The sequence below is a fragment of a genome, unplaced genomic scaffold (assembly GCF_019419815.1).
Source record: "Pyrus x bretschneideri cultivar Hongxiangsu unplaced genomic scaffold, Pyrus_bretschneideri_v1 Contig53, whole genome shotgun sequence".
NCBI classification, from domain to species: Eukaryota; Viridiplantae; Streptophyta; class Magnoliopsida; order Rosales; family Rosaceae; genus Pyrus; species Pyrus x bretschneideri.
Window position 1 is genome coordinate 1,783,807 of NW_025999791.1, and position 144,179 is coordinate 1,927,985.

General features: G+C 36.5%; 7 protein-coding genes and 1 pseudogene across 7 annotated transcripts; 2 read left to right on the forward strand and 6 right to left on the reverse strand.

Annotated features, from left to right (window-relative positions):
• The first annotated feature begins 5,856 nt into the window (after window positions 1-5,856).
• On the forward strand, window positions 5,857-24,526 carry LOC103928552 (rRNA biogenesis protein RRP5-like). Its single transcript, XM_048570474.1, has 40 exons — window positions 5,857-6,198; window positions 6,302-6,513; window positions 6,810-6,950; window positions 7,069-7,242; window positions 7,698-7,797; window positions 9,165-9,283; window positions 9,378-9,500; window positions 9,646-9,717; window positions 10,448-10,540; window positions 11,527-11,640; window positions 11,741-11,863; window positions 13,046-13,231; window positions 13,385-13,459; window positions 13,566-13,702; window positions 14,585-14,719; window positions 15,085-15,224; window positions 15,301-15,366; window positions 16,134-16,240; window positions 16,379-16,459; window positions 16,551-16,625; window positions 16,722-16,823; window positions 17,058-17,226; window positions 17,324-17,469; window positions 17,666-17,749; window positions 17,847-17,947; window positions 18,093-18,243; window positions 18,420-18,494; window positions 18,636-18,783; window positions 19,429-20,080; window positions 20,696-20,756; window positions 20,875-21,020; window positions 21,117-21,300; window positions 21,596-21,694; window positions 22,027-22,394; window positions 22,497-22,673; window positions 23,081-23,183; window positions 23,264-23,419; window positions 23,532-23,762; window positions 23,855-23,938; window positions 24,030-24,526. Exons 1-40 carry the CDS (start codon window positions 6,030-6,032, stop codon window positions 24,135-24,137), a joined length of 5,787 nt encoding a protein of 1,928 aa, XP_048426431.1. The 5' UTR covers window positions 5,857-6,029; the 3' UTR covers window positions 24,138-24,526.
• Window positions 24,527-26,075: 1,549 nt separating this feature from the next.
• On the reverse strand, window positions 26,076-31,621 carry LOC125470835 (strigolactone esterase D14-like). Its single transcript, XM_048570499.1, has 3 exons — window positions 31,239-31,621; window positions 26,225-26,691; window positions 26,076-26,113 (listed from the first exon to the last, which is right to left on the reverse strand). The coding sequence occupies exons 1-3, from the start codon at window positions 31,619-31,621 to the stop codon at window positions 26,076-26,078; spliced, it is 888 nt and encodes a 295-aa protein (XP_048426456.1).
• Window positions 31,622-39,007: 7,386 nt separating this feature from the next.
• Window positions 39,008-40,755, reverse strand: LOC125470836. Its single transcript, XM_048570500.1, has 2 exons — window positions 39,629-40,755; window positions 39,008-39,340 (listed from the first exon to the last, which is right to left on the reverse strand). The coding sequence occupies exons 1-2, from the start codon at window positions 39,884-39,886 to the stop codon at window positions 39,113-39,115; spliced, it is 486 nt and encodes a 161-aa protein (XP_048426457.1). The 5' UTR covers window positions 39,887-40,755; the 3' UTR covers window positions 39,008-39,112.
• An 11,229-nt stretch (window positions 40,756-51,984) lies between these two features.
• On the reverse strand, window positions 51,985-54,198 carry LOC103951086 (annotated as a pseudogene).
• Window positions 54,199-54,917: 719 nt separating this feature from the next.
• On the reverse strand, window positions 54,918-58,370 carry LOC125470803 (eukaryotic translation initiation factor 3 subunit C-like). Its single transcript, XM_048570448.1, has 3 exons — window positions 58,347-58,370; window positions 56,443-58,224; window positions 54,918-56,256 (listed from the first exon to the last, which is right to left on the reverse strand). Exons 1-3 carry the CDS (start codon window positions 58,368-58,370, stop codon window positions 55,279-55,281), a joined length of 2,784 nt encoding a protein of 927 aa, XP_048426405.1. The 3' UTR covers window positions 54,918-55,278.
• Window positions 58,371-63,837: 5,467 nt separating this feature from the next.
• Window positions 63,838-66,284, forward strand: LOC125470804 (ubiquitin-NEDD8-like protein RUB2). The gene is made up of 3 exons (XM_048570449.1): window positions 63,838-64,002; window positions 64,851-65,110; window positions 66,007-66,284. Exons 1-3 carry the CDS (start codon window positions 63,910-63,912, stop codon window positions 66,116-66,118), a joined length of 465 nt encoding a protein of 154 aa, XP_048426406.1. The 5' UTR covers window positions 63,838-63,909; the 3' UTR covers window positions 66,119-66,284.
• Window positions 66,285-68,920: 2,636 nt separating this feature from the next.
• Window positions 68,921-71,639, reverse strand: LOC125470798 (IQ domain-containing protein IQM6-like). The gene is made up of 8 exons (XM_048570428.1): window positions 71,206-71,639; window positions 70,970-71,084; window positions 70,819-70,884; window positions 70,654-70,742; window positions 70,468-70,555; window positions 70,083-70,319; window positions 69,889-69,990; window positions 68,921-69,765 (listed from the first exon to the last, which is right to left on the reverse strand). Exons 1-8 carry the CDS (start codon window positions 71,637-71,639, stop codon window positions 69,058-69,060), a joined length of 1,839 nt encoding a protein of 612 aa, XP_048426385.1. The 3' UTR covers window positions 68,921-69,057.
• Window positions 71,640-78,332: 6,693 nt separating this feature from the next.
• LOC125470807 (homogentisate solanesyltransferase, chloroplastic-like) lies at window positions 78,333-85,158 on the reverse strand. The gene is made up of 11 exons (XM_048570459.1): window positions 84,688-85,158; window positions 82,878-83,345; window positions 82,174-82,295; window positions 81,927-82,073; window positions 81,356-81,581; window positions 80,653-80,726; window positions 80,269-80,361; window positions 79,313-79,430; window positions 79,128-79,190; window positions 78,746-78,828; window positions 78,333-78,648 (listed from the first exon to the last, which is right to left on the reverse strand). Exons 2-10 carry the CDS (start codon window positions 83,079-83,081, stop codon window positions 78,754-78,756), a joined length of 1,122 nt encoding a protein of 373 aa, XP_048426416.1. The 5' UTR covers window positions 83,082-83,345; window positions 84,688-85,158; the 3' UTR covers window positions 78,333-78,648; window positions 78,746-78,753.
• Window positions 85,159-144,179: the final 59,021 nt, after the last annotated feature.

Consider the following 144,179-nt stretch of genomic DNA (forward strand, 5'->3'; position numbering starts at 1 on the left):
CACCATCATGTTGGCCTAAATGTGTCCAAGATTAACAATAGAGAATTCAAATTTATGTGCACCACAAAAGCAAATCAATTCTAACTAACGTGGCTAAACATGAACTTACAAACGATATGACATGGAGAACATGAGCGTGAACTTTGAGTGATGAGTTTAGTTATTTGAGTTACAAGTTCCGTCACAGTAATTTTGATCATTTTTTAACCACGGTGTGAATTTAAAAATTGAGTACAAAGCAATCTCTAAAAGTGCTTATATAATATAAGTGTACAAGTAAAATATCGGAGGTGGATTGTCTCCCCTCACATTTCCATACTCTTCCCATGCCCTCCTATTTTGTGTGGTCACGGTTAAGCCACGTCAACATTTTATATTCCTGTTACTTTTTGTTTTATTATTTCTATAAAAAATTAATATAAAATATTGACGTAGTTTAATCGTGATCACACATCACATAAGAGTACGAAAAGAGTATGAAAATAAAACGGCATACAATCCACCTCCTAAAATATCTCATACCTTTTGAGTTGTCCTCCACCACTGTCGCTCTTTCTCTCTTCCAATGTCTGCAAAAAAGACAAAGAGAAGAGTCCCTCACTTCACTTTCATCGTGACTTGCGAGTGGAAAACAAAAAGTTGCGCCAAATTCAAGATAGCGTGACAAAAAAAATTCTTTGAATGTTATGGCCCCGCCACTGTTTCGACTTTGAACGGCATTAAAGCAACCAAAGGCCAGTATATGCTCATTGAGATGTGTTCTTTTTGTGAGGATCTTCAAAATTTTTAAATCATATTTGTTCATTGTACATCGTGTAGTTAGAAATTATTGTAAATCTTTTTATTTAAAATTAAATATAAATAGTAATTGACAAAAACACAATGAATAGATGTAATTAGAGAATCCACGAAATCCTCATAAAGAGGATCCGGAGAGGATCCTCATTCTAATATCAGGCTTTTCTACTTTTGGAGAAAGTTTTTCTAAGTATTAGTAGCGAATATTCAAACATGTACTTTACCTATTGGAAAATAAGAGATAGTGTTAGACATCTATCTTTATTTTTTATACTCTTTTTCAATTTTTGGATGTTCGATCGAATGAATTGAAGATGATTTATGACTAAAAATTAACAAGGTGCTTAGGAGGAGAAAATTGGTGTGTGAATAACATTGTCCTAAAATAAATGGAGGGACACGAAAAAAATATATTATTTTCTCCACTTGTATTATGACACATGAAGTACTACATAAATACCGCTACTTGGAAACATTGCTCCCCTTTTCGTTCCCCTTTTTTTTTTTTGTCATTTTCTTTTTGGTAGCAATGCACTTTTACAGTTTCTACTCCAATTGTGGAGAATAAACTTCTAGCACACCATGATTGTAATGTTTAGACCATCTCTAAAGAAGATGTCAAATATTAAACATAAAATTTAAATTTAATGGCTTATGTCGTACTTTGACATCTTTCTAAGTTTTGCTCTTCACCAGATATGTCAAATTAAAATATTATTTTCTTATATTATTTCTTTTCATAATTTCTGTTTTATAATTATAAATTTGATTACATTATTTTCTTTTGTTATTTTATTTCATTATTTTATTTTCATAATTTTCCAGATAGCATGTACACCATAATGGGGCATCTGAATTGATACCCAAGGCATAAAAAACTGAGGCTTCTGAGCTGCAAAGTAATTTAAGTCATCTCGATATAAGTTTCATACCTATATAACTTCAAGCCGTATGTTTTTCTTCTTTTCTTTTAAATTGGATTCGAAACAAATTGAATCGATACAATTTCGTGTAAGCCTTTTCCCTTTGATTCAAATGCATTGCAAGATTCAATGGTCAAATATGCAGTACTCAAATACACACCAAATCCTAAAACCATTTGCGAAAAAGCTCCATAGGCCTATCAAGAAGAAAATGAAGAATTACTGGCTAGAGAGGACGCCAAGCTTCAAAGATTTGTGGCGGAGTTGAGTTTTCTCTGAACCAAGAAACTGGGTTTTGCAGTTTGCAGACATATTTTTAGAGTTGGAGAGGGTGTGGAAGGCTCCGGATCCTCTTTGTGAGGATCCTGGAAATCCTCAAATTGTGTCCATATCGCACATCGTACGGTCATAAATTATTATAAATACTTTTATTTTAAATTAAATATGAATAGTAGCTGACGAAAATTAACCGCACGATATAAAATGAACAGACACGATTTGAGGATCCCTAAGATCCTCATAAAGAGGATTGGGAGAGGGTCCTCCTAGGATGTGGGAGGAAGATAAATGTTTTCAAACAATAATAAAAATTAATAAAAAGTATTTAATAACTAATCAATAAACATTTGAAACTGCTGTTAATTTTTGACAATAAGAGTGAAAGCTGTCATTCTATATCATGCCACCTCAAATTTGGCCTTTCAGTTGAAAAACAATGTTGCTGCCTTTTTTTTTTTACTGTTAATGATGATTTGAACATTTTGACATCTTCTTTGGAGATGCTCTGCACTCCAAAAGTTTTCACATTCTAAACTTTCTATATTTAGAAAAATATATATATATTTTATGAGAAGTGCACAATGAAAATTTTGGAGTGATAACAACAACACCCGAAAAAAGTTTACACATTTTTGGTATCGTTAGCACATGCATGCATAGTAATGGAGTTGTTTCTCTTGTGTGTAAATTATGAAAGAGGAAAATGTTCCGTTCAAAATGCGGCTGTAAATATTGTTATAACTTCTTTGGAGTCATGTAATGAGAGGTATAGAAAATGGAAAATTATTCATATTAGAAGATGCATATAGTTGTCAATATTTGTATCTTATTCGAGATTCGGGTTAAAGATGGGCCAACACCCAAATGCAAAATCATAATCCACAATTTGATATTTTTATTTTATTTTTAGATACAAGTGATATTGAGGGAGGTGATATTCCATCATAATTCCTCGGAATTAAATTCAAACATAATACCTCATAATTGAATGCAAAGATAAATACTTTTGCCACTTGATTATAGTTGCTCCCAAACAACCCAACTTGTTGACAATACCTCGTGATGTGATACTTTTAACCACTTAATATATGAATTCATTTCAATTTACAATATGATCTGCTAGAAACGACTCTTCTGAGACATATCCAATTGGAATTTCTAGGTTTCCAGGGTTGAAAGTCTTGGCCAAGTCCCCAATTAGTCAACATTCCGATTGGTCTTGAGTTTAGTTAAAAAAAGTTGAAAAACAATATTTTAGGAATTTAAAAAGCAAAATTGTGACTAACCTTGATAAGGTACTTTTTGCACGTCCTGGCACTGGTGAATTGCACGATGGTATGAGTCTTCTTGACCTCAGAAAAGATGGATTATTATGACGAAATCACCAGCTGATCCTAGTTTCAAAAAAGATATCGTACTTTTCGACCAAGAAAAAGGGATATGGTACTTAAAAGGCTCTGACACAAAACCAAATCATTTCAACACAATAGCTAGATTCGAAGATAATGACTTCATCATGTTAAAACGGTATTCGAGCAGGAAAAAGATTATTTCCGGATCCCTTCCACCAAGTTCACAAAGGCCACAAATCCGGGCATTTGAAATTTGATCAAATTACTAAAGTTATTATAACTTTTAAAGTGGATCCCTGTTTGTAGCCGTTGGATCAAATTTCAAAGGCCCAAATTTGTGACCTTGGTGGAGTTGATGGAAGGGATCAAGAGAGGATCCATTTCCATTCAAGCAGATGATGGAACAAAGAAACCAAGAGTAGAACACCAAGGTAGACTTCTATCTCTAGGTGAAATCGACATGCATCCACATCAAAAACCCAACACAGCTACCTCTTACTCATTGTTCTTGTTAGAAATTATCAACAATCTATGATAAATTTACATATGCTAATAAATAATAAATGTGAATAAATATTTTGACAGAGTATGACAAAATGAAATAATATTAAACAGATAAACTGAAGATCGAGGTTTGCGTACCGCAAAGTCCTTAAACAGAATTTCGTCCTTACTATGTGCTTGTAGTTCAAAAGACGTATGCTTCAACATAATTCAATGATCTAAGTCGAGATTTTAGCACCAAAAAACTAGACTTCTGACAAATATCTTTGTGGTTCTCTTAGTAAGATGGTTTTGGAATTGTAGAGGGAGAATTTGCTTTTTTTTTTTTTTTTTGTGTTATAAATGTCATGCAAATGGATGTATATATAAATTATATATACTTGTTTGCAATAGGTATGAATATGGGATGCGTCTTTCATGAGACATCTTAGATGAGTTTGTTGAATTAAAAATTAAATTAATTATTTAATGAATTTAATTATTTGCACACCCCAAAAAGCCCAAACCTAAGATTGAGCCTAATTTTACTCTTCATGTTCCATCACTTCAATCACTTTCTAATAGGGACAAAGCTTTATAAAGTTAGGAAACCTTTTGATGATGACCAATGTGGGTCAATGAAATTTTTACTCAAAAAAGTCCAACAGTTCTCTACGTCCTACTACATATAAAGTCATCACAAAACCATTTAGTATTTCGGTCAAGTGCTATTCCTCTTTACTTGTAAGTGAGAAGTGTTTGGTTCGATTCTCGCCAAAAGGCGAATTTGAACCCGATTATTGCTAGTCCATTAGAAGACTTAACCCACCTCCAAGTGTAGATAATATCGTTTGTTCATCCAAAAAAAAAAAAAACACAATATCAATCCAGGCCTTGCTCGTTTAAAATTGGTCTAGATAAAGCCTAGCCCTACGACTTGGTTGGGCCATCCCATAAACATAAACTGGTTAGTCGACCTTTTTGTTTATTGAGTGGGTTAGGAAGACAGGCATCAGGGGTACTTACAACTTTTGCTTTTAATTTTCACGTTTGATTTTGATTAAACTTTTAACTATCCGTTGTACCACCTTATCGTGATTCAATTAAACGCCATTCCAATAAAAAAAGAAAAATAAAAGTTTGGGATTGTACTTTATAGTTTTACCCTACTATTTTTTTGTTTTTTATTTGTCATGTAATGTTACTATTCTAAGCTAGATTAATGATAATTTAAACTCAAGACGTAGTTGAAGAAATGCTTTATCAACCAAAATAATTCACCATCTGTACCATTAAACTTTTAATTCTCAACATAGCAAAACTTTAGAATCTTATTATTAGGATGGGCAACTTAGTGTTTCGATGGGTTAATATGAAGGGTAATTTTGAAAATTTGAAAATAAATAAGGGCATAATAGGAAGGAAATGTCTATTCCGATTACCCCTAACAATATGAAATTCAAATACCACCAAATTATAGGAAATTCAAGTCCAATTCCAAAATTTGCATGGGTCCCAACAAATATTTGATTTCTCAATACTTAGTAAACATTTGAGTATCCTGCAATTGGCATTCAATTCCGCCTTTTGATTTCGATTACCTCTAACGTGCCATTAGGTATCGTTTGGTATGCAGACGGGACGGGACGAAACAGAATGGGACGGGATGAGATGGGACAGGACGGAACGGAACGGAGTGGGAGCAAAGATGCCCTCGGATGGAAACAAGGAGGAAGAAGAAGGAGATGGAGAGGTTATAATTTTGTGTTCCACGGATGTGGAACGAGTTGTTCCAGGGGGTGAGGTGGAACGAAAATTCACCCAAAACTCGTCCCGTGAAACAGCTCATTCCACCCGTTTTAGGCACACCAAACGTGGGATAGAACGCCTTGTCCCACTCTGTTCCGTCCCGTCCTACGTACCAAACGGTACCTTAGGGTAAACAAAAAACTCCCAAAACGACAGCGTTCATAACGTAAAGCCCTAACCCCCACGACGCCGTTTGGCTTGATCCCTCTACCCCCACTCGCCCTAAACCCTCGCCGAGTTGCAGTCCCCGCTCTCAGTCCCCTTCTCCTTAAACCTCTAAACCCCAATCCCAGAGAAGAACCCGGACGCATATATACGCACACACGTATATATATATTCACGCTCATCTCTCGTCGCATACGACCACCGCTGTCGTTCTGTGAAAATGGCACCGCCTTTCAAGAAACCTCAGGCCAAGAAGAAGCCCGGAGACGCTCCAAAGTTCAGCAAGTCCTCCAAAAAACCGTTCAAACCAAACAAGGACCAAAACGACGACGTCAGGTCTGAAGCCGTCGCTTTGCAGCTCGAAGACGACGTCCCCGACTTCCCTAGAGGTTTGAACTTCTACAATTTATTTATTTTTATTCAATTTTGTGCTTTGTTATTTTAAATTATATTAGGAATTAAATGGTTTGTAAATTTTGTTTTTAATTGAAGGGGGAGGAAGTGCTTTGAATCGACAAGAGCGGGATGAAATTCGGGCCGAAGTCGATGCTGAATTTGAGGCTGAGGAGCGGGAGCTGAAGAAGAGGAAGAAGAAGGGGATGCAGAAGAATAGTGTCGCAACGAAGGAGGACGATTTGGGGTCGCTTTTCGGTGACGGTATTTCTGGAAAGCTACCTAAATATGCAAACAAGATCACTATGAAGGTATCCTGAAAACATAAAGCATTGTAATTTTTGGAAGAATGAAGAATCTACCTTAATTTTTGTTAAATTTTCAAATGTGTGTATATGTATGTGTTAGATACCTCGGGTAAGATAAATGATGTTATTAGGCTCTGTGAAGTGAAGCTTTTTGTTATCCCCAAAGAATACTTAAGAGCCCTCCAAAAAGATTATATAGAGTACATTGTATATTTTTTCGAGTCAATGCATCATATGGTATTCTCAGTATTATTTTTGGTCAAAAGTTGTTGATGTACTATTCCTTTACGTCTGTCCAGAATATTTCTGCTGGAATGAAGGTCTGGGGAGTTGTCTCTGAAGTAAATGAAAAGGACCTCGTAATTAGTCTTCCAGGGGGATTGCGTGGATTAGTTCGAGCTTCTGAAGCTTTTGATCCTATTTTGGATGATGAAAATAAGGTAATAATAAGTATTTTTTTCCTGTAATCTCATCGTTGTTATCATATTATATCCCATTTTTTATTTGAAAATATTTTAATTTTTTTCTGAGCAATCTTTGTATTGTAATATTTACCAGGCTGTAGCAGATAGTCTCCTTCCTAGCGTATTCCATACTGGGCAGCTGGTATCTTGCATTGTATTGAAGTTAGATGAGGATAAGAAAGAGAAAGGGAAAAGGAAGATCTGGCTTTCTTTGCGCCTATCTTCGTTGCACAAGGGCTTCACTTTGGAGTCTGTTCAGGAAGGCATGGTAAGATAATCTGATCACATAGTTTTTCATTTTCATTTCTTCTTATATCTAGCTTTTGCTTTTGATAAATAGTTTGAAGGCTTCTGAATCATAATATGAATTTCATAGTTTGATACAAGGTAATAAGATAACGAAGATAGCTGATACATCTCTAGTAGAAAAAAAGACATTATTGGTTATATTAGATATCAGTTTTCAACATGAAGCATTCTAGAAACATGCAGCAAGGGCAACCACATGAACGCAGACTAGCAATCTATTGTGGTGACTGTTCCATTTGTTTATTTGAAATGAGGCCAGTTCGGCTGTGCCTTTGGAAGGCATCACTGCTTTTAAAGTTGAATGCTGCTAATCTCTCTGTTTGGCTGATAAAGCAGACCTGATCTTTTCTAATTATTTATTTATTTTTTTCTCTACCATGTTAATTTTTTTTCTTTGTTATTTTTTAATTTCAGGTCCTTACTGCATATGTTAAAAGCATTGAAGACCATGGTTATATTCTCCATTTTGGTTTATCTTCATTTACGGGTTTTTTGCCAAAAAAGAATGAATCTGGTAAGTCCACATGTATAGGTTTATCCATTTATGTGTACCAATTACTTTTAGTACCTTCTTCTTTACTCTTTCTAGCCCTATATAAATTTAAACCTACTCATTATTCTCTCAGAAGGTCCTTAAATAAGATCCTGAAGTGAGATATTATTTCCTGCTATTAGATCTGTTACATGGTGCGCCTAAGCTGTCCATATTTGATCTAAAGGTTGAGAAACATGACTATGTGAGGACCTGTATTTGTAGAAATATAATATTTACGTTTATGTTGTATGATTATTGACATTTTGCAAATGCCATGTAATTGATTAGAACTTTAGAAGTTAAGAACACCGCTGTGGTAAGAGTAAAAATAAGCAAGTCTAGGCTGCTTATGGGTGCTGATTAAGTACATGACAGTTCATAACTATCGAAGTAGTTGTAGAAATAATGAAATATAAATATTTACATTTATGTTGTATGATTATTTACTTTTTGAAATGTCATGTAATTGATTAGAAGTTAAGAGCACTTTTGTAGCAAGAGTAAACCTAAACAAGTATAGGCTGCTTGTGGGTGCTGATTAAGTGCATAACAGTTCATAACTACCGAAAGGAGTTTCAGCCCAAAATCAATTGGTAATGGGTGGAGAAGCTCAAAATCTTTTTATCATTAGTATAATGCTTTCATTATTCTGTGTGGGATTCTACTCTAATCAATAAAAATATTTTTCTTCTTGTTGAAAAAGAAAAAGAAGTGAAGATGAATAGAATAGTTAGGGTGATTATATAAACAAGAAAACAAAAATAAGATGGATAGAGGTCATTAGGAAAAACATGCATGTAAGTTAAATGTAATATTTCCGAGGATTAGGTGGGTGGGACACGGCTCTTCTGTTATTGCTGTAGTATACCATATTCTGATGTTTGTAAAATGTTATGTCATAACTCTCGGTCTTCTGTACCAATAAAGAGTAAACGGAGTGAACTTTCACATGCAACATCCAAAACTTTAGTATAAGATTCTGAAGTATTTTTTGAGGGTCACATGATGGCTAATTGAATTTACAATACATGAGGTTACATTTGCTTGTTTCTGTGTTCCTAATTTTTTGGTTTCTTAGAGGATCTTGGATAAATAATTAAATAGTTATCTTGTAATACTCCACACAGAGTATAATTGCAAGAATCTGTATTTGTTTAATGTCTGAAATTCACAGTTGTGGTTTTTATGTGTTTTGTTCTATTTACCTATTATTATTCTAAATTTCATTTCTTTGTTCTCACTTGTTTTGGGATAAATTCTGACTAGCCATATGCTGCAGGTGTAATTTCTGATTTTGCTATTTAATATAAGAAATTTATTAGCTTTTCATTATGTTGTCTTTTCAGACACCAAGGAGATTCAACTGAAAGCTGGGCAACTACTTCAAGGTGCTGTTAAAAGTGTTGATAAAATCCGCAAGGTTGTGTATTTGAATTCTGACCCAGAAACCGTGTCAAAATGTGTGGTATGCCCCCCCGTGCTCTCGTATGTTTTATGTTTCATTTTCACATTTTCCCTTCTTATTTATTATTATTTTTCCTTTCTGAAATCATATACAGACCAAGGATCTCAAGGGAATTTCAATTGATCTACTCGTTCCAGGCATGATGGTTAATGCTCGTGTGCTATCGACCCTTGAAAATGGGGTTATGTTATCATTTCTAACTTACTTTACTGGAACTGTAAGTTCTTATCTATGTATTCCTTTTATACGAGTTGCTTACACGAATCATATGAGCAAAAGATGACAGCAGGCTATGTCACTATGTGAATAAATTTTAAGTTTTTTTCATGTTTTATGTACATTTCTTCATTTCAAATTTGCAGGTTGATTTATTCCATCTGCAAAATAGTTGCCCTACCATAAACTGGAAGGAGGAGTACAATCAACACAAGAAGGCAAGTGTTAAAATGCACGGTCAATTCATCTGAATAATTCTTACTTAGTGCCGCTAATGGTGTAATGGCAAATGGAAACATGGATATAATATGTATGTGCATTAACAGTGGACAGCATATACATGCATTTATATATATTTATTTACATTTGATGCATGGTCTGTGACAACTCCTTAGCGTGGTGGCTTGATTTTGGTTCGCCCAAAAAATGAAGCTGCCTTCTGTTTTTCATTGGTCTTATCTGGTTTGGCTATAGTACAACATTAAAACTGCAAAAAGGAAATATCACAATGTTCATGTCTGTTGCAAGTTCTAGATCATGATCTTGTGGGACTAGATCATGTTCATGTTTGGCTATAGTACTCTTTGGTCTTATCTGGTTTGCCCTCTAGTCAACCGTCTGTCCTCTCCTTGTATTATTTCTTTCATCTCTATGTTACAATATTTCTGTAAGTCATCCGTCTAATTTTTTCCTTGATTAAGTTTTATAAAAAAGGATGTAGATCTGAATACTATGCGATGATTTTACATCTTATGGTTATTTTTTTTTTGCACGCATAATCTTCCAAGTACTGTTGATCTTGTGGTTTTTAGTAAGTTATTTAACGACTCCTCTTATCCAATTAATTTTGGTTTGATTGAGTACTCTGGGGTCTCGTTTGTTACTTCATTTCCTTTGAGTTGCGTGTTTCTAATTATTTGTAAATGCGTTTATACTATTTTGTTTTAGGTTAATGCTCGAATATTGTTTATTGATCCTTCAACTAGAGCTGTTGGTTTGACGCTGAATCCACATCTTGTCCATAACAAGGCTCCTCCTTCAGTAAGTTATTTTGCATTCATAAATCTCTAATGTCTTGCACTTTATGCTCTGAGATAAAATTTTGGACTCAGAAGTTTATCTTTCCTTTTTAATTTTTTTTATTGTGTGTTGTGCAACTGTAGTCTGTAGTCCTATAACCTATCTGTGAACAAGATTTGACTTTGTATACTTAAATTTAGGATTGATGAGTCATTCCTGGTCCATATTACCATATGTGGGCACATGTTTTGGGTTTCACTTGTCTTGTTGGAAGCAGATGCTCAGCTGGGGTCCCTTTTAGTCTGTTTGTAGAATGATTTGTTTCTTCCATAAATTGATGCTCCAGTCGTTCATTATCAAAATTAGGATTGTTATACAACAACTGTTATTATGCTTTGTTTTTCGTGTAAAAATAGGCTAGCCATGGAGATATCTTTGGTCATCCCATATGAATTTAAAATTTGGGCTTTTCACATTTAAGTCCTTGATGAAATTAGGTCTAGAGAAAAATACTTCAAACTCAAATACTTTAGGAAAACACCCTTCTTACTTTGCAGTGCAATGGGAGGACACCAAGGCAATTTCTCAACTAAGAATCAATTGGATTATGTTCTTCTAATTTACTATTAATTTTTTTTTCCTTCAATCTATAGAGCTTCTGTTGAGTAACTAACTATCAACATTGTGGACTGCTATCAAAACAGAGAAGTATCACCACTGCATGGAATTTTTTCCTGGAAAACATTTGTAGTTTTTTTTTTCTTTGGTACACACGGGGTTGAGAGAATAAGAAGATTAAATTTACCAAGTGTTTAGAATATTCGGACATTCTCCTTTTATTCTCTTCACCTCCTCTCCCACGCTCTCTCTTGTTCTCTGCCGCTATTGTGCCCATCTTATAACTGCTTGTGGAGGCTTTTTTTTTCAAAAACTAGTCCAGAAGGTCACTGGGAAAGAGAAGAACAACCACCCTTCTTGAGACTAACATCATTTGCTTTAATGTGTAGCTTGTTAAAATTGGAGACATATGTGATGACTCAAAAGTGGTGAGGGTCGACAAAGGATTGGGCCTTCTGCTTGAATTACCATCTACCCCGGTTTCAACTCCGGCATACGTTAGTGTACGTTCATTCTGTAGCTTTAATTGTGAGGCTACTTTTGCTTACATATTTGTTATCATATAGATGATGAATCTTTTTTTATTAATTGTCTTAATTATAGATATCTGATGTGGCTGAAGAGGATGCTCGAAAGCTTGAAAAAAAGTTCAAGCTAGGTAGTCGTGTTCGTGTCAGAATTCTTGGTTTTAGACACCTGGAAGGGCTTGCGACAGGGACTTTGAAGGTGATGTTTATATGTTGAACCTTGCTTCTGGTGACATATACTTGTTTGATTTTACACCTTGTGGGGTAGTGTATTGTAGAAAGGGAGCTGCAGAGCTTTTGCCTAAATGCCCATATTACCCTCGCTTGGAATGATCATTTACTAAATGACTTTGACATGAACTTTGAAGTTTAGGCTATTGTGCTGAAGAAGCCTGAGCCTAAGTGGCATCTAACATGTATCAAAAACATGTTTTGCAAACTTTGGTATACTTTTCCCTAAAATGTTGACTCTAAAACTCATTTAGCCATATGATCATATTAGCCAATCTGAAGATTGATCTCAAGTTGTATGGGCAACTAAAGATGGATCTGCATCAGAGGACGGTCTCATCTCACTTTCAAATAAACTTATCTTGACGTACATATTTGAGTTGTCCACCATCGATCTAAGGAGGACTTTTTGGATTGACAGACCAAATAGGAACAATCTCTACAGTCTTATGCAATGCTTAGGATCCCAGGGACAACTGGTTGATATAATTGTCAGCTAGTTTCTTATGTGCCAACTTCTCTTCAAGTTTAACATATGAAAGTGGATTATTCAGGAAAGAACAACTGAACTGAGTAATTTCTTATTTTCAGTATCTTGTATTTACCAAGTAGTGTTGCAATTAGAATATTTCTGATTTGGTTGGAATATTAGGTTGAGTTAGAGCCTCATCTTGTTTGTTTGAGTCAGATTTGATGAACCAGTTATCTAGTTTACCTCATTTTGTTTGCAGCTCCACAAAACTAGAAATTGTATTCTTCCATTTCCACAATAAATATTTTCTATATGTTAGTTGTAAATGCCACTGGTGGTGGTAACCCTCTTCCTGTTTTTGTTCACTGAAGGAGCCTTTTATTGTTAAGGTTCTTTGTGTTCTGTGTCATGCAAATTTTTTTGAGCTATATGTTGTGGATATCCTTGTGTCGTCTGAAGCAACCAAATTGCGCCTGTTTCTAACTGAACATAAGCAGATAGCTCTCTTTCTGTATCATTTCATACCCTAGCTTGATTTATACTTCCTTGGAAATTATGTTTCACCGTCTAGAAAAATTCAGGATTTACTCTCTGCCATTAAGACGATGCTGGTTATTCCATGTTTAGGTGTTGCCCTTACTGATTTACAAGTATGTCTATTGGATTTCTGTGAAGCAGGCCAGCGCCATGGAAGGGACAGTCTTTACTCATTCTGATGTCAAGCCTGGGATGGTGGTGAGAGGTAAAATCATAGCTGTGGACAGCTTTGGTGCTATTGTGCAATTTCCTGGTGGTGTGAAGGCACTTTGCCCTCTTACTCATATGTCTGAATTTGAAATTGCAAAGCCTGGAAAAAAATTTAAGGTATCTTATACGTGTACTCTTTTCGGCCATGATATATGTTCACTGGACTCTCCTATGGATTTTATTTTTACAGGTCAATGATATTATAGTGATAATCGTTATTTGGAATTTAATTTTGAATCTTTTCATTCCATTTCCCATGTCACTCTGCAGATTGGAGCTGAACTTCTGTTCCGTGTGCTTGGTTGCAAGTCCAAGAGAATAACTGTTACACACAAGAAAACACTTGTATGTAATATTTTTGTTTTAAGTTTTGATTGTTCTATATTTTTTCTTTGGTTGGCATAGTATCTTTCAATCTTCTACAAATAGTATTCATCTGGTTGATTTACAGGTGAAATCGAAACATGGGATTGTTAGTTCATATGCTGAGGCTGCTGACGGATTAATCACCCATGGGTGGATAAGAAAGATTGAAGAACATGGATGCTTTGTTCATTTTTACAATGGAGTCCAAGGATTTGCTCCAAGGTAAGGCCCTGACCACTTAGCTTGCGACTTGAATGATGATCATAATAAATGTTAGTCTATACTCTATATTTTGGTATATGGAATACATCTTCTTATTTTGCAGTGTTAATCTTACTTGCATGTGTTGTTTTCCTGTCTTGTTGGTGGATTTCTTACTATAGATGATTCATTTCCTTAGCATAGATGTTTCTTTATATACATTTGTTGGCAATGTACTCGTTGCTATGACCAGCTTAAATCTAAGGCTCAACCAATGGAAGGCTAGTACTTTTCTTTGGTGTTGAAGTTCAGGCACTTGCTCGACATGATTTAATTGAGCATTTAAACTGTACCTGAAGGCATGTGCATGTTAATACAGGGAAAGGCTAAGTAAAAGAAAGTTGTATTTCTTGTATCTTTAGTCTACAGAAGACTGTATGATCAGTGATCGGAATTACTCATATTTGTTTGACAAGGGAGATGAATGTATTGCATATATACAATCTATGGAAAGGTTTCTAGTTCATATATGAACATTCTAAATGAATGTCTTCCAATTGTTGTAAGTTTTTCCTTCAGTTCAAATATGGACATAGCCAAATTAAGGGGATTTTCCTCTTGGCTATTGATTGGAAGTAAGTATCATTTATTTGACACGAAGATGTCAAAGGAAGGTGTAGCATGCATATCTTTGTTCTCCGTTTCTATTTATTCAATTAATGTTCTTAGAAGTCTTGGAAGTGACGCATTGTTAAATACACCAAATCATTAAAATTGTCGGTTTATTTATGCAGAACATTAACTATTTGGTTTTTGTTTGTGTGGTATGTTTTGTTTTTATTTTTATTTTTAATTGTACTCACATTTGTTTGTTATTGATTAATTGTTCTGATCTGAAACCAGATCTGAACTCGGATTGGAAACAGGATCTGACCCAAGTTCAATGTATCATGTTGGGCAAGTTGTCAAATGTAGAGTTATCAATTCCAATCCTACATCAAGGCGGATCAAACTTAGCTTCGTAATAAGGCCTCCAAGGTTTGTTTCCTTATGCTATGACTTATTTATTTATTTATTTTATCAACTTCTATGCACTTATTTGTGAGTTTTGCTTGGTTTTACTTTTGGGAGTGAATTCAAATGCCCTAATGTATTGTCTATTTTCAGAAAAATGTAAAAAACTCAAATGCTTTAATGTATCTATGCCTCTGAAATGTTAAAAGTATTTCCAGTTAGCTGTATGCTGTAGTTAGATCCTTGATGGCTTTAATGATTTAGATTTATATAGTGGGTTATGTTTTCAAATTTTTAAGACCAGAGCATTAAGTTTGAGTTTCAATTACCAAAGAAGAAGACAAGCCTGAATATTTGTTCTGCTGATATGATTGGATTTGAATTGACAGGGTTTCTGAGGATGATGTAGCCAAGTTGGGTTGCCTTGTTTCTGGAGTTGTTGATCGAGTAACCCCCAGTGCTATTTACGTTAATGGAAAAGGTTACTCGATGGGAACAATTTTTACCGATCACTTGTCAGATCACCACGGTATATATTTATTTGCATTGATATTGATTATTTTGGTCTCTTGTTTGGTGCTCTCATTCTCTCTCTTGCTATGCAGGGCTTGCTGCTTTGATGAGGTCAGTTTTGAAGCCTGGATATGAATTTGATCAATTGTTAGTGCTAGGTATGAGAACTTCATCACCCTTATTGACTATTGATCTTTCTCTCTCTCTCTCTCTCTCTCTCTCTCTCTCTCTCTCTTTCATCATTTTTGTTTTTATTTTTATACTTATTAAACCGACAATTAGAGAAAGTATTTTGAAATTTATTCTTGTACCTTTCCCTAAAATATTTCATGGACAAACAAAACAATAGTAAGAGAACAGTGACAAGGGTGGATCCATGTGGGCTTAAAAAGGACACATTGGATTTAATGGAAGAATGTATGGGAAATGTTAAATAGAGGTGGAATTTTCTTCTAAAAGCTTTTATATTTGACGCATTTGTTCCCTGTATGAAATCTTTTTTTGTATTATTAATTAGTTCATAACCTTTTTCATGTTCCAATTGATTCGGGATCCTTTATCTCCAGCATCATATCTTTTCCTATAGTTTTTTTCTTTCTTACATATCTGATCTTGGAGTGTCTAATTTAAAATTGTATTCATTTATTATTTCTGCGGTCTCTTATTTGTTGTGACAATTTTCTCTTTGGCTATTTCAATTTGGTATTCTCAATGCAATTTTCAATTTCTTACAGTTGGATGAAATCTGTATCATCTTTGATAACTTTTAATCTTGAAATTTTGTCTTGGATTGATGTAGACATTGAAGGGAACAATTTGATCCTTTCTGAAAAATATTCTCAATGCAATTTTCAATTTCTTACAGTTGGATGAAATCTATATCTTTGATAGCTTCTAATCTTGGAATTGTCTTGGATTGATGTAGACATTGAAGGGAACAATTTGATCCTTTCTGCAAAATATTCTTTGATTAATTCAGTTCAGCAGCTTCCCTCAGAACTCAGTCAAGTTCATCCTAACTCGGTAGTACATGTAAGCACCTGAAGTTTTCGATGTGTATGGAATGTTATTCTTTTGTAGGAACACTTTGTTCAAGTTGTGTATAGTTTATTGGTTGAAATGATTGCTTAGTACTTACAAGTGACAATTTCTGCTGTTTGATCGAACTAGGGCTACATTTGTAACTTAATTGAAACTGGGTGTTTTGTTCGCTTTCTTGGGCGTTTGACTGGTTTCTCCCCCAGGCATAAGGTTAATTTCTTCCCCTTCAAGTTTTCCATATTCTTCCCCTCTACCTCTGTTACATCTGAATCCAATAATTTTTTTCTTCTTCATTTTGTAGGCAATGGATGACCCTAAAGCTGATCTTTCAGAAACCTATTTCATTGGACAATCTGTTCGCAGTAATATACTAAATGTGGGTGAACTGTTTGAGACAAATTTTTTAAATTTATATTTGCTACGAGACTAGGAAGTGGCAATCAGATCCTTTAACTACTTATTTCCTCCCCAGGTCAGTACCGAATCAGGTCGAATAACACTGTCGTTGAAGCAGTCATCTTGCTCTTCAACAGATGTGTCCTTTATTCAGGAGTACTTTATGTTGGAGGAGAAGGTAATGAACATCGGCACCGTTCTAAATTGAGTTGTCTTGAGTTGCTTTAATAGCTGTTTGTTCTCGAGTTATCTTCTTTAATTGATTATATTCCTATGTTAATTTTTATATGTTGTTTCATATGTATTCCATATTACGTAATTGTAAATTACATTGCAGAATGCTTTATTAAGATTTTCTTTCTATATTGTTTTCCTATAGTTCTAACCCTTGAAAGTGCTCCTTTTGGTGCAGATTGCTACGCTGCAACTGTTAGACTCAAAAGAATCCAAGTCAAATTGGTCAGAAGGATTTACAATTGGCAGTGTTGTTGAGGGAAAAGTACAGGAGGTAAAGGATGTTGGAGTTGTTGTCAGCTTTGAGAAATATAATGACGTCTTTGGTTTCATCACACACTACCAATGTAAGTTATTTCACTGATGGTTTGGTCAATTATTTGTTTTCTTAATTTCTTTCAGACAGTAATAAAATTCTATCTTTTTCCATTGTAATCTCTGCAGTAGGTGGGACCGTTGCAGAAACAGGCTCCAGTGTTCATGCAGTTGTACTTGATGTTGCCAAGGTGGAGCACCTTGTTGATTTATCGATGAAACAAGAGTTCACTAATAAATTCAAAGAAAGTTCTGACAAGAAAAGTCATAAGAAGGTTAAATGCTTTCCTTGTATATCTTTGAATTTTCTATTTTGATGTGTAAACTTAGTAATGAATCTGAGAGTAGTCTTTCGTAAAAAACTTATTTCTCACTAGTGAAGATTTTCATCATTCTCTGTTGTAGCGTTTTACGTTGTTGTAACTTCTAGCTTTCTTGTTTTGCTCTACTTTTTTTAAATATTGATTTCAGAAACGAAAAAGTGAAGCATTGGATGACCTGGAGGTACATCAGACAGTAAATGCAATTGTTGAGATTGTGAAGGAGAATTACCTGGTAAGTTTTGTAGTTAATCTAAGTTGTACCTTATATTTTGATTGGCACACATGTTCACAACCTCTTATTTATTTGATTTTTGTATTCTTCATCGCAGGTTCTGTCAATCCCCAAGTATAATTATGCTGTAGGATATGCATCAATCTCTGACTACAATACTCAAAAAGTTCCTCAGAAACAGTTTTTGAATGGACAAAGGTGATCATGGTCTTGATTATCTGACATTTTTTTCTTTGGTTCTATATTCAATGTGTTTGTTGTCGCATATGGCTTTGAAAGATTGTGGTCTTGTTGTCTTAAAGAAATAGGCCAGCAATATGTATAATAGTTTCTCTTAATGCAGTGTTGATGCCACTATTATGGCTCTTCCAAGCCCTACAACAACAGGTAGGTTGCTTTTACTACTTAAATCTATAAGTGAGTCCGAGACATCCAGTTCAAAACGGGCAAAGAAGAAGTCCAGCTATAAAGTGGGATCTATGGTTGAGGCAGAGGTAATATTCGTTTCTGGTGATTTTGTTTACAACTTGCTGCTGTTCTTCAATTGTATTGAGTTATCATGAGCTTTGGTTTTTTGTTGCTGTATTTGTTACATATTTATAAATAAACACAAAATATCTTTTTGACTATTGTGTACTCATTGCTCTCATCACCTGGTGTCACCATCCAGATTACGGAAATAAAGCCTCTTGAACTAAGATTGAAATTTGGAATTGGCTTTCATGGGCGGGTTCACATTACAGAGGTACATCTTATGAATTCTTTGATTTAAGCCTTTTTAATTTTAATTTGTAATTTTGTATGCATTCACCCATCATATGCATGTTATTTCAGTGTACCTAATTGTTGTCTGATACAACTACTTCCCTGATGCCCATTTGTGCAGGTAAATGATGAGTTTCTGGAAGATCCATTTAATAACTTCAGAATTGGGCAAACAGTGGCTGCAAAGATCGTTGCCAAGACCAATTATTCAGATAACAACAAAACAAGCTACCAGTGGGATCTTTCCTTGAAATCTACAATGCTAACAGGTAACTTGCATCTAATACATTTTTATTACACTGGTCTGTTTCTTTAGATTGTGATTTCTTGCACTATCTGATTGTTTGTTAAAATTTACCAATGCTACTCCAAGCATCCTCTTTAACAGAAGTTTATATTCTCTTCTTGCAAACAAGAAATGTGTATCTTAATTGTAGTTATTCTATGGAGTATAAAATCTTGGGTCATAGCCTAAGCAACTCTTGTTCTGAGGAATTTCCTCAGCTTCTATGATACTGTCAATTATATTCAGCTGCTCTAGCTGTACTTATTCCTGGGATACCTTCCTTATGTGATGTTCAGCACCATGAGCATAATTGGCTTTGTTGAAGTTTAGTAGTCATCATCTCATGGATATTACTTGATAGCAAAATGCAACTGTGATGTGAAAACTTGTTAGATTCAATCAATTGAAAAGAAATGGTTAAAATTTTTATATAGGTTTGTTCTTTTTATCTGGTTGAAGCTTCTAGGTCATGACATTTTTCTTCTGGAAATTCTATGTCCATTCAGATTGCTTGACTACTCTTAATTATTTAATTAATGGTGTTCTGGCTAAGTCTTGTTTCATTTATCTTACCTACTTGTTCCTCAATCGTTATTTGTCTTATTTTGAATTTGCAATTTCATTTCAGGTTCCTGTGAAATAGGGGAAAAGATTATAACTGAAGATCTTGATTTCTCAACTGGGCAATGTGTCTCTGGTTATGTTTATAAAGTGGATGGTGAATGGGTCTGGTTGACAATATCTCGAAGTGTTAGGGCTCAGCTTTTTGTTCTCGACAGTGCTTGTGAGCCTAGTGAACTTCAAGACTTTCAGAAACGCTTTCACCTGGGAAATGCTGTATCTGGTTATGTCTTAAGTGTTAACAGGGAGAAAAAGCTATTGCGCCTGGTTCTGCATCCTTTTTCTCCCATCTCTGATAAAACTGTTGATCATGGGGTTCCAAAGATGGATGATCCACACATTAACATTATGAATGAGAATGTAACTGCTCATATTCGCGAGGGACGTGTTGTAGGTGGGAGAATAATTAAAAAACTTCCAGTTGTTAGTGGAATGACTGTGCAAATTGGACCCCATCTTTATGGCAGGGTCCATTATACTGAACTTTATGACTCATGGGAGTCTGACCCATTGTCTGGATATCATGAAGGGCAATTTGTCAAATGCAAGGTCCTTGAACTTGTCCGCTCTGTGAAGGGAACTTTTCACATTGATTTGTCTTTGCGCGCTTCTTTAGTTGGCGGGCTCAGTCCAGATTCTGTGGAACCCCAGGATGACACGTAAGTCATGGCCTTCATCGCCAAAGTAACATAGAAGCAATGGACTTTTATTAAAACCGTTGTTGCTCATCGTGTTAATAAGTTGCATATTTAATTCATCTCTGGAGCATGAATTGTCCAAAAATACTTATTTTTAACCTTATGTTCTCGTATGCTTGCAGTCTAGAATTTTATTGCTGTACGTTCTCTTGATGAAGGATATGCATGTAAACGATGTAATGCACATAATGAATAGGGTAGTGTGAGTTTACATGTGCCACGCTGATGGCGTTCTTTGAAGCATTTTCAGTCATGATGAGTTATCATGTACTACAAAATCACGACATGTTCTATTAGTTTTTGTTTGACAGCTGCTGTTCACACTTCTAGTTTGTCATCATGCACTACAAAATCTATATTTAATTATTTCAACACATACACAGATGTGTGCAGAATGACAAACTGGGAATGTGAATAACATTTTATTTTGATATGCTTAACAAACTTTTACTTTTGCATTGTCACGTAAAAATTTTGCAATTAAGATTGGCTTTCTTCGGTTTTCACTGTTTGTTGCTTGCTTTGGCTCTTGCTTTCTCTGTTTTGCTACTAAACAGTAATATTTTTTCTGTTCAGACATTCTCAATCCAAACATGTGGAAACGATCGAAGATCTTAATCCTAACATGATGGTTCAGGTGTTCAAGATTTTCTCTCTGTCAATGCTTTACTTGCAAGTTTTTTATTTTTATGTACTCTGATTTAATTAGGATATCGTAGTGTCATATTTGGCTCATGATTATTCTTGAATGATAGGGTTATGTGAAAAATATAACACCAAAAGGATGTTTTATTTTGCTTTCGCGGAAGCTTGATGCGAAAATTCTCATCTCCAATTTATCCGATGGATATGTTCAAGATCTCGAAAAGGAATTCCCTGTTGGAAAGCTTGTAACTGGCAGGCAAGTAATTTTTTTTTTCCCATGTTGAAAAAAAAGTTCCATTTATTAATAGAATTCAATTCAGCGATGCACTGTTACTAAGACGCTATGGTGCAGGGTTTCATCTGTGGAGCCATTATCGAAGCGAGTTGAAGTCACCTTGAAGTCATTGAACGCAAGCAGTGTGCCAAAGTTTGGAAGTGATAATTTGGATAGCTTGCATGTTGGAGATATTATCTCTGGCAGGGTAAAAAGGATGGAGTCATATGGTTTATTCATCACGATTGACAACACAAATGTGGTAATGGATGAGTCACATCAAGCAAAGTTCACTTTTTATATCTATTTATATGTCTCTGTGTGTCATTTGCCCAATGTTTTTCCTCAATGACTACATATATGGATTTTGATATCATTCCATTTTCTGTTTAAGCATCCTTTGATGAGCAATGTATGCTTGCAAATTTAAAAATAGAAAGCAAAGTTCTTTGTAATAAATTTCTCTCTTTTGTTATACATGTGGGAATGCATTTATAATTCGTGTACCTCTTTTCATTGAAAGGATTTCATGTTTTTTTTTTTTTTTTTGTGCTTAGGTTGGACTATGCCATGTGTCGGAGCTTTCAGAAGATAAACTTGACAATATTGAAACTAAATACAAAACAGGAGAGAGGGTGACAGCAAAAGTATTGAAGGTATTGTTTATCTATTATGGTTGTGAAAATTCCTACTCTTGGACAGTTGTTTTTTTATCTTTTTATAATTTATGCGATCTTTTTAACTACATAACACTGAGCTTATGAGAACATTTATATGAAAATACTTTTACCTCTATCTGAGGTAATTTCACATTGTGTTTTTGGTTCACTCTGTTTCTGTTTACACATTACCTTAAATAAAAAATTGTTTTGCTCCCCAGAAGAAAAGTGTGTTGTCATAAATAATTGTTCTGTTTACACATTTCATTAACTATAACGTTATGCATTCATGACAACTGTAGAGTTAATTATTCAACTTCTTTTATCAGGTGGACAAAGAGAGGCACCGAGTTTCTCTTGGGATGAAGGATGTTTATATTATGGACAATGATGACCTTGAGATGCCCTCAGAACAAGATCCTGATGAAACCATTGTGGAGAATGTTCTTACGGATGTTACTATGTCAGAAGTATGTCCTGAAAGCATTTCATTTTTTACCCAGGACATGGATGTCAATAGTAAAAATGCAGAATCCCAAATTCTTGCACAAGTAGAATCTAGAGCTTTTGTTCCTCCGCTTGAAGTCACTCTTGATGACATAGACCAATTCGACGGTGAAGATAAAGAGCATCTTGATGTAGGCACTGTCAATGAAAAGAAAATGCAGCCGACAAAGAAAAAAGCTAAGGAAGAGAGGTTGGGTTTTTATTTGTGTGTTTCCCTTTTCCTTATTTTCTAAGGCTGTCAACACACTCCTCACTTACCCTTCTGGTTCTAATTGGAAACAATTTTTTTCAGGGAGCGCGAGATAAGGTCTGCCGAGGAAAGACTATTGGCAAATGATATACCCAGAACTGATGAGGAATATGAGAAACTAGTTAGAACTTCTCCAAATAGCAGTTTTGTCTGGATAAAATATATGGAATTTGTGCTCTCTACATCTAATGTTGAGAAGGCACGCTCAATTGCTGAAAGGTACTCTTTGCAAAAAACACGCATTGCTTATATGCTAATGGGACAGTCATGTTTCTGGAATAATCATAAAAATATTGCATGCTACTTGACCTGATATTTGGATAATTAATCTAGTTATGTAGTTTGCTATAGGGTTTGAAAACCTGTGTTTCGGGTACGGAACAAGAGGTTTCTGGTATGCTTAAAAGAAGTTTTGTAAAATAAGATTGTCATAGATGCTAAACTTGTTTGAACGAACTATTGTAGGCACTTATAACTGAACCAAAAGTTCCTGGTATATTTGGTGCTTATAACATTTGCTCTTAGTTCTTTAATGTGTGTCTGAGACACTGCGTGTAGATATGTGCTGCTTATAATAATCCATGTTTACATAATTAAGCTTGAAGGATTCTCTTTTCTCTCTGAAGGGCTCTGGCAACAATAAAGTTGGACAAAGAGACTGAGAAGGAGAAACTCAATGTTTGGGTGGCTTATTTCAATTTGGAAAACAAATACGGAAGTCCTCCAGAGGTAATAAAGTAGTAAAAGCAATCCTCGTCTTTCTTATGTGGATATGAAGCCCTTTAACCTGCTTTTTTTTTTTCCTTCAGGAAGCTGTAAAGAAAGTCTTTCAAAGAGCAGTACAGTGTAATGATTCCAAAACAGTTCATTTAGCACTTTTAGGACTGTATGAAAGGACTGAGCAACACAGGTTGGCTGATGAGCTACTTGACAAAATGACAAAGAAGTTCAAGACTTCCTGCAAGGTAGTGATTTCCTACATTTTTGTTCTCCTATATGGGTATATGCGTGTGTGTGTAAAGGTTCAAAGGCTCTTTTGATGTATAAACAGTATATTGATACTGAATGGACTTGTAGGTTTGGCTAAGGCGGGTAAAGCTGCTCTTAATGCGACAGCAGGATGGGATTCAGGATGTTCTCAGTCGTGCTGAGAAAGTCCTTCCTAAGCATAAGCTTATCAAATTCAATTCCCAGACAGCTATCCTTGAGTTTAAATGTGGAGAACCCGAGAGAGGACGATCCATGTTTGAGAATATTTTGCGGAATTACCCTAAGAGAACAGACTTGTGGAGCGTCTACCTTGATCAAGTAAATGCCCGTTTTCTAGCACTTAAGTATTATTTCATTTGTTGTGTCAAATTCAAGGCGGTAATTTACACTCTTTTGTACCACCGTGGCAGGAAATTCGACTTGGAAATAGCGATCTGATTCATGCACTATTTGAGAGGGCAACTAGTTTGAGCCTCCCGGCAAAAAAGATGAAGGTGTGTACAATTATATTCCCCTTTAACTGAGAATGTTTTGACTTTGTCTCCTGTTAGAGTTTATATGGGTGCTTCATTTCTGGATTTGCAGTTCTTATTTAAAAAGTATCTGGCGTATGAGAAGTCGCAAGGCGATGAAGAAAAGATCGAGTATGTGAAACGGAAGGCAATGGAGTATGTGGAGAATACAGTAGCTTGATATCAATTGTTCCTCTTACTCAGAATGCTAACCAAATTTTCTGTTGGCCGTGTACACGAGAGATGGGGGATGGCCGATTTATTGTCATCGTGACGATCATAGTTCGCCCAACTTGCAATGTCGTTTCAGCTCAATGCGGAGGCTACATGGCAGGATGTAGAAGGGTACCATGGATGAAGCATTGAGAGATTTGAAGACTTATTGTCCCAACGTTGTAAGAAATAACTGACAACTATGTAAGATTTACGTTGGAAAGATTTTGGCGCTCTTGTTTTTTGTTGAAACTGAAACTTATCATTTTTGTTACCGGTGGCGGAGTTTTGATCTCAATTGTAACCCTTGGGAATTGTAAGTTAATAGAATTCTTCGGTTGAGAGTTTTCTAGTGAATCTGTCTGTGTTTTTGTTTTCACCCCTTTGTTTTTGGTAAGAAGATTCAATATCCGACAATTATACTAACATAATTCTTCAATTGAGTAGTTTTTTAGATTTCATACAACCGACTCATTTAGTGAGAGAAGACTTTGCTGTTGTTGTATTGATAATTGCTAAGTTGGCGATGTAACTCTAATAACAAAATGCATATCTTTTTGAAAACCTTAGTTTAATGAGAAGACTTAGTAGGCAATAAATTTCCCATGCCGAATCTTCTTCACAAAACTGATGAGGTTTTCGAAAGTTCACAGTATCAAGAAGTAGCATTTGTAAGAACTGTTTCTCACAAATGCTTATAAGTAGAAGAGCTATTTGATAATAATGGAGAGGATTTTTTCTAAAATAATGGATAATAGAGAGTTTTAGGATTCGTTTGAAAGTTGTCTTTAAAATTGCTGAAGGTGGTTTTAGTGAAAATGTTTTAGGGATCAATCTATAGTAAAAATGCAAGTGAATCACTTGAGTGCTTCTTACAAGAAACACATAATTGATGTTGCTTGCAAGAAGCACTTCTGATGCTTTTGGAACTTAAAAAACAATTTATGAAAAAGTGCTTCAATCATTTAAAAGTGGTTCTAAGCGAGCTCTTAGTCCTTGAGAGAATAAGGTGGAAGTGGTTTTGTGAATCTTCACTCATCAAAAGTAGGTTTGGCAGATGCATGTTGGGCTAGCTGGTTAGGGCAGTATACTTCTACTCTCTTGCACTAGAGTTTGAATTCCTCCTCGTTACATGTTAGGGAAATAATTAATAGGAATTATTTGGTAGCAGTGATGATATGTAGACACACATGGGACCACAAACTTCTCCTATTTTAGCTAATATCAGATGATCACACGTGTTCTACTGAGGCAAATCCGTTATTTTGATGTGCGAGCTGAAAAAAAAGAAAAGAAAAGAGAAACAGTAAATTGGGGGCAAAATCATCAATCCACTGCATGAACAGTGTTTTTAGCACTAGGTTTTAGGAATAGAATAATTTATGAGCTATTTACAACTTGGGTAGTGCTAATAACACATTCATTTTTACTTCTCACACACTCTTTTCAATTTACGGTCATCGGATCAAATGAATTAAAGAAGATCAATGACTAAAAATTAACAAATGTGTGTTGGAGGTAAAAATAGATGTGTGAATAATACTATCCTACAACTTCTGAAGTAAAAGAGAAAAACAATATGGTATATTTCTAGTGAAGCAACAAATTACAATAAAAATGGTACTCCCACATAAAACCAAAAAATAAGTTGCTTTAAAGCAGTGCCAAAGCTTTAACCAAATACATAATACATCAGGCCCTTTAAGGGATCCCCATTTTTTGAAATTAGTTGTAGAACCCACTCCACATCGAACTTCAATAATCCGAACCATTTATTTTGTAATTCTTGTTTCATAGATCATCCTTACAAAAATTCAATTCAATCCGAAACCATTTGCCTGTTTAATTATCAAGATAAAATTTCATTGTTTCTTATATAACAAAGTAATCGTTAATTTCCTTGAACTCAATTAGATGTCTTAAACATTTCCGATTTGGCTAATACTTTGCAAGGATAATTTATGATATACAACTTGAAAAATAGACGGTTCAGATTGTTAAAGTTTGATATAGTGCGAACTCTACAACTAATTCCTATTTTTATAAAAAAAATACGGATCCCTTCTCTTAAACCTTTTCTATGTATGCATATCTGTTTGATGTGAAGTTTTTGGAGAACTTTTAAGAGCAGAAGGTAAGCTGTCAACTGAGGAAAATGGCCTTCTGTGTTTAGGATCTTGACTTCTGCAGGACCACCAAGCTTCTTCTTCATGTAAAATGCAACCGATTTCGGAACGATAAAATCTTTTCTGGACTGGATTATGCTATTAGGAACAATAATTTGTGGCAAAATTCTTCTGAGGTCGCTCAGAAACACAACTCTAGCTGCCCTTACAGCAATCCTAGGGTTCATTCTTCCCAAGCTGTTTTCGAACTCGGTGATCGCACTTGTGTCGTTTACACCTATTGGTGTTGGGGAAAAACTTGGAACCCAACTTGTGAAGTTGTTCCCTATTTGGTTGAAGAGCGCATCCAGTTGTGGTCTGGTGAAGCCTCCGGTGTATGCTGTGGTGTTGAGGTACCTACAGGCAAAATAAACGTAAAACTAATTGTTGGGTGTCGACACAATGTGGTATTGTTTACCTGTATCATGTTTACTGGTCACATATTACGCAAGAGAGAAAGTTAAGATTTATTTGTGTATAATATGGTTAATACGAGGAATTAAACTGAAAAAGGAAAAAGAAATATGTTGAAGTAATTAGAGTAACAAATGACGGGGACAAATATAGTATGAGAGATTAGTACATGGTTGGTACAGTCCAGCGTACAAAAGGAACTCAACTGTCCAAAAGACACTGGCAAGAAAATAATGATTATCGTACATGTACAAGTATGGTAATGTTTTTTTTTGTCTACTTACTATATTACTATATATTTATTATTGTGAAATTGTGAATATGAACTTTATATTTATATTTATGTAAGAATAAACTTAATCATCAGTACTTTATAAGCAGAATCCGAAGCCATAGAGGTTCACAAATACCATATGCCATGCCCCTGTATTCGGCCTCCGCCGACGATCTTGCAATCACATTCTGTTTCTTACTTCTCCAGGTCACAAGATTACTGGCAACAAACGTAAAATAACCTGATGTAGACCGCTTATCAGTAATATTTCCAGCCTAATTTGCATCAGTATATCCTCTAACATCCATGTGTCCATGCTTTCTATACATTAACCCTTTTCCAGGAGCCCCTTTCAAGTAACTGAGAATCTGCATTACTGCCGCCATGTGATCTTCACTAGGTGCATGCATGAACTGACTTACTACGCTTATCGCATAAGCAATATCAGGTCGTGTAAGTGACAAGGAAATCAATCTTCCAACTAACCGTTGATACCTTTCTTTATTTGTTGGTACTTGATCTTGATAGATCGCAAGATGATGATTCTGCACAATCGAGGTATCCGTCGGTTTACATGCCAACATCCCAGTTTTTGATAACAAGTCTAACACATACTTACGTTGTGATAAGTATACGTCTTCTCGAGACCTAGCAACTTCAATTCCTAAGAAGTATTTGAGTCCCCCTAGATTTTTCATCTCGAACTCGAAGGACAGGTACCCCTGTAGCCGTTCAATCTCCTTTGTATCATCCCCTGTGACAATCATATCATCCACATATATAATGAGTAAGGTCACTTTATCATCCTTATGCTTAATGAACAAAGTATGATCTGAATTCCCTTGTTGGTATCCATACTTCTTCATAGCTTGAATGAATTGCCCAAACCAAGCTCTCGGCGACTGTTTCAAACCATACAATGCCTTCCGAAGTCTACAGACTTTTCCACTAGAGTTCTCAATGCCATATCCTAGTGGAAAATCCATATAAACCTCTTCCTCTAAATCCCCGTGCAAAATGCATTTTTCACATCAAACTGTCTCAGAGGCCAATCAAGGTTAGCATCAAGAGATGACAAAACTCTGATAGTATTCATTTTTGCAACCGGTGCAAATGTTTCCTCCAACACCAAAGGTTTGTATATAACCTTTGGTTAGTAACCTCGCCTTGTATCTATCGATCGTCCTATCCGCCTTATGTTTGATAGTAAACACCCATTTGCATCCCACCGATTTCTTTCCTTTGGGCAGTGTAACCACACTCCACATTTTGTTCTTCTGTAACGCCTCCATCTCCATTTGCATTGCCTTTGTCCACTTTGGATTTCTCAAGGCTTCTTCCACCTTGGTAGGTATTTTAATCGTTTCCATTTGTTGGACGAGTGCACAATATTTTGGCAAGAGTCGATGAGTAGAGACATAGTTAGTGATTGAATACCGCACCTTCCCTTATGGAGAGTACCTGTCTGGTGGCTTTCCTCAATTTTGACTAGGAGGTAACACATAAAGTGATTTAACAATTTCAAGGTGAATATTTACCTCGGGAATATCCATTGGACCATGAATAAGTACTTGAGGAGTTTAAAGGGGGGGTGATGTTGTCAGGCTCACTGGAGTCAATGCCTTCGACCTTATATGTTTAGACGAATCCTTTCGTTTGATGAACCCTATCTTCAATCAAGTTCCAGCGACAATATCGCTTTTCTTAAGTCCCTTTTGAATGATTTGACCATAAAATTCCTCTTGGCCTCAACATGTCTACTCAAGCTCACACCTTCATTCTACCATATGGAAGTAACAAGCCTATGTGAAATGTTGGCTTCATTATGTAGAGCTGGCCCGCTCGGGCACTCGGTGGTGCAATGTTCATTTGGCCCATTTGGCATTGCTGTCTTGGTTTGATCACGCAGCCCACTTGGGCTTACACCTGTGGCATTTTCACGCCCTAATGGCTTTCACAGTTGTTACTTGTAGCTTTAGTACCATGCCCAGATGGGCCTTCACGGCTGCCACTTGCAGCATAATCATCATGCCCAGATGGGCTTTGAGGGCTACCTTGTTCCCGCCCACTTGGGCTTTTATTGCTGCCACTTTCAATGCAGCCATCTATTTTATCAAAGATAACAAGGCCGACATCCACCCATCCATAATCTTCACCTCCAGTTGTCTCCCCCTGAAGAGTATGGCTAGGGGGAAAAAAGGTTCGTCTTCGGAGAAGGTCACGTCCATGGTGACATATACATGTCTAGTAGAGGGATGATAACATCTATACCCATTTTGTTAAGGACTAAAGCCAATGAAAACACATCACACCGCAGAAGGATCAAGCTTGCTTCTTTGATTTTGTGAAGATGGACATATGCCACACAACCAAAAACTCGGGGTTTGAGATGAAGAGTGGAAGGGAGCAAAACATGATTAGCAAGCACGACCAAGGGCATTCTAAAAGAGAGAACACGAGATGGCAGTCGATTCATAAGATAAATAGCATAGGTGACTGCATCAGCCCAATATGTCTGGGGTGCACAGCTACCAATAAGAAGAGCACAGGTAATCTTAAGGATGTGTCGATTTTTTCGTTTGGCAACTCCATTTTGCTGTGGAGCTTAAGGACACGTAGTTTCATGAAGAATGCCATCACCACCGTTGTCTGACCGAAGCACTTTAATAGGGAGTGAATATTGAGTGTAGACCATGTGATAAAACATTTTGAAGATGGCACCGCATCGCTTTTATATTTCATGAGGTACAACCAAGTCATTCTAGTGCAGTCATTAACAAATGTTACAAACCAACGCACACCATGCTGAGTAGTAACCGGAGATGGCCCCCACACATCAGAATGAATTAACTTAAACAAAATTGTTCTCTAAGTCAAACTTGGAGAATAAAAAGCTTGATGACTTTTAGCTAATGTGCAAACATTACACTTTAATGAAGAATCTGGAATATTACGAAATAATGACGGAAGTAATTTTCGTAAATAACCAAAAGAAGCATGACCAAGACGACGATGCCATAACTGAACAGTCTTCAACCTTTCAGTATTACGACCTTGAACTTGATGTACACATCCTTGTGCAACATCATCAACATAGTACAACCCTCTCCGTTTAGTACCACGCCCAATAATTGCCTGAGTTTGGATATCTTGAAGTAAACACAAAGATGGAAACATGAGCCCAACACAGTCTAATTGTTCAATGACTTGTCCCACAGATAACAAATGGCTAGAGAGTGAGGGTAAGCAGTTGTGTAGGGAAAGAGTAGAAGTGAGTGCTATTGAACCTGCCCCTGTAACTGGAGCAATACCGCCATTAGTAGTGACAATACTATCTTGTGGTGGTTATGTTGTCGAATTAAAAAGAGTACAATCATAAGTTATATGATCAATGGCTTTGGAGTCAATAATCCAACATGTATTAAGAGGAACGGATGCAATTAAGGCGGAGCCTGTGTTACCTAGATCGTCAAATTGGTCTTGAGAATTAATTAAATTTAACAGGGAGAACTCCGGGCCCAAATTTTCTGAGTCTGAAAAAACTGGGCTACTGTCCGTGGATGGCCCAACTGGGCCTGCACCCACCTGTTTGTTCCTATCCGTACAAGATTGCTGCTTTATTGGATATTGGGTTCTAGGTTCTGCCCCAGCCCGCTGGAGATCACTACCGTATGGCCTGCTGGAGAATTCATTCAAGGCAGGCGCGGAATCCGAAGAGGGAATCATGACTTTGGTTGTGTGCCATGGAAGAAGACTTGATGGTACTTGTAGGCATCTAGGATGCCGTCGTCTCTTGCTTCAAGACGTTTGGCTTTGGGTTTTTTAGGTTTGATGTTTGGTTGACCTTTGTTCGGTCAATGGGATAAGCTAAGAAGATTGTTCCCGTTAGCGGTGTCTCTTGCTTCGAGACACTGCTGAAAAAAAATCTTTTGGTTTTTTCAGAGTTTTGCAGATGCCAAGTTTGCTTCTGTACCTGCTCTGATACTTAAAATTAGTTTTAGGATTTTAATATCTTTTTTTCTTATTCTTCTCTCTCTTGGAGGTAATATATATACTATCATATCTCTTGTAGTACAAGTAAGTTAATGACTCTAAACAAACTAGGAAATACAATTATAATGATTATATTCCTAATTAAACTAGGGCTCACGCTAACAGTAACTGCTCCTTTTTACGTGTGGAGAGAGAGAGAGAGAGAGAGAGAGAGAGAGATGACCTGGGAGAGCCACTTAGTAGGATAAGGTGCTGGAAGAGTTGTGGTCTTTGAACAGAAGCGATACATCCAACCATGGCAGCCATGGAGCCCAAATATACAGTCCTTTTAACATTGAGATGATCAAGAAGGCAGAGCAGGTCTTCTGCGTAAGCACTGAAGTTCGAGTACCTTTTCGGATCATAGAGTTTGGGATCAACATTTGGAGAGTAAACCGAGTCAAAAACCACAACCTTGAAGTAGCATGCAAGAAACGGGATGAGGAAGTGCCAAATTGTCTGGTCTGCACCAAACCCATGAGCAAGAACCAACGTCTGAGTTTCATTTCCGTACACATGAGTGGTTAGGGCTTGGACAATGCCTCCTCCATGGCACATGGCTTCCATCTCTATAACTAAAAATGCAATAGTGAGTGAAGGGATTGTATATATATGTTTACATACTATAGATTATTATGATGACATCTCTATAACTTTGAATTATTTGGGTTTTGGATATTGTTTGCATAAATATATACGTCCGGAAATGATATCACACGTTTTTTTTTCTCTCATGCAAATATGTGTATTTCTAGTCTTTGAATCGAAAATAAAACCAAAAAAAATGACAAAAATAAACAAGATTGCAAATGGAGAAAGAAAAAATGTGCAAAAGTTATTTCTCTTCAAATTAGTGTACTTAATAAGATAATCAAGGTATGTGTCACATTTTAATTCCGTAAGTATATGTTTCAATATTAGCAATATTAACTCCCTTCCAACTTTTTTGACGCCATATATTAATTTTTAATAAGATTTTGTGGTGCAACTGCAACCAATATGAAAACATAAACGCTTATATATTCAAATTTATGCATGTTTATCAGTAGATTTTATATGTGATGTGGTAATTCTTAGAGAGAAAGAGAGAGCTCGTGGACTTATTAGCATATATTTGCAGTCACGCACGTTATGGGAAAAAATGTGTACGTAATACATATTGAAAGTTCCCTTCAACTCGTAAGAAAAAACTGCTGAAAAGTTTTGTGCTTGCATCTGTCCATCTTCTTCTCAGGATGCTCATGCTGCATGCATGTGTCAAAAAAGATATATCTACGTACGTAAAAGGTATAGAAAATTTACAATTAAACTGAATATCTTTCTGCTAGAGTTTGGATTTCGATTTCATGTGTAATGGTAATATAATATATTAAAATTGTAAATTATAAGGTGTGAGTTGTTGCAGGGCACGACATCGATGCAGTTGGATATCTCAATTCTTGTGGACAAAATAAAAGCTTGCTTAAATGCAATTCAACAAATTTACCGTCCATAAAGTTATTGTGGTTGTTGTGTTTGTATACGCTTTTTGGAGAGATTTTACAGTGTGTCGAGAATACGTTTCGGTATACTAAGTGTAATGATACAATTGATTGTTGATTGGAATTTTTTTTAAAGTTTTTAATTAATTGTAGTATCACACTTGGTGTACCACATCATGTTCCTGGCACCTAAAAAATTTCTCCGCTTTTTGAATTGAATGATGAATATAATTTTGTTTCGTTTGTGTCGATTGGATAAGATGCAATCATGCAAGAGGCTGTTCTACAATTTATATATGTCCCCATTTAATAGCTTAGGTGCAAGAAAGAAGGAAAAATTAGAAATTTCTACATCTTTTTTATAGTTGTTAGATTAAATATTTATCCATTTTAAAGATTTGATTAAGGTGCTTTGATCAATTGCCACCTTAATAATTTTTGATTTATTTAATTTCCATGTCATTAATTTAAATGCATTTATATAGAGGCATAAGGTAGCTTAGCAACTAATTGCCTATAATATAGCAATTTAATTTCGTCAATCCCCTTGTACACGTTAAATGACATTTTTTTAACAAAATAAAATAAAAAATTAATTAACTAATTCCTCATTACCTTATTATCAGTATTTAAAAAAAAAAAAAAAATCTCTTTCTATTAAAAATGTCTCAATAAAAAGTCTTCAATACATATTTTTTCACGTATAGATATATAAAAAATATACTTAAAACTTATGATACATTTGAGAACAAAAGTATTGACTTTTTGTACGTTTAGATTTCAAATGTACCGAGAAACCAAATGTACCAAAAATTCAAATGTACCATAAAACCAAATGTACCCATTGTTATGTAACCCTTTTGATACGTTTAAATTTCAAATGTACAAAGAAACCAAATGTACCAAAATTTCAAATGTACCATAAAACCAAATGTGCCCATTGTCAGGTAACCCTTTTGGTAAGTTTAGATTCCAAATGTACCAAAAGACCAAATGAACAAAAAAATCACAAATGTACAACAAAACCAAATGTCTCTATCAGATAAACCTTTTGGCACATTTACATTCCAAATGTACCGAGGAATACAAAAAATCAAATACACTATAAAACTAAATGTGTCCATATTATAGGTAAATAGACGTAGCTATATAATCAAACAAATCTTTATTATGTGTTGGGCCTTCTAAAAAATAAAATTTGACAATTTTTTTTTATAAATATTCTACTATATTCACACACAAAAAAAAAGTAAAATTATAACAAACAATAAAAAAATGCACAGAGATGGATAATAAATGCATAAATATAGGGATAAGAGGGGAAAAAACAAAAACAAAATGTCTAGGAAAAGTTGTGAAAAACTAAAATTCTAAACAAAATTGAACTTATGTGAAAAACTGAAATTAATAACCAAAATTTTAGGAAAATGTTTGATCAAATTTTCAAAAGGAGTGTATGTTTAGTCTAAAAAAAATAAAAAATGAGGCCTTATATCAAAACGCCCCAAGAAAGAAACATCTACCTTCTTCATCTTTCATACCCATATATGACATATTTGACATTTCAATAGGTAAATGAGTTGGGCCACCATTGTTTGATGAGTAACGGCATAAGTATAGGAGTAGGTAAATTATACATTTTTTGTTGAAGAATGTAATTCTACAATTAAAAAACGTGACATGATATATTACTACTTATAGATGAATTGTTTCAAAATTAATAACATCGAGGATTTTATGATAAAATTTAAAATTTGTTAGGTTTTGCATTTGGTTAAGTTGAGATAGTGTTGGTGTGATTAATTTTTGGAAGTGAGCTTATATCAATTTGATTAGTTGTGGACATCTAACTCAACTATGAGGTCTTGACATAGTATTAGAGAGTATTCCCCCTGACCTTAACCATTCCGATTGTGAACAAGACCTTGACCTTGACGACGAATCTTCCGCAGAAAAAGGTTACCTATATGGAATTGGTTACACGTGTTACCCATTAAAAACATGGTTCAATGTGAGGGAGAATGTTGAAAAAATGCATCCTTCATAAAAAAACATATTACTATTTTGCGAATGGTATATTACTACTATGCATGTAATTAAGTTGGAACAATATCAGCGTGATCAGTTGCGGGCCGTTGAGCCAAATCTGAGATCTTGACCTACTTTAAAGTTGATAGGTATATTGATCCTTACATTCTTCTTATAATCAAAATCTCATTGGATTGTAGATGATGCCATGCACAACGGTGCTAGTTCGATCCCACCGATCTCCCTCCCTTCTAATTACTAACAATTTAAACTAATATACTTATAGTTTGTCAAAAAAAAAAAGAAAAAGTGATTGGATCCTAAAGTTATAACACTTGAGTTCGAACAATACAACTTTACCTCCTTAGTTTACATACTCCATCAAATTTAATCACATTTGCTTAATTACAATGTCACAAGACTCAAAATCAAAGGATTCTGAGAGTATCATAAGATGGAGGTTTCTTGAATAAAAGTTCCCAAGAAGACTTGGTCATATCTCTCAACCTACTCACCCTTTTCAATTCCTTCTACCTTAGTGTTTACAATCTAGGTTCTTCACCATTACCATCACACCCTCCAACCTTCTCAAATTCTGTATGTCTAACTTCACCACATTTAGAAACTATATTACAACCTGAACCTTCATCAGATCCTGCAGTTGTACTTTCTTCTACATCTGAACCTAGAGTTAGCTCTCACCCTCCTATCTCATCACATCATATCCCATCCACAAACACTCATCCCATGCAAACTAGATCCAAGTCTGGTATAGTCAAACCCAAAGCCTATGCAGCTACTAAACATGCAATTCCTTCGCATATCTCTGATGATTTCTTACCATTTACTTACTTACAGGCATCCAAACACTCTCATTGGAGATAGGCTATGCAAAAGGAATATAATGCTCTCCTAAACATTGGGACTTGGTCTATTGTTCCACATCCCTCACAGAATCTTGTGGGCTGTAAATGGGTTTTCAAAATCAAAATGAAAGTTGATGGCACTATAGATAGGTATAAAGCTACGCTGGTTGCTAAGGGATTTCACCAGCAAGAAGGTTTAGACTACACCGACACTTTCAGTCCTATTGCCAAGCCTGTTACAATTAGGTTTCTTTTTACTTTGGTTGTCCAATATCATTGGTTTCTTAACCAATTGGATGTAAGCAATGCTTTTCTCTATGGTTCACTCTCTGAGAATGTATTCATGCAACAACCACCTGGTTTTCAGGATTCCACTAAGCCTACTCATGTTTGTCAACTTCATAAGTCACTCAAACAAGCTCCCCGAGCTTGTTATGAGAAATTACAAGGTGCCCTCCACTCTTTAGGGTTTACTGGATCTTAGAATGATCATTCATTGTTTGTGAAAAAGACTCCTATTTTGGTATTTATTCTGGTCTATGTAGATGACATCTTCATCACAAGTCCATCATCTCAGGCATGTAAGGAAACCATTGCTCAACTCAGTGCCTTATTTCCCATTAAAGATCTTGGTTCTTTACATTTCTTTCTTGGCATAGAATTTAAAAGATCATCTATTGGAATTCTTATTTCTTAGATTAAGTACATTTTGGATTTACTCAAGAAAGCCAAAATGGATGGAGCAAAGCCTTATGCTACACCATTACGTACTTCAAAACTGGATCATACTTCTCATTTACTCTCTAATCTAGAGGAATATAGGTCTCTTGTGGATGGTCTACAATACTTAACATGGTCCTGACTTGATCTATCTTTTGCAGTTAATCTCGTATGTCAATATATGCACAGTCCCAGAGAATCTCATTTTCAAGCTGTTAAGAGAATACTAAGATACCTAAAGGGTTCTCTTGATTTGGGTCTATGGTTTCCAAAAACCTGTCAGTATTAATGCATTCTCTGATGCTGATTGGGCCAGCTGTGCTTTAGACAGAAGATCAACAGGTGGATATTGTATCTTTCTAGGCAATTCACTCATCAGCTGAAGTGCAGAGAAATAGACAACAGTGGCCAGATCCTCCACTGAAGCTGAATACAGGTCCTTAGCCAATACTGCAGCTGAAATTACTTGGTTATGTAAGCTTCTTGTTGATGTTAACCTGGTTCTTCCTTGTTCTTCCAAATTGTGGTGTGATAATATCTCAGCTATCTCTTTAGCTAAAAATCCTATCTTCCATGCTAGAACTAAGCATGTCGAAATTGACTACCACTATATAAGGGAGAAAGTTCTTTCAAATGGTGTCTCAGTTCAATTTATCTGTTCACAGGATCAAGTTGCAGATATATGTACAAAGTCCCTGCCTAAACCTAGATTTCTGCTTCTTAGAACCAAACTATCTTTTCAGTTCCCTCAACTCAGTTTAAGGGGGGGGGGGATATTAAGGATAATAGTGTAAAAGATAAAACTTAGAAGTGTCAATTTGTAAATACTTCTATAGTCTGTTATAGTTTGTTATTTAGGCAGTTAAGATATGTTGTAAGCGAGCTGTCAAATCATCTGTATGATGAGATGTGTATAAATACCTTTATTTGTAATCTTATCAGAAATCAATGTGAAGATAATTTTCCTATCATAACCTTTTGTTCTTAATTAGCATAAGCTATATCAAAGTAATATGAGAGAAGAAAAAAATACTATTGTATTAATGGATATTGTAACAAAAAGGGAATGCGCAAATGAATAAGGGAAATGATAAACACACTCTTTTTAGCTTCTCACACACTCTTGTTTGATCTTGTCCATTGTTTCCGATTAATTTATTTTATCCGACAACCATAATTAAAGAGCGCTGTGTGAGAAGCTAAAAAAATTGAAAATCACATCCCACTAATAACTTTGTTGCACACGGTAACAGGTAGGCCAACACAGAGTTCAGGGTTTATGATGATGTTGTGTGCCCCAAAGTTAATTAAGCATTCGGAGGAGTTCTAAAATGGGTCATAATTAGGATCAACAGCCCCCAAAACAATGCATTAGGGTTTCAAATCCTGATGTGGTAAAAGCTTAAATTATGATCAGTTCGAAAACGTTCATGGTCCATTGGACTTATTTGTTTTGGCCGAAAGTGCTTTCAGATAAACAAAATTGAGAATTTACATAAAACGTGGTAGGTGATCTTTAAGTTTTCTTACAAGAAAGGGAGGTGATCATTTTGGCACTCCATCTTTCCACACCAGCACGCCTCTTGTTTTTGAAGTGATTGAACATAAAATCACAGTGTATTAGCAACATGAAATTCCTTAATTAGAATTCGATTAATTATCACACAAAACACAACTGAGAACTTAGACTTCGATCGATTACCAGTCGAGTAAAAATAGGCTCTGACAATAAGCATCAACATAGTGAAAGTAACTCGACTCCGTTCTAATTCCAGTATCTTTAACTCGACTCCGTTCTGATTCCAGTATCTTTAACTTGGTGTGACTCGGGATCATACAAAACAAGCTTTGGTTTTCTTCCATCTTGAATCATGTGAACTTTGCCAAGATTTGTTCTAATTCCCAATGGCTATGCTACAAATCTAGTACCATCAGGAAAATAAATCGTCCGGATCACTTTCCAAGCATCGGCTTCCAGAACCCATATATCGATACACGAATTCTTCAAAGCATGACCAGGTCTTGTATGGAACAAAGAGACTGATTTCTCAAACACTCCAACACAAATATGTTCTATAAATTAATTCGGGTAATAGCACAATCTTTCGAGAAACCTCACTGCCCAAATCGAAAGCAAGGATGGAAGTGCGAGAATGCTCCGTTATAATCCAATACACAACTCCATCAAAGAAGGTACATCTAGATTGCCAAGAAATGACAATATTTGTAAAAGAAGGCATTGTTGGAATCCCACATCGGCGGGGTGAAAAAGAAAATAATGGGTTTAAATATGATTGCCCCACTCTAACTAATATCGAGGCATTTTGTGATAAAACCCCACACTAGATAGATTGGGTAGGTGGTAAAGTTGAGAATATTATCGGTGTTGTTAAAATGGGGTCTCAGGGGTGCGCCGATCCAAAAATCCAACATGGTACCCGAACCAGGTTCGGGCCCATGCAAGCCAACGAGCTTCCAGGACTCTTAACATAGAGCCGGCCTCAATTTTCCATTGAAAACAAGTATGGACTCTTAACATAGAGCCGCCGTGTGGATCTCCACGTGTGAACCACACATAGAGTCGACCTTTGAGTTTCAATTGTCGTTGTGTGAATCTCCACGTGTGAACCACTAAATGGGGTGAAGGGTGAAGGGCAGTGTTCAAATCCCACATTGGTGGGTGAAAAAAAAACTATGGGTTTAAATATAATTATCCCACTCTAACTAATATCGAGGCCTTTTATGGTAAAACCCCACACCTGACGGATTGGGCATGTGGTAAAGTTGGGGACAGTATTGATGTTGTTTCCAACATGCATCACAGTCGACCTTTGAGTTTCAATTGTCGTTGTGTGAATCTCCACGTGTGAACCACTAAATGGGGTGAAGGGTGAAGGGCAGTGTTCAAATCCCACATTGGTGGGTGAAAAAAAAACTATGGGTTTAAATATAATTATCCCACTCTAACTAATATCGAGGTCTTTTATGGTAAAACCCCACACCTGACAGATTGGGCATGTGGTAAAGTTGGGGACAGTATTGGTGTTGTTTCCAACATGCATCACAGTTATTCTTCTCCAAGCATCTGATCTAAGGCTGTAAACCTCAACTTCAAGTTCAAGGACGATATTCTCGTGTGGAAGCGAAACCCTAACAAGCCTCACAACCTTATAGTTGTTTTCCCCGCTATGAAACCAAAACCATTAACAAAATGGCTTGTGTGCTGAACGAGGCCATTAGCAGGAAGCCTTTTGAGTTTTTTGATTGACGGATTGGGCAGGTGGTAAAGTTGGGGTCAGTATTGGTGTCGTTTCCAACAGGCATCACAATTATCCTTCTCCAAGCATCTGATCTAAGGCTGTAAACCTCAACTTCAAGGACGACATTCTCACATGGAAGCAAAACCTTAACAAGCCTCACAGCCTTATAGTCGTTTTCCCCGCTATGAAACCATTAACAAAATGGCTTGTGTGCTAAACGAGGCCATTAGGAATCCTCTTGAGTTTTCTAATTGAGGGATTCCATAGATATATAGGATTATTATTCAAACTAAAGAAATTATAAAAAGAGATACAAACCAATCCTTTGCACGAACCTTGAACAAAGAATCTGAGACCTAATTTATCCGCAGGAAGCTCTATATCCAAACACTTGGACAATGTTTCATCATCAAACCGTGACAAACAATTTTTCTTGTCATCTTTTTGGATAAGGAGAAAATCACAAGAACTTTGCATGACGTTCCTTTCGAGATGGGCACTTTCGAAACTAGAGCTGCTAATTAAACTTTTCCAAGATTTACAAACGCATCTAAACAGCAAAAGATATCTCACTGGCAATCTTGCAAGGATATCAAACAAGATTTCTTTGGGTATATTTGTTGTGCGGAAGCTTCAAATATGAAACCAAAGCTAATACGGCAAAATATGACAAGACAAATAATCCAAAAAGACACAAGGATTTATACTGGTTCGGCGTAAGCCTACATCCAGTTTCGAGACGGCGAGGAAATTCCACTAATATCAAAAGGAGATTACAAATAGAGTTTTAACTCTCAAACCCAAATCCCACTTACAACCAATAGCTCTCACTCAAACTAAGAAACAAATGGAGAAGAAGAAACACATATCAAAATCCTTCTCTCCCAAAAGCTACACAAGTAGCACCAACATCTTTGATTGAGTGATTACTAACAAAATGGGATTATTACAAATGGTGGGAAGGAGCAGCTCATATTCAAATGGGAGAGCCGAATGCTCTCCCTGGTTTCTCTCATCTGCCGCTCCCCCACACCCAAAGGCATAACCAAAGCCTTAATATAAAATGTTCAACTTTTTCCCATGGGAGAGCCGAATGCTCTCCCCTTGGATGCTTCTTTATGCTTTCTGCCCACTGCTCTCTGCCAAAGCACATGGGGTGCCCAGTTTCAAAGAGAAGCCGAAAGCACCACCTATAGCCAAACAAAGGAACAAACATTCAACAAACAACATGATGCTTCCTCATCATGATGTTCCTTCATTATTTTCTTATTTCTTGCTTTCGGCTACTTTAACAAATGCAGCAGTTGCTGCCAATTAAAACAATAGGAAAACCACCCCGTGGCTTTCACATGGACCAAATAAACAAAACAACTTAAAGGGCAATTGGGTCAATAAGTGGACCACCACAATTTGGCCACCAATCCAACAATATTGTGATTAAACATACTGAAAAAAAACTACTTAATTAGATATCTAACAATTAAAGCGTGCCTGATATACAATATTTTGACGATGGAATGCAAAAGAGAAGGCTGGGAGCGATTACTTGGTGCAAAGCTGTAGAAGGTTAAAAGAAGGGTTTTAAAGGGTGGTTTTGGAAATTCAAATAATTAAATTAATTGAATTCGTTGATATATATTAACTTCATGCATCCAACAAAACTCTTAAGCTCCAAGGATTAGGATTACTTACAATTAATTACAATACTTGTGAAACAAGGAATCCTAATTAGGGTTGTCTTATATATTAAAACCTCATGAAAGTCACTATATCAAACCTTGTCATTTTTGTGGTCATTGTAGCAAACCTGTGACTGTGAGTTAACGCGTCATCGGTGTTGGAGCCGATGCATAATTCACAGAAAGAAATTGCATGAAGCTCACAAACTTTTGGTACCTTCAAAGGAAAGCAAAGAATTTCATAAGGCAGTGCTTCCGGAAAAGAATGAAATTTACCCAAGATTTTATTTACCCTGCAGCCCAAACGAACAGGCACATCTACCCATATACAGAATGAATTCTCACTTCTTGTTCTCTGCGTATAAATACGTGTACGGTACAAAGAAAATTGCAGAAGCTGTTACATAGGGCAAAAGGCAGTTTCATCCATGTTGCACACTTGCATCTCCAGGGCAGCAGTTACCCTGCTCACTGAGTTACCTGAAAAAAATGTGAATCCAAGATTTTACCCTTCATCGGCATGATCGTTAGCTCTGTGGTATTAGCAGTTGCGAATTGAGATCTTGCAACAAGGTCATTCGAATGTGCACGGTCGCCACCCGCCTGTTAGCTTCCTCAGTTGGAGGCTTGAATACCAACTTCCACCTCGCGATCAAAAGAAAATGAACGTTTAGTGTAGGGCATAATGAACCTGCTCGAGGAGTTGAACAAGCTGATTAACAGGGACTGGTAAAAACCGTGATTTCAAAGAGGGCATAATGAACACTCTTCCTCTGAGACAGCCATTGATGCATGATGGCGAAGGTTATGAGGTTTCTGTTTGCTTCTCGGGAAAACTCAACCCTCTCTGGTTGTCCGACAACTTGAAGTCAGGAGTATGTCATGGTATGCAAACGCCCCGGGTGTCTCCGGAGACTGAAGGAGAATTAATTAATTAATCAACTAATTCTTTTTCAAATGATTTTATAATTCATTTGTATTTTTGGAAGATAATTCATTTGTTAGCTAGAGGTAAATATATAGTTTGATACCTAATTATTGTCGTTTGATATGTAATTGCATGCTTCGCATGATGAGTGCATAAGAGTTCACAAAATATTCTGTATTGAATGCAGAGTAAGATAGGTAAAAAATGTGTGCCCGAATCACTATTTCTTATTATTAGCGGTACAATTTTGAAATCACTATTGCTCGTGATGCCATTCTTTTAGGCTCTATTTGTATCAATTGCCCTCGAGATTTTGTTGTTGAATGTAGTTTTTTGTCTTAAAAATAAAAGTAATTGACAATTTTTCTTGGAAGTCTCTATCTGTCATTATGTTTGTTAATAGAAAAGAAAATTTATGGAAACCATTCCATTATGTTTATCCATTGATTTTCAATTCAATTGATCTGATAGTCGAAAATTGAAAAGATTGTGTAAGAAGTAAAAATAGTTGTATGGATCTCACTACCCATTTTGGAGTGTTTAGAAAAATTGTGACATTTCATGCAACATAAGCGTTACCCAATTTTCTTTTAGGAAAACTAATGAAAATGACTTGAAAAGTTTTAGTTTTAATAAAAAACCATGTTGTAAGTTTTGTTTAATGATTAGTACAAGGCACATATTAAAGTAGTCCAACTAAAAATGGTCCAACTATAATAAATTATGATTTGTCGATTTTACTCCTAACTTTTTTAGGTTGAGTTCCAGATTTTCGTCATTAATGAAGTTCATCGTTGTTTTGCAAACCGTCTTCTTTTTCTTTGAAACAAAAACATAGATCCTCATGCTATTTAATTTATATTTTGTATTATTTCGTTGAAATGTAATTGTCGTTATTATTCATAGTGTATTCGAGGTACTGTTTTTCAATTTTTCATCGTCAATGGAGTTCCTCGTTTGTTTCTCCAAAAAATAAATTTGAGATATGTATGCTATTTAATAATAATGACAGGTCACTGTTTCTCGACTGTAAAAATAAATTGTTTCTGGATTTTAAGTAACACTGTTTCTGGAATCTAAGTCATTGTTTCTAGAATTTAAGTTACTGTTTCTGGAATATATGTCACCATTTCTGGATCCAAATGAAATAGACACACTGTTTCTTAAATGTAAGCTAGAAAAGAAATAGTGAAATTCACTATATTTGGATTCAAAGTAAAATAAGCACCATATTTCTTAAATATAATCAATTGATGTATGAAAGAAAAGAAACAGTCAAAGGTTAAAACATAGACTGTTTCTGCAATCTAAGTCACTGTTTCTGAAATTTAAGTCACTGTTTTTGGAATTTAAGTCACTGTTTCTAGATTTTGGTTCTTTTCTTTCTAGATACACTGTTTGTTTGTGCACAGACAAAACAAACACTGTATCTGATTTTTTTTTTTTTTTTCCAGAAACAGTTTTATGTTTTGGTTTTTTTTTTTTTGCTGGTTTCTACTATTAAACTTCTTTGAACTTGTTTAGAAGGCTTTGTTCCTATGAATGCTTCCTTTTTCAACTCTAATTTGAACTTTGATTTGATTGTTTTTGAAATGGGGGAATTCGATTTCATAGGAAGACATGGAGTTATTATGGGAGTTTCGTGCTGGGTTGAGGTTGGTGAAAAGTCAAGACAATATCAAATCATTTAGGGGTATTTACGGAAGTGTAGATTTGTAGTGGGTTGGGCTTGTAAGTTTGACCCGTGGACTATTTTGGATGATTTTTTTTTTTAAACTTTGAGCCCTTTTAGTTAAATAACATTTTGGGATGATTTTTGGTTAAATATTTGTTGACCCAAACCCTTTTTATTAAAGCTCCCATTTCTTTTTCTGTCTAGGACAACTAGCGTTCTACTATTGATCACATGTCGATGGTTCCGTTCCATAGCCGGACAACTAGTGGCAGCGTTCCATAGCCGGAGAACAAGTTCGTGGAGGCGGACTGGCGGTGCATCATTTTCGTCTTCATGATTACTACCCAGTCCACATATCCACTTCTACACATTAATCGGACTTTGTTCTTGATAAAATATGAACCTGCTAGGGTTTCGTGGGTTCTAGGGTTTAAGCCATGAGAGAGAAATATTGAAGATGGTTTTGTATATTTGCTTAATGAAACAATTACAAGATGAAACATATATATAGGGAAGAAAAAGAACATAAGCCTAATTTTGCCTAACTTACCTATCTTGCTTGACTAACCTAACTTGCCTAACTTTGAACAAGAAAATTGACTAGCCTACCATTATTCCAACATGTTTATTTCATGCATTTTAATTGCTTAATACTCCCCCTCAAGGTGGAATGTGAATGTCAATCACACCCATCTTGCCAAGTAATGAGTGAAACATCCCTTGTCCAAGCGGCTTGGTAAATATATCAGCCAACTGTGCTCCAGTACGAACGTAGGCTGTCGTGATAACCCCTAATTGAATACGTTCACGAACAACATGGCAATCGATTTCTATGTGTTTGGTACGCTCGTGGAACACGGGATTGGCTGCTATATGAAGAGCCGCTTGATTGTCACAATGCAGTTTTGCTGGCACATGATGATCAACTCGTAAGTCAGCCAACAAGTATTTCATCCATGTAAGCTCACACGTCGCAGAGGCCATGGCACGATACTCTGCTTCTGCTGAAGATCGAGAAACGGTGGTTTGTTTCTTAGTCTTCCAAGATACCAATGCTCCTCCAAGGAATATGCAATAACCCGTGACAGATCTCCTTGTAATTGAACATCAAGCCCAATCGGCATCACAATATCCAGCCAAGATTAGGTCCCCCTTTGAAGGAAATAGAAGTCCTTGTCCAGGTGCCCCTTTCAAGTATCGCAAGAGACGATGGACTGCATCTAAATGTGGTTTTCTTGGTTGTTGCATGTATTGGCTGAGTACATGAACTGCATATGAAATTTCCGATCTAGTGATAGTAAGGTAAATAAGTTTACCAACAAGTCTCCTATACTTCGAGGCATCATGAAGAACTTGCCCTTCCGTTGGAGATAACTTCAAATTTTCTTCCATGGGAAATTTTGCAGGTTTGGCACCCAGTAAGCCGGCTTCATCAAGAATGTCAAGCGTGTATTTCCGTTGTGAGATAGAAATACCTTGAGAAGACCTAGCCACCTCTACGCCGAGAAAGTATTTTAATGGTCCCAGATCCTTGATTCGAAACTGAGTGTGAAGAAACTGTTTGAGATCACGAATGGCCTCTTCATCATTGCCTGTGATGATCATGTCATCGACGTATATTAGTATAGCTGTGAATGAGTGATCACGTACCTTGGTGAACAAGGAATAATCGGCCTTGGATTGTTGATACCCAGCTTGGTGTATAGCAGTGGAAAATTTGTGAAACCAGCTTCGAGAGGCTTGTTTAAGCCCGTAAAGTGACTTGTTGAGTCGGCATACATTGTGCTCCCCCTGACGACGAAGACCAGGAGGCAGTTGCATATAGACTTCTTCCCCAAGATCTCCATGGAGGAAGGCATTTTGAACATCCATTTGGTGGAGAGACCAATGACGAACAGAAGCTACGGCCAAAAGACATCGGACGGTAATAAGTTTGGCAACTGGGGCGAAAGTCTCTTTATAATCGATACCTTCACGTTGTGTAAAACCCTTGGCAACAAGGCGAGCTTTATAACGCTCGACAGACCCATCTGAATGATACTTGACCTTGTAAACCCATTTGCAACCAATAGCTCGATGCCCGGGAGGGAGACGAGTGAGAGTCCAAGTCTGATTTTGTTCCAAGGCTAGGAGTTCAGCTTGCATGGCGGCTTGCCATGCAGGATCACTATTAGCTTGCTCAAAGGTAGTGGGTTCAACAATGTTGGAAATAGCACAAGCAAAAGAACGGTGTGAAGAAGAAAGATGAGCATAAGAAACATAGTGAGATAAAGGGTAACGTGTACCTGACATGGAAGAGGAGGTGGCACTGGGAGCAAGAGAGTGTACATGATATAAATGATAGCCCTGAAGTCGTACGGAGGGTTTTGGAGGACGGTTGGAGTGGCGAATGGCAAGGGGAAGAGGGGAGGGAGCAGGCTCGGTGATGAGAGGGTCCGAGGAAGGGTTGGTGGCATGGATAGGGGGTGTGACTTGTGGTGGGTCGTGCGGTGGGTCATGTGGTGTGTCGTGGGATGGTAGTGGTGGTAGGGGCAGGTGAGTCGATGGTAGTATCAAGGGGAAGGGGGAGAACAACACTGTCAGGTTGGTGATCTGGGGGTTGGGAAGCAAAGGGAAAGGTGTCCTCATGAAAGATCACATCACGGGAGGTGGAGAATTTGTGGGTAGTGAGATCATAAACACGGTACCCCTTTTGACCAAGAGGATATCCAACAAATATGCATTTCCGAGCACGTTGATCAAACTTGTGTGTGGGAGTGAGATTTGTGACATAGCATAAGCAACCAAACACACGCAAGTGATGAAAATCTGGAGGTGTACAATGTAAAAGCTCAAATGGGGTTTTGTGATGGAGGAGTGGTGTTGGTAAGCGATTGATTAAATAACATGCCGTTTGAACACTTTCCCCCCAAAAAATTAAAGGTAAATTGGCTTGAAAACGAAGTGCTCGCCCAACATTTAAAAGATGGCGATGTTTTCTTTCAACGACCCCATTTTGTTGGGGAGTAGAAGGACAAGAAGTGTGAAACACAATACCCTTGCTATAAAAAAAAGAACGTAAAGAAATGAATTCAGCCCCATTATCTGCCCTAATCGTCTTGATCATGCGATTGAATTGTGTTTAAACCCAAGCAATAAAAGAACGTAACAACCCTTGTGTTTCAGATTTTAAACGCATAAGATGGATCCAAGTAAATCGTGAATAATCATCAACAATAGTCAAAAAATATCTAGCCCCTGAATGGGAATTGACTCGATGGGGTCCCCAAATATCACAATGTATTAAATCAAAAGGTGTTTGAGATGAAATAAAGCTTGACGGAAAAGACAAACGAGTTTGTTTAGCAAGGGGACAAATGTCACACAAATGGCTAGAATCAAACATAATAGTTGGAACTTGCTTGGTCAAAAGTTGTAAGGGACCGGTGGAGGGATGTCCTAACCGTCGGTGCCAAAGGTTTGAATGACGGTTGACATTGTGAGCTAAATGAGGATTTTGTGTTGACGACAAGTAATAGAGCCCATTATATCGCTTGCCCAGGCCAATCGTCCTCCTCGTAGCCATGTCCTGTATCACACAAAAAGTAGGAAAGAAAATCACTATGCATTGTAGAGACTCAGTGAGTTTGCTAACGGATAACAAATAAACTTGAAAATTTGGAACATGTAACACATCATCAAGTTTAAGAAGAGGAGTTGCTTGGACGGAACCAACAGATTCTATAATGGCTTTTCCCCCATTCGGCATTTGTACATAATCACACATAGATTTCTTGTGAAGCAAGTGAGGTGAAGGAGATATATGATCCGTTGCCCCACTATCAATGATCCAATATAGGTTTTTCTGTGGTAAGGCTCCTGACATTTTAGACAGAGGTGTAAGAGTACCTGTGGCGTTTGCAAAATGGTGAGGATTACCATCCAAGTTGTTTTTCTTGAGCATGGCCATGATTTGGTTGTACTCTTCAGGAGTGAACTTGGGGCTGTCACCGTTGGTTTCATGATGATGCTGATCCGTGACTGTGGCGACTTCACTGCCAGTCTTTATTTGATTAGCCGCAGGTTTCTTCTTGTTAGGAGGAATCATCTTTTTGCCATGGTATTTGTGCCCCGGTGGAAAGCCATTGAGATAGAAACACCGATCTACGGTATGATATTTTTTATCACAATATGAGCATTTAATAGAGAAGTTACCTCGTTGTGCAGCAGATTCCCTATGGCTTGTCAAATGCATCGCATGCAAACTGTTGTTATGACGAGTGAGAGATACCTCCACTTGTTTCTCTTGTTGTAAAACAAGAGAGTATGCCTTTCGAGTGTCGGGAAGTGGCTGCATCAACAAGATTTGCCCACGTACTGCGGCATAGGACTCGTTTAATCCCATGAGAAACTGCATCACTCTTTCCTTTTCATCACGTTCATTGATCTTCTTCAAACCCCCACAAGTGCATGTTGAGGGCTCATGATAGGACGTCAATTCATCCCACAATGCCTTTAGTTTGGTGTAGTAGACTGAGATCGATTGTTGCTCCTGTCTGTGCTCAACAATTTCTCTCTTAATTTGGTAAACACGTGAATCGTTTCCTTGAGAGAAACGATCACGCAAGTCAGCCCACACATCTGCTGCTGAAGTGTAGTAGGAAACGCTGCTTGCAATGTCTTCATGTACAGAATTCAGGATCCATGCGAGAACCATGTCATTGCATCGTTGCCACAATGCAAATTGTTTATCTGTTTCAGCAGGTGGGTCAATGGTTCCATCGACCAAACCTAGCTTGTTCTTAGCACTTAGACTGATGAGCATAGCACGGCTCCATGTGTTGTAGTTGTCTCCTTGAAGGATTTTGGAGACCAAGATGTTCCCAGGTTGATCAGAGGGGTGTAATAAAAACGGGTTCGAGAGATCAGTAGCCATCTCTAATGGTTTTGTGTTGGTTCTTGAATCACTCATGATGACGATGTTGTTGGTTGTGGTGCGGAAGCGTTGAAGATAGGTGGGGTATTCAGAGTCACCAGAAACGGTGCTCTGATACCATGATAAAATATGAACCTGCTAGGGTTTCGTGGGTTCTAGGGTTTAAGCCATGAGAGAGAAATATTGAAGATGGTTTTGTATATTTGCTTAATGAAACAATTACAAGATGAAACATATATATAGGGAAGAAAAAGAACATAAGCCTAATTTTGCCTAACTTACCTATCTTGCTTGACTAACCTAACTTGCCTAACTTTGAACAAGAAAATTGACTAGCCTACCATTATTCCAACATGTTTATTTCATGCATTTTAATTGCTTAATAGTTCTTGTAGATGAGCTCTTGAATTTGTCAAAATTATGTTTCCATGTTTGGTAATATACAGATAAAGATTGCAGAGCAGTAGAGCCAGAGAGAATACTATTCATGCACCACCACCATTCAATAGTTTTTACTCTGTTTACAACGACAACTGAATCGTTCTTTTCTCCTTTTCTTCTGACGAAAAGAGAACTGAATCACGCCTTCGTTCTAGAACACGCTCGAGACCAGAATTAAGCATAGTACAAGGTGAATTTTCTAATAGATTAAAGCATGACGGGATTAAATGCAACTGTCGAAGAGGCTTTAATTGGTGGTAGAATAACGAGAACCAGCACAATCCCTGCTTTAGAGCAAAAGATGCACCGTTGTCCTCCAACGTTCCAATAGACTCCTTGAGAAGTCTCTGTGCTTCTTCTCTCCTCCTAAACAAGAAAGTTGAGCAAATTGTCAAAAGCAATTACGTAACATCCAATCCCGTGGGGCAGTTGGTTATTCACGCTACTAATGACACCATGCAGATTATAAAACTAAGTTTGGGAATAAAATAAATCAGCGTTCTTTTATCTTCGACCCGCCACTTATGTCAGAGAAGCATAAAACACTTTACAAGGAAAACAAACAAACAAACAAACAAACAAATGTGTGCACATGCAAAAGAAGCATGAACAGGCAGTTCGCACGTATGTCTTGTTGAGAATTATATCAAATAATACTCTGCAAACCAAACCATACAAAAGCTTGAACGTAAAATTCCTCTCCCATCTGGAGAGGACATATGTATTGCCCTAAATAGGGCATGCAATTTTTTCCCAGTAAGGATATATGCCAAAGCCTAGAAAACTATGCAATCAATCAGAAATGTGGAGTGACATTTCTCAACATTTGCTACTTCTTTTGATTCTGAATGCAGTGCGTAAATTAGTTCTTGCACAAGAAAGTTGTGGACAACTGTAATCAAGAGAATATTTATCAGCCCCGTAACTGTGTTCTAACTTACCAAAGAAGATCATCATTAAATAGTTAACGAAAACAAAATTCATAATTCAACCGACGCGAATAAGAAACTGTGAAATTGATGATTGGACAATGCTTGGGCAAGAAAATGTTCACATTAATTCCTAAATCCTAAAACTAGAACTGAGGTAGACATACCAATATTTGGGCCTTTTGGGTAGAGTTGACACACTCCCTGTTCTCGGAAGTATCTCATCAATCTATATAATATTACATTCCCGGCTTAAGCAACTGCTATAAACATGAGATTGCATTCTTCAAAAATAAACCCCACACCATCTGCATTCCCACCACTCAAACAAATCCCAAACCACAATCAAATGCACTCTACCAAACCAAAAATCAAAACCCACCTCAAAGATTTTGTTGGTTGAATGTGAAAATTTGCAACTTCTGATTACAGACAGTGACATTGACATAAGCCATTGCAAATCGGTTCCCAAATAAAATCAGAAATTCATAACAATTCAAATGTAAAGTGAGAGAGCATTGAAATTACCTGATCTCAAAAACCCTAAATTGGGCAAGCCGAATTGAACTTGGGAATTGATAGATAGAAGAAGGAGCTGAATTACTGAAACAGAAAAAAAAAAAGAAAAGAAAAGATAATCGTAACATTTGGAAAACAAACATTTAACTGAGAAAACAACTACAAAACTCGAACAGTCGGGAAGTGAGATTACAAATTTGCCCCCTTTGTGGATGTCGAGGAGGGTGAGAGCTGGGCTTGCGAAGCAGAGGGGGAGGGAGGGAGGGAGGTAGGGAGGGGTTTGGTTCCTCTTTTTTGAGTTAATTATAAGATGCCCCTTCACTTGTAGTGATTGTTCCACTTTAGTCCTCAAACCATTTCAATCTAAACTAAGTTGGTCTCTCTTGTAGTGGTTGTTTCACGTTGGTCCTCGAATTTATATTCCGATCTAAACGAAGTTGGTTTCTAAACTTTAAATTGGTGTTAAATGAGAACAACAGTGATGTCAATTACAAAAGTTGTCGAAGTTCATTGCGGGGATAAACTCAATTGGAACATTTGTATGGTACTAAAACAATGAACAACAAACAAGCAAGGATCAACTACGTAGACAAAATTCGAACATACCAAGTGAAGTGGGAGTGGAAGAATTAAGAAAGCAAATAGATAGTAATTAAATTGAATGAAATGTTTTGCTACCACTTTTCTCAATAGCCACCACCTCTATCCTCTCGAGCCTAAAGCTCTTGTCGGACAGCTTAATGGTGGTGGCCATCTCCACATTTGCCAAACGTCCTCATATGGCAAATATTGTTGCAACTCTGTCAAAAAAATCAAAGAGACAACTTATTTTTTGCAAAATAGATAAAACTCTAACTACAAAAAAAATGAGCACTGCGCACAATAAATTATCTGTGCCCTTTGAGGTCAAAAAGCACCAACAATTGTGCTCATAGACCAATAGCAACACTGCAGCTACCATCTTTGTGTCTGTGCCCTCTATGGGCGTCACCATTACTAAAAGGGCACAATAGACAGTTTGGTGCTCAAAGAGGCAGGCACAAATAAAGGCCTTTTTGTGTCCTTGTTCTGACAACTTGTCAGATGACCTTCTCCATCCACGTTTGCACTATTTTGTTATTGTGCCCAGTAGGTTCTATTAAAAAAAAAAAAAAATAGAAATGTAAAATTTTGAAATAAAACCAAAAGTTTAAAATTTTCATAAAATCAAAGATGCCAATCTCGACTGTAAAAAGCAATCCAATAGTAGAAATGGAATGTCTATAATGAAACTACATAAATATTCCTCATAAATAACATGTTTACAAGTGTTCAAGATAAAAGACCAACAAAATAATGAGATTTTCCTATCAATGTATCCATGCATTCCTACATATAGCCACCCATAACTGATTTTACCCTTTTTCCCAGCTCGGTGGATTATGCAATCACCTTCCTGAAATCCAAACCAAAGGAAAAATGAAAAAGGGAAAGGATCACATATTTCCAGTGATGTTACCCAGACATCCATTCAACATTGAGAATTCATTAGCTCTACACATATATGATAACAATAAGAGTTTCATTTTCTCCGACAAAAAAGAGAACATTTTACCATTGGTACAACTAAATGTCCAATGTACCTTAACAAGACAAGGAAGCAAATCCATATCGACACTGTGAACCATAATTGTAGAAGGAAGTTCATCCTCTTCCTGGAAAAGAAAGAAATTTTGTAAATATAAGTTTCATAAAAAATAAAAAAATAGTTATTTTATACATAATAAGAGCAAAACATTAATAGGACCTCCAATAATGTTGTACATATTTCAAGCAAATAAAAACCAAACTTATTAATGTATGGTACATTAAACACTTAAAAAAATGAGAAATAGCACGAAGGTAAAGTACACCTCTACAACACAATATATTCCCGTCAATCCTGTAAAAATATGTATAATCCAAAACCAAACATTATATACAAATAACAAGTCATAAAAAAATAATAAATTGAAAAAACTTCTGTAATAACAGAAGCAAAATTTTCATCAAATGGTTTAAGGCAAGGGCCATGTCTTTCTGATCCAACGGACAAAGTTGAGCAAACTAGAAAACAAGAAGCAAAATGTGTGATGTTTAGGGGAACTAATGAACAAACATTGATATTTGAATCTACAAATGCCTCTGCTAAACTGCGATTTACTACTTCTAAATCTACTACAAATTTGTACTCCTAAATCACAATCAATTAGTAAGGCACATGAAAATTCAGGGCATACAGATAATCAAGTTTGGGAGGAATCACATGAGTCACAAAATTGAAATACACTGAGGTTTTTTTTTAATTTTTCAGTGCAGGGAGCTGGTTTTATACCTTCACAACCTCGTGTTCAACATACATAGTCAAAATCTTTCATAAGAACACGAAATCAAGAAAAGGGTAGGAGTTTTACTTTAGTCACTTTATAGCTTAAACAGAATCCTAATGGTGATGGTGTAGATTATTACAGTCACCTGAAAGTCAACTAAAGCCTAAAGATTCCCGTACACAAATACAACTCATAACTATATTCAGATTGCGTGTGCATGTCAAATCATAAAATCCTCATAGCAAAATCACAAAGAAATGGTATTATAGCAGGAACTGTTTTTCAGTCTCCAGATATTTTAATAGGTCACAGAGCGATGAACTGATGTCTCATGCAAATAACTTCTAAAGTCAACAGGTCACAAGTCCACCAAACCACATTGTACGCAAGATACACATACCATCTTAAGGCAAAAACGCTTACTGCTTTTTAATCACTTTTATGTAGATTAAGTAAAACAAAAAATCAGATACTGCACATATAGTAGTAAAAAACAGTCTTTTAACATTACTAGGTAAAAATTAGCATACCATCCAATGATGGGCACGGTGCCAACATGAAAAAGAACTGGCTTCCATTTGTATTCGGACCAGCATTCGCCATCGATAAGATGCCAGCTCCAATATGCTTCAACTCTTTTTTTATCTCGTCCTCTTAACTTTTCCCTGAAACTCATTATACAAAACAAGTTCTTCACTATGGTTCTCAAATCTAATTAAAATCGGGGGTAAAAAAAATAAAGCAAATTTCAATACATTATGGGTAAATTCAAGGGAATTTTTTTTTTTTTTTTTACCCATAAATGGATTCGCCACCCTTTCCTGCCCCGGTGGGATCACCACCTTGCCCTATGAAATCCTACCCCAATTCCAATTTAACCGTCAGTAAAAAATATATATATATATCTAATATTTATATACACTACAAAAGCAGAAAATATGAAACCTGGATGATTCTGTGAAATTACATTGTCGTAATATCCTCTGCAAGCGAGCCCGATGAAGTTCCTGCAAGTCCTCGGCGAGTGTTTGTAATAAAGCTGCTATTGTTAACGATTTGAAAACACAAATAATGTCAAAGATACAAACTTTATGGATTGAATTGTCCGTTTGGTTACTAAGAAAGTGAAAGAAAATTGAAGGGAAAGTTTGGGAAGAAGGAGAATTTACCTCGATGGTGAAGATGGCAATGGTGGTTTCTAGGGCGGCCTCCGGCGACCCTCCTTTTTTGCTTGCCCACATCTTTCTGACTCGAAGATTCTCCTTCATCAAATCCAGATCAATGTAGCTTGAAGAAGGCAATAGTAGGAAAGACAATCAAATAGATCTATATATTTTTTGAAAATCAAATCAAATAAGAGAGAATTAGAGAGAGACCGAATCTGGGAGTTATGCTTTGGATTGGTTCATCAAAAACCACCAGATCGGGAAAAGGAAAAGAGATGGACCGAATCTAGGAAGGTAGAGAGAGAAAGGGAGTCGGAGACAGAGATAAAGGCGAGAGAAAGAGAGTCTGAGGGAGGCAGAGTAGAAGATGAAAGTAGGGAGAAGGATAGATGAGAGAGAAGGAAAGAGAGATGAGAAAGAAAGAAGAGGAAAGAGAGATCATTTTTACCTCTTGCATCGAGGTCCAATTCCGGCAGCCTTTGCCGGAAATTGGCAGGAAAGCCCACGATCACCGTTGCTTAGATGTGAAATTGAGGAAATTTGGCTAAGAATTTGGAGAAACAAATTTGGGAGTTGGAAAGAGGACGACAAGAGGATTCTAGAGGTATAATTAGACAGTCGTTGGTGACGGGTGGACAGCGGCTTTGTTGCGTGAAAGAGGAGGGAGAGGGGGAGGGAGGAAGAATGGAAGACTGCTGAGGAGGACAAGGAGTAAAGTTTAAGAGAGGGGGGAGAGAGGAAAGGCGTGAACTCTACTTTTAATTTAAATATATTACATCGGAGAGCACGAAAACTCTTATTGTGCTTTCGTAAATTAATAAACAAATCTCATTTCTGACATTTAAAGGTGACACAGCAAGTAGGCACAAATACACTTCATTTTCGGCACAAACTAGTGTTCCTTTTGCTTAGAGAGCACATATAAAATAGTTTTGTGTTCAATGATACTCAAAACGCACAGATTTGTATTTGTGCTCAATGAAATTGAAAAGGACACAAATCAATTGTGTTCTTAGCCCACTTTTCTTGTAGTGTCTCATGTCATCCACCCAGAATGAGATTTAAACTTAGGTGAAAAAAGAGCGAGTATATTATTCTAGCCAACAAACTTATCGAACTAATACAAAGGAGCACTTATTAAGATCCAAGACTTGCATGGCCACAATAAAAAAACACAAATTTCCACATTTTCAAAAGGTCCAAAACTTAGGCCTCAAGAAACAAATTCAAACGATCGAAATCAATAGCTTCTTAGTAACCAACAAATTTTCAGTGTTGAGCACGAAGCCCTCGGTTTAGATTGACCAAACGAGTCGAAGTATCCATCTGAGACCCCCTCGCAGATGAACTCCTCCCTGACCCTTGATACCTTGTGTTCTGACCCGTCCCTCGATACTGCCCAGTCCCCGTTCGGTCCCTAGAATAACCGCTTCCTCCGCCAGTTTGGCCATATCCCAACGTTCTATATCCTGAACGCCCGGAGGAGCCACCACCCTGCCTTCCTTGAGCGAAAGAAAGGTTCTCTTGCCACCTTCCACTCAGAGCAGGTGTCCCGGTACCATAGTCCTGGCTGTCTCTACGCCTCATAGGCAGGTCTACTGCACCACCGCCTATCTTCAACTCGGTTGCCCTTTCGTTACTTTCTGCAAGGATCGACAACTTCTCAGTCAATTGGAAAGCCAGAGCCTGTAGTCTAGTGTGCTCGATTTCATTGAACACAATGCAGCGCGTGGGCTGATCCCAACTCGCTCGCAAATCATCGTTTATCATCATCTTGCTGACAATGCAATGCGCATGAGCCTCTGAGAGCTCGAACATCTTCGTGAGCTGTTCCAAGCTTAGAGTCTTGTATGATCGCGAGTAGGTCAAAAGGTAGGTCCTCAGAGCCTCCTCCTTGGTCTTAGCCTTGAGCATCTCGAGAATGCTTTCACGTTTCCTGAGGAGCTTCCAGACATGAAGGGAGTTGACAACATTGAAGGCCTTTTGGAAGTCGCCTTTGCTGAGGGCTCTTGTAGCTGCCACTACATGATCCCTGACATTTTCAGGGGGTCCTGTGAACGTTTGCTTCTCGTTCATTTCGAGCAACCGCCTGAATGTCTTGCTTATCACTCTGCGCTTTGTATCGTGGGCGTTAGTTGCCATATTAGGCACTTCCAGGAGCATGGCACATATCAAATGCACCGCCTCCAGGAGCTCCGGGTTTATGTGCATATGGTAAGGCATCTGCCTCCTTCTCTCCAGCCTTTCCTGAAATTTTGTAACATAATTCATGTTATTCCTCGCCTTGGTACAAGTAAGATCTCGTGGAAATTTCATGCAGTTGTTAAAAAAGCATTCGACAACATATGATCTCCAGTTAGTTCTACAAAAACCAAATCATAAACAAAGTAATATGATACATGAAAACAATAATGAAAACAAAAGCACTGGTACCTGCTCTGGAGTTTTCTCATGATATCTACTTTGGGAGACACCTTGGGCAAGCAACTCTTTTACTCTTCCACCTGAATACAGTTCAGAAAGGCAGCTATGTCCTTCGGGGATCAATCCAGTCCGAAATGCGCTCAAACCAAGTTGTGCCATGGCCCTATTAAAAAGAATCTGGGTTGAAATGTCCATATGCTGAATACTTTCTTGCAGGTGACTCATTAGCAGCAAGTCCCGCGCAATAGAAAACTCATCTAGGAGAGCATGATGGTAAATGTCACAAAGCATTGCGCGGGCTTTAGTCCGATCATCACCATACTTGTATATCAAGGAAACCAAAAGATCCATCAAGGCCCTACTGCTCTCAGTAAAAGTTGGTTTCCGAGGAACGAGCTCAGGAGTTTCAACAAATGCAGGTGGGCCGTGAGTTTCCTCTGCTGCTTTAGCCTCCTGCTGGCCTTCACCACCAGCATCAGCGTCATCCTGTGTCTGCTCAGCCAATTTTCTCATGGCATCATAAACTTCTTGCGGTTTATAATACACAAGTTCGACCCGCCTTAGCGCTACCTTTGCAGCAGCTTTAAAATTCCCAACCTTTTCCAGGTACTCTTGAACATTTTGAGCAAGAATAAAAAACATAGGCTCGTCTCGAAGTCTTTCAATGTACTCGCGCGTGTGAGGGTCAATGCATTGCAAGCTCTTGAAAAACTCAGTATCGATCCTTTCTACAAAAGCCACTAAGTTTCCCCAGACTCTGATCGTGCCATCATAATCCGATCCTTTCTGGGATTCATTCTCATCAGGCTCAACCATGTCATCCACCGAAATGTTTGGATACTGCACAAGAATATCAAGTATAACAAGCATGTTCTGCACACACTTTTTCCACACATTTATAGGCATGTGCCCGCTGAGTCCTGGGTTGACATCAAACTGAGCAGACACAAGGCTAAAAAGAATCTCGAGCTTCTGGGCAGGCGTTTTAGCAACTTTTGTCAAGAACGTCAGCTGCTCCACCTGCTCAAACCTCCCTGTCCCCTTCCTTCCCCGCACAGCCACAACCTCTTTGAATTTCTTGTTGATCATATCCCACGAGATTTCGCTAGGATCTCTCATGAATTGCTTGTCCATGAGCTTATCCTTCTTGCTCAATTTCTTCTCCCAACCATTCTCATTATTACCATCTTCCTCCCCTTCACTACCCGAAATTGGAATTTCAGTTGGATCAATTTCAGAATCTGTTTCTTCCTCCTCTTCGTCTGGCGATTCTTCTCCCCCTTCCTCCTCGCTCTGCTCGGGATTCTCCCTATACTTTTTAATCAACTCCTCGTACTGCTTATTGTTCTTCTTCAGCCTCTGCTTCATCGCGTTCAACGCCTTGGCATTGCTACTGCTCATCTTCTTCTTAGCATCCTTGTTTGCCAGCGCTTGGGCCAAAAAATCCTCGAACAACACAAGCGCTTTGATGTAAAGAGAAGGCACCTTTTCGGACTCAGTCACGCGCATCACCTTCTCGAGCTGTTTATTGATCTTGTCAAAACAGTCCTGCAAGCTCACCCAATCATTTATGTTCTTTGCATTCTTTATCTTGTCAACCGTGGCATTCATCTCATCAAAGCGTTTGTCTCTCACGGATCTAACAACACGCTTCTGTCCATCAGAATCATCGCTATCACTATCGTTAATGTCCTTAAGGTATTTGTTATCGGTTTGCTTGGTGGCAGGATCACCGCCTGTAACTTCAGCCTCTGAATCGTAATCACTATCATCCTCCGAATCGCTTCCAGTCTAAAACAACACATGAAAAATTAATTTAAAAAAAAAATACAAGAAACTAACTAGCACATTATCATATGCTTCTAAGATTTCATCAAAATGTAGAATCCAGGAATTATGAACAAAAAAAATACCGGATTCCAGAATTTCGATGCCATTCTGTCTTAGGAGAAGATCACAACACAAGAATCTGTTTGGTTTACGCCGAAACGGGTTGAAAAATCACCCTCCTGTTCATTACAAGCAACCAATTCATGAAAATCGAAAATAATGAATCACAAGAGTAATGAATCTAAAATTTTCGAAACCTTATAAAACGTTGCATGCATGAATCCGAAATACGTAACATTAACAAAATGCGTGAACAGAGTAAACGGACTGCATGGTTTCGATATATGATTCGCGAAAACCGGGAACAAATTAAATCACATGCATATAAACAGAGAGAGAGAATTGGAATCTGTCTTACAGTGGAGGAAGATAGATTGAGATTCGGTAGCAGATGAGAAGTTGGAGAGAGAGAGATGGTTAAGGTTTTTTTTTTTAACCGCTTAGAGAGAGAAAATGGTGGCGAGGAGGGTTGAAATTAACGGTAGAATGTGGAAGATGCAGAGGATTCGCAGTTTTTGGTTGAATTGGCTTTTTATATATAAGCACTTTGATCGGAGTGCTTTTTTTTTTTTTTTTTTCGATTAATTGACAGCTTCTTTTTTTGCACCTTGGCAAGAATTGGTAATAAAGTTTATTACTTGGGTTGCAAGTTTATTCTCTTTTTATTTATGACTTCTCATATGCTTTTGTCGTGCTCACGAAAGCATTCTTAATTTTTTCTATTTAATTTTTTTTATTGTCTATTTTTTACTAATTTGGCTTCAATCTCTTGGGATATAGAAATTCCTCGTCTGAAAATTGCCTTAGAAAAATCACAAATAATTCCCTCTAAACTCTTTTTCATATTAAATATACATAAAGCACCATTTTGTTGAGTAAACCATGTATTTATATATTGATAGGCAGCAAGGGGTGAGCTGCCATGGTGGGTAGAATATTGCTCTTTATTCCACTTCTGTCTTGAGTTAAAACCATTTCCCGCCCTTTAATATGAGTAATGCTAAGTAGACCAAATTTGTAAATCATATGATGTGTTATCAATAAGAAATAAGTTAAGTAATAAGTCAATTATCAACAAGCACATCATATAATTTACAAAATTTGGTTTAAAAAGTTGGTATCCCTGTCATTATCCCTTTAATATAGTTTTGATGTGATAATATCGTTTGTAATAAAAAATATTAAAAAGTATGATTTATATACACCTTAAGAAGGAGAATATGAACTCGAATGGATAAGAACATGTCTACTCTAACCATGTGAGAGATATTATAATGATTCCAAGATTTTACTGCAATAATCTTCCTCGACCACCTCACTTGAACTGTAAAGTGATCCATTTTTTCTTTTCCAATTTGCCGAAATTTTTTGGACAAATTTCTTAAATCTGGGGAGTGGAGTGATTTTCGAATTAATTAAGGTTGATGACTCTGACTTCGGAGTCGATGGAGCTGCTCTCCAAAGGTTTTCATTTTGAGAAAATGTGAGATCCTTTTTTCATATGAGGTATCAATTTAAATAATTCAGATTACACCAAAACATATTAATTGATAGAAAAAGAGAAAAGGGTTTCAGTTCATGTCAAATTCTTTCCATTTGCAAAATCTAGTCTCCTCATCGATTATCTAAACTCAACAAATTCAATTGCATAAAACCCTCATAACTTTATGTGCAATTTCATCCTTTTTTTATTTATTTATTTTTATTTTTTTTTTGCTAAGAAATAAACTTTCTTAAGATAAGGGGAATCCCTGGGAACACCTGGAACCCATACAATCAAAGGCGAACACTTGGTGTGCCTCACTAGGGAGCACTCTATCCCAAATAAACATGTGACCAACATAAGCAATAGCATCTGCGAGGAAGTTAGCTTCTCTAAAAACATGTTGCTATTGAATAGAATTAAAAGAGATTGTTAGCCGTCCTCAACAATAGTTCTGAGCCATTTCATTCAATCTTTTATCAATATTCAAACCAATTAGTTACAAAGCACCAAAAAATTGAAATTGTGTGGTTTCAAAAATTGGAATCCCCGCGTGAACCTTTTTTTCATATGAAAATTTTCGAAGACGATGAAAAATTTGAAACAGGTGCCTCTCCCTTTTTCATACGCAAAAAGAAAAACAACAAAAAACTCAGTAAGAGTGAAGGGGAGTGAACAAGCGAACAATCAAGAGAGATGGAGAAAGTAAGGGGATGTGGAGGAGAGAGACAAGAGGGGAAGAAACATAAGGTTTCATGCGAGAATTTTCTCTAATCTAATCATTGCGCGGAATTATTGTGTTTTGGTGTAAAAAGGATTATTTAAATTGATAACTTAATCTACTTAAATTTTTATTTTTGATATTTTTAAAGAATTAAATTTTCGTGCCACATTTTTAAAGATAATATTATTTTGTCCACATGACGCAATTGTGTCAATAAAACATGTGGAACCTACATTTGTCATATCATCACTTAATGACCAATTTAACAGATTGATTAACGAATGTATAACAATGCAACTAAAACACAACTTTGTGTATGAGATCGCAATTGCACTCAAATTTGAAGACGCAAATTGTAATTTACTCAAAATATTTAAAAAAAAAAAAGGAAAACTAATGAAAAGGGCTTGAAAACTTTGAGTTTTAAATATAAGGACAAAATAAAGGGTAAAGTGAATAGTACCATGATTAACTTTTTAGTGTAAAAATGTGATTTTTTTGTTAAAATAAACTGTACCGAAAATTTTTCGTTGAAGTTTTAAAAAAAAAAATCATGGACTTTAAGGTAATTTTGCACAAATTTTTGTACTTCTTTTTTTCTTCACATTCCTCATTTGCATGTCATCAAGTGTCCCTGCTTTTCAAAAGCAAAAAAGCCCGACGTTTTTTCTCTCACATTTTACTCCAACTTCTCTTTTATATATAGCTTTTCATTTTAAATTTTTACGAAGTAATGTTACGTAACCAACTTTTTAGATCAAATTTGCAAATCATGCAATGTGTCATTAATTTTCATAAACACGTTAATCAATAATTAAGTAATAATCTAAGCAGCAACAACTACGCCATATGATTTATAAAATATAGTTTAAATAGATAGTCTTTTTAACGTTACCCTTTTTCATTAACAATTACATCATATGATTTACAAATTATAGTTTAAATAAATAATCTCCTTAATACTACTCTTTTTTATATTTACATACACATAATATATGAGCTCCATCTAGTAATACTTAGTCCATGACAATCCGCCGAACAAATAGAACATTGGAGATTTGTAGTTAACGTGAATTAGAAATATCCACCAACAACTTGCCTAACCTAGGATTGCAACTAATGTATTGATATCCAACTTTTTTGGGTTGTTTTCTTGCTCACTATCTTCAAGTGGTGGTAATACTCATCGGATTAGCAGTAATAAATAGGTGGTCAGCAAAAATACTTTTTTTATTTTTTATTTTTTTTATTTTAAAGAATTTGATATCCAACTTTTTTTTTATGATTATTTACTTTTTAAAAAAGGGATCGGCTAGAGGTTTCCCAACAGCAGTCCACTTTTTTAGGGGCCAAGAAAGATTCACATATGCATTTTAGCTTCCTCCTGACCACCATCGTGTAATTCACTAGCAACATAAATCGAACCTAAGACATGCCGTGTGGAAACTACCCTGAAATTCGTCCCCAACCACTGGCCATTCCATGGTGATATTTTTTGGGGTAAATGACAAAAAACTACCTCAATTATTAGTGTCACGACACTTTCATATCTCATCTTTTAAAATTGACAATGTGATACCTCATCTAACGAATTTGTGCCAATGTCAGACATTCGTCAATTTTTCTATTAATTTTTCTGTTAAATGCTGATGTGACCAGAGACAGGACCCACTCACTAATCCAACTGGATTAAAAAATAATTAAATATATTTTTAATAATTAATATTAGAAAATTAAAATAAAATTATTTTTTTATATAAAATTGTGGGATCCACCCTCTCTCTCCTCTCACTCTATCTTGCCTCTCTCTGGACACCTGCATCCCCAAAACCTTTCCTACTCGTTCCCCCTCCCCAACCTTCCTCCCCCTCACCCTTTCTTCCCCTCGCTCTTTGTCTTCCCCAAACTCAAAACCACATCCACCCAACCCAGATCCCACCCCCACTCTTGTCTTTTTCGTCTTCCCCAAAAGGTTTGGACCACACCCAGATCTGACAATTTGTCGACCTGGTGTACATCGTCCTTTCGTTTGACACCACCAACGTGTTCACGGCATCCTCGTGCACCTTGACCGACTCGACGCAGCATCCACCCTTTCTCTCTCTTTCGCCTTTCTCTCTGGACACCTGCATCCCCAAAACTTTTCCCACCCGTCCCCCATCCCCAACCTTCCTCCCCCTCACCCTTTCTTCCCCATGTTCCCCGTCTTCCGCAAACTCAAAACCAGAACCACCTAACCCAGATCCCACCCCGCCCCTGTCTTCTCCATCTTCCCCGAACAATTTGGACCACACCCAGATTTGACAATCCGTTGACCCAGTGTACACCGTCCCGTAGTTCGACACCGCCAATGCATTCACGGTGTCCTCATTCGACGCAATAGAGATCCGAGTCTTGCCAAATCTTCAGGCTCTTGTCCTAGGAGACTGAGTAAATCAGGGCGTTGTTGACGGCGATGCCGATGACAACGTCGACATGTTGGATCCAAAGGCATTTCTCGTGCCCCGATGCGGCGTAGAGGAGGTTGTGGTTGATGGCAAGGCAGGTGATTGAGAGGGAGGGGCGGTGAAGCAGAGGTAGGAGATGGAGAGGTCGAGGGGGTCTAGAGGGGAGAGTTTCTGGATGGAGAGGATAAATGGCAGCGTTTAGAGGGAGAGGTTGCGCAGAGAAGACGGGAGTAGGGGGAAGAAAGGGTGAGGGGGAGGAAGGTTGAGGGGGACAGGTGGGAAGGGTTTTGGGGATGCAGGTGTCTAGAAAGAGAGAAGAGAGATAAGCGAGAGAAAGAGGAGAGAAAGGGTGGATCCCACAATTTTATATAAAAAAATAATTTTATTTTTAATTTTTTAACATTTAATTATTAAAAATATATTTAATTATTTTTTAATTTAGTTGGATTAGTGAGTGGGTCTTATCTCTGGCCACGTCAGCATTTAACAGAGAAATTAGCAGAAAAACTGACGGAGGTCTAACATTGGCATAAATTAGTAAGATGAGGTATGACATTGTCAATTTTAAAAGATAAGGTATGAAAGTATCGTTAGACCCATAATTGAGGTAGTTTTATGTAATTTACCTTATTTTTTGATACATATTGGGGAATCTCAAACGTGGGGCCACATTTTCTCATATTTCCAATCACTTCTCCCCTGGAAATGTCAATTTCGGAACCGGAGAATAAAAAAAATAAAAAATCAATTTCCGAATTATTCACCAAAAAAGAAATCTTTTAATATTCCTTTTTCTTTTCATAGATCCGATTTATTTTCCACCAAAAAATAAGAATAAAAATACATAAATACCTCTTATTTTGCTGTTTATGATATCAAAAGTCAGAGATATCAATCTCTCTCTTCTCTGTCTCTGAAGTGAAATCGAAAACATGCAGATTTTTGTGAAAACCCTAACCGGGAAGACCATCACTCTCGAGGTTGAGAGCAGCGACACCATCGACAATGTTAAAGCCAAGATCCAGGTACTCTCTCCCTCTAATTTCTGTTTTCTTCTTGTTTATTTATTCGCTCCATAATTTAGGGTTCCGATTTCTGGTCGATTGGGGTTTTTAATTTATTACGATTTTGTGATTTGCTTCAATTAGTATTTTGTATCAGTGTTTGTGATTGTATACGTATATATGTGTGTGTGTATGTGCTCCTAGGTTATATTTTTATACTGGATTTAGTTTTGTTTCTTGAAAAGAGGAGTATTTAGGGAGTTATTCTCTGTTGGAACAATTCTATAGCTAGGGTTAATGTTTCTGATTTCAGCTATTGATGCACTCGGTTTTTGGGGGTTAAAAGTTATTGCTCTTGCCTCTGTTTTTCTGGTTTTATCCTTCTTGGAAGGGAAAAGGACAATCGAATTTCATCATGCCGGCCCTTTTGAGAAATAACTGTGTAAACTAATTTGTGTGGCAGACTGGCAATCAATTCCACCCAGATTTCCATCATGAGGCTTCTTTTTGTTGATTTTGTTTTAATTTCGTCTCTCAGAGAAATTTTAAGCCGAATTGTAGCCTTTGTGAGATTGTTTATGAAAAAGACGATACTTTTATCTACCAAAGAACAAGTTTTCATCATGACAACATTGGCAATTTTTAGACTATTAATTATTTGTTTTCACGGACTTGTGGAAAAAACATTAGTCTCATATAGAGATCAGTGGCAATTTTGAAGGCGAATCACATGTCAAAGTCATGATGTTTCTGTCCTTAATATTTTTTCATGATGTTTCTGTCCTTAATATTTTTTCTTTGTGCGCATTAAAGGGAGTTCCATTTGTAGTTGTGGGATTGCATGGTAACTTGTATATGTTTGTTTTCAGGATAAGGAAGGCATCCCTCCTGATCAACAGAGATTGATTTTTGCTGGTAAGCAATTGGAAGATGGTCGAACTCTCGCAGATTATAACATCCAGAAGGAGTCAACGCTTCACCTGGTCTTGAGGCTGAGAGGAGGAACCATGATTAAGGTGAAGACTCTTACTGGGAAAGAAATTGAGATTGATATTGAACCAACTGATACCATTGACCGGATCAAGGAAAGGGTTGAGGAGAAAGAGGGAATTCCTCCAGTGCAACAAAGGTATATTTTCCTTTTGTTATAAAATTCAATGTAATTAAAGTAATGTGTTATTTTAATTCAAGTCACTTCTGATTGATTATTTATATCTGCATCAGTTCAGTAGTATCATATGTTAATCATTTGAATTCTTTGTTTCTCATAAATATAATAACATTTTGGTTTTCATTCTTGTCGAATTTCTACTGTATGATGGATAAAAAAACGATGTACTGAATTATTCTATCTACGTGCTCTTGCTCTCATATTGGGCAGCGAGTAATGATTGTTCTAGCCTCCTTTTTGTCCTGTAATAATGCTGGAAGTTGTGCTTGTTCACTGTTTACTTTGAAATGCTCTCATTCATGATTTCGGCGTTCCACAGCACTTACAGTTGGTCATCTGGTGAGATTGTTCAGATTGATAGGATTCCCATGTTACAGTTGACTTTAGTTTCTATTCCTGTTTGGGATATTTTAGCTGCTGCTGCCGCCGCCGACTTGTGTTTTGACAACAGATAATACCCCGTGATTGTTATTCTGTATATATACGTCTGAGAACTTCAAAAGAAAATTTGGATTTGAAATTGCATTGCTTTCCTATTATGAAGTCTTGTGTCGCTCTTAGCTAATGGGAATAATCTTCTTAAGCAGTATCCGTCGCATTAATGAGTTAGTTAACAGTTCTGTTCATTGCTCTCCCGTTGACATTGTTTCAGCACAGGTTGAATGGTATACTTACTAAACATTTGAGGAAATGTTTTTCATGTTAACATGTCTTTTTGATGTTTTGGTCATTTTCAAGTTCTTAAATTTATTTCACATCGAGTACTGGCCAATTTTTTTCTGTGGCCAGTGTCTGTCAGTTGTAGTTCCACTTATTTGCTTCAAAGACCTAATTAATTTTATAAATTTTTGTAGGCTTATCTATGCTGGCAAGCAGCTCGGGGATGACAAGACAGCTAAAGAGTACAACATTGAGGGGGGCTCTGTCCTTCATCTTGTGCTTGCACTACGAGGTGGTAGTCAATAAATATTAGTTTTTTGGATCCGGCAAACTCTTTTGTTTAGGCCTTATCAAGTCTTGATGCCTTAACAAAAAATTTGAGTTGCATGTTATTTGTTGATAAATTCAAATACATGGCAGAAAGCCTGTTCTAAGCTGGTTACTGTGGACATAAGTATTTCTTTTACCCGCATACATTTGCCTCTCTCTCTCTCTCTCTCTCTCTCTCTCTCTCTCTCTCTCTCTCTCACAGAAACTCACACATGGTATCGTATCATTGGCACGGGATGCTATGGTGGCGGCGCACCTGTGCCATGGAAAGCCAGCTTGTTTGTAAGGGCCCTTGTTTCTGTTTGATGGTTCTACAAGCAAAGACATATCCAAAGATTTCGTGAGGAATGTGATGTGATGTGAAGCTTCTCAAAGGCTCTTAAGGGGGTCTGCGTAGAAAATTTTAGGAAGCAAAATGAACTGGTAAAATTGTGGCTTCTGAGACGAGAGATTGGTTTAATCAATGGTGCACTATCTGGCCATTCTTAACGATTCTCAGTTTAGGATTTAGGGTTAAGATTTTATTCACAGATTTGTTGGAAAACGCTAACCTTAATTTGAACCTTGTGCCCAAATGATGAATGCACGAGGAAATGTTGAGAATAATGTTGATGTAGCAATGTAAAACGGCTACTATCAATACTCTCTAGTAAGTTCTTTTTGCCAAAGAAAGAGCGAAAGAAGGCACATGCAAGGTCTCTTGTCTTATCAAGGTGAGATTCATTCTCAACCGTTGAGACTCTTAACCGTTTTTTCTTTTATTAGTAAGATGTGTTGTCTTGGTTTTGCAAAAGGGCGAATAGTCTTTTTATTGCAAGTATCACCCCACAGCCTTGATCACACCCTTACGAATGCGAGGCAAAAACAGAGAGCCCTATGTGTTCAAATGGAATTATTGATTACATGGGAGTAGGTTAAACCTCACAATGAGCTAGCCATATTAATTTGGTTCAAATTTGCATTCAACGGGAATCGAACGTGAGACCTCTCAGGTATAAATAAAAAGGAATACTACTAGACTGTAGTACTCAGTGGCTACAACGAAGGTGCTTTTAAAACCTTTGAAAAGTAAACCTCAAGCAACTCTACCTTTAGGACATCAAAGGCTGAAATTTACAAAATTGTGGGAAGTATTAACAAGGGTAAATTACACTTTCAAACCTTAGGTTTGAGGTCTATTTCAATTCCTTACAACACCTTCAAAACATTTCACTTTCATACCTTAACTACTGTTTTATTTCAAAATAATACATCCGTTACATTTTCTATACATTGATCCGTTAAGTGCTGACGTGGCTGCCATATATATGCTGCGTGGCTGCCAAATGTCTGCCAAGTGGCAAAAAAATGATTTTTTAGTTTCTTTTTAAAAAACCTAAATTTTCTCAAAAAAAAAAAAAAAAATTTGAAACCCATCCCTAAACCTGCAAGAGAAGGAGAAGAAGAAGAAGAAGAAGGAGCAAGAGGGGAAAAAAAAATAGTGCTTGAACCTACCTTCCTCCATATTTTTGAGATTTTCAGTGTGGGTAAGTTTCGAAAATACTTTGAGATGGGGAGTTTGAGTTTGAGATGATTGTTGGACTGGTTTTGTGGTAGATCCACCTAATCTCGGGTGGGATATTTGGGGGTAGGTGATGGGGGATTTTTGGGAGGGGTGATGGGGGATGGAAGAAAGGGGTGGCTCGGGTGGGATTTTGGGGTGGGTGATGATGTATGGGAGAAGGGGGTGGGTCGGGGAAGACGATTTTTGGGTTTTTTATTTTTCCTCCTCTTCGTCTAGGTTGTAGGTTTTTTGTGTTTTTGTTTTGGGGGGGGGGGGGGGGTGGGGAACGAACTGAGCTTGGCCTTTTTTTTTTTGTTTTTCTCTTTCTTCTTCTCCGTCTTCTTGTTGTTGTTGTTGTTGCAGGTTTAGGGATGTAGGGGTGGTTGTGGGGAGATGGGATGGGATGGGTTTCAATTTTTTTTTTTTCCTTCTTTCTTCTTCTTCTTCTTCTTGCAGGTTTAGGGGTGGGTTTCAAATATTATTATTATTTTTTAAAGAAAATTAAGGTTTTTTAAAAAGAAATTAAAAAAATTATTTTTTTGCCATGTGGCAGACATTTGGTAGCCATGTGGTAGCCACGTCAGCACTTAACGAATCAATGCATGAAAAATGTAACGGAGGTATTTTTTTGAAATAAAATAGTAGTTAAGGTATGAAAGTGAAATGTTTTGAAGATGTTGTAAGGAATTGAAATAGACCTCAAATCTGAGGTATAAAAGTGTAATTTACCCTATTAACAATTATAAGAAGCAAGTTAGTATTGAAAAGTACGTAGATTTAGGGCTGGTTTGGTATTGCAGTGCTTTGAAAAAAAGTTGCTTCTGTTGTGCTGTGAGAAGAAGCAGCTGTGAAATAAAGCAGCAGAGTGTTTGACCAACTTTTTTGTAAAAGTGCTTTTGAAATTTGAAAAAAAAAAAAAAAGCAGTATTATAGTGTTTGGTAAACTTTTATGTAAAACAGATGTAAAAAAAAGCCGGTTTTTCAAAGCTGGGTTTTGCAGCTTCTTATTTTTGGTTTTTTTTTTTCACTCAAAACTATGAATAAAAGCTGAAGCTGAATGTTTACTAAACACAAAAATAGCTCTCACCTTTTTTTGATACCAGCTTTTTTCAGAATCACCTCAATACCAAACCAGGCCTTAGTAAGGGGTTCTGTAAGCCTGCATTTGCAAAGCAACCAGTGTAAGTAGAGGCACTTTTAGGCAAAGCACTTTTAGCGTTGGGAAAGATCTCTTTCTGAAGGGCTGTTGAGTCCAAACTCTACAAAAAAAGGTTCTAATAAGAATGCAAAACAATTCCTATAATATTAACATCTTCTCTATCTCAACATGTAAATCGTTGAAGATGATCCTTTCATCTACAAGGTACGTACTTCAGCCTATGGTGTTGTGTCGCTTGCTCCTCGAGCGGGGGCCAAGGAGACTTTTCACGGAGGTTTCCTCGTTACTCAAAGGAGACGGAATCAAGAGTCGGGGGCTTCTTCCTATCCTTCTCGGAGACAAGTTGGCTTGCTCTAGAACCCGGAACTGAAGCTCTGAAGGATAATCCCTCATGCAACCTATTCGCGGTCCAGCTCCCGTTGTCCACCTGCTGGTTAAATGCTGCGCCAACTGGTATGACTTCATTCCCTTGTGTGAATCAATCCTCTGCATGATCGTTTCCTTTGGCACTGGCTTTTCATCTTCTTCAAATTGATCTTCTTCGAACAAGTTCAGTTTAGGGACCATGAAGTCTTCCTCTGTCAGGACTGATTCTTCAGCTGTTTCGTAACCATCATCCGAGGCAGAGTCTGGAAAGTATTCGCGACAGGTTATTGGTATTCCGTCCTTCAAAATGTCAAAGGCATCGTTCCTTTGTGGTATTTCGAGTTTGGCTATCTTTGAGCAGAATCTTTCAGGTAATCTTGACAGAATAGGATTGGGATTTTCTGCTGAGTTAGACTCCTCATTTCTTGAGTCAGTGTTATCTTGCTCTGTGCCTTCGTCTTTTGTTGTTGTGGTTTCTTTTGGTTTTCTTGGGCTGTTTCGGATGTTGCTGCTCTTCTTTGTACAGCCTCCTTCTTCGTCATCAGCTGGACTTCTCTGCAAATTGAAAGAGAATACTTCTTTAGTGAATGCCCTATACTACTACATAAACTCATCTTCTGAAATTGTAGAAGATAATTTCTCGAACTAAAACAATCGAAGTTTGGGGTGTACACATACATTAACATTTGTGAGATCTACGTCGTGTTCCATGAGGAACATTATAAATTCCTGGAAGTTTTCTTCCGTGGGGAGATAATGCCCACTGTGAGGCCAAACTGACTGTTGACATAAACCGAGAAAGAAAAACGAGATGATTAGTATTGTGTTAAACATAATCTCATTGGCAGTATAAAGGATTCGATCATTTATACCTTCAGAATTCCTTGTTCCACTACTAATCTTCCAGCAGAAAGAGTGGCTCCGCCTGCCAAGAAACTCGAATGTTGAAACGTCCCCTTGCTCTTCTGTCCAACATACAAGGTCTTGGATGTGCTAAGCACAAATATCCACTTTGTTTCTTTAGGTTCTGATGTATCAAGAAAGTTTCCACTCTGCTTGTACATGAACTTCCCATCCTGCACTACAACTTCATAAGCCTCCCTTTCGGTCTGCAAAATGAAAGAAATCTTTGTCAGTAATTCGGTTCTCTTTGAAGGTCTACCATTAAATTGAAACCTTGGTGAATAAGTATGGACTGTTTCAAATTCCTACACAGAGAACTTAAAACGGAAAATCTTGACTGATGATAACGCTCACCGGGCCAAGATACTTGATACATTGCGCTTGAAGCTTCGACCTAGGGCATGTTTCATGGTTTAATTCTCTTCCATCTCCTATATCAAGCCTGCATTTTTAAGAAACAAACTTTCGTAACTACGAAATAGATGCTATACAATGTTCTTGGTTGTGATCATTATATGATTTCCCAGATTATTTACTTACCAATAGAAGAATGGCTGTTTACTTTCGCAATGGAGCCATCGTGCATAGTAAAAGTGAAGATTATGGCCATAGCGATGTCTTGGATCAATCTGTTAGGAGGAAGGAATAGGAGTGAGAATATCCGTAATGAAATCTAGTAGAGTGATTGTAAGATATAGAACTTACTGCCTCAAGCCAATGCTGCAACGCAAGTTTACGCGCCCTTTTATCCTTTGACAAACCTTTTCCCACCTTCAAAAGAGTTGCAGCAACAAAAATTAGAGCCGTAATTTTACAGTACATAATGCAAGGTCACGTAGCTTTAATACTAACTTACCTTGGCAGCTTTAGTTCTTGCCCGAGACCAGCGAGAAACAGCTGTCTCAGGTTTCTGAATGTCGAAAAATGATATAGAGCTCTGCCTTAGTTCAGCAAAATCGAGCACCTTCCACCTACAAATCGAACCATAATAATATAAATCTAGGCGTAAAAAAAAATTTCCATTTCCTTTCATGCCGAAAAAATGGATGTCACAGCTCTTCAAGTTGCAAGTACACATGAATCAAAGCATACCATCTCTGCTCCACAAGAATTGCACAATCCGCAAGCTGTCTTCTGGTGCGAAAACTCTTATAAACTTTCTGCAGCTTCAATGCAGCCTGGTATTTGGGCTCCTTTAATGAGTTCTCGGATGTCTGCTGTTTCTCTCCAATACCGCTTTCTGCTCTAGCAGACACATTGTGTTCCATATCCCTGGAAGGTGAGTTCGCTGAAATGGCGTCTAATTCCATCTCCTTCAAGCTAAGTGGTTCTTCAAAGTTCATCTTTACCGAACCAGGTGATTTCATGGTTGTCGTTGGTTCTGAACCACAGCAGGTGTTGGAGCTCAATGACTGCAATGGTTTCCTCTCTTCTTTCGTAAGACTAACTGGACTTACATGAACAGCTCCACAATGACTATCCAAATCATCAAAATCTGCAAGTGGGCAGGATACTGGAAACCCCATTGACCACCAAGGAATTTATAGATATATAAATTATGCTACAAATAACCAAGATCTGTATCAACAAGATCTATGGGGTCCCTATACCTGCAAAAAATGAACAAATGTACAGAATTAGTTATAAAAACGTTACAGCATACGTAGTAATATCATGGCTCATTTCATTCCCAGGATTGGATTGGACTGGATAACTCATAAAATTCAAGGTATAGTGAAGGCAAAGGTGAATGATTTCCATTTTGAGGGGATTACACATAAACAAAACATATCGCTTCTGATCATGCTATTTTGTGGCGATTAGAAGACGTAAGTTTTCTTCATGAGTAATTTATTCTCTACCTTCAAGTTGGATAAATTATTTTTTGTTCAACATCCAATCCTAAGCACCAGACGAGCCCGTGTTTAAACATTCAGGAATGGAGTTCTACCATTCTATACATTGATGGAGACATCCATCTCCTCCTTATTCCTGCTTTTCTACAAGAAATCCTAACATGGTACCTCAAAAGCCATTTTTACAACCTCCGTGCAAATAGCAAAAGGAGGATTTAAATCCATCAAACAACCAATTCCATATTATGTAACTCCCATTGCAATTTTTCGAAAAACAAATTAAGAATTACGCACTCAATAATGAAGGGTAAAAAATAAGCGTTTACCTTAATCAGACAGAGAGTCAAAACGAGAGATGACACTGATTTAAGACAAAGAATGAGGAGAGAGAAGCAAAGAAGGGTAGAGAGAGAAAGATGGAGGAGAGTGAGAGGGAGAGAGAGAGAGAGAGAGAGAGAGAGAGAGAGAGAGAGAGAGAAGAAATGGACATGCAAATGGCAGGTAATGATGAGAGAGAGAGCGGGAAATATGGGAAGTTGAAAGTTGAAAGTTGAATGGGGTTCTATTTTGTTAAGCTTCGAGCTTAATGTACCTTCGTTTTCTTCTGTTTCTGGCTTAACACAGCACCTATACGTTGGCTATATGCTATTCTTGCAATGCAACAATTATATATAGAAAGCTTGGAGTTAGAGAGAGAGAGAGAGAGAGGGAGTCAGTCATAATTGAAGTATGTTCTCCACACATGTGGTATTGACCACATAAGGAAGTTTACCTACTTATAATATATTTGAGGAAAATAGTGCAATCCAATGTAGTCATTTATATGTGTTGAACAAATAGACAATGTTAATACGAATAATATAGTCTTGACGAACTATCTATCTATTAAATGCATATAAATGATTAAACGATCTTTGATTTGATTAATTTTATAGTGATCTTTAAATGATGATTAAGAAAATGAATGATTTTCAATTATGAAATTCTATAAAAAAAAATGCATTAATAGCAAGGACCGAACAAGGTGGTGCACCCCATAGGTTCAGCGCACGTACAAATCCTATTCTCCATACTTTAATTAGATTAGTATCAAGATTTTAGAGTGACGGCCAACTGTCTGTTACTATTCACATCAATAGTGTCCCCACAAGTGACGGGTAGTACGGGTCTTGTTGTAACTAGAAGTAGAATAGTTTCATATAAGTATTATTTGATTTTCAATTTATCAACAAGGAATTCATGTACCTTAATGACTATATTTTTTTTTATTACAACAATATATTTATACTAAAGGGTCGGAGATGTGGGTTCGACGACCTAATTGGTCAGCCATAATAATTATTTGTCAAATGCTCCATTCATGGGTGTTGAACTCAAGATATCTCACTTACAAATAGGGAAAATATTATTAGACGTAGTGCTAAGTGAATATACTTCACCACTATAAATTATAGATTTCTATGTGGATATTGTGTAAAATGAAAGATATTAGGGGAAGACCTTCCACTCATTTTTTTTCTAATATAAACACCACAAACACATATATCTTATTTTGTTGTGACGGAAAATAAGCTTGTGTTTCTTTCCTAACACGAAAAGGTGCACACACCACAAGTTTTAGAGGATAATTATTAAGTACCCTGTCTTGGAGTTTAGGGTTTGTAACTTATGATTCAAACTAAATTCGGTTATGACATGAGTTATCATTTACCAAAACCTACACCCTTCATAAAAGCTAACTAATCTCACTCTAACTATGCAATTAGTTGTGGATGTTAAAATTTTCCCCATATCTTTTCTTTGATTTTCATCTAGGTTTCTTTGATTTTACATCTTAGTTGAAGCTAAAAAAAAAATCACTAAATCGTAACATTAGTCACAACTACTTTTGATTTTGAAAAATATATAACTAAGTTTACTTGTCTGAGTATTTGGGGTCACTTTTTGTTGGAGGGAAGCTTCTCTGTGGTACTTCCAAGTTATTCCACAAAAGTCTGCTGGATCTGAGCCTGGAATATGAGATGTTTGACTCAACAAATACTATCCTATCGATATACAAAGCTGCTCCCACTTTCTAAAATGATCAGTCGAATTGACTAATACATTTTTTTGAAACTTAATTTCTTTAATTTTGTAGACATAATAGATATTACAAACTGTGTTTAAAAAGTGCGCTGTGATATAAACAACTGACATGTGATGAAATAGTGAGCTGTCATGAACAATTGACACTTAATGAAATAGTGACATGAGAGAATCTCTTCAAATAATAAGTACAAATGATCAGATACGTTTGAATTAAAGATCAAGAATTCAATTCCCTATCACTGTAATCTAAAAATTTTTGTCAATCATGCGAATTCAATTCCTTTTGAGTTGTTAGCTGCATGGAAACTTCTTTGGTAGTATAATAAGCTACAAAAATCACCTCTACTCTGTTGGGGCCAACTTTGAGATTTTTAATTTTATTAGGTTCTTGTATATATATACATGAGATCATATTTTAGAGTCCTTATGCACACAATGACACCTATTGCACATGTCAAAAGTGCGTACTGACATAGTAAAATAGTGATATGAGAAAATCTTTGTACATAGTGAATACAATTAACAAAATAAGTTAGAATTAAGGAGTTAAAAAGTCAATTTCTTGTCATAATAACCTAAGAAATATTTTCCATCGTGCGAATACCACTCATTCGTACATGATCGGCATTAGCTAATAATTATGATTAGAGTGGCAAAAGAAAAAACCATTCACTCCTTTAACATAGACACCTAAAGATAGGTCATTTGATTCAACATTTGGTTGTGGTTGATCCAACATGTGAAACTTTCTTATATTTCTCACACTTCCATTAAAACGAGGGCTGCGGAAGAACACATTAATGTGTAAAGCAACTAATTTTCCACCAAAAGTCATGTTTACGCAATAAAATACGACCCTGTTTTCCTAACTTCTTAAATGCATAAAAAGATTTATATGACACGAATAAGCATAGCTAAATTTTTGTGTGCACCTATGTCAGTTAAGTTGTCTCATCACTTTGCAAGTTTATTCTTGCTCACTATTCTAACTCTGAGAAGTCTCAGCACTATTTATGTGATTTAGGCTTTTAACTGCTTTTGTGCCCCTTATAACTATATAATCTAATCTCACATTTATAAAATTCAGAAAAACCATAATATAATCTAAATCTAATCCATATAAACTTTATTTTAAGAGAAAGACTTGTATAAAATAAGTTTATTGTCACTTGACATTTTTAACTAATAATATATTTTTGTATGCTGATTTTCTTTTATTAATAAATGTATTACTAATGTGAAACGTCACGTGACGGGAAACATGTTTTATATAAATTAATCTCCTAGGTCGGTGTTTTATAATTTTTCGCTTGTTTGTGTTGCGACAAGAAATAAACTCTCGAATGTGTTTCAAGCAAAGAGTACAGCTGTGTACCATCACTGTACGGCCTACCAGACCAATAGGATTTGTTTGTATTAAGATTAGATTCGACTCTACGACCAACAGCTCTAGCTGTAGGCTGTAGCTTTCTGCAAAAGCACTTTTTTTATTCTGACCGAAGCGAATGACCAAGGTGTCTCGAACGTGCGGTTTTTTTTTTTTTGGTCCAACGCGATTGCTTTTGTAAATCACCGACGTAACAACTCACACACTCGTATATAGGGGTGGTTCGGTATGGGATCCCATACCGAAACCATTGTCCCGATTCCCAAACCGAAATTTTTGGGAATCCCAAATTCAATCCCAATCCCAAACCAAATTTTCAGGAATCCCAATTTTAGGGAATCCCAAAATAATTTCGGGATTTCGGGACAAATCGGGAATCCCGAAATGCTTTTGGGCTTTTGAACTAAAATTTGACATATTATGTTTTTGGGCTAAAATTTGACATATTATAAAGTAATAAATAAAGTAACAAACTCAAAAGCAAAAATAGTAGTTACAAGCCAAGGTTTATAAATAAAGTAACAAACCCAAAATCAAAAAAATTAGTTATGAGCCAAAGTTTCAATAATTAAGTTACAAACCAAAAGCTAAAAAGCAAAGCTTAAAGTCTATAAATATTGTTGGCCTCTTCGGCCCCTTCGTCCCCTTGATCTTGTTGATGCTTGTGGTTGCTCCCTTCTTGTTGGTAATTGTACTCTTCCCCTTGATGTTGATGGTTGAGCCCTTCCCCTTGCAATGGGTGGTCGTGGAGGTAGTGATTGATTTTGACGTTGTTGAACTTCAACTTGGAGTGGTCGAGGAGGTGGAGGTGGCATTTCATTTTCTTGTGTTGTATTCTCCTCACCTCCCAAATTAGCCGTGCCTAAAACAATAAACCACAAATCATTTACATTGAATTATAGTCTAATAGATAATAAATACTAAGAAAATAAAAGAGGATATACGAAGCACAACAAGGGAATCAAACTTTTGTGCCAACCACTCGGTTTTTTTACCATTGTAGATTCAAGGGCTACCAAAACAGGTTATGTGTGTATGCCTAACTATCTTTATAATAAATATATGTTTTTTTTGTTACAACTAATAAATAATGAATAATTCAAATACAAACTTTTCATATCACTAACTATTAGTACTAGTTAGAACTTAAACTACATCAAATATTAAGGTGCATCAATTATAACTATCAGTATACCCTTTATTAACCTCCCTATAGTGAATTACACCACATCAGTTATATTAATTAGTTTTATTAATGTACTAGTTTATCAATTAACAATATGCATGCACAATATTAAGGTACTAGTGTAATATATGTATACTGATATATATAATCAAACTTTTCTAAGTCATCTAACCTAAAAACAAATGAACGGCACAGATTAAATCTAAAACAATGAACGGTTCAAATAATTCTCTTATAATAAAAAAATAATATATATATAATATTTATTTCAATTCGGTATGGGAATACCGAAAAAATGGAGATGGAATACCGAATCCCATACCGAAAATTTCGGTTTGGTTCGGGATTACATACCGAAAATTTCGGGAATTTTGGTTTGGGATTTTTTTGGTTTGGGATCGGGATTTTTTCGGTTTGGTTTGGGATTTTTGGGATTTTTTTCCAGCCCTACTCGTATATGCGTAGTAGTATTTGATAAACCAATTAACGAAATTATTTTAAGAAAAAATTAGTATTCGGTCTTTAATTTTTAATGTTTATTGATTAAGACCTTATTAGTTTTTAGATTTTGATCAAAGTCACATAACATTAATGTATTAATGAATTAAATGTCATTTACATAATTTTCTAAAATAAAAATTAGTAATTAATTTAGGGTTTTAATACTCACATCATTATTAAATTCCTAATTAATTTTCAATTCAAAACATTTCCAAAATATAAAAAATAAAATTAGAATAAGTTTGTACCCAATAATTTTTTTTATAAAAATTTCAACTTTTTAATCTTATATGTACCATTCATAAATTATTCAATTTTTTTCTAATCTTAAATGTACTCATTCTGAAATATATCAATTTATTATCTGCAAAATGTACCTTTTTTTAATATAAAATGTACCTATTTTAATATAAAATTCAATCAATCTTTTTTCTAATCCATTTTTTAAACTTATATGAGTACATTCTTTGATTTGAGAATGTATCCATGTTAAATTCAATAGAAGAAATTTAATAATGTTACCAAGCCCAATTTATATATATATATATATATATTTGTTTTGAAAAATGTACCCATGTTTGGTGCAATAATTTTTTGGCTAGTTTTGATGAACGTACCCGTGTACACACACACACACACAAAATATATTGGAGAACATAATTTATCTTTAATATTTTTTTATCCCATAAATTATGGGTTTTATTTAAAATTTCATTAATATAAATAACTATAAATTTCATTTTCAATTTTAAAAATTAGAAATACTTTATTACATTAATGTCAGAGACTTCGATCAAAAACTGAAAACCACAAAGGTTTTAGTCAAAGAACATTGATAATTAGAAACCACATCCAAAGCCTCCCTTATTTTAATATGCATAGCATTGAATGATATGAAAATGAATAATTGAGATTAAAAGTAAACGGTTTAAATAGTTATGAAAATTAAGCCTAACGGCTCAAACATTCATATCATTGAATGATATGTAGCATTGGAATCACACTCACAAATCAAAGAAGAAAAAAAATATGGACTTGGAAATTTCAAGAGGAAGCTTGTAATCTGGTTAAGTTGATTAATCAGCATCTGAGTACACATATGACATGATTAATGGTCCTTCTCTTTTAGCAATTTTATTGTCAGTAAAATTTTACACTAAAGAGTGTTAGATTCGGACTAAACCACACGAAGAACCAGCCATAATAAATATTTTTTTATCAAACTCGCAATCCACAGAATTCAAACTTAAAATATTTCACTTATAAGTGAAAATAAATAACACTAGACAATACTACGAAGTGCTTTTGTTTTTCTAATGCAAGCGATCTACAAGTTCAAAATTAAGTACTCTTAGCTGCTTGAGCAATCTATTCTTTGTTGCACCTCCTACAACTTTTTTATTTCATTTATTCATTCTACACATAACGGAAGACATAACATAAAGACGAGCGCAATGGCATTCTAGAATTCATATAGCCAACCCGATATAGTGTGATCAGGCTTTGTTGTATCCATTCTGCACATAAGTTATCTGAAGTTAATGACATATGGATTTATGACTTCTTATGCCAATATTTACAATTTGACAGGATACAGATTCAGAAAATACTGACCGAAGTTGCTAGATGAAAGGGAAAAGGATGTACTCGGCATAGAAGAGATTCCAAATAAATCTGTAGTAGTTGGCACTTGCTTCCTGCAGAATATGCATTCAAACTTGCACAATCAGATGATGAACTAAACATTCTCTATCACGTTATCGGAATATTAAACATCGCAAAATAGTCGTACTGAATTTCCGTATTCCAATTTGTAGTACTTGATTTCATTAGACCATTTACCTTGGTGTAATTCGCTTTCTCAAGCACCCAAGTCCACATAAGAATAAAGTATTATGTACGAGTTTAAGATTAGCCATAAGTTCATTCAATGTTTATTTATCTACGAAAGGGGCTACAGTGGTAATCGGAGAGGTAAGAAACCCAAGATACGAACCTGGAAAACTAAACTCAGTGCCAAGATTGCATGCATGGGTATCATTAAGCTACGTCTGAATGCCTGCACCACAAGTAACTCAAGGACTTGAAAATTTTTGGATCGAAGGACTTGAATGGCTATCTGTCCAAGTGCAAGGACTGCGCAATCATCTAAAGGTAAACTTCGAAGGGATGCATACTCACCTCCGGCATTAAACTTGCTGCGAATACGGAACCAACATAATTTAGCAGCAGAAGCCCAGAACCAAGGAACGCAATGTTTCTAACTCCAAGTTTTGTTGCAAACGTTGTTATTTCAAACCTGCAATCATCCTAATTCAAATGAGTATCTGATGACATCTGTAATATTAGGCTTCAAACAGAAAATATTGGCATATTTAAGCAAGAAAAGTAACAATATTAGTCAAGCATATTAAGAAAATTGAGAATTCACTAATTCAGCGACTAAGATCAACTATGCCAGTATGGGGTAGAGGGTCCAAGATATAATGTGTGGTTCGTGTGTAAAATTAGTCAGACGAGAAAAAAACAAAAGGAAAAAGGAGTAACATTAAAATCGTGAGGGCATGGTCGGGGTCCAAAGTAGACAATATCGTGCTACGGCGGAATCGAGCCCCGGATGTGGTGGAGCCCGGGTCGGGATGTGACAATTTAGTATCAGAGCCAATCCCTGGCTGGCAGAGTGCCGACGAGGACGTTGGGCCCCTAAGGGGGGTGGATTGTTAGATTCCACATCGCCCAGGGGAGAGGATCCTCTATGCCTTATATGTATATGCCCACCTCCATATATCACGAGGCATTTTGGGAACTCATTGGCTTCGGGTTCCATCGGAACTCGGAAGTTAAGCGAGTTTGGATTGGAGCAATCCCAGGATGGGTGATCCGTTGGGAAGTTGCTCGTGAGTTCCCAGAAACAAAACCGTGAGGATGTGGTCGGGGCCCAAAGCGGACAATATCGTGCTACGGCGGAGTCGAGCTCCGGATGTGGTGGAGCTTGGGTTGGTATGTGACAAAAACTAATAGCAAAGTTTGGAACTGTTTTTAACCTTTCAAAAGTAACTTGTATGGATAAAAAATTACGAGGAGCAAGTATCAAATGAGATATCAGCAGCCACAAAGTAATTAGTCCTACAACTCACTTGCGGTCCCCCTCTACATCCGGAAGATCTTTTGTTATCGCAATAACCAAAGCAAACAATGTTACAAAGGTAGTGATAAAAGCAACGGCCGAGCTGCAGATAGAATTTGAATTTCAGCATTAGTATGTACAGAGCTTAAATATCTGAAGTATACAGCGAGATTCACAAGAAAATGCAAGCTTATAAGTAAAAATCTTCAGTTGTTCGAGAAAGATTGCTTTCTGTTATCTGTCATAAGTCCATACTCAAGGGTCTAACTTCAACAACTCCTTTTCAATCATGTACTAGTCCAATCTAATTTTGGAATCACACCATTGGTCATACACTATGCTATGGTTTTATCTGTATCTACATGACACAACAAAAAAAGGGCAAGTAACACACCTCCACTCAAATTGAAGCCCAAGGGCAGCTCTAGTGGCATAATATACACCGAAATTGAAAAGGAAACCCCGTACCTGCGATAGTTATTTTGTTAATCTCTTGTGACATCCCCACTGCTGGAGAAACAAATGAAAAGATAATATTCATTTCACATATTAATACAAGAGATCACGGTAGCTATTTCCACAACACCATAAAAGCAACCACAAAGATCCTAACCCTTTTAAAACTCTTTACTTTTCAGGCTCCTTGCTAGTAAGTTGTTTAATTCAGACACATTAATTTTCAGACAGTCATATTAGTTAAAGCTATGCTAATTCAGCAAGAAAGGGTGTTACACTACAGTAGCATTAGATGCTTCAGCCATATAATAATGTCAAACTACTGTTTTGAGCATAATTTTCATACTTGGAAAATTGTTTTGTTTCACTTGGCTTCTAAAATAAATTACTCCCTTCTCTGTCACTCGCCACGGGCCTGCTACCCTCCCCTCTTTTTCCACAAATTAAAAATAAAAACTTAATATTAGCCTTTATCTTTATTTGGAGGTTTTAAGGATAGCCTATGAATTTCAAATTCCACATAATACAATATCAAACGATTGAATTCTGAGTCATACTAACTTTAGAATGGAGCCAAAACATCCAAAAGGAGCACATCATTGTATTGTTAGAATTAGAGAAGGTGTGAAAATTAGCAATACCGAGGCAATTATAAGAAAAGCTGCAACAGGAAATCTTTTCATTCTAAGCGGAGGAACAGAATATATGGTGCCAAGGAAAAGACCAATACAGTAGAGAGAAGTAATGAATGGCCCAGAGGTCAGTCCAACGATCAACAACCCAGTCACCGCAAAAAATACCACCAAGAGCCATGCTGATTTAACTGAAAGATCCCCAGCAGCGATAGGTAAATAAGGTTTGTTTACCCTGAAACACAATGTAAAACAGGCAGAATAAGTTCAAAGAAACTGACATGAAATAACTTTGATGAAAATGTCACACAGCAGGAGAACAGAATAGTTGACAGTTTAGCAAAAGGTCAAGATCATCTGGCTCTTCAAAGAGTAAACAACACTTTCTTAACAAGAGTCTCTAAGTCCGATGATTATATGCATCCACTTTAAATCTATGACGATTCAAGGCATCAATAGCATTCTGATAAGGGCCAACTTGTGCAGGATCTTCAAAAAAAATAACAATGACCATTTACCCTTTTGTCGTTGTTTGGAACTAATATTTCAAGTTAAGGTTGTATAAATGTGTGCAGCGTACTTGTCAATTTTGATATCGTAAATCTGATTGATGCCAACTCTATAACTATTCCCACATAGTAGAGCAAAAAGACCAGAGAATGCCTTAAACAGCAGAGACCACTTTATCAGATTGGAGTTCTCAATCAATGCTCTTGCCACCAAAGCACTGTGGACAAAACGAAAATGAAACTTGGTCAACTACAGCAGCACTGAGTTGGAACTTAAACTAGTTTACTAGCCAGTGTTCTCCGTGGTAATTTACTTACATAGACCCCAGAACTGTCCCATGTACGGTATGGGGCCTCATGAATCTCCAACAAGCATCTTTAAAATCTGAAACTTTGGTCAATACTGGATCAGATTCAGCAGCTCCAACTTGACTGCAGGCCTGGCCAGCATTCACTTTCACTTTAATGCCACGCTCGAGTCTTATAAACTGATAGACTATAGTCTATAGTGTAAAAAATTTGGATGCAACCATGCATATGGAACCAAACCAATTACTAAAAACATTCCAAATGAACAATCACCAAATTTCCATTTCTTCTACTTGCATTTTCTAGATTAAGAAAAATAGGTTCATCAACTATCCCAAGCTTCTGACCAGTTTTTGCTGCTTTGACATGTTCAATATTAAGACTTTTTTCTCTTTGACAATGCGATACTCTATTCAAACCACTAACCCACATCCGTGTTCAACATGGATTAACAAACAAGTCAAAACTTCCAGTTCTGCTAACACCCACAGCTACATTTACACGGATTAAACTTCCAAATATATATATATATATATATATATCTCTCTCTCTCTCTCACTAACTGGAGTAAAACTAAATAAACCCATCTGAAAAAAAAAAAAAAATCAAATCTTTGTTGTGAATTTTGAGTTTGGAATTGTTTAACAGCCACTGCCAAGAGAAACAGCCCAATTGGAGCAATTAAAACTTAAGAGTGGAGAAATGCAGCATACCCAGGTGGAATTTCGCCTCTTCTGGCGGCTAAGCAAGGATTTGGAGCTGCTTCTGGACACCCCAATTGAGTTCAACTTTGTCCTGCAGCTTGAGAGAAAAGCAACCGATTTTGTAGTGGTGGGCCGAACAGACATTGGAGGCAAAGAGGATGAGGTGCTGCAGTGAGGTGTTATAGCTGGGAACCGCAGAGAAGAAAGCTCCATGTCTGGGGAAAGAGAGAGAGAGGAGGGAGAGAGCAGGATGGGATCTCCCCAACGTGGCCTTTTGTTTTCAATGATTTTACTTTACTGTTAATTGTGATTAAAAAAAAAAAAAAAAAAAAAAAAGAAGTTTTCCGCTGCCGGGGTTCGAACCCGGAATCATAATATTTGATTTAACCATTGCTACAGCGGATGCTTTGTGAAAACTTGAGTATTAATAGCATACGAATATGCACAAATGCTCAACCTGCAAATCCCCCAACACCCCTGCACAAAAAAAGAAAGACTCCTCATCAATTGCAAGTGACATATAAGGGGCTGATGAATGCCTATTTAACTGAAAAATTATAGAGAAAATAGAAGAGGATTTGAAAATTTAGATAAACGAAAAATAACGAATGAATGACATGTCGTTTAAGAGCAAATGGAGATGCAGCGTATTGAACCCCGTACCTCTGCTGCATGCAAAGAGAGCTACATCCCCAAATTGGCATTTTTTTTTCCAATGGTTTTATTTAACTATTGCTTGTGGTTCGAACCAGGAATCAAAATCTATGGTTTAATCATTGCTACAATGGTTACTTCAACTTGAGGATTTAATTGTGTATAAATGTTTACAAATGCTTCACCTGTGAATGCCCCGGGACATATACAACAAAAATGAAAATCTCCCCCCTCAATTGCAAGTGACATATAAGGGGTTGTTGTGGGCATATTTAACTAAAAAATTATAGAGAAAGCAGGAGAGGACGTTGATAATTCATATATTTCATACGTCTATACCATCTATTTGTAGTCTTTTTGTGATGTTTTTGAGTGAAACTCGTTGTGTTTTACTCAATTTTGTGTTAGTGTTCAATTACGTGTACTTTAGGATCAATTTAAAGGCAAAAGAAGTGAAAACATATCATTTTTGGAGCTGACCCTTAGTCAAATGTGGAAAGAAGTTTGGTAGCCTATTTGAAGTCCAAATAAAGGTTGGTTGCCTGTTTTAAAGCCTAAATAAAGTTGTTAACTGTTTTGAAGTTCAAATAAATAATTCAAGATGAATCAGGCTTGTTAGAGCATTTCCAAATGCGATGTCAAATATAGTATGTTAAAAATTTATGTGAGCGTTAACGAAAAGGGCTTGGGCTAATTTTTATTTAATGAAGAACCACCCTAAACTATTATTTAATAAAAAGGGCTTAAGTTTTAATCATAAGGACATAAAACTTATCTTTCAGGCCCTATAAAAACTAAAACACACGGGCTCAACAAAAAGCCTAAACTAGATAACAATTAATATTCCAAAATTGCCCCTAACGTTGCCTAACCAAGGGTTGTTAGCCAAACTAAAAGTTACAATCCCAAAATCACTCCTCCCTCCAACGCCATTACTATCGGGATACCTACCCCTTCAAACCGCACCAAAAATTCGAAACCTCCATTGCTTGAAACCTCAAGTTGTCAACCAATTTCAACTTCAATTCAAGTTTTCAAACAATAATCTACACATCAAATCCGGAATTCCTCAACCCAAAAACTGCATTTGAAGACGGAAAGAAAAACTGAAAAAAGTCGAGATATATATTTGCAGAGTGCAAATTGGAGAGACAAAGGTAGGAACCTAGAAACAAGTTTTTAAAAATGCGCTGCTGACAATTATCATCAATCCTTGTAGAAAAGATGTGGAGTTGTTCTTGATGGAGAAATAGCATCTGTCTGTTTTAAGAACGGAAACTATGGTATGGCAACCAGTGGTGGAGTTATGTAGGAAGGAGGGGGCCGCCCCTTTGCTTGCCAAAAAACAAGCCTAGGAGTGAGTCCTAAGCCCCTCTGGTTCGGCTGGAAATAGGAAAACATGGTGGCTGACTATTCATGCTGCAGGCTGGGCCCGCACCTCCGGTTGCCGGAATTTTTTCCCAAAACTCGAATTTCGCCCCTCTGCTCTGGTGCTCTGTGCTATGTTTTGGTTCTCTGGCAGAAGAAATGGAGCACTTGGTTGAGGGAAGAGGGTTTCACTCAGTTTGTGGTTTTGGATTGGCGAAGAAAACAAAGTTCTTGCTTTGAAGCAATATTACTCTGGACGAGTGGCTTGGGTTTTTTCTAGGACATGTGGAAGGAAATGAGAGTACCAATAAATTAGGTCCATTAAACCTAACAAACAAGACAAAAGACGTGCAGAAATATCAATTGCTATCTAGTTTGCTTTCCAATACGAACTTTTGGATCTTGTGGACTTTTTCTTCTTAGGATTAATCATACACCATTAACCATACAAATGTAAATCTTGGGTGCACAACATCTGTAAGCAAAACCAAAGATTATCAGTCGATAGTTCGGTGTTTCTTGGCCAAATCTAAAAGTACACATATTTGTGCATTGTCAACATCTATTAAGAGGATGGGTTGACCGATATCTGAAGATTAGACCAACCATAGGTAATACATTCATGCATATGCTTCAAAAAGTTGAAGTTGTACCCGTTGATCATATTAATGGTTCACTAAAGTCCCCTTTAAATCAATTGAACACTAATTATTTTTAAAAATTTAACACTGACTATTTTGGAACTCAATGCGGATACTATTAATATTTCTTAAACTAAACATTGACTATTTCTAGAACTAAACACTGACTTTATTATACTGAACACTGGTACTATCACTATTTCTTAAACTGAACATAACTATTTCTCGAATTGAACGGGGGTACTATCAATATCTCAAACTAAAACTAGTACTACCACTATTTTTAAACTGAACACTAACTTTTACTTAAACTGACTATTTCTAAAACTAAACATGAACTATTTTTAAAACTGACTATTTATGAAATTGAATACGGATGCACTATTTATGAAACTGAACACAGGTATACTATTTATGAAACTGAACACATGTATACTATTTATGAAACCGAACACGGATACACTATTTCTGAAATTGAACACGGTTACACTATTTATGAAACTGAACACGGGTATACTATTTATGAAATTGAACACGAGTACACTATTTATGAAATTGAAAACGAGTAGATTATTTATGAAACTAAACGCGGGTACACTATTTATGAAACTGACTTTATGAAACAGAACACGTGTATACTATTTATGAAACTAAAAACGGGTATACTATTTATGAAACTGAACACACTATTTCTGAAACTGACTTTATGAAACAAAACACGGGTATACTATTTATGAAACTGAAAACGGGTACACTATTTATGAAACTGAACACACTATTTCTGAAACTGACTTTATGAAACAAAACACGGGTATACTATTTATGAAACTGAAAACGGGTACACTATTTATGAAACTGAACACACTATTTATGAAACTAAATACGGGAACATTATTTATGAAACTGAACACGAGTACACTGTTTATGAAACTGAACACGAATACACTATTTCTGAAACTGACTTTACAAAATTGAACACGAATACACTATTTATGAAATGACTATTTATGAAACTGAACACGAGTACACTATTTCCGAAACTGACTATTTTGGATCCCTTAATATAAAAACATTGAATTTCTGAATAATATAAAAAAAATATAAAAAAGGATAAGATTTAGGATCCCTTGACAAGATTAAACTAGTTAGAAAACACATGAGACCTAAAGAAAAACATTTAGATCCAGAGAGTCGTCAATTTGGTTGAAGGCTATACCTTAGCAGACGAAGTTGCAATTTTGTTTGCAACTTTGCATACATATACATACATGTTTCTCGTCATTTTGAACAGGCATGTTACATCATAAGTGGTCCAGCAGACAAAAAGAATGTGAAACCCCTATATAAACAAGCAACATTCGGCATGACCGTGAGAATTATTTGTAACGATCTCTATCCTTTACAAGCATCTTAATATGGTGATCATCTAATCATCCCATGTGTGTGTTAAGATAAAGAACAATGTAGTGATTATTCCATCATTCAATTTTACCGAATGTGAAAAGCGAGATTATGTTTAGCTGTGTCAATAGAAGTAATGGTGTGTTAAGATAAAGAACAATGTAGTGATTATTCCATCATTCAATTTTATCGAATGTGAAAAGCGAGATTATGTTTAGCCAATGCAATAGAAGTAGAATTGATCCATACGAAATATATCCATGGGTGTACAACTACAATTTTTCAAGATCAAAGGACTACATAGTCTACAACTTTTAGGTCAATATGCCACATCTTCTTCAGCCATAGTCGTAAAACAAGAACATTGAATGATTTAATGAGTTCAAGTTATACTCTTACACGAACTTTAGATCCAAGGTTAACCAAAGTTCTAAGACTGGTCACACCTATGTTTCTCCAAATTCTATATGTTCTTCTGCAAATCCGAGTTTTAATTTAAATAAAGTCAAGAAAACACCTTCAACAACCAAAAAACACTAAATGGGATTGCATATCCAGATTGTCGAATTAAAAAAAAAACACACACACACACACACACACACATTCGGATATGAGCAATTAAATTTGTTGCAATTGTAGTTTTGAGAGAGGGTCTATGAAATGGTACCGTTGAGTAAAGGCGCAAACGAGGTCTGGTTTGAGGTGTTCGTCGACGAATTCTTTGAATTTCTGAATTTTGTGGCGGTAGATGTCCACGAACCCTAGATTAGATTAGATTAAAATTCGACACCACAAACCTTATCCAACTCTAATGTCCTCTGAATATCGACTTCCATCGGCCAGGCAATCAATATTGGTCACTCTGTACTGCCTTGCCGCCGAGATGGAGACGGCTCAAAATGAAGTTTGGGGGTCTGATATGTGGTTTTTGCATAGTGGCAGAGATGGAGCTGCAATGCAAGATTAAAAAGAAAAAATGGAAGGTTTTGAATGTCGGGAAGAAATGGGGGAGGGAGACAAAATAGCAGAAAGAACCATAAACAAAGAAATATATTAAACGGACAAAAGTTTACCATCATGGGCAAAATTGGAAATTCAATATTAGGGCCATTTAAATTGGACCGGTTTATTGTTGGGCTTTGTCCTAACCATTAAATAAAGTTTCTACATGGCTTTCGGTTAAAATTCAAAGTTTTGAAACCTTTTTCATTAGTTTTCTTAAATTTATTTGACGGCTGATGTGGTAAATTGAATACCAGTGCTAAATTCTCTTCTTTTCCAATGGATATGTCAAATATTTATTTTATTATTTTATTGGACCTAGAGTTACATTAACTATTAAAAAAATAATGAAAATTAGTTTTAATTTTTTTTCTATTCGTTGTTAATGGGACACATGCATTAAAAATTAAACTAAATATATTTAACTTCTTTATTTGCTGTAAAAAAATACAACTAGAAAGCAAAAAGACATATACGGGGTTGTTGAACACCTATTTAATTGAAGAAATGTAAAGAGAGATAAAGAGAGAGGACTTGGAAACTGAGACACAAGAAAAACAACGGATGAACGATTTGTCGTTTACGAACCAAAATAAAAGAAAGAATGAAAAATGGTGAGGCAGGTTATCGAATCCCGTGCCTCTCACTAGCATAGCAAGCAACATCCCCAACTTGGCATTTTGTTTTCAATGGTATTATTTAATTCCTTGCGATAAAAAAGGAAGAGAAAAAAAAAATCTTCCGCTTGAAGGGTTTGAACTCAGAATCATAAACTTTGATTTAATCATTGCTACAACGAATACTTTATGACAACTTGAGGATTTATTTGTATATAAATGTTTACAAATGCTTGACCTGCAAATGCCCCGAGACCACTTTACAAGAAAAGAAAAACCCACCCCTCAATTGCATTTGACATTTAAGAGGATGTTGTTCGCTTATTTCACTTAAGAATTATGGAGATGCATGTTATCGAAACCCGAACGTCTCGAATACATAGCGAGCTAAATCCCCAACCTGGCATTTTGTTTTCAACAGTTTTATTTAGGAATTCGTTGCGATAAAAAAGAACAGAACAAATATCTTCCGCTGCAAGAGTTCGAACCCGAAATCATAAACTTTGATTTAACCATTGCCACAGTCGACTGTTAGTGACAACCTGAGGAGTTAATTGTATATAAATGTTCACAAATTCTTGACCTGCATACGCCTCGAGACAACTTTACAAAAAAAATTGCATTTAACATATAAGAGACTGTTGTAGGCCTATTTAATTGAAGAGTCAATGAGAGAGTTATCTCAACAAAATGAGAGAGAGAGAGATCAGGAGAGGACTTAGAAACTGAGACAAAACAAAAACAGTAGACGAACGACATGTCATTTAAGAACCAAAATAATAGAAAGAAGGAAAAATGGTGATGTAGATTATCAAATCCCGCGCCTCCCACTTGCACAGGGAGCAACATCCCCCACCTGGCATTGTGTTTTCAACGGTTTTATTTAACTATTCCTTGCAATGAAAAGAAAAAAAAAAAGGATCCTTGTTGGAGCGTAAAATTTCACTGTATGGGTTTGAACTTGGAATATTAACTTTGATTTAACCGTTACTACAACGGATGCTTTGTGACAACTTGAGGAATTAATTATATATAAATGTTTACAAATGCTTGACCTGCAAATGCCTCGAGACAACTTTACAAAAAAAATTGTATTTGACAATTAATAGTATGTTGTTCACCTATTTGACTGAAGAATTATAGAGAGAGCATGAGAGAGAACTTGGAAAATGAGATACTTGAAAAGAGCATATGAACATGTCATTTAAGAAGAAAAATAAAAGGAAAAATGAAAAATGGAGATTCTGGTTATCAAACCCTGTACTACTCGTGTGCATAGCGAGATACATCCCCAACTTGGCATTTTAATTTCAACGGTTTTAATTAACTATTCCTTGTGATAAATGAGGAAGAAAAAAAAAAAGTTCCTTCACTGCCATGATTTGAACCCGGATTCAAAAACTTTGATTTAACCATTGCTACAATGGATGTTTGTGAGAACTTGATGATTTAACTGTATATAAATGTATACAAATGACTGGCTTGCAAATCCCCCAAGACCCCTATAACATAAAAAGAAAACCCACCCCTCAATTGCAAGTGACATATAAGGGGGCTATTGTAGACTTATTTTAATGAGAGAGAGTTAGCTCAACAAAATGAGAGAGAGAGAGAGAGAGAGAGAGAGAGAGAGAGAGATGACTTAGAAAACTGAGATAAACGAAAAACAGCAGATGGACGACATGTCATTTAAGAACCAAAATAATAGGAAGAATGAAAATGGTGATGCAGATTATCGAATCTTGGGCCTCTTGCTTGCATGGCGAGCAACATCCCCAACCTGGCAGTTTGTTTCAATGGTTTTATTTAACTATTGCCTGTGATAAAAAAGAAAAAAGAAATACAAAACTCTTCGCTGCCAGGTTTGAACCCGGAATCATAAACGCTGATTTAACCATTGCTATAGCGGATGCTTTGTGACAACCTCAGGAGGTAATTGTATAAAAATGTTTGTAAATGCTTGACCTTCAAATGCCTCAAGACAACTTTACAAAAAAAGTTGCACTTGACATTTATGGGTTTGTTCTTCCCCTATTTCACTCAAGAATTATAGAGAGAGAGTAGGATAGAACTTGGAAAATGAGATACCTGAAAACAGAGATTAACAACATGCCGTTTAAGAAGAAAAATAAAAGGAAAAATGAAAATTGGAGATGGAGGTTACCGAACCACGTACTTTTCGAGTGTGTAGAGAGCTACATCCCAAACTTGGCATTTTGTCTTCCGCTACCAAGGTTTGAACTCGGAATCATAAACTTTGATTTAACCATTGCTACAACGGATGCTTTGTGAGAACTTGATGATTTAATTATATATAAATATTTACAAATGATTGGCTTGCAAATGCCCCAAGACCCCTATACATTAAAAGAAAAACCAACCCCTCAATTGCAAGTGACATATAAGGGGTTGTTGGAGGCCTATTTAATTCGATAGTTAAGGAGAGAGAGTTACCTCAAAAAAATTAGAGAGAGAGAGAGAGAGATCAGGGGATGACTTAGGAACTAAGACAAACGAAGGCGACATGTCATTTAAGAACCAAAATAATAGGAAGAATGAAAAATGTTGATGCAGGTTATCGAATCTCAAGCCTCCCACTTGCATAGCAAGCAACATCCCAGACCCAGCATTTTGTTTCCAATGGTGTTTTTTATTTTTTTTATTTTTATTTTATTTTTATTTTTTTATTTTTATACTATTGCTTCCGATAAAAAAGAAAAAAGAAATAAAAAAAATCTTCCGTTGCCAAGGTTCGAACCCAGAATAATAAACATTGATTTAACCATTGCTAAAATGGATGATTTGTGACAACTTTAGGAGTTAATAGTATAAAAATGTTTATAATGTTTGACCTGCAAATATCTCGAGACAACTTTACGAAAAAAAAATTGCATTTGACATTTAAGGGGATGTTGTTCCCCTATTTCATCGAAGAATTATAGAGAGAGAAGGAGAGAACTTGGAAAATGAGATACTTGAAAACAACAGATGAACAACATGCTGTTTAAGAACAAAAATAAAAGGAAAAAAAAATAAAATAAAAGGTTATCAAACCCCGTACTTCTCGTGTGCCTAGTGAGCTACATCGCCAACTTGGCATTTTGTTTTCAATGGTTTTATTTAACTATTTCTTGTGATATATCATGGAAAAAAACAGTTCTTCCGCTGCCGGGATTCGAACCTGGAATTAGAAACTTTGATTTAACCATTGCTTCAATTATGCTTTGTGAGAACTTGATGATTTAACTGTCTATAAATGTTTACAAATGATTGGCTTGCAAATGCCCTGAGACCCCTATACATAAAAAGAAAAACCCACCCCACAACTGCAAGTGACATATAAGGGGCTGTTGTAGGCCTATTTAACTGAAGAGTTACTGAGAGAGAGTTACCTCAAAAAAATGAGAGAGAGAGAGAGGGAGATCAGGAGATGACTTAGAAACTGAGACAAACGAAAAACAACGGATGAACGACATCTCATTTAAGAACCAAAATAATAGGAAGAATGAAAAATGGTGAAGCAGGTTATCGAATCTTGGGCCTCCCACTTGCATAGCGAGCAACATCCCTAACTTGGCATTTTGTTTTCAATGGTTTTATTTAACTATTGCTGGCGATAAAAAAGAAAAAAGAAATAGAAAATCTTCCACTGCTAGGGTTAAAACCCGGAATCATAAACGTTGATTTAACCATTGCTACAGTGGATGCTTTGTGACAACTTGAGGAGTTAATTGTATAAAATTGTTTATAATGTCTGACCTGCAAATTCCTGGAGACAACTTTACAAAAAAAACAAATTGCATTTGACATGTAAGGGGATGTGCTCCACTATTTCACTGAAGAATTATAAAGAGAGCCGGAGAGAACTTGGAAAATGAGATACTTGAAAACAGCAGATGAACAACATGTCGTTTAAGAACAAAAATAAAAGGAAAACAGAAAAATGGAGAGGCAGGTTATTGAACCCAATACTTCTCGCATGCCTTTTGCTTTCGATGGTTTTATGTAACTGGTCCTTGTGATAAATAGTGAAGAATTATAAAGAGAGCCGGAGAGAACTTGGAAAATGAGATACTTGAAAACAGCAGATGAACAACATGTCGTTTAAGAACAAAAATAAAAGGAAAACAGAAAAATGGAGAGGCAGGTTATTGAACCCAATACTTCTCGCATGCCTTTTGCTTTCGATGGTTTTATGTAACTGGTCCTTGTGATAAATAGTGAAGAATTATAAAGAGAGCCGGAGAGAACTTGGAAAATGAGATACTTGAAAACAGCAGATGAACAACATGTCGTTTAAGAACAAAAATAAAAGGAAAACAGAAAAATGGAGAGGCAGGTTATTGAACCCAATACTTCTCGCATGCCTTTTGCTTTCGATGGTTTTATGTAACTGGTCCTTGTGATATATGAGGAAAAAAAAAGAGTTCTTTCGCAGCCGGGATTCGAACCCGGAATTAGAAACTTCGATTTAACCATTGATATACAATGGATGCTTTGTGAGAACTTGATGATTTAACTGTATATAAATGTTTACAAATGATTGGCTAGCAAATACCCCGAAACCCGTATACATAAAAAGAAAATCCCACCCCTCAATTGCAAGTGACATGTAAGGGGTTGTTGTAAACCTATTTAACTAAAGAGTTACTGAGAGAGAGAGAGAGAGATTAGGAGATGACTTAGAAACTTAGACAAACAAAAAATAGCAGAAGGACGACATGTCATTTATAAACAAAAATAATAGGAAGATTGAAAATGATGATGCAAGTTATCGAATCTCGGGCCTCCCGCTTGCATAGCGAGCAACATCCCTAACCTGACATTTTGTTTTCAATGGTTTTATTTATCTATTGCTTGCAATAAAAAGAAAAAAGAAATACAAAAATTTCCACTGCCGGGGTTCAAACCTGGAATCATAAACGTTGATTTAACCTTTGCTATAGCGGAGGCTTTGTGACAACTTGAGGAGTTAATTGTATACAAATGTTTATAATGCTTGACCTGCAAATGCCTAGACAACTTTACAAAAAAAAAAGAAAATAAATAAATAAAAAAATAAAAAATTTCATTTGACATTTAAGTGGATGTTGTTCCCCTATTTCACTAAAGAATTATAGAAAAAGTAGGAGAGAACTTGGAAAACGAGATACCATACTTCTCGCGCGAGTAGCGAGCTACATCCCAAACTTGGCATTTTATTTTCAATGCTTTTAATTAACTATTCCTTGTGATAAATGAGGAAAAAAAAATGTTCTTCCCCTTCGGAATCAGAAACTTTGATTTAACCATTGCTACAACGGATGTTTTGTGAGAACTTGTTCATTTAACTGTATATAAATATTTAGAAATGATTGGCTTGCAAATCCCCTCGAGACTCCTATACATAAAACGAAAAACCCTCCCTCCCCTCATTTTCAGGTGACATATAAGGGGTTGTTGTAGACCTATTTAACTGAAGAGTTAATGAGAGAGAGAGAGAGAGTTACCCCAAAAAAAATGAGAGAGAGAGTGAGAGAGAGATCGGAAGATGACTTAGGCACTGAGACAAACAAAAACCAGCGGATGGACGACATGTCAATTAAGAACCAAAATAATAGGTTGAATGAAAATGATGATGTAGGTTATCAAATCTCGGGCCTTCCGCTTGCATAGCGAGCAACATCCCCAACCTAGCATTTTGTTTTCAATGGTTTTATTTAACTATTGCTTGCAATAAAAAAGAAAAATGAAATACAAAACTTTCTGCTACTGGGTTTTAAACCCGGAATCATAAACGTTGATTTAACCTTTGCTACAGCGGATGAATTGAGACAACTTCAGGAGTTAATTGTATAAAAATGTTTAAAAATGCTTGACCTTCAGATGCCTTAAGACAACTTTACAAAAAAAAAAAAATTGCAATTGACATTTAAGGGGTTGTTCTTCCCCTATTTCACTAAAGAATTATAGACAGAGCAGCAGAGAACTTGGAAAATGAGATACCTGAAAACAGTAGATTAAAACATGCCGTTTAAGAAGAAAAATAAAAGGAAAAATGAAAAATGGAGATGCAAGTTATCGAACCTTGTACTTCTCGTGTGCGTAGAGAGCTACATCCCAAACTTGGCATTTTGTTTTCAATGGTTCTATTTAACTATTCCTTGTGATAAACGAGGAAAACTACCGAGGTTTGAACCCAAAATAATAAACTTTGAATTAACCATTGCTACAACAGATGCTTTGTGAGAACTTGATGATTTAAATGTATATAAACGTTTACAAATGATTTGTTTGCAAATGCCCCGAGCCCCTATATATTAAAAGAAAAACAAACCCCTCAATTGCAAGCGACATATAAAGGGCTGTTGTAGGCCTATTTAAGTGAATAGTTAAGGAGAGAGAGTTACCTCAAAAAAAATGAGAGAGAGAGAGAGAGAGAGAGAGAGAGAGAGAAAGATGACTTAGAAACAGAGACAAACGAAAAACAGCGGATGGACGACATGTCATTTCAGAACCAAAATTATAGGAGGAATGAAAAATGTTGATGCAGGTTATCGAATCTCGGACCTTCCGCTTGCATAGTGAGCAACATCCTCAACATGGCATTTTGTTTTCAATGGTGTTATTTAACTATTGCTTGCAATAAAATGAAAAAAGAACTATAAAACTTTCCATTGCTTGGGTTAAAACTAGGAATCATAAACGTTGATTTAACCTTTGCTACAGCGGATGCTTTGTGACAACTTGAGGAGTTCATTGTATAAAAATGTTTATCATGCTTTTGTTGCAAATGCCACGAGACAACTTTACAAAAAAAAAAAAAAAAAAAACAAAAAAAGGGTTGCATTTGACATTTAAGTGGATGTTGTTCCCCAATTTCACTGAAGAATTATAGAGACAGCAGGAGAGAACTTGGAAAATTAGATACTTGAAAACAGCAGATGAACAACGTGTCGTTTAAGAACAAAAATAAAAGGAAAAATGAAAAATGGAGATGCAAGTTATCGAACCCCCTACTTCTCGGGTGAGCAGCGAGGTACATCCCCAACTTGGCATTTTACTTTCAATGGTTTTAATTAACTATTCCTTGTGATAAATGAGGAAAACAAAGTTCTCCCGCTGCCAAGATTTGAACCGGAATCAGAAACTTTGATTTAACCATTGCTACAATGGATGCTTTGTGAGAACTTGACGATTTAACTGTATATAAATGTTTACAAATGATTGGCTTGCAAATCCCCCGAGACCCCTATACAAAAAAAAAAAAAATCCCACCCCTAAATTGTAAGTGACAAGTAAGGGGCTGTTGTAGACCTATTTAACATAAGAGTTAATGAGAGAGAGTTACCTCAAAAAAAATGAGAGACAGAGAGTGATCAGGAGATGACTTAGAAATTGAGACAAACGAAAACCAGTGGATGGACGACATGTCAATTTAGAACCAAAATAATAGGAAGAATGAAAATGCTGATGTAGGTTATCGAATGTCGGGCCTTCCGATTGCATAGCGAGCAATGTCCCTAACCTGGCATTTTGTTTTCAATGGTTTTATTTAACTATTGCTTGCAATAAAAAAGAAAAAAGAAATACAAAACTTTCTGCTGTCGGGGTTTGAACCAGAAATCATGAACACTGATTTAACCTTTGCTACAACAGATGCTTTATGACAACATGAGGAGTTAATTGTATAAAAATGTTTATAAATGCTTGACTTTCAAATGCCTCGAGACAACTTTACAAAAAAAATTGCATTTGACATTTAAGGGGTTGATCTTCATCTATTTCACTGAAGAATTATAAAGAGAGTCGGATAGAACTTGGAAAATGAGATACCTAAAAATAACAGATTAACAACATGCCGTTTAAAAAGAAAGATAAAAGGAAAAATAAAAAATGGAGATGCAGGTTATTGAACCCCGTACATCTCACGTGCGTACAGAGCAACATACCAAACATGGCATTTTGTTGTCAATGATTTCATTTAACTATTCCATTTGACAAATGAGGAAAAAAAAAAGTTCTTTCGTTGTCGAGGTTCGAACCCATAATAATAAACTTTGATTTAACCATTGCTACAGCAGATGCTTTGTGACAAATGATTGGCTTGCAAATGCCCCGAGACCTTTTATACATTAAAAGAAAAACCCTCCCCTCAATTGCATGTGACATATAAGGCGCTGTTGTAGGCCTATTTAAATGAAGAGTTAATGAGAGAGAGTTACCTCAAAAAAGTGAGAGAAAGAGAGAGAGAGAGAGAGAGAGAGAGAGAGAGATCAGGAGATGACTTAGAAACTGTGACAAATAAAAAATAGCGGACGGACGACAAGTCGTTTAAGTAGCAAAATAATAGGAAGAATGAAAAATGGTGATCCAGGTTTACGAATCTCGAGCCTCCTGCTTGCATAGCGAGTAACATCCCCAACCTGGCATTGTGTTTGCAATGGTTTTATTTAACTATCGAAAAAAGAAATACAAAACTTTCCGCTGCTTGGGTTCGAACCTTGAATGATAAATGTTGATTTAACCTTTCCTACTGCGAATGCTTTGTGACAACTTGGGGAGTTAATTGTATAAAAAATGTTTGTAATGATTTTGCTGCAAATGCCTCGAGACAACTTTACAAAAAACAAAAGAAAAAAAAAATTGTATTTGCTATTTAAGTGGATGGTGTTCTGCTATTTCATTGAAGAATTATAGAGAGAGAGAGCAGGAGAGAACTTGGAAAATAAGATACCTAAAAACAGCAGATGAATAACATGTCGTTTAATAACAAAAATAAAAGGAAAAATTAAAAATGGAGATGTAGGTTATCGAACCCCGTACTTCTCATGTGCGCATCGAGATACATCCCCAACTTGGCATTTTATTTTCAATGGTTTTAATTAACTATTCCTTGTGACAAATGAGGAAAAAAATGTTCCTCCGCTGCCGGGGTTCGAACTCGAAATCAGAAACTTTGATTTAACCATTGCTATAGTGGATGCTTTCTAAGAACTTAATGATTTAACTGTATATAAATGTTTACAAATGATTGGCATGCAAATCTCCCGAGACCCCTATACATAAAAAGAAAAACCCACCCCTTAGTCGCAAGTGACATATAAGGGGTTGTTGTAGACCTATTTAATTGAAGAGTTAATGAGAGAGAGTTACCTCAAAAAAAAATTGAGAGAGAGAGAGAGATTAGGAGATGACTTTGAAATTGAGACAAACGAAAAACAGCGGATGGACGACATGTCATTTAAGAACCAAAATAATAGGAAGAATGAAAATGGTGATGTTGGTTATTGAATCTTAGGCCTTCCGCTTGCATATCGAGCAACATTCCGAAACTGGCATTTTGTTTTCAATAGTTTTATTTAACTATAGCTTGCGACAAAAAAGAAAAAAAGAAATACAAAATTTTCCGCTGCCGGGGTTTGAACCCAAAATCATAAACGTTGATTTAACCATTGCTACAACGGATGCTTTGTGGCAACTTGAGGAGTTAAATGTATAAAAATGTTTATAAATGCTTGAGCTTGAACTGCCTTGAGACAACTTTACAAAAAAAATTGCATTTAATATTGGGGTTGTTCTTCCCCTATTTCACTGAAGAATTATAGAGAGAGCATGATAGAACTTTGAAAATGAGATACTTGAAAACAACATATTAACAACATGCTGTTTATGAAGAAAAATAAAAAGGAAAAATGAAAAATAGATATGCAGGTTATCGAACCCCGTACTTCTCGCGGCGTAGAAAGCTACATGCCAAACTTGGCATTTTGTTTTCAATGGTTTTATTTAACTATTCCTTGTGATAATTGAGGAAAAAAAAAGTTATTCTGATGCTGAGGTTGAACCCAGAATCATAAACTTTGATTTAACCACTACTACAACGGATGCTTTGTGAGAACATGATGATTTAAATGTATATAAATTTTTACAAATGATTGGCTTGCCAATGTTTACATTAAAAGAAAAACCCAGCCCTCAATTGCAAGTGACATATAAGGTGCTGTTGTAGGCCTATTTAACTGAATAGTTAAGGAGAGAGAGAGTTACCTCAAAAAAAAAAAAAAAAAAAAAGGAGAGGGACTGAGAGATCAAGAGATGACTTAGAAATTGAGACAAACGAAAAACAGCGGATGGACGATATGTCATTTAAGAACCAAAATAATAGGAAGAATGAAAAATGGTGATGTGGGTTATCGAATCTCGGGCCTCCCGCTTGCATAGCGAGCAACATGCCCAACCTGGCATTTTGTTTTTAATGGTTTTATTTAACCATTTCTTTCGAAAAAGCAGAAAAAAGGAATACAAAATCTTCCGCTACCGGGGTTCGAACCTGGAATCATAAACGTTGTTTTAAGCTCTGCTACAACGGATGCTTTGTGACAACTTGAGGAGTTGATTGTATAAAAATGTTTATAATGTTTGACCTGCAAATGCCTCGAGACAACTTTACAAAAAAAAAAAAAAATGCATTTGATATTTAAAGGGATGTTGTTCTCCTATTTCACTGAAGAATTATAGAGAGAGCAGGAGAGAACTTTGAAAATGAGATACCTCAAAACAGCAGATGAACAACATGCCGTTTAAGAACAAAAATAAAAGGAAAAATGAAAAATGGAGATGCAGGTTATCGAAACCCGTACTTGTCGCGTTCGTAGCGAGCTACATCCCCAACTTGGCATTTTATTTTCAATGGCTTTAATTAACTATTCCTTGCGATAAATGTGTGAAAAAAAAAAAGTTCTTTTGCCATCAGGATTCGAACTCAAAATCAGAAACTTTGATTTAACCATTGCTACAGCAGATGCTTTGTGAGAACTTGGTGATTTTATTGTATATAAATATTTACAAATTATTGGCTTGTAAATCCCCTGAGACCTCTATACTTAAAAAGAAAAACCCACCCCTCAATTGCAAGTGACATATAAGGGGCTGTTGTGGACCGATTTAGCTGAAGAGTTAATGAGTAAGAGTTGCCTCAAAAAAAATGAGAGAGAGAGAGAGAGATTAGGAGATGACTTAGAAACTAAGAAAAACGAAGAACAGCGGATGGACGACATATCATTTAGGTACCAAAATAATAGGAACAATGAAAATGGTGATGCAGGTTATCGAATCTTGGGCCTACTGCTTGCATAGCGAGCAACATCCCCAACTTGGCAATTTGTTTTAAGAGGTTTTATTTAACTATTGCTTGCGATAAAAAGGAAAATAGAAATACAAAACTTTCTGCTGCTGGGGTTTGAACCTGGAGTCATAAACGTTGATTTAACCATTTCTACAGGAGATGCTTTGCGACAATTTGAGGAGTTAATTATATAAAAATGTTTATATATGCTTGACATTCAAATGCCTTGAGACAACTTTCAAAAAAAAATTGCATTTGACATTTAAGGGGTTGTTCTTCCCCTATTTTACTGAAGAATTATAGAGAGAGTAGGAGAGAACTTGGAAAATAAGATACCTGAAAGCAACAGATGAAAAACATGTCTGTGGATGCAAATTTCTTCTTCCTTGTTCTTCGACAAAATTGCACCTACAAAACAAATAACACCTTAGGTCAAGACCAAGAGGCTCACGCGCCCATGATGATTTTTTTTGGGGGGGGGGGGGCTTTGGCCAAATAACCTCCGATGCCAAGGTTAGAATTTTGAGGGAAAAGTGTTTGGAGAATTTAGAGAGTTTAGCAAGAGTGAAGACCTAGTTTTTTAGAGAAAATGAGGTCAAATATATAATGCATGGCCGGTCCCTTTGGGAGAGAAGGTGACCGGCCTCTTGTGTATTTTTTGGTTGTGATTGATAATTTAATTGGCAATTAATGGATTAATTAGGCAATAATTCCATTAATTAACCAATTAACATAATTTAAAAGGAATGTTTTGGGGGTTACCTTGTGGAGAAGATAAAATACCTATTTTGGGCACTTTTGACTTGATTGAAAGATGATTGCCCGCTGCTCGCGCGTAGGCCAATGAGGTGTTGTGGATAGTGCTGTCACGAGGCAGCCGTTAGGGTGGTGCGGCACGTTGGCTTGCAGGGGCTAGAAGTAGGCTTGGCATAGGCCAAAGAGTTGTTGTGGCAGGGACCACTGCTTGGGCTGCTTGGATTGGCTAGAGCCAAGGGCAGCTTGCACGGCTACGGCCGCGGATTGAGTTGCTGGGGCGCAGTGCTAGGCGAGCTGTATAGTTCATGTCTTTTGGACTCTTAGTCCTGACGCGAGCCAGGTAGGCGATTGAGAGAAATGAAAAGGTCGCAGGCCTCATGGGCTTCTAGAATGCTGGGCATGCAGACCTCCTGCTTGTTGGTTTGAGAAAAAAAATGAGGGAAAAACCAGTATGGGTTGAGCTCCCCTACTGAGTACCGTGAATTGTGTTAGTTGCTTAGTTATCTTCGTTAGGAGAAAAGTGGGCTGCTCTCGAGAAATGAGGTAAAGAGGATCAAGGCAGATGCATTGGCTCGTCTGAACGCTGTCATGGAGTTTATTATGAATGAAGGTGGAAAAAAGAGATCTTCCCCACCTACTCAAGAGATGCAAGTTGAGAAAACTAAAGACCTTATCCGCTACTTGTGAGGGTTCACCTGCTGCCAAAAGTCCTGTGAGTGACATGACTTTTTCCAATGGGAAAAAAATGAGGCTACTAGATCTGGCCATGTGGCGCCTGCCATGTCGAGAGTGGCTTGTATGATTGTTGATTGGATTGCTCAGCGTAACAGTCCTATCATGCCCCTAGTGTCGAGGTCTGTACCAAGTCGTCCATTAGGAGCCAAGTTCGGTTCACCTTTGGAGAAGCTTGTTATTATGAAGAGTGATAATGTGGACTTTGTTGCTAAAGTGGTGCCAATGCCCAGTCCCTTTGCTGCTGAGACTGATTCACCTGTTGGAAATGAGGAGATTGCTTGCATGAGCAGTCGTGAGAAATCCACTAAGCCATCTTTTAGGGAGGTTGTTGAGATTTGTGTGCTCTTGAAACCATATATGCTTGAAGACATGGACGTTTGTGCTAAGTTTGTTGATGGCGTTAGAAAGGTTTGTATGCCCAAGTTCTTTTGCAAAGCATACAACCCAATATAGAAGGACTGCTTTGCTTGCTATGATGCAAATATAGCAAGGCTGCCAAGGAGGTGGTGAAGATTATGGGAGCTGAAGTTTATTCCTTGGCTGAGGAGATCAAGAGGTTGGATTCTAAGCTCGTTGCTTTGCAGGGGTCTAATACTTCTGCCTCCACTTTTCTACAACTTGAGATCACTTGCCAAGATATCGTTGACTTGAAGACTAAGCTAGACGAGATCCAAGTTAAGTATGAAAGTGCAGAGAAGGAGATTGGATGTTACATACTTCAGATTCAAGATCTAGAGTTTGCAGTTTCTGAGCTTCGTTTCGCTGCTTATGCAAAGCATAAAAAGTTTGATTGCTGCTTATAATCAAGTGATCTACTTTAAGAGAATCGTCGATAGGCTTGAACCCCATGTGTTAGAACTTCAAGGTGTACTGAAGATCAATGAAAGTCTGAAGAAGGAAATGGATGAGCTGCAGCGGGTCCATGTTTGTTTGCTCGAGAAGGATGAGCAGCTGAATGGTGAGAAGGAAGGGCTCGAGGTTTCGAGACCTTTTCTATTTCTCCGGAAGACTTGCTTGCTTTTACTTTTGAGGCTTCCATTGGTGAAGTAGTTAGAGAAGTTGGTGCCCAGGCTGGGGCAGCCGGGGGTGAAGCGCTAGATGATGCCATTACTAAGAGTATCACGGCTACTGAAGGTGTGGTGACCAAGTAGTTATGGGATATCCAAGCTGCTGAAGTGTAGTCTTCTAGGTAGCCTTTAGGATTTTATTTGTTTTTCCTTGTAGCTTTTGTTTTGCTTGAACTCCTTCGGCCTTTGCTAGTTGTTTATAAACATGCTTCCTTTGCTTTTCTTCATCTTTACTTCTTTTGTTCATGCCCTAACATTTAAACTTTATAGACCAATGACAAACGTGCTACTTTTCTATAAGCAGACAGGCCCGCGTAGCCTATGCAGCCGTAGGTGTTGGTGTAGAGCTTTACAAAGTTGTTAGCCATAGGGTTGATAGCCGGATGCCTTACTTACAGAAGCAAACAAGTCTGCGTAACCACTAGGCTGTTAACCTTGGCTTTCTCCAATTTCGTAGGTTGTGTAACAAGTATCACAACACTTTAGGACTTGGTGTAGGTTGTTCTGCGCTTGGAAGAGGTAAAGAACCAAAATAATAGGAAGAATGAAAATTGGTAATGCAGGTTATTGAATCTTGGGCCTCCCGCTTGCATACTGAGCAACATCCCTAATCTACCATTTTGTTTTCATTTGTTTTATTTAACTATTGCTTGTGATAAAAAAAGAAAAAAGAAATACAAAACTTTCAGTTGGCGGGTTTCAAACCCAGAATCATATACGTTGATTTAACCTTTGCTACAACGGATGCTTTGTGTCAACTTGAGGAGTTAATTGTATAAAAATGTTTATAAAAGCCTGACCTTCATATGCCTCGAGACAACTTTACAAAAAAAAAAATTGCATTTGATATTTAAGGGGTTGTTGTTCCCCTATTTCATTGAAGAATTATAGAGAGAGCTGGAGAGAACTTGGAAAATGAGATACCTAAGAGCATCTCCAAAGGGGATGTCAAATTATCCAAATTAGTAATAACGGTAACAAAAGACAGCATTAATGTTTTACAACTGAGAAGCCAAATCTGATGTGGCATGATATGGATTGACATCTATCCCTCTTGCTGCCAAATTTGACAACACCTTCAGATTTTTTTTAATTAATTATTAAATGTTTTTTATTAATATTTTATTAGTTTAAAGCATTATCCTTTTGTTTCTTTTCATTTCCAAGGCAAAGAAAGTACATGAATGATTATTTTATGTTAAAAATTTGACACATCGGTTGGAGAGCAAAAGTTTAAAAGATGTCAAAGTGCCATGTAAGCCTTCAAATTTAAATTTTAGGTTTAAAATTTAAAATCTCATTTGGAGATGGTCTAAAAGTAGCAGATTAACAACACGCCATTTAAGATGAAAAATAAAAGGAAAAATGAAAAATGGAGATGTAGGTTATTGAACCCTGTACTTCTTGCATGCGTAGCGAGCTACTTGGCATTTTGTTTTCAATGGTTTTATTTAACTATTCCTTGTGATAAATGAGGAAAAAAAAAGTTCTTCCACTGCCGGGGTTCGAACCTAGAATCATAAACTTTTATTTAACCATTGCTACATCGGATGCTCTATGAGAACTTGATGATTTAAATGTATATAAACATTTACAAATGTTTGGCTCGCAAATTCCCTGAGACCCCTATATATTAAAAGAAAAACCCACCCCTCAACTGCAAGTGACATATAAGGGGCTGTTGTAGGTCGATTTAACTAAATAGTTAATGAGAGAAAGTTACCTCAAAAAGATGAGGGAGAGAAAGAGAGAAAGAGAGAGACATCAGGAGATGACTTAGAAAGACAAATGAAAAACAACAGATGGACGACATGTCATTTAAGAACCAAAATAATAGGAAGAATGAAAACTGGTGAGGTAAGTTATCGAATATCGGGCCTCTCGCGTGCATAGTGAGCAGAATCCCCAACCTGGCATTTTGTTTTCAATGGCTTTATTTAACTATTGCTTGCGATAAAAAAGAAAAAAGAAATACAAAACTTTCCGGTTCAAACCCGGAATCATATACTTTGATTTAACCATTTCTACAGTGGATGCTTTGTGACAACTTGAGGTGTTAATTGTATAAAAATGTTTATAAATGCTTGACCTTCAAATGCCTCAAGACAACTTTACAAAAGAAATTGCATTTGACATTTAAGGGGATGTTGTTTGCCTATTTCACTGAAGAATTATAGAGATAGCAGGAGAGAACTTGGAAAATGAGATACATGAAAACAACAGATGAACACCATGTCGTTTAAGAACCAAAATAAAAGGAACAATGAAAAATGGAGATGCAGGTTATTGAACCTTGTACTTCTCATTTGCGTAGCCAGCTACATTCTCAACTTGGCATTTGTTTTCAATGGTTTCGACTTGCATAGCACCATCCCCAACCTGGTACATTGTTTTCAGTGGTTTTATTTAACTATTGCTTGCGATAAAAAAGCAAAAAGAAATACAAAACTTTTCGCTACCGAGGTTCGAACCTGAAATCATAAACTCTGATTTAACTATTGCTATAGCAGATGCTTTGTGACAACTTGCAGAGTTAATTGTATAAAAATGTTTATAAATGCTTGACCTTCTAATCAAATGCCTCGAGACAACTTTACAAAAGAAATTGCATTTGACATTTAAGGGGATGTTGTTCTCCTATTTCACTGAAGAATTATAGAGAGAGCAGGAGAGAACTTGGGAAATGAGATACCTGAAAACAGCAGATGAACGACAAGTCATTTAAGAACAAAAATAAAAGGAAAAATGAAAAATGGAGATGCAGGTTATTGAACCCCGTACTTCTTATGTGCGTAGCGAGCTACATCCCCAACTTGGCATTTGTTTTCAATGGTTTTATAACTATTCCTTGTGATAAATGAGGAAAAAAAAAGTTCTTCCGCTACCGGGGCACGAACCCAGAGTCATAAACTTCAATTTAACCATTGCTACAACAGATGCTTTAAGAGAACTTGCAAATGCCCCGAGACCCCTATACATAAAAGGAAAAACCCATCGCTCAATTACAAGTGACATATAAGGGGTTGTTGTAGGCTGAATGAACTGAAGGGTTAGTGATGGAGAGTTACCTCAAAAAAATGAGAGAGTGAGAGAGATCAAAAGATGACTTAGAAACTGAGACAAATGAAAAACCCTAATCCCTATCTCTCCCAAAGGGGCCGGCCACACCCCTATAAATATCAAACCATTTTCTCCAAAAACCTAAGTTGAATCCTTTTGCTACATTCTCTAGATTCTCCAAACACTTTTCCCTCAAAATTCTAACTTTGGCATCAGAGGTTCTTCGGCCAAAGCCACCCCCCCCCCAATTCATTGTGGGCGCGTAAGGCTCTTAACCTTAACCTAAGGTGTTATTTGTTTTGTAGGTGCAATTTTGTCCAAGAACAAAAAGGAAGAAATTTGCATCCACAAATTGGTGCTTTCATTGAGAGTTGAGTCACACACTCATAGAAGGCTCTCGCATTCAAGGTTTTCTTGTTCATTTGTAGATTTTTCGTACATTCTTATTCTTGGAATTTTTATTTCTAAAAATTCTTCGATAAAAACATAAAAGAAAAGTACAATGGCAATAGATTCGGAAACCTCAACGAATAGAAATTCCAACGTTCAAGAATTAGGACCGCAGTGATCTACAAGGCTCAACGCAATGATAAGTGGAGCGACACCACCCCCACGGGGCACCACTATAGCAACCACCACGGTAGCCACCTTCGGCAAGATCCACGGCACCACAACCACAGCCCGAGCCGTGCCATCAAAGCCCAAGGTGAGCCGGCCCAAGCCGTTTAAGCCCAACGTGAGCCCAACGTGTTGTCGAGCTGAACCCTAGCCTTGCACCCACATGTGAACCACATGCACCGTAGACGCGGCATAGACGAGTCGAGCATGTAGAAGAGCAACCTAGACCAACAGGTCACAACTGGGGGTAACCGAGAGCTCCGCTACCCCAACAAAGGCAAATTCAAGAAGAAGTAGAGAGACACTTGATCGAGCGATTGTGCGATTTCCAACACAACGAGGTCACTTACGAAGCACTATGAAGGGACATGACCAACATAAGCAGGTCACCCTTCATGGACGAGATCGAGCAGGTAGAGCCTTCACGTAAGTTTAACATGCCACATTTCACATCATTCAAAGGAGATGGAGACTCGGAGAAACACTTGAACCACTACCAAAGCGCAATGATCCTCTATCGAAACAACGATAATCTCATGTGCAAGATATTCACCATCACTCTACAAGGTGAGGCACAAGATTAGTTTTAAACCCTTCTGCCACAATCCATCCGGAGTTTCAACAAACTTTCTTTGGTTTTCACCAAATAATATTCATCATATCGCTTAATCAAGAAGAAGTCTGACCATTTGTTTAACGTCAAGAAGAACCCAAATGAGTCGTTTTGCAACTATGTGAAGAGGTTCAAAGTAAAGAAGGCAAAGATAGTTGGATGCAATGGCTCGATAGCTAGAACAGCCTTCCAAAAATGACTTCCAGCAAACCACCCACTATTCGAAAAATTGATCATGAAAGAAGATTTAACTCTGGTAGACTCTTTTGCTCTGACAGAGAAACATGCACTTTGGGACGAGTCTCGCCGATCTAAATACGAGGACTTAAAAGAGAACCTAACATTACCTCCCACTTATCCAAACCGAAAGTAGCGGAGGACGTATTCACATGATTAACGGTATCTGAAGCAACAATAAGCTCTACCATCATACGAGAAGAGCTGGGGGCCCAACTGCCTGTATTCCATAGTTCAAAATCTCTCCTTGATGCGGAAACCAGCTACTAAAAATTCAAAAGCTAACTTTGGTGACAGTTGTTGCAACCCAAAAACTCAAATTATACCTTCAGATGCACGTAGTCATCCTCATGATGCACTATTTTGCCCAATCCAGACGCGCGATGATAAAGGCGTAAACATTGGTGGATGCAAAGTTTTGTGACAAATGTAACAACTTAACCCAAAAGGTGCACCAAGGGTAGACGAACACTAGAATGACACACTCGGAAGCAAGTTTTGTCCTTGTCGCCCCAAAAGATTCTATATATGAGCAATATGTACCAGCAATTGAAAATCACCTCCTGCTATGCGTCACATAGCCCTAGTCGACCCTTGCTACATAATTCAGCTCTGGAGTGCCCCAATACTAACAGTTGAGCATCTCTTGCTATGTGTAACATAGCCCAGCTCTATAACTTCCTACTGCACCTTAACGCCTAGCCTAGGCGACATAACAGAATAGCCCAACAACATTCCAGAAGAAGCTGAGCACGCCCTAGTCGCGTCTGCTTCACCCAATGGAGACTTCTGGCATTTGCATGTCGACGGCGCATCCAACTACAAAGATTCGAGAGTAGGCATGGTCTTTGTCACCCCAGACAGTTTGATGCCCAAGCAGGCCAACACTCTAGGCTTCAAAGCATCCAACAAGATGATCCTCGATTACCTCAAGAAATCCCTCTTTGATAAGAAGGGAAAATGGTTAAACGAAATCCCTAATGTCTATGGGCGTATCGCACCACCAAACAACGAGCCATCGGTGAGATTTCTTTCTTTTTCACATTTGGTTCAGAAGCAATTATTTCTCCCAATGTCATCGTGCCAAGTATCAGCACTCTACTGCTAAGCATTAAGCAGAACAGTAAGGAGATGGCCACAAGCTTAGATCTAACAAAAGAGAAAAGTGAACACACCATCATCACCCACATTCCAGCCTACCAGTAGCAACTCATCTCCAGCTACAATAAAAGGGTCAAGATCTAGCAGTTCCAACCCAAAAATCTAGTCCTAAGAAAAGCCTTCGCCACTGCCCCCAAAGAAGGCTCCAAAAAGATGAATCCCATCTGGAAAGGTTTGTACAAGATCAGCAGAGTATGCAGCAAATGTAGTTACACCCTCGCTACCATGAACGACAAAGAGATTGAAAAGCAGCAGAACGCCTACAATCTGAGGAAATACCATGTGTGACCTTCCGCTACATCAAAGCTCGAAGACTCATTTAGCTTGATGGGTACCACATCGTAAGTCGAGAACTATCCAGTTGTTATACAGCTCCTACCTTACAACGAAGTTCTCGTTCGTTTCATTCATTTTTCAATGAGGAATTTAGAAGTAATCTACAACTTGGCTCGGCAGCAGGCTTACAACAACTGATCACTCCTGCACTTCAAAAGAAGATCGTGCCCTTCTTAGAGACTCATTGCAGAAATTGCGCCCCCCTGACGGGACCAACCATGCTCTCTAGTGCAAGAGGGTAAACCAATTCCCCGACACCCAACTGGGTCTGCTCTCCAATGCGAAAGGATAAACTAATTGCTCTTCAGTGTAAGAGCGTAAACCAATTTCCTGACACCCATATGGGTTTGCTCTCCAAGGCGGGAAGATAAACTTTACACTCTGAATATCCAGACGTGGATGAGCCGGGCTGTCCTAGTATAACTAGATGCACAATGGCTTATGCCGGGATTCCTAGAAGTAGCCACAATGATCTTTTTCAAAGCTTAGCTAACTAAAGAATTTTGGGTCTTTTGGCCTAATAAGCAAAGAACCAGGCCCTAGAGACGAAGGGGGCACATTACGTAATATGCCCTACGGATGGCTGTCCTGGAACCCTAAAGTTGCTATCGAGTGCACTAAGGTAGCCTACGATTTCCAGAAGATTGCTTACAGTTTGCCCTTCGAGTAGTAAGCCGTGTTAAACTTATACAACTACACGTTTCTGTGAAAGGTTAAACAAGATAGTGTGCATAGACGAAGTTTCATCCACTGCTGACATGCTATGCAGTTGATGGGCTTCATTTCTACCAAATCGTGGAACGACCTACACCAAGTCCTAAAGTGTTGTGATACTTGCTACACAACCTACGAAATTGGAGAAAGCCAAGGTTAACAACCTAATGGTTACGCGAATTTGTTGCTTCTGTAAGTAAGGCGTTTATTTGCCAACCCTATGGCTAACAACTTTGCAAAGTTCTACACCAACACTTATGGTTGCATAGGCTACGCGGGCTTGTCTGCTTATAGAAAAGCAGCACACCTGCCACTAGTCTATAAAGTCTAAGGTTAAGGCACGAACTAAAGAAGCGAAGATGGAGAAAAGTGAAGGAAGCAAATTTATTAAATTTTCTAGCAAAATTGATCAACGACTAGTAAAGGCCGAAGGAGGTCAAGCAAAACAAAAGCAATAAGGAAAACAAAGGAAATCCTAAAGGTTACCTAGAAGACTATCATTTAGCAGCTTGGACATCCCACGACTATTCGACTGCCACACCTTCAGCAGACGCAACACTCCCAGTAGCAGTATCATTCGGCATTTCACTCCTGGCTACTCCAGCTTGGGCATTAACCTATCCAACTACTTCACCAATGGAGGCCTCAAAAGTAAAGGCATGCAAGCTTTTCAGAGAAATAGAGAAGGTTTCAAAGTCTTCCCAGCAAACTCGAAGTCAGACAGCTTACTAAAGAGATGATCGACATAACCTAACTTGTAGAAATCGACCTGACTTTGAACAAGTGAAGCCTCGAGCCCAGCCTTTTCACCTTTTAGCTGCTTGTTCTCCTCAAGCAGACTAACACGGACGCGCTGTAACTCATCCACTTCTTTCTTCAAACTTTTGTTGATCTTCAGCGCACCTTGGAGTTCCAACATTTGGGGTTCAAGCCTATCAACGACCTTATTGAAGTGGATCACTTGGTTATAAGTAGCAATTAACTCTTCATCCTTTGCGTAAATAGCGGAACGAAGCTCAGAAATGGCACGCTTAAGATCTTGAATATGAGGTATATGACATCTAATCTCCTTCTCTGCACTCTCATACTTAACTTGGATCACGTCAAGCCTAGTCTTCAAGTTAACAATCACTTGGCGAGCTCAGATTCCAACCACTTGATCTTCTAGGCGGAAAAATAAGCTTTGGTTGCCACGGCCTTTGCCATCTCTTTGGCAGCCTTGGTATCTTCTTGGTGAAGGAATATAGACTCGGTTGCCAGAATAGCCGTCTTCTGCATCATTGCAAGTAGAGCAGTCTTCCTATACTCAGCTGTATGTTTTGCAAAGGAACTTGGGCAAACAACCTTTATAACACCATCGACAAACCTGGCATAAGCGTCCATGTCTTCAAGCAGATATCGTTTCAAAAGCGCACAGATCTCAGCATCATCCCCAAAAGTAGGCTTAGTGGATTTCTCATAGCTGCCCACACGAGTAGTCTTCTCTTTCCCAACAAGCTAATCAGTCTCAACAATAGGTGGAGTAGGCCTTGGCACCATTTTCGCAGCATAGTCCACCTTATCTCTCTTCATAGTAACAAGTCTCTCCGAAGGTGAACCAAGCTTAGCCCTCAACGGACGTTTTGGCACAAATGTCGACACTATGGGCATAACAGAACTTCTACGCTAAGCAATCCTATCAACAATCGTACTAGCCACATTTAGCACTGCAAGCATCACTAGCTCAGATCTAACAGCTGCATCTTTCTTCCCCTTTAAAGAAGTCAAGTCAATCATAAGCTTATCAGCAGCAAGTGCACCTTCAAGAGCAGCGGATAAGGTTTTCAACTTTACTTGAGTAAGCGATGTTTTCTTTCCACCTTCATTCATTGTAGGCTCTACAACAATGATCAGATGAGCCAATGTATCCGCCTTAATCCTCATTATCTCTTCTCTCGGGAGCATCCCACATTTCTTCTGATGAAGAAGATTAAGCAGCCAACGTCATTTACAGTACTCAGCAGGAGAGCTTAACCCATACTGGCTTTTCCCTTATTTTTTCTCTCCAACCAGCAGGCAAGAGGCCTGCATGCCAAGCATTTCAGCAACCTATGAGGCCCGCGACCTTCTCATTTCTCTTAATCGTCGACCAGGCCCGCGTCAGGTCTAAGAGCCCAAAGGACATGAGTCATGCAACTCACCTAACACTGCTCCCCAGTGCTTCAATCCGTGGCCCCAGCCGTATAGCTATCCTTGGTTTTAGCCAAACCGAGCAGCCCCATCAGTGGTCCATACCACAACACCTCATCGGCCTATGCCAAGCTGACTCCTAGCCCCTGCCAGCTGACGTGCCGCACCACCTCGACGGCTGCCCCACAACAACACTATCTAAGAATAAGACAAGGAAAATTAATTTTTTCTTACCTCGATAAGGCATGGAGCAGACAAAGAAAGCAACGAAAGACGATCCTTTGCACGAGCAAGTGTAGAAGATTACTAGGGGAGGGGAACAAATATCCTGTAGCTTTCTCTCTCTTATAGGATAGAATAAATTGCTCTCTGAAGTTGATTTAATCATCTACTTAAGGTAGACTTATATAGACTTTATAAGTAATATATTTCCCTTTCCTAGAATGATCTAATTTCCAATTAAAGAAGGAATCTACATCAAAATAGGAAACAATACTATGTTTCTTAAAGCAAGAAGATCTTTACACCTGCTGCCCTTTCCTGCAAGCAGCCCAACAGGTGTGGGGGCATTTATGGAGCCAAAAATAATCAAAAAAAATATGGAGGCGACACGTGGATTCTAGGGTAAAATGACAAAATAACCCTTGAGGAATACCGCAACTTTTACACGCGAACAATGGATAATCATGACTCAATCAAGGTCAAAAGTGCTTAAAATTGGTAATTATTGAAAACCTATTTCATCCAACATCCTCAAATCTTCTCCACAAGGTAACCACCAAATGATTCCTTTCAAATTATATTAATTAGCTAACTAATTAACTTATTACCCAATTAATTTATTAATTAGCTAATTAATTGTGAATCACCCCCAAAAAAGCACCCAAATGGCCGATCCCCATCTCTCCCAAAGGGGTAGGCCACACCCCTATAAATATCACCCCATTATCTCCAAAAACCTAAGTTGAATCCTCTTGCTAAATTCTCTAGATTCTTCAAACATTTTTCTAACTTTGGCATCGGAAGTTCTTCGGCCAAAGCCGCCCCCTTCCCCCCAATTCATCGTGGGCGAGTGAGGCTCTTGGCCCTAACCTAATGTGTTATTTGTTTTGTAGACACAAATGAACAATATGTCGTTTAAGAACAAAAATAAAAGAAAAAATGAAAAATGGAGATGCAGGTTATTGAACCATGCACCTCTCCCGTGCGTAGCGAGCGACATCCCTAACTTGGCATTTGTTTTTAATGGTTTTATAACTATTCGTTGTGATAAATGAGGAAAAAAAATGTTCTTCTGCTACCGGAGTTTGAACTTGGAATCATAAACTTTGATTTAACCATTGCTACAGCAGATGTTTTGTGAGAACTTTATGATTTAATTGTATATAAATGTTTACAAATGATTGGCTTGCAAATGCCCTGAGACCCCTATACATAAAAGGAAAAACCCACCCCTCAATTACAAGTGACATATAAGGGGCTGTTATACTCCTATTTAACTGAAGAGTTAATGATGAAGAGTTATCTCAAAAAAAAATGAGAGAGAGAGAGAGAGAGAGATCAAAAGATGAATTAGAAATTGAGACAAATCAAAGACTGCAGAAGAACAACATGTCATTCAAGAACCAAAATAATAGGAAGAATTAAAAATGGTGACGCAGGTTATCAAATCTTCTTGCGACAAAAAGGAAGAAAAGAAAGAAGAAAAGAAATATGTAACTTTCCACTGTCGGGGTTCAAACCCAGAATCATAAATGCTAATTTAACCATTGCTACAGCGGATGGTTTGTGACAACTTGAGGTGTTAATTGCATAAAAATGTTTATAATGTTGGACCTGCAAATGCCTCGATACAACTTGACAAAAAAAAAAAAATTGCATTTGACATTTAAGGGGATGTTGTTCCCCTATTTCACTGAAGAATTGTAGAGAGAGCAGGAGAGAACTTGGAAAATGAGATACCAGAAAACAGCAGAAGAACAACATGTCGTTTAAGAACAAAAATAAAGGGAAATTGAAAAATAGAGATGCAGGTTATCGAACCTCGTACTTCTCGCATGCCTAGCGAGCTACATCGCGAAGTTGGCATTTTGATTTCAATTGTTGTATTTAACTATTCCTAGTGATATATGAGGAAAAAAGTAGTTCTTCGGCTGGCAGGATTCGAACCTGCAATCAGAAACTTTGATTTAACTATTTCTACAATGGATGCTTTATGAGAACTCGATGATTTAACTGTATATAAATGTTGAAAAATGATTGGCTTGCAAATGTCCAGAAACCCCTATACATTAAAAGAAAAACCCACCCCTCAATTGCGAGTGACATATAAGGGGGCTGTTGTAGGCCTATTTAAGTGAAGAGTTACTGAGAGAGAGTTACCTCAAAAAAATGAGAGAGCGAGAGATTAGGAGATGATTTAGAAACTGAGACAAATGAAAAACACTGGACATACGACATATTATTTAAGAACCAAAATAACAGGAAGAATGGAAATGATCATGCAAGTTAGCAACATCCCCAACCTGGAATTTTGTTTTCAATGGTTTTGTTTAACTGTTGCTTGCGATAAAACAGAAAAAAAAAAAAAAAAAGAAATAGAAAATCTTCCGCTGCCGGGGATTTAACCAGTGCTATAGCGGATGCATCTGACATTTAAGGGGATGTGTTCACCTATTTCACTGAAGAATTATAGAGAGAGCCGGAGACAACTTGGAAAATGTGATGCTTGAAAACAGTAGATGAACAACAAGTCGTTTATGAACAAAAATAAGAGGAAAAATGAAAAATGGAGATGCAGGTTATCGAACCCCATACGTCCTGAGTGCCTAGCAAGCTATATCACCAACTTGGCATTTTGTTTTCAATGGTTTTATTTAACTAGTCCTTGTGATATATGAGGAAAAAAACAGTTCTTTCGCTATCGGGATTCAAACCCTAAATCAGAAACTTTGATTAACCATTGCTACAACGGATGCTTTGTGAGAACTTCATGATTTAACTATATATAAATGTTTACAAATGATTGGCTTGCAAATGGCCCAAGACCCCTATACATAAAAAGAAAAACCCACCGCTCAATTGCAAGTGACATATAAGGGGCTGTTGTTGACCTATTTAACTGAAGATTTAATGCGAGAGAGTTACCTCAAAAAAATAAAAGAGAGAGAGAGAGAGAGAGAGAGAGAGAGAGAGAGATCAGGAGATGACTTAGAAACTGAGACAAACGAAAAAATAGCGGATGGACGACATGTCATTTAAAAACCAAAATAATAGGAAGAATGAAAATGCTGATGTAGGTTATTGAAGCTCGGGCCTCCCTATTGCATAGCGAGCAACATCCCCAACCTGGCATTTTGTTTTCAATTGTTTTATTTAACTATTTCTTGTGATAAAAAAAGAAAAAAGAAATACAAAACTTTCTGCTAGCGGGGGTTCAAACCTGGAATCACAAACGCTGATTTAACCATTGCTACAGCGGGTTCTTTGTGACAACTTGAGGAGTCAATCGTATAATAATGTTTATAAATGCTTGACCTTCAAATGCCTCAAGACAACTTTACAAAAAAAAAAATTCATTTTACATTTAAAGGGCTGTTATGCCCCTATTTCACAGACGAATTATGTAGAGAGCATAAGAGAACTAGGAAAATGAGATACCTGAAAACAACGGATTAACAACATGCTGTTTAAGAAGAAAAATAACAGGAAAAATGAAAAATGGATATGCAGGTTATCGAACCCCGTACTTTTCGCGTGTGTAGAGAGCTACATCCCAAACTTGGCATTTTGTTTCAATGGTTTTATTGAACTATTCGTTGTGATAAATGAGGGAAAAAAGAAATTCTTCCGCTGCTGGGGTTTGAATCTAGAATAATAAACTTTGATTTAACCACTGCTACAGCGGATGCTTTGTGAGAACTTGATGATTTAAATGTATATAAATGTTTACCAATGATTGGCTTGCAAATGCCCGAGACCCCCATATACTAAAAGAAAAACCCACCCCTCAATTTCAAGTGACATGTAAAAGGCTACTGTAGGCCTATTTAACTAAATAGTTAAGGAGAGTGAGAGTTACGTAAAAAAAATGAGGGAGAGAGAGAGAGAGATACATCAAGAGATGACTTAGAAACTGAGACAAATGAAAAGCAGCGAATGGACGACATGTCATTTAAGAACCAAAATAATAGGAAGAATGAAAAATGGTGATGCAGGTTATCGAATTTCGAGCCTCCCGCTTGCATTGCGAGCAACATCCCCAACCTCGCATTTTGTTTTCAATGGTTTTATTTAACTATTGCTTGCAATAAAGCTGAAAAAAAAAATAGAAAATCTTTCGCTGTCGCGGTTCAAACCTGAAATCATAAACGTTGATTTAACCATTGCCACAGCGGATGCTTTGTGACAACTAGAGGAGTTAATTGTAAAAAATGTTTATAATGTTTGACCTGCAAATATCTTGAGACAACTTTACAAAAAAAACATTGCATTTGAGATTTCAGGGGATGTTGTTCCCCTATTTCCCTGAAGAATTATATGGAGAACAGGAGAGAACTTGGAAAATAAGATACCTGAGAAAAGCAGATGAACAACATGTCGTTTAAGAACAAAAATAAAAGGAAAAATGAAAAATGGAGATGCAGATTATCGAACCCTGTACTTCTTGCGTGCCTGGCGAGCTACATCGCAAACTTCCTGCTGCTGGGATTCAAACCCGGAATCAAAAACTTTGATTTAACCATTGCTACAATGGATGCTTTGTGATAACTTGATGATTTAACTGTATATAAATGTTTACAAATGATTGGCTTCCAAATGCCCCGAGACCCCTATACATAAAAAGAAAGGCCCACCCCTTAATTGCAAGTGACATATAAGGGATGTTGTAGGCCTATTTAACTGAAGAGTTACTGAGAGAGTTACCTCAAAAAACTGAGAGAGCGAGAGAGAGAGAGAGAGAGAGAGAGAGAGAGAGAGAGATCAGGAGATTACTTAGAAACTGAGATAAATGAAAAACAGCGGATGGACAACATGTCATTTAAGAACCTAAATAATAGGAAGAATTAAAATGGTGATGAAAGTTTTCGAATCTCGGGCCTCCCGCTAGCATAGCGAGCAACATCCCCAACCTAGCATTTTGATTTCAATGGTTTTATTTAACTATTTCTTGCGATAAAAAAGAAAAAAGAAATAGAAAATCTTCCACTGCAGGGTTCGAACCCAAAATCATAAACGTTGATTTAACCATTGCTACAACGGATGCTTTATGACAACTTGAGGAGTTAATTGTATAAAAATGTTTATAATGTTTGACCTGCAAATGCCTCAAGACAAATTTACAAAAAAACAAATTGCATTTGACATTTAAGGAGATATGTTCCCCTATTTCACCGAATAATTATAAAGAGAGCAGGAAAGAACTTGGAAAATGAGATACCTAAAGACAACAGATGAACGACATGTCGTTTAGGAACAAAAATAAAAGCAAAAATGAAAAATGGAGATGTAAGTTATCGAACCCTATACTTCTCGCGTGCGTAGCGAGCTACATCCCCAACTTGGCATTTGTTTTCAATGGTTTTTTAACTATTGCTTGTGATAAATGAGGGAAAAAAAAAAAGTTCTGGCATTTGTTTTCAATGGTTTTATAACTATTGCTGCGGGAAAAGACTTCGATTATCTCATCCGTTCGGGACGGGACGGAAGCCCTTACTAGATCCACAAAGGCTGGAGCTTAGGACTGAAACCTAGGGATTCTCACGATTACCATAATATAATGTATGGTATGCTATTAAATCTCGGTGTAGCACCTACGTTCGGTCTTTACTTCTAACCATCTGGTTTCTTTTTCTAGCTGCACCCCGGGTTGAAGAAAGGTAAAAAATGCCCCTATCAAGATCTTTTTTTCAAGGGATTCTCCGCCTTTTACTTTTCGCCGACATTTTTTTATTCTCGTAAAAAGAAAAAGTCAAAGCAGCAGACCTGTAGTCCCATTATCCACCTTTAGAGACATTTTTAAAGAAGGCTCCGTTTAACACATCTTGGCCAAGCAGGAAGAGCGGGAAATAAGTGCTTTGTCGGTTGAAGGTGCTCTCTTCTCTAGGATATAAATGAGTAAAAAAAAAATTCTTCCGTTGCTGGGGTTCGAACCTGAAATCATAAACTTTGATTTAACCATTCCTACAACAGATGCTTTGTGAGAACTTGATGATTTAATTGTATATAAATGTTTCAAATGATGGACTTGCAGATGCCCCGAGACCCTTATACATAAAAAGAAAAACCCACACCTCAATTAAAAATGACATATAAGGGGCTGTTGTAGGCCTATTTAACTGAAGAGTTAATGATGGAGAGTTACCTCAAAAAAATGAGAAAGTGATCGATCAAAAAATGACTTAGAAACTGGGGCGGATGGATGGCATATCATTTAACCTGGCATGTTGTTTTCAACAGTTCTATTTAACTATTGCTTGCTATAAAAAAGAAAAAAGAAATAGAAAATCTTTCGTTGCTGGGGTTCGAACCCAGAATCATAAACATTGATTTAACCATTGCTACAACGGATGCTTTGTGACAACTTGAGGAGTTAATTACAAGGTTCTAAAAAACGCTAGATGCTAGTCCGATGGTGAGCTGGGGCCTAGAGCCTAGGCAGTTAGGCGGGGCCTAGGTGGGCACCTAGGCGGACTAGGCGGATTTAAGTAAGTTTGTTATATTTCATGCTAATAAGTGTCTGTTTATACTTAAAATATATATAATTACATCATAAATTACAAAATAGAATGATATATATATATATATATATATATATTATAAAGTATTGAAACATAATGAAAACATGGGGAACAAACATATAATTTGTATTCATTTTAGTATTCAACAAGTTTCTTACAATTTATTTAAAAATAAAAAATAACACAAAATGAAAGTTATGCATTTTCAGTTTAAGTGAGTCGCAACCCAGGCGGGTGTCAAGATGTGTCTGTGCGAGCTAGGCGGGTGCCTTGGCTATTTATGCGGAAGCCTCAGCAAGTCTAGGCGCCCTTTCTAAATTTTCAAACGCTTAGGCTGTAATCGGGGAGTTGGCCAACCACCTAGTGCCTAGGCGAGGCCTAGACAGCGCTAGGCGGGAATTTTTAGAACAGTGATAAAAACTATGTGGCATAAGACCCATCACGGCAAGGAGGGGTTTAACTTGGGTCGGGTCCGTCAATACACCATGTCCAGCCCGGAGAAGATACGTATGGGTCGAGTGTGCCTACCCTACATCGGCGGATCCGGGTCATTATCCCCGGCGATGATGACAGCTTCGCTTACAGTTGTGTCACCACAGCGTGGCCAAGTGTAGCTCAAGGCCACTATTGTCTTCCTGCCTATAGTTCATTGAATGGGGAAAGAGAGGAGAAATTTTTCATTGTAACGGTAATACGGGTGTTACACCATGTTTTTTTTATGTAAGTGATGAGAAATTTTATTTTTTAAGTTATATTTTGAAAGAGAAGAGAAATTTTTCATTGTGACCGGAACACGAGGGGTATACCACTTGTTTCTATATAAATGGTGGGAAATTTTACTTTTTAAGTTATTAACTTTTTAATATACATATCCCACCATTTATATAATGACAAGTGGTGTATTGGTCACATCGAAAAATCTCTCGAAAGAGAGAGTGTCATGGGTTGAAAATCTAATTTTTCATGGCGGGAGAACAAAAAGGCCGCAGGAGACTAGGGCACCACCGAAGACTGGGCTCGATGATGGTGGCTTTGGTAGCCACTAGAGTCTGCAGTTTTGCTCGCTGCAAACCCACCGATATTGGCCTTGTCGAAATCAATGGTGGTGTGGTGAGTTCCATCAAGTCCCGTTCAAAACCAGGGGAAATTTGACAAAATCTCCTAATCCTAGTCACTTACCATCTTAAAAATGATGTTCATCGACATCAGAGATCAGAGATTGAGATTTGGTCATCTACAACAACCTATAGTCATTGGTGGTGTCGTATGGTCTTTGTGTGGATGCACGGCTCGGCGCTACATGATTAGAAGCCACGGCTTAGCACGTGGGTTAGGGTTTTTAATCCCTCTTTCTTTTGATTATTTTATCATGCTTTTCCCCACACAATTTAATTAAGCAATCCAATTTCAAATCACAATAATCCATCACAAACATAGCAAGATATATAATCCGAAATTGAGAATAAAATTCATGCTTCATGGGATGGTTAATATGCATAAATGCGGATAGAACTTTGACAAAGATAAAATATAGAAAATACATGGGTGCCGATTGCTTTAATACTGTTCTAGAGCGATCCACTCCTTCAAGACACGGTTCGGGTTGATAACTTGTTGGAGGAAAACAATCCTTACGCCAATAAATTAAGTTGATGTTATTAGTTAAGAATTATGTTACCCACAAATTTATAATTTATTATCAAGTAATCAAAGTAGTAAACAAGCGAAGCTAGTGAAATATATTCACTATTTACTACCACAGTCTGATAATAGAAGGCCATTCGTTATAAGTGTTTGATATCAATAAAAGGACTGATACTTAACTCGTTTTGTTGTGAATTTATGTTAAGTTATTAATTTAGACTTACGAGAGTTTCTTCCAACGCTCTTCTATAGAAAAACAAGCAAACCAAACCAACAAAAGTCATATGTAACATGTTGATGTTGTTTACTATATTTATTCAAATATTATTGGATCTAAAACTTGTATGCTTTTTTGCAGGCATCACAAATAGTTTGAGAACATAGTGCGAGAATCAAAGTTTTTTAGTGTGGTAACACCAACATTTGTTTAAAAGAGAAGTGATTATGGCGCTTCCTTGACTACTTGTGAGGGGGCGGAGAAGGCTTGAGCAAGGAACTTCAGTACTCCTTCTGGGGAGCACTTACACATAGTGTTGATGCATGAGCATTTGGCTGGGTCAGGACAATCAGCAGATGTTTTGCAGGGAAACCTCACTATTGGACCCCTTGCTTCTACTCCAATTTGTAGACCTGCAATATCATTATTTCCTTAAATAATATTGAAATTGCATTTTTTACTTAAATACTAATTCATGTATAACTTGAGGGTGTTTTTTTTTCTCCGATCAATACAACTTGAGTGTTAAGAAAGCAAAATACATAAACATGTATATTCCGTCTATGTAGGGATCATATAGTCAAAAGTATTAGTGACAAGTATTTTACCATATGCAGCAATCAACAGCACAACGAAGAAAGCCAACTTGAGTGAACCTTTCTCCATATCTCTTTGTTGATAGATAGAGGCAAAAAAATATGATGATTGTTGAATTGTATTATGCTTAAACTTAATTTTGAGCGACTAATGTGCTCCAAGGCTACAATTATATAGTTGAAGTTGGGAATTATTTTCTATAATTGTACATCTATCTCGATAAAAAAAAAATTTCTTTAACAAATTGGTTGCTGCATAAATTTGTAAAGAAATCTGTTCACCAAAACATTATGGTAAAAATGTTTGACAAAATCAGATTGTGTCTAAAGTTTGTTAGATTCGCATTGAAGCTATATGATTCTTAAGTTATAAGTGCTCTTCAAACTAAATATTTTATATAGCTATATTTTGGATTACTTTCTTAAAATGCATGCCTAGATATAGTTGGATTCGATTTTTGATTACATTCTTGTTTGGAGGAAATAACAGTTTGGGTCGAGAATGGGCTAAATTGTGTTTAAAAGCCATGATTCTCGACCCAGTAATGATCCCTCAGGCTAGTGGGCTTTCAAACCCAAAAGAGAGTATTGATTCGACCAAGTGTTTGTAGGAATATGACTATTAATGGATCAGACTCATGCGTGGCTCAATCGATTCTTAAGAGCGTTAAAATCGCCAAAGATCATGCCGGATTCTGATAAGATGCGAATCATGCAAATCATTCTGATCATAATTCTTAATTGGTTCGCCCAAAGAGTTCACTTCATTAGCTTTCTAGTGAAATGAGGTGTTAATCAGGTTACTTCATGTTTGACATTAATAGCCAAACAACTTATTGAACTTCGTAATGAAAGGCAACATTGTCTTTGAGTTATAGAACCCAAGGCAAGATGTGTTCCTTCCTCGGTCGTAGTCGCTCAAGTGTAGCAGTTAGCAACATATTCAACGTCACTACCACACTTGTTCTACTCGCCCGGCCAAGCTTGGTCATGAGTTGGCACACCCGCCTTCACATAGAAGACATAGTTAGCTCATAGTTATTCGGCATGCGCGCCACTCAGACATTTTAATTTTTAAAATCATCAGTTTGGCAGGTTCGGTGGGAGTAAGTGCTAAAATAACTATGAAGTTCATGACCATCGAAAGTCTCTTTGTCAAAAGGAAAACAATGATGGGAAAATCAGCTGCAAAACAGCATCTATAAACCAGATGTCTGCAAACCAAGAAATTATTAATCACTTGGACTATAGTGGACTACAACTCTTCATTGAACCCATCCCTGCCTAATCTCCCAAAAAGAGTGGGGCTTTCCATCGTATTTAGACTCAGCTCAAGAGTTCGATCTTCTCCCTTGTCAGCCATCTGTGTATGGTTGAAAAACTGATGTAATATAGCTTTGAATCTTTCCTTTGCGGTCTCTACTTCTCCTTCTGTGTCTTGGCATAAAACACAAGAGGTCCAACCGAGCATGCCAAAATTATGTTGGAGGCAAGATCCCCACACAATCTCCCCTGCTTGAGTGATTAGTTGGAGGTGCCTTAATCAAGCCTTGATTAGGTTTTTAGGCTCTTCCATGAAAATAGTTGTTTTAGGCGTGCCATTGTTGGCCAAGACAAACATGTTGTTTTGTTTTAAGTGTCATATAAGCCATTTGCTTGCGCCCCAAGAAATTGGCCTTCTTCTCAAAGGATTGTTCTTATCGAGGGGTTAAATTCATATTAAGTTATTTTCTATGTCTTATAGCCACGGGCTTTAAATTTATCTTATGTTGAATACCAAAACAGCGACCACAAATTGTTTTGGGATGATCCAACTCAGTTTGCGACCTTTGTGAAAAAGGAAAGGCATAAAGCAAAGTAAATGAAGTAAAAGCGAGAACTGAAGGGGAAGTACGTGTAAATGCTTGTGAATTGTTAGTAAAAGGACAATAAATAACATTAGAAAGCAATAACATGAAAGTAGATAAAAAAGACAAACTATCGGGCAATTTCTTGCATTTGCGGACAATGTTCTAGTAAGAGACTTTACTACAAAAAATTGATACTACAAAGGGAAGTAGCATAGCTATAAATACAAGGGAATGTTTGAAGTACAAAGGGAATAATTGAAAAGCAGGTTCCAAAGCTTTTAGAAGTCTTTTGTATTGAGTTGAGTGCCATTTTCTCTAGTTGTCTTTTATAAAAGCTTTCTTCCTTCAGAATTGCACTTGCTAACTTGGTTCATTCCCTTTCATACAAGTGGTTGATGTTATGTTTGTCAGAGGATAAGATCCCACTTGGATAGTTGAGCTTTGATCCTCTTGGATTTATAAGTTTTTTTCCATAAAAAAATAAAAAATAAAAAAAAATAATAATAAAAAAAGTACTTTTCTTTTGCAAAACTCCACTGAGTTATCCCCTTTCAGTGTGAAAGAGGGCACTCTTGTTGCCTATTTTTGCCACATCAAAAGTGTTTGAAACCTTTGGGCCGTTCACTGTTCGTTTCTGTTAAAAATATATACCCAACACCAATAAGTCAGACGTTGGGCCTTGGACATGCCAACTGTTTGATTTGGGTCCCAACAATAGTCCTATTTTTCTTTCTTCTCTCATAAGATAAGCTAATTAAGCTACAACCATACTGATCTTAGTTTTTTTTTTCGGTTCAATAATCTTAAACCTTTCATTTTATGGGGCGTTAGGCATATGTGAAGAGGCTAATGAAACGGAATCATCCTTTCTTCGAATGCTGATGTGGTCATATATTCCTTTTGGTTTGAATGGGTTAAATACACTAAATTTTATTGTTTTAATTTATAGGCATTTAGTACTAAAGTTATGCGAAAAAAGTGGAAAACGAGCATTTTGGGTGTCTAGAGTAATTTCAGTGGAGCAAGAGGCTAATTAACCGCACAAAGACATGCGTTACAGTAAGAAGATGCGACAACAACGGTTTTTAGAGATCAAAGACATGAAAATGCTATTCAATGGATTATAAAAGAAGATTTTCTAACTTTATTATTTCCGTTTATTTTTCATAAGACTAGTCCATTAGTTAGTATTTAAGTGGGTTTTTAATTGGAATTTAGTAGGATTTTGGTTAGCTTTTCTAAGTCTTGCCATGGGTTATATAGGTTTCCTTATGTTTGGTCTATAGGGGATTAAGCCATAAAAAAAAAAAAAAAACAAAAAACAAAAAATCATATTTTACATAGGGGGCTGCGGCAAGAAGGGCAAGAGGAGACTTTTCTTGTTTTGTTTTTATCTTTGCTAGGGTTACGATGTAACCTGATCATAAATACTTAATTTTCTTGTGGTATTGTTATTATCAAGTTTTATTTCTCTATTGAGTATCTTTTGATATTCGTAATGTGCTTGATTTTTATTTAGATGCTTGATCACCATTTAGGTCTAGATTAAGTTGATTTGATGTAAGTTAAAGTAGATGTCATACTTAATCTGGGTTTAGCTTTTTGCAGTTTATACCATAAACACCTATTTGTAGATGCCATGCAATTAGGGTTTATGTGATTTTCCAATGATTTCCATAGAGCTTAATAGGTTCTTACTTGTTAAATTCATCTAGATGTCAAGGGTTAACTTGTAAAGATATTTTTGATGCAACCAGATGGGATAACCATTGAATAATTTAGGAAAATCGATCATCAATATTGGGGAACTACTTGAGCATAACATATTAAGGGAATTAAGTAGAATTGGTTACGGTGAATTCGGATGCCCTAGGTCATCTTATCTTATGTTTTCAATTTATTATTTTCTTGCATTTTATTTCAAGTTTTAATTCATTTTAGTTTAATTTAAAATTCTCCATTATAATTTGTTTCAATTTAATTAGTAAGATTTTTGGAATCAATTCGATCACTGTGGGAAGATATATGTGCTTATATGCTATATTGTCATATGATTCGTATATTGGCGAGCACTAAAATTTGAGACTTAATGAGATTAATTTTAGTTATCTAATTTTCGCAACAAATGCTAGTTTGGTCATATTTTTTGGTTCTGGTCCCCATTACAATTTAATGCTAGAGAGATAATCAAGTATGATTTTGTTTGAACCTGGAGAGAAATTTTTCATTGTGATTGGAACACAAGTGGTACACCACGTTTTTTTTATATAAGTGGTGGGAAATTTTATATTTTAAGTTATTAACTTTTTAACATACATATACCACCATTTGTATGGTGACATGTGGTGTACCATCTTGTGTTCCAATCACATTGAAAATTCTCTCCAACCTACCTGGGAAAGTTTTCCGAGTAAGTATAAACCAACGGGAAGAGTCGACAAAAGTTTCCAAGAGATTGCATTTGGTCTATGGATGGTGTGGAAGCGTAGGAATGAGATGGTATTCCAAGATGCACGTTGAACACCATTAGAGGCAGTGAATCTCTGTAGAACACTGTTGGAATTCGGAGGTACTCAGAATTCTAGCTTGGGTGCACGTTATGCAGTGGCGGACTGAAAAGGCTGGGAATGTGCAGGTGCGGGGGGACAAGGGAACGGTAGCCAAATGGAAGACCCGAGTTCGAACGATTAAGTTTGATTGTGATGCGGCGTGGAGTGCAAAAACTGGGGGTGGTGGGGTGGGACGGGTGGAAAGGGATTTTGCTGGGCTACTACGCGCAGTGGGAGGGCACGGAGGGAGGTTTCAGTCGGCTGCTCTGAGAGTTGGTGTGGAGAAGGGGTTGCAGAAGATCGAGACTGAATCGGATGCGAAGTTTATTAACAATATTTGGTGTTTGGCGCGGAAGATGGATTCAGTGAAGTTCCTATTCGTGCCTAGGGGTGGGAGCCGTGCTGCGGACGCTGTAGCTGCCCGCTTTATTTTTAATATTCTAACAGTGGATGTAAACTTTTCAAATTTTTTTTTTTTTAATACATCGATATTTTTACACTAATGGGATAGGAAATTCTACTAAGCCACATAATGAGGGGCCTAATTTAGTATCGAAGTCACCATCCACATGATTTGAATCTAAGACCTCTCACTTCCAAGTGAAAAGAAATATCACCAGACTGTAACACTGAGTAGCATAAACACTTTAAATAGTATTTAATAAAATCTAGGATTTTTTATTTGCACTCTACATAATGTTGAATACATCTCATATTAAAATTTGATATTAAATGATTTATGTACTCTATATGCAATGACAATTTCAACCTTATTAGGTTTTAACATAATAAGAAATTTCTAAATACACCACAAATCACTTTTAACGTATTATTTATCTTCTTCAACTCTCAAAACCACTCCCACTTACCATTTTTGAGCAAAATCCTAACTAAAGAAACTACAAACACATTAATTCTAAAAAAATTATTTTTCACGAATGGAACACGAAATCGACATTTCAAAAGTTTCACATGAGATACGACTTCATATTTTTTTATTGTTTTAATGATTTCAAAAACATCGATAATTATTTAAGCTTGCTTTTGCTTTCCAAAATACCTGCATTATTTAAGCTATAAATATGTGTTATTTAAGCCTTTCCAATATACTTATGGATTTTTAAGCTATAAGTTTGTGTTATCTGCTCAGTCTGGATCACAGGGTTACAATTTAATAGGCTTAAATTAATTCATGGGAGGGCTTCCTTTTCTTCCGAAATACCTGCTTGTGATTCCCCAGGAATCCATACTACCCAATATTTATTTAAGCCTAATATTTATCCATAATTCCCAGAACCATATTACCCAATGCCATTACTGCTACTAATCAACAATGTTAAATAATTTTCACCTTGAGGTGTATGATTCTTAGCAAATAATTGAGGTCTATGATTCTCATAGAGGGTTTTACTCCTACGTCAATTTAATTTATAAAATAAAAAAATAAGTACTACAAGATGTGAAGATGTGGGTATAGAAAATGTAGGGTGTAAGTGTTGTAAAAAATATAAGGTGTATGTTGAAATGTGGAGTGTAAGGGTATTCTTGAGGTGTATTGTTGATACAAATTTCCGTCGTCTCTAGCTTTTTGATGAAAATGCACCTACAAAACAATCAACACCTTTGATCAAAGACCTAAGCCTCATGTGCCCACGAGGTGGTTAGTGGGGAAGTAGGGGGTTAGGCCAATAGATCTCCGATGCCTAAGTTAGTTTCTCTGAAGAAAAACAAGTAAGTGTTTAGGGCTTTTAGAGGTAGCTAAAGCTTACCGAAATTTGGTAGAATTGGAGATATATAAGGGAAAGGCCCGGCCATAGTGTTAGGGTTTTACCTTACACATGGCGACATCCTATTGGTGGTCCATGCACTGCAAAGGATGTAGGAACTTGGGCTGCGACTTGGTGGCCTTGTCGTGGTTGCTGGATTGCGGTGGTAGTGATGGTGCGACTTCGTGGCGGTGGGGCTCCTCCTGCCGTCGCGTTGAGCCTTGAGGATCGCCGTCGTGGGGCTATGTTTTCAATTCTGCTCTCCGGTCCAAATCCTTGAACGTATGAGGTTCCGTTCATCGTGGTTTCTAAATTTCCTACCATTTTATCCTTTCTCTAGGGATTGACAAATAAACTTGTCCAGGAAAAACTAATTGGTACGATGTATGAGAAATTCATCGTAATAGAAAATTCTAAAGACCAATTGCACGAGTCTTATTCGAGTATTTGAATTAGCTCTCAATGAAAGCATCAATTTGTCAATGCAAATTTCTGCCGTCTCTAACTTTGACAAAAATGCACCTGCAGAACAATGAACACCTTTGATCGAATACCTAAGCCTCACGACCCCACGAGGTAGAGGGGCTAGGTTAATGGATCTCTGATGCCTAAGTTAGTTTTTTTGAAAATGATTAAGTGTTTAGGACTTTTAGGGGTAGGTAAAGCTTACCGAAATTTGGTAGAATTGGAGAAATATATAAGGGAGATGGTTTGCCATGCTGTTAGGGTTTTACCCTACACATGGCGACATCCTATTGGTTAGACTTGGCATTCGTGTCGTGTTTTTCATGTTCGTGACATATCCAATATCTTAACGGGTCGTGTCATGTAACATTCGTTAAAGTAAACGGGTAATATGACCCTACCCGAAATCGACCCGTTAATATTATCAGGTAATATGACCCGAATTGTTACCCGTTAAAGAAAATATATTTTAAATCAATAGATAATAAAATGAAAAACATAATTTGACCCCAAAAAATTGGAAAACATAATACTAAATTAGTATATGCATACCACATTGTCGCATAAATATTACTTCAAAACATAAAAAAAAATTATTTGTCTTTCAAGCATTACAAACTCCAAAAGTAGAGCCTAATGACAAAACATTAGTATATTACTATAAAATATCAAATGTTCAAGGATATGCAAAATGAAAAGAATTATGTTTCAAAGTTGAGGAACCTTGCACGTTTATATATGCTTTCACATTTTTCAGAGTTGTACATTAATGATAATGAATTTTATTTATTTTGAACTCCCTTAAAAATATTATTCATGAGGGTTCGTATGGTTTTAAAAATTCAAACTACGATATACCCATACTCAAAGCGTAGAGGATGCGATCACGAGCCTTTGCATATTTTTTTCACATTTTTTCACACTTGTAAATTAATTATTATAATTTTTTTAGTATGTTTGGTATTTTTAAACTACATGATATTTTTTTTATTTTGAATGTGTTTTATAATTTTTTAATCTCACTCTTGCCTATAGTATACTATAAAAATAAATAAATAAATAAAACTTAAACTTATTAAATTTATATAGAATAATAATATAATAATACATATTTTGTGACAGCCCGTTCCAGATTTTCGAACCGTAGGGGTGAATTGACGATTTTGCCCCTAGCATGTTGGTTTCGTTGTGTGGTTGTTTTGGGTTTTGCTTGAATGGTTTTGGACCACACACACTCTCCCACACCCCCTCACCCCTTTCCCTGTCCCGTATCCTGTCCCTTTCCCTCTCTCTCTCCCATTTCTATCCCCATATGTACGGACACACCCAAAATCCATGGAAACCTTCATAGATCGAGGAAACAAATTGCATATTCGTGCTCGTGAGGTCCGTAGGAGTCCAACCATACCCATTTCAGGTAAGGATACCTTCGTTTTCACGTCGAACTCAAGATACCCCGATTTGGTCACTGTTCATGCACACGTTAATTCTTGTGTTTTTGGGAATTTCAAGCCTGTAGGAAGCTTGGTGAGGTCCTTAGGAGGCTCGGGGTGGTTCGTTTGAAGGTTTTGGACGTCGGGATTGTGAGTTACAAGCTTGGCCGGAGTTGGTGGTGTTTTCCCGACAAGATTCCGTGTGTTTTAGTGCTTGAAAGTGGTATGGATTTGTTCCTCTTGTTGTAAGCTTCATTTTGGTACCAATTTTGTGAAATTTGGTTGAAAAACGAAGAAGATACAAGGTTTTAAAGTTTCCTGATTTTTCGGCGCCGTTGCCGGCGCCGGAGCTTCGCTGGAGAAGATGATAGAATATTCAGTCAGTTTGGACGGAATATTCCTAACGGCGTTAACTGAATCCGTCAGAGTTAACGGAATATTCCTGACGGCGTTAACTGACGCCGTCACTATGCCAGGCATGTGCCTGCACGTGGGCGGCGAGTGTGGCCGTGCCTTGGCCGGCGCATGGGGGCGCGTGCGGTGGTGGAAAATTTTTCTAAAAATATGGGGATGTTCCTGAGGTTGAGTAGATCACGTTGGTGTATTCATACACCCCATTTGAGCATTGTATGAGAAGTTATTTCGTAAGGTTGGTTATGTGCTTTAAAATTAACGTTTTTATAGTTGTTTCGCATATAGGTGAGACCTATCCCGAGGACGAGCGCGGTCACTCGAGGCAAGGGGGTTACGACCCTTCTACATACCAGTGAGTGGGCTTTTGGTTTTCCGTATATACCTATATACTTATGTTTTTCCCAGAAAATGAATTGAAACGTTTATACGTTTTTATGACATGCATTATGTTTGCCATTTGTTTATGCATTGTTAGTAGCCTATATATATATATATGTATGTTGGTGTTGCGGGCGCACAGGTAAGTGCCAGGTGAGTATGGTTTATGCTTATATTCAGTAGTGGTTTGAGATGCATTGAGAGCTCATAACTTGCACACCCGGTGTTAGTGCTCCCGCCCAGAGTTGGGCATAGTCCTTCACGTGATGTTCACCTCCCACACCACATGCTCATCTTGGATCCAAGTTAGGTGCACAGTCCTGTCATACATACCACTTTAGGTGGTTCCGACTTGTAGGTGACCCGCGATTATTCGCTTAGCCTTCACGTGATCGTAGCACTTGAGCATACTTATTATACACCCAGTCCTGTCGTACAGACCACTCTAGGTGGTTCCGACTCGTGTGCATGTATAGTTAGTGAGTTGGAGATTCGAGCTTTAGATTCAGCTGTACAGGTCACGTTAGGTGACTCTGGCTGACAAATTACATGGCATTGATTTGACATTTCCTGAGCACTTGCATTTTATTTCGAGGCTTTTGGCATGGCATATTTCAGAGCATGACTTATATATATATATATATATATATATATATATATGTATATTCTACTTTTCTGGGAAGTATACAGGTTTTACGGCGAGGGGTTAGAACTTGTTTATGAAATGGTTTTGAAAAGCTTTGTTTTTGCCCACTCACACTTTTTGTTTTGCGCCCCTCCAGGTTCTAGTTGGCTAGCACTCTTGGTGGGTCCCCAGAGGATTTTCCCGGCATATCTGACAGATTATCACCAGTGTAGGACCTCCTTTGGGTGTGTTTATGTAGTGTTGTTTCTCACGACTGCATTAGGTCTTCATGCTCTGAACTTTGTTTTTCACACTTACGCTTGCACATGTATGTTCTTACTTTGTGTAAAGCTGGTTTTTTTTATTTATTTAGTCGTACTTTTATTATTATTTTATTAGCTTCCGCACTGTGCACATGGTTACGCCGCTTCCACGTGACGACCAACATGCCCTGACCTCGATCGGGGTGTGTCATATTTAATATACAAAATATACATATACACTATGGTTACTTATTTTATAGTAAGATTTTTAGTAGTTTAAAAAAATTAAAATCATCCAAATAACTTTTTTCCTAACGTATCGAAACGGATTACCCGAATGTCACCTTCGTGTAAACCTGTTATGGACATATTATTAACGAGTTTTTATTGTGTGACCCGATAACGACTTGATTAGTTATCATGTTAACCCCGCAATTTTCGTGTCATTTACGTGTCATGTTAACATGTCATGTAAGAAATTGCTAGGTTTACTATTGGCCAAGGTTTGTGGAGAAATTTTTTTAAGATATTATGTGACAGCCCGTTCCGGAAATTTTAAAAACGTGCACATGAAATGACAATTTTGCCCCTAGTGCGATTTCTTTACGTTGTGTGGTTGTTTGAGTTGGTGTGGCTGGCTGTGGACCACACACACACTCCCATAATCTCCCTCACCCTTTCCCCCTATCCCTGCACCTGTCCCCAGTTCCCTTTGCCATCCCATTTTCCATACAACGTACGGACACACACACAAACCCGTCAAACCTTCACAGATCAAATAAACAAAATACATATCCATGCTCGTGAGGCTCGTAGGAGTCCAACCATACCCATTTCAGGTAGAGTTACCTTCGTTTTCACGTCGAACTCGTAATGTCCGATTTTTGGTACTGTTCATGCACACGTGATTTCTCATGTTTTAGGGAATTTCAAGCTTGCAGGAAGCTTGGTGAGGTCCCTAGGAGGCTCGGGGTGGATCGTTTAAAGGTTTTGGACGTCGGGATAGTGAGTTTCGAGGTTGGCCGGAATTGGAGGAGTTTTCCAGGTGAGATTTCGTGGATTTTAGCACTTGAAAGTGGTATGATTTTGTTCCTCTCATTGTAAGCTTCAATTTGGTACCAATTTTGTGAAATTTGGTTGAAAAATGAAGAAGATATCACGATTTGAATTTTTCTCGATTTTCCGGCGCCGGCGACGGCGTTGGAGGCTCGCCGGAGAAGACGACGGAATATTCCGTCAAAACTGACGGAATATTCCTAACGCCGTTGACATAAACCGTTAAAGATAACAGAATATTCCTGACGGCGTCAACTGACGCCGTCAGCGTGCCAGGCACGTGCCTGCGTGTGGCCGGCGCGTGTGGCTGTGCCTTGGCCAGTGCGTGGGGGCGCGTGCGGCGGTGGAAATTTTTTCTAAAAATATGGGGATGTTCCTGAGGTTGAGTAGATCACGTTGGTGTATTCATACACCCTATTTGAGCAATGTATGAGAAGTTATTTCTAAAGTTTGGTTATGTGCTTTAAAATTAACGTTTTTATAGTTGTTTCGCATATAGGTGAGACGTATCCCGAGGACGAGCGTGATCACTCGAGGCAGGGGGGTTACAACCCTTCTACGTACCAGTGAGTGGGCTTTTGGTTTTCCGTATATACCTATATACTTATACGTTTCCCAGAAAATGAATTAAAATGTTTTTACATTATTATGCCATGTTTATTGGTTGCCGTTCGTTATGCATTATTAGTCATATATATATACATGTGTATTGGTGCCGTGGACGCACAGGTAAGTGCCAGGTGAGTATAATCTATATTTACGTTCAGTAGTGATTTTAGAGACTTAGAGAGCTCGTAACCTGCACCCAGGTGTTAGTGCTTCCGCCCAAAGCCGGGCACAGTCCTTCACGTAGGTGACTCGTAGGTGCACAGGCTTGTCGTACAGACCACTTTAGGTGGTTCCGACTCGTAGGTGACTCGCGATTATTCGCCCAGCCTTCACGTGATCGTAGCACTAGAGCGTACTTATATTACACCCAGGCCTATCGTACAGACCACTTTAGGTGGTTCCGACTCATGTGCAGGTATAGTTAGTGAGATGGAGATTCGAGCTCTAGATTCAGTCGTACAGGTCATGTTAGGTGACTCCGGCTAACAGTTACATGGTATTGATCTGATGTTTCCTGAGTACTGGCATATTACTTCTATACATATTGCATGGCATGTTTTTCGAGCATGACTTATATATATATATATATATATATATATTATTTTTTGGGAAGTATACAGGTTTTACGGTGAGGTGTTAGACTTATTTATTAATTGGTTTTCGAAAAGCTTTGTTTTTGCCCACTCACGCTTTTGTTTTGCGCCCCTCCAGGTTCTAGTTGGCTAGCGCGTTTGGTGGCTTCCCTGAGGACTTTCCCGGCATATCTGACAGACCACCACCAGTGTAGGACCACCTTCGGGTGTGCTTTTGTTGTGTCGTTTCCTTTTGGACTGCATTAGGCTTTATGCTTTGAACTTAGTGTCGCACCTACGCTTGCAATTGATTTTTATTACGTTGTGTAAAGCTAGTTTTTATTTATTTGTACCATTTATCTTATTATTTTATTAGCTTCCGCACTGTGTACATGGTTACGTCACTTCCACGTGACGGCCAGCATGCCCTGATCTTGATTGGGGTGTGTCATATTAAATAAGAAATAATATCTTAAGTTAATAGAGTAAATATTCGTAATTGATTTAAATACGGATTACTTATTTGAATGGAGTAAATCTTTAATTGGAAATGTATTAAAGATAGGATTTGAGTATTATTCCTTATCTTTAATGCTTTGACTTTTCCTTACCAAGGGCAGATGAGTTTTGGGAAGTTGTATTCAACTACATGGACATTCAGGGGTGTGAGCTGCGTGTAAGAGTATTCGAGGAGCCTACCCATTTAATGAGGGCAATATTGTCTTTCTTGAGCAAAAGTCCACGTTTCGCCTCTAGAATTTTTAGGATTATTCTAGGCTCCACATGTATGATTCTTAGCAAATATTTGAGATGTATGATTCTCAGAGAGGGTTTTACTCCTAAGTCAATTTAATTTATAAAATTAAAAATGAGTACTATAAGCCTAAAATCTATCATTTGACAAGAAAAATGTAACTTCTCATTTTAGATGGTTGTATAAAATAAAATTAAAATTTATATTTATAATTAATCAAAGAAAGTAATAGCAGGAACATTTGATTGGACTAGCGTTTTATAATGGTAATAAATCCATCTATGATATCTGATTGGCATGAAATGTTACCATAGATATTCTGCGGCATCCATACCACCATACAAATTAGGGAGTTTTAACGAAAAGGATTTGGCACTATTCATTCTTAATTAAAAGGATATTTTGTGTATGAAAATTTCATAATGGATCAAGCTCTTTTCTTTATTTACTCTTATGCCATTTTTATTATTATAGCGGAGTCTACAATGATGTTGACATTTCTGTTTGTAAATACATTATTTTACATGATGCTATTCAACTTATGCTAATTTGCTACCAGCTCTTCATGTTTCCATCATGTTGTCGATGTTATGCAGCTCTTCTTCTGTCAAATTGTTTCAGTACTGTTCATCACCTTCTATTAGCTCTGAATCTCTTTCTCTATCTTCTTTCACTTTGTAGTACATTTCTGATGTTTCTTCTTTGAAATTTTAAGGCTTCCAATAGGGTTGATGGCTAATCCTTGCCTTACTGTAAATATAAATTTCTTCTTCTTTTGCTACTAATACCATATCATACCTAAAATCTTCAAACTCATATAAGGCTAGCATTTGGATATCTCGAAATTTTAGAATATTTTTGTATGAAGGAGTCCACTTATGTGAGGAGATAGAGGATAATCTCAAGGACTCTTCATTAATCATGGTTATATGCCTAACTTTCTCCTTATGCATATGTATATACCAATCCGGAGAACTACTAATAAAACTTATGCAAATTTCTTTCCATCTTTCTAGATAATATTCTGCTACTTTCAAGAAATAATTCTAGTTGGGAGACATGGTTGATAAATAATTTATCAAGATAGCCAAACTTTAATAGTAAGGCTAGGGTAATTTCTACCACATTATGATTTTCTTGATACTCATAACTAAAATGCTATGGTCTATAATCTCTCATGTTAATCCTGGCCACAACTATACTAACCTTCGGTTTACAAATACAACTCTATGTATTATCATAAAGACATGGTGGATACATCTTTGTAATAATATCCATTCCCGATTTTGGATCAAAGATGGACTGATACAAAGCACATTGTAATTGTAATTGTAACTCTTTCATGGACTGTGATGCTCTGCTCAGGATTTCATTTGCATATCTGGTGGCATTGTCCTTACTTTTGCTCTTGAAATTTCTTCTAATAGGATATCATTTATTATTAAGTCTAAAGATATATTCCTAATAAAACTTTCATATCTTTCGTGTTTTTCTTTGTCACTTTGATGCTGATGCTGCTCATTATTTTGATATTGCTTCATTTCAATGTCTTCCTCTAAAAGCTCAATTTTAATCTCTTTTATGAGCTCATTAGCCTTTTGTTCTATGGGTTCAATAACCTTTTTTTCTTTATTTTTATGATGATCAATTTCTAAACCTATTTTCAATTCTCTTTTTAGAATATCACTTGCCTTTGGTTGCATTCTAAGATATTAGAGTTCTTGGTTCATTTTGATAAACTTACTGAGTAATGACTCATGGTCTCTAGAAATGGCTTGAAGTTTGTGCTCAAGAGAATGAATATGATGTTGGCTTTGATGGAAATTAAAATTAAAGCTATCAAACTCTTGTTCTAAGGCTCTAATTAATTTTTCATGGCCTAACCTCATGTTTGGCTGTTTGATTTAGATATTCCAAAAATTATCTAAAAGAACCTTTTGCCTATCAGAAAGCCCTGATACCCTTGACCTATATCTCAGAGTTAGATTTCTGATTCCCTCAACAATATTGCCATTAAAGTTGAAAGTGAGTACTGATGGTGATGCTGGTCTGCTTATGCTATTTTGGAATCCACTAAATGGTGGAGTTTGATGGTGCATCATCATGTAATTGAATCAACAAAATTAACTCATCTTCGGGCTGGTCATTTATTAGCATGTATCTTGTTATAATGAGAGACTATATTTTGACAATTTGTTCTAATCGTAAATACTTCATTATGTAAAAATAAAGAGAATGCTTTGAGTTAATTATTCCTAAAATTTCTAAATCTGGTGATGGTAATCTTGACTGTAATCACTAAATTTTCCTGATGAATATCTACAAACTTGTTCGTCAAACTTTGGAGACTCCTTATGCTTTTTCTGGAATAGTATACATGCCCATCCTAATGATGAAGCATCTATTCCGACTACTTTATAACTATCATCTAATGGTAATGTTAATGGCTTAAGTTTAGTAATTTCTTCTTTTATATTTTGAACTAATTTAAATTCTTCACTGTTAAAATACTTTTGTCCTGTTTTGCTAGTTTTGCTATGTAATACTGCTATTTTTCTTCCTAAATCAGGGATAGAATTTCTTGCATAATTTAACAATCATAAAAATGCTTGTAACTATTTCTTATCTTCTAACTTATCTAGAAATTCTAAGACCCTTTTTGCTATATGTTCTTGTAATTGTATTGCACCTGACTTAATATACATTCCTAAAAATTCTATATCTTGCTTTTCTAATGCTAATTTATTTTTGCTAATCACAATTCCATTATTGATAAATTCTTCTAAAACTATCTCTAAATGCTTTCTATGTTCATTTCTATTTTTACTATGTACTAAAATATCATCTACATAAACACTACAAAAATTATCATATTTCTTGAAAATTTGATCCATATTTCTTTGAAAGATCAATGGAGCATTTTTAAGTCCAAATGGCATAACAAGCCACTCAAAATGTCCTTCTGGACAATTAAAAGTTGTCCACTCAATTGATTCTTCTGCTAATCGTATTTGCCAAAATCCTGATTTACAATCAAATTTACTAAAATATTTACTCTCTTAAATTTTATTTATAAGCTCATCTTTATTTGGTAATTTATAACTATCTTGATATGTGTTATTATTTAATCTCTTGTAATTATAAACTATTCTAACCTTACCTCTCTAGTTCTAAATGTTTTCTCACTATAAATGATGTTGATCTATGTCTAGACTTAGAAGGTCTAATTACTTTTAAATTTAACAACTCTTTTATTTGATGTTCAAACTCTTGTTTATCTATTAAACTACAAGGCATATCAGTTGTCTTAATGGTTAAATCTGGGTTAATTATATCTAATTTTGCTAATATTTTATTTTTATTCCAATGTAATTGTGGATCTTCTCATATAATTCTAGTTTGTTTTGTTAATTGTAACAATTCTTCTAAACTCTTTGGTTTGTTTAATTGTAATATTTCTATATGATTTCCTTCTTCTATAATTGGATATTCATGTTCAAATATTTCTTAATCAAACTCTTTTATGTTATTATGCTCATCATTTTCTTTTGAGTTTTCTAAATAATAACTATCTTGGACACTAGACTCTTCTATATTTATATTTTTCTATGCTTCTACAATATTACTTTGGTCAGGTATTGTAATACTTCATTTGAAAAATGTTATGCTAGGATTTATAAATAAAAAACCTTGTAAACTTTTCAAAAAATTTAAACCTAATGAATGGGTATGATCCTACTGGTGAGACAAATGTTAATGGTAAAATTAAATTGTTGTTTTTCCACTTTAATAGACTCATTATTAATGCAATGTGTTAAGTAAACTAGTCTCCATCAAATTGTGTTATTCTCACAAGTTTTGCTAATTTGTGTCTATATTTTTCTGGTATTAACTCTTTTCTTATGACACTCTTTGTACTCCTTATATCTAGCATATTTGTTGTTTGTATCTTATGCTATTTTGCTAATTCTATTTCACAATTTATGATAATTAAAGAACTATTTTTTGGCTTTTCTATACTATAAACAATATTAACTAATATTTCAGTATTTTATTGTGATTCTGCTGAATTAATTTCTAATAACTTATTATTATAACACTTTTCGCACAATATTGAATATGTATTATAGTACTTATTTGTAATTAACTTACTACACTTATGATATTTTTTTGGCCAACCTAAATTAATATATTTATATTCTTCTTCATGTTGCTCTTCTATGAATGCACACATATACTCTTCTAAATCACTATTTGTGCTACTTGAATCTTCTGAGTCTGAATCTATCATATTTATACTTTCTATACTATAAATACTGTAATTATCACTTAAATCATCTAAGCTATATGTTGACTGTATATCTTCATCTTCTTCTAACTTAAAAAACTCCATTAAATGTATTTTGTTTCTCTCGGCTGTTTACCTACTTTTGGACATTTAGGTCTAATATGTCCAACTTCTCCACATGAATAACATTTACAACTACTCTTATCTTTTGGTGCTTTATATTTTCTAATCTAAGGTCTGCCACTTCTTTTCCTAAATTGTTTTGGAATATATTTTCTCTTCCTATATGTTCTTGAAGGTCTTATGCTGAAATTCTTATATTATTGGTATGGTTTGTATGACTTATATTTCTTTTTGTGTATTTTCTTATGCTTATTCTTCTTATAACAACCATACTGTTGTGGTAAGTCTATATTTTTACAACTCATATAAAATTGTTTTCTAATTTGTCTCTTAACTTTTATTTGACTACACTCTTATCCAAGTATATCATATACATGTTAAATTCCAGGTCCTATTGCAATATCATTTTTCTTTGGATGCTTTTGCTATTCATTACAAATCTTTTCTCCTATTGGTCCTTTTATTTTTGTCATATAAGTATGTACTAAATTAATATCACTAATTCTACCTGTTCTTCCTAAATATTTAAAGAAATCTGTTGTAGACTCAGCTATATATTGTAAATCACAAATTTGTAATTGTTCTAAATTTCTAATTACCCTTATTTGTTCTTGTTCAGTTCTGCCATCTAACCTATTATGACCTAAAAATTCTTGTTTAATCAAAGTAACAAAACCATCTATATTAAAATGTGTTTTAGCTGCTTGATATTGTTCTGGATTTTGGACTTTTCATGATTGAAAATAATAAAAAACTAAACCATCCAAAGTATGCTCAAAGTAATCTAACATATTTTGTGAATTACTAAAATCTAACATTAATGCTGCATGTATACAACCTTTTTCTCATCTCTCAATCGTTCTTTCTCAATCTTGTGGATCTACATTATCTAAATTTAATATGTTACTAGCTATATTAATTTCTTTTAACCCTCTCAAATATGGAATTCTATTTTTTCTAGGTGGTTTTATCATACTTTCTTCTATGTAATCTACTTTTTCTTTTTCATTATATTGTTCATTTGTTGGTCTAAAAAATTGTTGGTCAGTTCTACTTGCGTGTCTTAGATTTTCTACTCCTGATGTACTACTTTCTTATGTTGGATTACATTCTACTTTTAATTCTAATAAATTATTATATTCTTTTTATCCTAAAATATGTTCTACTCCTATTTCTATGATTAAATTTTTCATCTCTTCATCTAAAATTTTGTGTAGTCCTAAATTATATATCTTATATTTTTCTAAATATTTCTCTTCATCTAAATGATCAATATCTTCTATAAGCTTATCTACAATATGATCAAAATTTTGCTCAACTGCATTAATATTTAAATTATCAAAAGCCATATGTATACTCTCATTTTCGATTTCACTTTCATCCTCTTCTATTTTTTCTAGTTGCTTGTAATTACTAAACCTAATTGTTGCTTGACCTGTACTAGTTTCATATATTTGTACTTTATCTGGTTGTCTATTTCTTGCTACTTGTAAATTAGGTAATGTCCACTGAGTTCCTTCTAAAAAGCTATTATCTACGGGTTTTGCTTCTATCATATTTATATGTTTACTACCAAATGTTTGAACTAAATTTTGAAATTCTAAATTAAACTTATGATTATATTTATCAGACACTTTACCAATATACATTAAGCTAATACATAAATTTTTATATTCTCCTTTCATATTATAATTTTTTGTTCTTATGCTTACTTTAATATATTTACTAAATTCATTAATTGTCATAACATAATTTGAAATACAACATATGACTGCTAAGTTTGAACTTAAATCTACTTCAGTTGTTGCTATTGCTACTTGTTGGTGATTATCCCATCTATTATCATATATGTATACTAATGCTTTTATGCCTACTTTTCTCTGGTTAATCTTCCTATTCTAATTAATATTGTTCCTATATGAATTTGACTAAATGTGATTTTCAAGAGTAACTGCTTATTAAATAATTAAATTAAATATAACTTCTTTATCAATACAACTAACTTTATGTTGAGTGATGCTACTTACAATTCTGCTTCTATTTTCTAATAAACCTAATTGATACAAATTATATTTATTTTTCTGTGTTCTCTCAAAACCTCTTCGAATAAATTCTTGTGCTTCTTCTTCATTTGGATAAATATCTTCAACTCTAACTACTTCTTTTCCTTTTTTCCTAAAGAGTTCCATTTTCTATTATCAAAAGGATTTAGCTTAGGTCTTCTAATATTATTATTTGCACTTAAAGTTAAATTTTCTAATTTATCTAGCAAAGATGGTGGAAGTGATGAAGATGCGTTATGTAAAACTTGGTTTATTTCTGCTATTTGTTCTTCAAATTGGTCTAATTTTCAGCTAAACTTAAAACTAATTGAATAATTAAATTATTTTGCCTAATGGGAATATTACTACTGGCTACTTGTGTTGAAAAATCTGTTAAACCAACTAGTTTTTTATCTAACTTACTAATTTCTTTCAAAGCTTGGATATATTTTCTGCTAGTTCTAGAATCGGTCATTAAACTAATAATTTATCTATTTTATTATGCAACTTATGTACTTGTTCACTCAACTCTTATTGTCTTCTAACTGAGATATAATATAATCTAAATTTTGTCTAATTGTTTTTATGGAATTTTTCTAAAAATGCTCTAACAACTGGTTTAACAAATGATTATGCTTATTATTTTCTAATTTTATATTTTCTGCTTGACTAATAATAAGATCTACAATACTATTGACTTGTGGATTTTCTTCATTATGCAAAATATGATTATACTTTCTCAATGGAAAATAACAAACTAAACTATTTAGGTTCAATGTTATTTTTCTTTTTTGAGGTTCACTAATTTCTAAATTAAGATAATCTATCATGAACTATAGTCTACCTTTCTCTAAAGTTACGGCTAACTAATTTCTTAGAAACTCTCTTTCTTCTCTCAGGATCTCTAAAGTTTGATCTGTTGCTCTTTTTGCTTCTAAAACTTTGTGCTGCACTTCTGTATTATTATATTTATGAATAAATGAAGGATGCTCAAGATAATCAAGATAAAATTCTACTTCTTCAAAGTCCTGCTAATTCTTTTGGATATATATGCTAATCTTCTCTTTATGCTATTTATAATTTGGTGTCTGGGACAATAAATACCTGGTGGTTGTGGTTGACAAGGTCTACAAGGACAATAATATATGTTGTTCATACAAAATAAACAAGTGTGATATCAGTTGTGTTAATGACTTCTATCCTCAAGGTACTTTACTATTATAATTATAATATTAAAATGCTAAACTTAGTTCTGATACCAGATTCGATTCGCGAAGCAGGCCTGGTTAAATAGTTGGATGACCATTATAACAACTAGACATAAAATCTTGCACATGGAACTCGACATGTTTCAGCATGATGGCCACTCACAGTACAAGTATAAGGCCTTAACGACTGAACTCAGAGGTACCCTGGTTAATGTCCAGTTATCTGTATGGCAAACATTCAACTATAACAGAGTGCTCGAACAGAGTATGATCGTCGGTTTAGCAAGTTAATAATATAATTACAATAGTGTTTCCCTGTTTTGGATTAGAAGTTTAATTAGACACACACACTAAAGCAAGAAAAGAGAGCTTACTTAAGACTTGGAGATTGCTTGAATATGTACACTTAAACTTTTATTGATATATAGAATGTTTACAAAGATAGTTGTTTACAAGAAAGTGTTTACAAGGAAGTGTTTACAAGAATGCTATGAAGACAATGGATGCTTGAGAGTATGAAGATGGTGTGAGTATATGGTGAGAGTAGGGTGTTCAAGTGTTGGGATGCTGAGGTATATTTTTTCAATGAATGGAACTCCACTTATATATATTGATTGAGAATACAACGGTATGAAATTTTACAAATGGATGGTGTGGACATCTCCTTGGTACTTGTCACTTTGCTTCTACTGTTGCTAAAAATATCAGCACTATTTATGAAACGTGTCTGACTCTTGATAAATGCATGTGAATTTGCTTGTCTCCTTTTGCTTTGCATGTGAACTTGCTTGTCTTTTGCTTTGCATGTGAACCTGCTATATAGTTTTTTTCTCCTGCAGTTTTTATATTTGCTTTGATGAAGAGCATGTGACTTCTGATGGATGTTGGAGATTGGAATACTTTTGGTTTTTTTTTTTTTTTGGTCGTAAGGTTTTTAAGGGCAACATTGCCATTTTTGAAATTATTTGTCCGAGGAATTATTTGAAATTATTGCCATTTTTAAAGTCTTCTAGGGTGTTTCCATTAGTTTTCCCTACAAATTAAGGTTAACTTCTTGGATTCTCAATTAAATCAGGATCTCTAGCTTCTATTTCCTGTTATTTTTTTCTTCTTAATAAATAGCTAAAGACCAAGCATTAGAATCACACAAGACCTAAAGATATTGGATTTCATGACAATGGCTACTCTATCCGGAGCTTCTTCCAACATCCTTGTCTTGCTTCTTAAATTCACTGCAGGTATCACTACTACGTTTTACTATTTACGCGACTAACCAAAGCTAGTTACGTCGCATAAAAATTTTAGGAACGAATGTTTTCGTCGCAAAAAATACCAAGATACAAACGTGGGATGACTAATATTCATCTCTCTAAACTTTGCGCGACGACAGTTTATTCATGCGTGACGAAACCCAATTTGTCACTAGAGTTCTGCAAGACGAAGGCGTTACTCGCACAAAAATAAAAAATAAAATTTTTAAGTTTAATTTTACATTCTGTTTTTTTTTATTTTGTAAAAAAAAAAATTACAATTTTTTTTTGTAATAAAATTAAATTCCAATTAAAAATCTAATGAAGAGAAAAATATTTTATTTAAATTAATATAAATGTCTGTACAAGAAAAATGTTCAACAAGGAAGTAAAAAACTAAAAAAATAATGCGGTGTAATCTACGAGGTCATCATTCGGAGGCGATTGGAAGGTCTCGAGGTTGTGGACAGGCTGAAAGGTTGAAGGGGTGGAGTTGTGGGCATGCTCAGGTTGAAGGGGCTCAGATATCGACAAGGGACAAAGATCCAGGAGACAAATGCCGGACTGACTGGGCGCCTGTACAATCTGTGACATCTGGCTCTTATACGAAGCGAGCTCAGTCCTAAGGTCGGCCACCTCTGCTGTCAAAGCTGTCACCTGACTCTTTGACTGTGATGATGAAGGGGCTCTAGGTTCCCACCGCTGGGCATTCCCCATCCGCCTACAACATGTCCCCAACCTCCGCTCGAGACTCTGATCCAAGGTCTCTGTAACGATTTGAAACCTCGCATCCTCTGGGGGATCCACAGACTCAAGCGGAGTCTCGGGATGAAGCTGGGAGACGAACTCTTGAAGAACCAACTGCCTCTTTTCCATCATCATCGCATATGTAATATAATATCAAATATTATATTATAACATTCATATAATACCCATGAAACTTGAATGCGTAAGATAATAATTAAAATTGAAGAATACTTACATGAAGGAACTCGGCCAACTCATCCCTAGGTCGAACATAAACGTCCCGAAAGACATTGATCTTCGAGAATTTTGAACCCCTCTGAATAGAACAAGAGAAGAAAATTTTTAGTATGAAAAAAAAATATTAATGACATATTAAAAATTGAATATGAAAAACTTTATTATTACCCGCCGCCGTGCCTCTATCCTATATGAGAAGGGCCTCGAACTGGAATGGTGGAGAAAAGTCTTCTTCTCCCGATTGCCTTTGTTGGCTTTCGACTTCCTCTGTTATACAAAAATAAATGTATTAGTTCAAATTTAAATGAAATCTAAAAAAAATTAATAAACATCAGTAAGAAATGTATAATAATTTTAAACTTAATATAAAAAAGTACCACATAGTCGGGCTCTTGAAAATGACTGCAGAGCCACGCTCAATTATCTTCCCGATCCTCAAACTCCTTCGGGCAACCCTCTTTAAGAGCGACCTACGGATCATCAAATGTCTAAAAATATTGGTGCATGTCATTCTTCCACTGCTTGTACCGTTTAGCGAAGAGCCTGTTGACATACATTAACATTCCAGGGATCAACAGCAAACTCGGGGAATGTTCTATCGAACTCTTTCCATGCCTCTCCATTTGTAGGATGCCTCATCACATTGTCGTTACCCATTTTTCCTTATGCCATGTGGCAGTATGCGTCGACATATACAATCACTGCAACCTAGGTTTCAGGGGCAGATAACGCATGACTTTTTGTGGGATTTTAGTCGTTCTATTATGAGATGTCATTTTGAACCTCGACTCTTTGCATACAAGGCATTTATCTAATGCTTTATTCTCTTGTAGAATAATATACAATTGTTTTTGCAAGTATGAATTTTTTCATAACCCATCCAAGACCATTCAACACCTTTTGCGCATGTCTATGGTCCTTCGGCAAACAATTGTCCTTCGGAAGCACTCTCTTGAAAACCTCCAAAAAGTAATCGAAACATTAGTTCGACATACGATACTTTATTTTTCCGTGCATTAGTTCCACAATGGCATTGAGAACAGAAAAGCTCTCGCACCCCGGGTATAACTTTTGATTGACATTTTTTAATAGTTTTTCATATTGTTCAAACTCTGCACTGTCCATTGGTGTAGGCACGTCATCTTCCCCTTCCTAATTGGTGTTTGTTGTTGCAAATGGAAAAAAATCATTTATAATATCCATGACTTATTCATTAGGATCCACAATAG

Coding starts and splice junctions, on each gene's coding strand:
- LOC103928552 (XM_048570474.1), top strand. CDS start 6,030: ATGGCACCGCCTTTCAAGAAACCTCAGGCCAAGAAGAAGCCCGGAGAC. Junction 16,241..16,378: donor ATCCTAACTCGGTAGTACAT/GTAAGCACCTGA, acceptor TGATCGAACTAG/GGCTACATTTGTAACTTAAT. Junction 22,395..22,496: donor AAAAAAGCTAAGGAAGAGAG/GTTGGGTTTTTA, acceptor AATTTTTTTCAG/GGAGCGCGAGATAAGGTCTG.
- LOC125470835 (XM_048570499.1), bottom strand. CDS start 31,621: ATGGAAGCCATGTGCCATGGAGGAGGCATTGTCCAAGCCCTAACCACT. Junction 26,692..31,238: donor CTACTAAGTGGCTCTCCCAG/GTCATCTCTCTC, acceptor TTTTGCCTGTAG/GTACCTCAACACCACAGCAT. Junction 26,114..26,224: donor AGGTTTAAGAGAAGGGATCC/GTATTTTTTTTA, acceptor ATCCTTGCAAAG/TATTAGCCAAATCGGAAATG.
- LOC125470836 (XM_048570500.1), bottom strand. CDS start 39,886: ATGCAAAGTTCTTGTGATTTTCTCCTTATCCAAAAAGATGACAAGAAA. Junction 39,341..39,628: donor AGAGGATTCCTAATGGCCTC/GTTTAGCACACA, acceptor TGGTTTTGGTTT/CATAGCGGGGAAAACAACTA.
- LOC125470803 (XM_048570448.1), bottom strand. CDS start 58,370: ATGGCATCGAAATTCTGGAATCCG. Junction 58,225..58,346: donor CATCGAAATTCTGGAATCCG/GTATTTTTTTTG, acceptor GTGTTGTTTTAG/ACTGGAAGCGATTCGGAGGA. Junction 56,257..56,442: donor ATGAGAAAACTCCAGAGCAG/GTACCAGTGCTT, acceptor ACAAAATTTCAG/GAAAGGCTGGAGAGAAGGAG.
- LOC125470804 (XM_048570449.1), top strand. CDS start 63,910: ATGCAGATTTTTGTGAAAACCCTAACCGGGAAGACCATCACTCTCGAG. Junction 64,003..64,850: donor ATGTTAAAGCCAAGATCCAG/GTACTCTCTCCC, acceptor GTTTGTTTTCAG/GATAAGGAAGGCATCCCTCC. Junction 65,111..66,006: donor ATTCCTCCAGTGCAACAAAG/GTATATTTTCCT, acceptor AAATTTTTGTAG/GCTTATCTATGCTGGCAAGC.
- LOC125470798 (XM_048570428.1), bottom strand. CDS start 71,639: ATGGGGTTTCCAGTATCCTGCCCACTTGCAGATTTTGATGATTTGGAT. Junction 70,885..70,969: donor CAAGAACTAAAGCTGCCAAG/GTAAGTTAGTAT, acceptor ACTCTTTTGAAG/GTGGGAAAAGGTTTGTCAAA. Junction 69,766..69,888: donor TAGATCTCACAAATGTTAAT/GTATGTGTACAC, acceptor TTCAATTTGCAG/AGAAGTCCAGCTGATGACGA.
- LOC125470807 (XM_048570459.1), bottom strand. CDS start 83,081: ATGGAGCTTTCTTCTCTGCGGTTCCCAGCTATAACACCTCACTGCAGC. Junction 82,296..82,877: donor AGAGGCGAAATTCCACCTGG/GTATGCTGCATT, acceptor AATGCTGGCCAG/GCCTGCAGTCAAGTTGGAGC. Junction 82,074..82,173: donor GGGACAGTTCTGGGGTCTAT/GTAAGTAAATTA, acceptor TTTTGTCCACAG/TGCTTTGGTGGCAAGAGCAT.